Genomic DNA, 144,179 nt, shown 5'->3' with positions numbered 1-144,179 from the left:
GGTGGTTGATTTGTATCAACTTGCTGGAAAAAAACCTGAAAAACTGTGTGAGGGGGCACATAAAGATGTTGAAAAGCATCGGGGAGAGTATCGCACCCTGCAGCACTCCACACACCATGGAGTAGCGCAACAACAGTCCCCCCCCCAAGTGCCACCCTCTGTCCCCGACCAGAGAGAAACGAGTGCAGCCATTGAAGGGCTGTGCTCTGGATCCCCACATCAGCGAGGCAGTGGTACTAGGTTAATGTGCAGACAAATCAACAGCAAGCCAAAACCGCTGAGCTACCATTTACTGCCTAATCCTATGGTCTTGGGAAGACCTATATTTACTCATTTCTTCTGCAAGCTGACCTACATTTGTTCATTTCTTATGCAACTTAATCAATTGAAAGGCAAGGTACAAATCTATAATTGGTAGCAGGGTTAGAAACTCAAGATGACACCTTAACTCTAGGTTACAGTTGCCACAATAGAATGTCTAGGTACCATTTTTTCATGCAATGAAATTTATTATTATTATTCCTTTCATTTCTATACCACTTTATATTTTAAAGCAAAAATCTCAACCCTTCAATGGCTGCACTCGTTTCTCTCTGGTCGGGGACAGAGGGTGGCACACATTAAAACATCAAATCAAACAATCCAGAATAAAACAAATTCAAGCTTCAAAAAAAGTATTTCAGATCCTTCTCTACGTGACATTTTGTTTAATGTATATAGCTGCCCCATAGCAGTAGTACCATAGGAATCCAGGGGGGTGTAGTGGTTAAAGTGCTGGACTAAGACATGGGAGCTTAGGATTCAAATCCCCACTCAGTCATGAAGCTCACTGGGTGACCTTTGGCCAGTCACAGCCTCTTAACCTACCTCACAGGGTTGTTGTACAGATTAACTGGGGGGAGGGTTTAAACCATGCACTCCTTAGAGAAAAAGGTGGGATATAAATACAATAAATAAGCTCTTCTGTTTACCTGCTTAAGAAAGCTGGAGAGGCCAGCCAGATGGAGATGTCATCTGGCGTCCAGAGATCTCCACGTGGTCAGTTAGACCTGCTCCAGTCACAAAATGCACCTGGCGGATTTCTAACTCTGATTGTACTTAATATTTTTCTATTAAAAGTTGCAACCTATTCTACCAGTCTTTCCCTCCAAGACAAAATGCTCCTTTTCATTCAGAATCCTCAAGTCAACATACGTTTTAAAAAGAAAAAGGTAAACAGTCAACAAGGCTGATGGGATTATTTTCAATCCCAGCAAAGAGCTGACACTTAAAACTATGGCAGATTTTGAAATATTTTCTTCACACCCAATTATATAGAAACAATATAAATAATTTCATGTCAGTGCTGGTCTTCAGCTGTGATTTCCACATTTTTAATTTTTTAAAAATCTATTTTTTATTTCTGAAGTTAGCAGTTATACCACACTGTTGACTACTACAGTTTACATTTTAACTTTTTAATATGTGATACAGTTACTTACATCACAATCCTATACATGTCTTGGAGGCAAGTCCCAGTAAGTTCAATGGTGCTTACTTCCAAGAGACAAATTACAAGACTGGAGCCCTAGAATTTCAGCTAAACAGGATAGCTACACCCCACTGCACCTCTCCAGATATGTATGCCAAGACATCTAAATAAAAAATAGAAAATATTAAAACATAGGTGTACAATTTCATTAGAAATGCACAGGGTATAAATATACCACACCTCTGCTTTCCAGCCACTAACAAGCCTTGTGACTCAGTCATATTTGGGCTAGAAAACTGGGGTTGGGGTTTTTTGCTGTATTTTATTAATTACTGACATTTTTAAATATTATATATTGTAGTTTAAATTTTTTTTTTTGTAAACCAGCCAGGAAATATTTAATGATGGATGACAATAGAATAGAATAGATAATTAAATAAAACACAGCTATGTTTAGTGTACCCAAAGGTCAACATTTAATTGTCAGTTTGCAAACAGAGGATGGTATCCAACGAAGTTTCATTAGCCACAGAATTTCTGGCTGCACGATGAAACTTCCTCTCCTTCTCCTCTCCATGTGCACCCAAATGTGTTCTTGGAGTTCCCCCAATACTCCAGAACAGATCTGGAGAATGCATGGGGGGAAGGAGAGGGAGGTTTTCCTGCACAGCCAGAAATCCACTTCTCTGGATACTGCCCACAGCAATAGGACTTACCATTTCTCTCCCCTGCAGCCCCACAAAACTAATACAGAATTGGGGACTCTCCAGAGCAGGAAGGGCTGCTGTGTGTCAGGCTAGAGAGGAGGAAGGGAAAGTTCATCCATGCAACACTGGATTTCACCCAAGCAATTTCACAAGTATTGCTGTTATTGTGTGTCTGATTTCTGAAGTGGTTTACAATGCATGGACAGGGAAGGGGTTGGGTCTGTTCTTTACACTAAGCTAACTAAACACACAGCTTCATGAACCCTAGGCACTAGAAATTTAGAAGCAAAGATGATAGTAACAGAAACTGAAGATCATTTAGTTTTCAAGTTAAAGAACTTTAGCTCCTGCTGAGCACAAAGCCTACATATTCAGGCAGAAGTGTGCCATGTGCTTTTCCAAGTGCTACACTGGAAAGAGAACAGAAATCCTACTTGTCTTACTTCTCATAACTGAAAATCATCATTAAAAAAAGCATAATGAAATTTTCTTTGTAATGTGCTGTTGTGATAATCACACATCACCTTTTCTAGACAAGGCAAAATTTTTACCTAGACATTTGACAAATGGAAACAAGTGAATGGATTCCATACATTCTACAAGAAAATTCAGATTGCTATTTTATACTGCTGCTCCCTCAAATGTCTGTGAAATGCAAGGTGAAATATAAGATGTGCAAACGGGAGGATTTTAATTAGCTTAACAACCTAATCCTCAAACAGATCTTCAGACACAAGCCCAAGAGATTTGGAGACTAACGCCCTACATCTATTTTCGGGATCCTTAAACTGAAGAGAGATCAGCTTCCTGTGCCTATTTAAAATATTATACCCCATATACTCTACTGCATGAGTCTAAACCAGCTTTCTCAATCTGTTGCCCTCACAATGCCTTGGAGTACAACTCCCATCAGCCCAACTGGCATGGCTATGAGGAAAACTTCTGCATTTTACATAATTAAGTATGGAATAAGGAAAGCAACAACTACACTAATTGGAGCTGCTCATGTTTTACTTTGAGGGGGAAATTATTTGTTAGGCTTCCCAGATATGCTACCTACAGGGAAAAATATAACCACTAAAGTTCAAATAGAAAGAAAGAGATATAAGACTTATGGAAAATATCTCCCAAGCAAAATGTATTCAAGTCATTTAGAAGGAATCAGAACAATGACTTCCCAAATCTGAGACTCCTGTAAACTTGAAACTACAACTGTTACCCACCACTATCTCAGTGCTGAAATACAATAGCTGTTATAAAGAAATTAGAATACGTTAACTATTGAAATGCTAATGTTTAAGGACATACTCTGTAGGACACATTGCTTTCACTAGTCTCCAACACTCTATTCATTAAGATCAGTACTGCTACAGATGAGAAACAGTTTTTCAGCTGTTTTTCAGCAAGTTGATACAAATACAGCCACCAGTGAATATTTCCTTTCCTTTAATCACAGGGAAGAATTCTATAGTTAAAAGACTGAAAAGATGCACAGTGCATAGAAAGCACCAAACCAAGCTCTGGGTGTTTGAAAGGCATACTGTCCTTTTTCCAGCACAAAAGTTTCAAGCAGGAAAACCTAGAAGTTTATAAAATTGAAAAGGCATTTATTCAATAGTGCTTAAAGCCTAAGTGACTATCCATGCTAAAAGCAGTAGGAACATGTAGCACACGAAGACAGAAGTCAATAGAGAAGGTCACAAATTTAAGCTGGCCTTCAAAGCCAATCATCATTACTATGACCTTGCCCCTTAAGTACCAAATATTGTACTGTTCTGAGGAAAGCATCTTCAAAAACAAAGCACAAACGCAGTGAAAACAATCCTTATTTCCAGCTCCAAGCTCAGGAAAGCAGAGGTGTCTACATTCTGCTTCATAAATTACCTCCTAGGCACCTGTACAGAGATTTCCCTGCCCTAATCCTGAGACTGGAGTTGTAAAGGAACTGCCAGTATTGCTTCCTCTATTTCTCCCTCCCATCTCCCCACCAATTGGGGGGGGGGGCAGCAGACACAACAACCACCTCCATTCCCAGCACCTGTCAACAACAGGTAATGTGCTGCCCATTCCCCAGCTCCCTCTTCAATTGCAATTGGTCCAGAAGAGAAGAGGCAGGAGTGTGTTGATAAAGGTCAGATGCAGCTCATCTGCCCAGCACTCACTGGTTCTGGCAAGGAGGCAAGAACATACCAGTGATTTTTTTTTTGGGGGGGAAGGTGCTGGCCTACCATGCTTAGGGTGAAAGTCTATTTATGGGGGGCCCCCCAGATGAGAATGTTTTGGAGCCTGCCTATGCACAGGCCCTATACCCATTCCAGCCTCTCTAGTACTGCCCTACTAACCCAAATGAGGTAAGAGGCACACTCACACCAAGACATGGAATGGTGGGAAAAGACTGTTGTGGTTACATATATTCTGTAATATGCACGCAAGTTTTAGGGGAACTGCCATAACTTTGAACACTGTCTTCCACATGGCCAATTTCAGTTTCTCAGTTATGAAGATCCTTGTGCTGTCTTATGCCAGGAATGGAAGACCTGTGGGCCCTCAGACATTGATTGCTGGGCTGTTTAACTTCCATTCTACTAGTCATACTGACTGGGAGTAACAAAATCTGGAGGCCCCGGGGCTCCTACCCTTGCCTTAGGCCAAGTCACTAGCCATAAGCTAGCTCCAGTCCCGTCTAATAACGGGACTTTGAATGTGCACAACCATCAGATGACCGCATGATTCAGATGTACATGGGCATCTGTTTCATTCACATATCCCTTAGCTGATTCTCCTAACCAATCTTAAATTTTTATGAAACTAGAAATGCTATTCTGAATTCCTAGAAATGTAAAAAATTCTACTTCACCACTATTTTAATAAATGTAGAACCAAACATACTATGTAGATATTTAATCATCTATATCCAGGTTTGCAGATGCAAAAGTGTCATGTGCAACTAATTTCAGTATCAGTTTTACATCCGGAAAGCTGAGGGAATTTCTAAAGTTTGATAGTATCTAGGAATACAGAATATTCCTATTGGAGTAGGCTAAACAATTAATGTAATATTGCAAACCTGCACAAAAGCTTCTACGCAACTCACTTGGTTTCATCAATATTCTACACATAACCATTGCACTGAAGATAATGAAAGCCACTCAAAGCATCCTTCAGAACTATTTATAAACTATCTGCTGTCTGTGTGGGGGTGAATTACACCTTTCACAAAACTCTGAGAACTCTTCAAAGTTTCATTTCAGACAATTAGACCTAGTGTGGTGTAGTGGTCAGTGTTACACCAGGATCTGGGGGACCAGGGTTCAAATCCCCACTCTGCCATGAAGCTCACTAAGTGACCAGGAGCCAGTCACTGCCTCTCAGCCTAACCTACTTCACAGGGTTGTTGTGGGGATTAAATGAGGACAGAAAGAACAATGTACATCATATTGAGCTCCTTGGAGATAAAGGTGGGATATAGTGCAATAAATAAATTTCAGTATTATTTACAGATTTTTCCAACTGTGGTTATTTGTGTTTTTGAAGCATAGGGCGCTCTGTGTTAAAGCATCATATATGCATCTTAATCCAGGGCCTATGTGGTGGTACAAAGACAAATGTGCACTTTACATTTGCACAGGGATCAACTGCAGAGGTTACTGCCTGCCAGGAAAACCTTACTTGTGTCTTCCCCATCTTTTACATTGGAGAAATAGATTGGAGAAACAAGTAATTACCATACAGGAAGCTATTATACAAGGTAAACATTATGGCAGCTCACAATGTTAAAAGGTTATGTGGCAGTCAGTAAAGCTTCTAAACAAAACTAACAGACAAGTCAGCTTGAAAACAGAAGGCAGAATAATCTGCTTACTGGAGACAGAAGGTGAACAGAGTACAATGTGCCCTCAAACCCAGGCTATAGGGGAGAGGAGAATCCATTTAAAGCAGCTCGCACACGTGGGCACGCTGCCTCGCACGAGACTCCCCAAAGAAGAGATGCCCCCCCCAGCCCTGACCCCCACATCAGCCGCCGCCCCCCGTAGAACACACTGCTCCCCCCCCGCGCCCTGATTCTACTGACCTGCTCAGCAGTGACAGGCTCGTTGAGGCGGTGCTCGGTGGAGATGTGGTGCCTGAGAAGCAGGGCGCGCTTGTAGTTGCGAGTGCCCTTGCAGAGCTCGTCGTGCCCTCCGCCGCCGTTGCTGCCGCCGTCCGCGGAGGTGTTCGTGGAGGCGGCGGCGGCGCACCAGGCACAGGACACGAGTCCGGTCTGCTGGCAGTACTGCAGCCACGGGAACTCCTTGAGCCAGGCGCTCTGGAAGGAGACGTGCAGCTTCTGCAGGAGGGACTTGGGCCGCGCCGCCAGCGGGAAGTGCTGGATGCTTTCCCCCTCCCCCGCGCCCACGCTGCTGACCTCCGCCTCGTCTCCCCCGGACCGCCTGCTGCTGCTGCAGCTGCCGCCCTCGGCGCCGCTGCCATCGCCCAGGCTGCCCCCCTCGCCGTCCTCCTCGTCCTCGCTGCTGTCGCTCAGCGACCCCCCGTCCTGCACCAGGTCTTTCCCCTCCAGCACGCCCACGAGCTCCAGGTCCTCCTCCTCGCCGCCGCCGCCGGCCCCCCGCCCGTTCAACGGCCGCCGCGGCCAGGCCGCCCCCTCGCAGCCATTGTTCGCCGACGCCGAGCCCCCGCCACGGAAGGCCAAGGTCCGGCGGTTCCTCTCGGCGAACATGGGGCCCACCGGGGCGGCAGCGACCGGCGCGTCGGCGCCCACCGAGTTCGGAGGAGTGGTGGGCAAGAGCAGGAGGTCCTTCCCGGCGGCGTCCGTGGCCTCCAACTCAGGCACATCGAACTCCACCGTCTCCAGCTCCACTTCCTCCTCCACCCCCTGGCCGTTCAGCTGCTCGGCCTCCTGGCGGACCCAGGCCTCGCTCGCGCCGCCGCCGCCGCCCCCGTTAGCCGTCGGGACGCCGCCTCCCGCAACAGCGGCGGCGGCGGCCGCGCTGACCAGGCCGCCCCCCCGGAACGCCAAGGTCCTGCGGTTCATTTCGGCGAACATGGCGGGCGAGCGCGCGCGCGCCCCCCGCCCGCCTGCCTCCCCACCGCCCTCGCGCCCCCTCCCTCTCTCTTCCCGCCGCGCGCCCAACTGTCGCCCGCCCCCCCTCCCTCCCCTCCTAACCGACCGCGGTGACGGGTAAAGACGACGGAGGCAGCGAGCCTTCGCGGTTAGGTTCCAGTCAGCCTTCCCGAGTAATTAAAAAAAGGAATAAGGGCGAGGGGGGGAGGCTGAAATCTTATCCCGGCGCGCTCTAGCCCGTGTGGCCGCTGCCGCCGCCGCCGCCTCCTCCTTCTCCTCAAGCGCTCGCTCTCCCCCACAATGGATCCGACTCCGCCAGCCCCAGCAGCAGCAGCAGCAGCCCTTCCGCCCCAGCAGGCCCCGGCCCAGGTCGAATGGCAAATGAACAACGGACTGCGCCCACAATGCACTGGGGCGGCGGCAGCAGCAGCAGCCGCCGACGCCGCGGGGGAGGGGAGGAGAAAGAGGGAGAAGGAAGGGGGCAGGGAGGGGGGCGAGGAGGAGCCCGAACAGCTGGCGAGTGTCAGGTTTTAGTGCGCGCTCGCGTCATGCGCGCCCGCCCCGCCTCGCCACGAGTTGGCAGGACTTTCCGTGCGCGGCGTCCCCCGCTCGTCGTCGTCGTCAAAGCGCCACCCCCCCCCCACTCCCTTCCACACAAAACACCTTTCCGTCCCCAAAGACACGGCGCGGCTGTGCCCGCCCCTTCGCTGAGGGAGGGCCCTCCTCCCTCCTGAGGCGAAACTCCCACCCCTTTGACATCATCGCCCTACAGCGCCCAGAAGTGGACATTTTGACTCGCCCACCACACCGTGGGCCGCGCCGCGCCCCGATTCCCCTTCCCTCCCTCCCCACACACCCCGCCCTGAGGACACCGAAACCTTTCTCGGTTACGGCTCGCTGGAGAGCCATCTCGGCACCCCGCCCTGGGCGATAAGCGAAAACGACGCTCCCCCCTCAGAAGCGCACACACAACAAGGCACCAGGCACACACACACAGAGTGCATAACAGGCTCTGCTAATCTCCTTCCCTCAGAGCACACGCAACGGCGTGGCTTCTCCCGTCCAGCAGCACCCAGTGGGAGAGCCTCGCTGCGCCCTTGAACCCGGCGCCCGCCTCTGAAAGCCGCTCCGCCGGGGCTGTGTGGGAGGGTGTGAACGCGCGCAGTGTTTTGGAAACGCTGCCCGTGGGCTACGACGCCTCGGCTGCTCAGCGAGCTCCGGTGCCAGGCCCCGGCATAATTTTTGCAAATGCACCGCCCCGAGTGCCTTTATTGCGCTTATTGTGAAACGGGGAATTTAATTATAAAGGTCATGCACGTGCTGCTGCGAGTCAGAGTTGCTCTGTTGACACGCGCGCGGCCGTTGCGTCACTCGCCGGCAACCGAAGCGCTTCTCTCCCGGGCGTGTTGCGACCTGCGCAGCCTTCGAAACCGGAGTTGACACACTCCAGCGACCCGAGAGGTTGCGACGAGGTTGCTAAGCCAGCGCAGGGGGAGGGAGAGCCGGAAGGAGTGCCGCCTCGGCTGCTGCAGCCGGGTCCCCGGCAGGGCTGCGAGCGCCGAAGCCCGTGGAAATGGAGAAGTTTCGGTGAAAATAAAAGTTTGGGATAAGGCTGAGGCTGCCAGAAGCCGGATAAAAAAGTTACAAAGCGCGCGCCGCTCCGTTGTGTTGTAATGTTTCAAAGCATCAGCCGCCCGTTTTCCAAAGTTTCCCGCTAGGCGGAAAGGAAAACAGAAGCGGGCCATTCAGTAGCTAACCAAATACTGCTTTGCTGGTTATTCTAATGAGACTTTTCTTTCTCCGACCAAGGCATTGCTCAATGAAACAGAGACTTAGGTTATTAAAAAAATAATAACATTTCTAAGGAAGATACGCATCCAAAAATATTTTCTCTGCTTTATTCATGGTTATAGCTGGCATATTATTAATAAGTTAGATAAATACACATATTGGCAATTGTAATGGGGGGCTTCCGGACAAGGTATAGTCTCTTACAAGGCGGGGGGGGGGGGAGATTTTGTATTACCTTTGGGGAGCCACGCTGTTTTCAAATAGTTATTGTTAATATGCACTTATGAAGCACCTGCCTTCTAGTGGTGCGGTTATGGAAAGATAAGGCAGTCCCTGCCCACAGTCTCACAATCTAATAGATACAAGACCTAAGGGAAAAGGAAAGAGCAAAACAAGCACAGGATAAGCTGCTTCAACAGAAGTATAGTGTCTGGATCAAGGGAAGAATAGTACCACTCTATTCTGCCTTGGTCAGACGACCACACCTTGAATGTTGTGTTCAGTTCTGGGCACCACAATTTAAGAAGGGTGTTGACACTTGGAATGTGTGCTGAGGAAGGCAACCAAAATGATCAAGGATCTGCAGACAGGCTTATGAGGAATGGTTGAAGGAGCTGAGTATGTTTAGCCTGGAAATGAGGAGAGTGAGGGGAGATATAACATTAGCCATCTGTGCAATGGAAGAGGGAACAAGCATGCTTTTTCTGCTCTGGAGGGTAGGGCTTGAACCAATGACTTCAAGTTACAAGAAAAGAGATTCTGACTAAACATCAGGAAGAACATTCTGACAGTAACAGCTGATGGACTCCCCTTGAGAGGTTGTGGACTCTCCTTCCTTGAAAGTTTTTAAGCAGAGCTTGGAAGGCCATCTGTCATGGATGCTTTAGCTGAGATTTCTGCATTGCAGGGGGTTGGACTAGATGAACCTTGGGGCCCCTTCCAACTCTACAGTTCTATGATTCTATTATTCTTCATTAAATATATTAACTGGAGCAGCTGCTCCTTCACATATGGGTGTCATGTGATTCTGGAAATCATTTGTTGGTGGTGGTATTTGAAAATTGAATGAAACAAATAGTATGACTAAAATGTGCATTCAGTTTTGAAATGAATTGGATTTACATTCAATTACATTTTCTATATCATGTCAGCAACATTCACACATGACCCACCTTAGGGCATTCATCTAATTAAATACATTTTAGATAACGAAATGAAATGGCAGAACTCATGTAAATTAATCAAAATATATGCATATGAAGAAAAATCATACTTTTGAAAGGAAAAAATATACTTTTTTTGCATGATACAAGGACATGCTTCGGGAATCTTGAGCAGAAGCCAAGCTGGTCTTTTTGTACAGGGCTTCAATAGTGACTGTCTGTGGTATGGACTTCCAAGGAGAGTGGAGTTAAGTGTAAGATGAAATAACTAGGGTGTGCATGCACACCTGAGAAGTTATTGCTGGGATACCCGTCCACCCAGTTTCAAAACCATAATGGATTTGCCCTAACTGGTTTGTGATGAGCATCTTCAAGAGGCAGTAGTTTACTTCATGGCACATGATTTGTTGCAATTTTCACCATTGCTAATAATCTAAGTTCACTAAACATGCACATTTTAGTTGATTATTTGGTTTTTAAAACTGATTAAATCTGCATACATCTGCATGACTATAATGAAAGCAGTTCTAAAGTAGGGAAAACATTTTGGGGTAAAGTATGCTCGGCATCAGCTTTGACAAAGGTTTAGTAGTCAACACAACTATGATCTTAATGTTTAAATATTCTACCCTTCAGATAAGTTAGATATTAGCATTTAAAACATAGTTTCTGTTAGCATTCTACAGAGTGTTTTACGGTTCCATGCAAAACACCCAGGGATGCAATATTTCATCACAATATACACAATTGCTTCATGAACACATAGACACCCCTACCCCCAGAATTTCTACTTCAATTTCATGTTGTCAGCCTGTTGGTTTCAACCTCGGTCATGAAAAAAATGGTCTAAGAAGTCAGATGATCCTGTGTACTCTAATCTGTATCCTGGAACAACAGCTGGCCTATTAATTATAATGGAATGCTAGGCCTCCTACACAATGGCTATTCAAATAATTTAAGTAATTTTGAGTAGGAGGTTTCACCTCATGAACTTACTCCAAACTCACTATCTCTCATGCCTCCCCAGATATTAGAAGCCACAACTGGATTCTAAGCAGCCACTAACATTTCAGCTTTTTCTTTTTTGGACATCACAATGAGCTTTAACACCATAGTTTTGAGGCAGATTGCTGTGCTGAGGGGGGGAAATCATCCTAACAATTTAGGCTGCACTCCTGAACAATTATTCTTTGGAATAAGCACCATTTAACTTACTGAGACTTAGTAAGCATGCATACTATGCTGTTAGTCTGGCAAACAAGTTCTCTGATGTTTTTCATTGCTCTGTATATCGGGCTACTCATGAGGAAGTGAGTTTTTAAAAAATGAATGTAGGCCAGTTTCAGTTTGTAAGAAAATAAATACTTATTTTTCAATCTATTAATACCTGGCATTCGTTTAGTGCTTTCAAGATATTATCTAGTTGCAATCCTAACAACATTCTGCAATACAAGTCAGTATTATCCAGTGGCGTAGCGTGGGGGGTGCAGGGGGGCCCGGCCACACTGGGCGCAACATCTGGGGGTTAGGGTTAGGGGGCGCAAATCCACGGGTTAGGGGGCACAAATCCACGGGTTAGGGGGCGCAAATTACTTGCCTTGCCCCGGGTGCTGACAACCCACGCTACGCCACTGGTATTATCATCTCCTTTTTAAAGCATATTGGTGCGGGGGAGATAAGGAAGGGATGAGGGCAGAGATTCACCTAAATGTGCCTAATGAGTTCATGGCAGAGGCAAGTTTGAAGGAGGAATCTCCTGATTCATAGCTCATTCTCTCAGCCACAATGCTACATCAGCTCCACTCACGTTTCAGGATTTCTGGAAGTGGAAAATCCCTCTATAGCATTTTTGGGACAGTTATTACACTACAGTGTGCCATTTATTACTCAGCAGTCCTGTTAACTCACAACTACAGGATGCACATGATTCTTATTAGTAAGAAACAAAAAGGCAATTCTTGCTCCAAGGGCTTTGAAAAGGGAAGGAGAGTCTATAGATGGCAGAGAGGGTAAAAGGAAGAACATGCCACTATGAACTGAATTACAGTGAGCCTCCTTGGCTGCAGTTGGGACTTGCCAGCCAATCCCAGTGGGGCTTGTTGTCAGTGTTAATCAGCTGACCAGTGCCGTCAACAGGCCCTGCTTGCAAAAGAAGAATCGGGAGCTCACTTTAAGATCCCTGTTGTTCCTTTGTAGCTACATCCTGCGCCACACATAGGATGTGATTGGGGAGAAATGGTTTGGTGGCTCAACGGAGGTAGAACATAGCCATCAAGGCTAATGACCATTGGCTGACCACTGCATTGCACTGTCTCTCTCCATATTACATTTAACATAGAACATAATGAAACTGTACTGGTCAAAGAAGTCCCTTCCCAGAGAGTCTAGGTCAGCTGGCACTGGGCTAGTTCTCGGAAACCATTTCTAATAACCTGTCAGCCTGGTCCTTCATGCAGAGCCCAATCCCATCCTAGATGAGACTGACTCATATCTCCTTGGTCACATGAAACATGGGCGACAAAAAAGAGAGCCTGTGGTAGCTCATAACCGCCTTCTGGAAGGGCAATAGTTCCAGCACCATGTTCTGGAAATGTCCATCCATGTAGGTATGGAAAGACTGCAGAACTGTTCCCACATTCCACATCACAGATAGCTGCTCCAGAAGTCTACCAGGGTGGATGGGATCAAAAGCCACCAAGAAGTCCAAGAGAAATAACAAGGAAGCACTCTCCTTGTCCTTCTCATGACATAGCTTATCCTCCAGAGCAACCAAAGCAGTTTCAGTGCCTAGACCAGGAAAGAAATCGGAAAGATAAGGATTTTTAAAAAAACAGGCGTAATCAAGAATTACAGGAGTTCCATCACCACCACTAACTTAAGAATCTTGTGCTCTTCTTTTCTGAATAACTATTCTTCTTCCTTTTGCATTGTCCAGGTAGCCCCTCCCCAGTGACCAGATCAGCAATCACAACACCAAACAGGAATCAGGAAAAGCAACACAGTGCTCCCAGTGTGCCAGTGTGGTGTAGTGGTTATGAGCGGTAGATTCGTAATCTGGTGAACTGGGTTCGCTTCCCCACTCCTCCACATGCAGCTGCTGGGTGACCTTGGGCCAGTCACACTTCTCTCAGCCTCATTCACATCACAGAATGTTTGTTGTGGGGGAGGAAGGGAAAGGAGAATGTTAACCGCTTTCAGACTCCTTTGGGTAGTGATAAAACGGGATATCAAATCCAAACTCCTCCTCCTCCTCTTCTTCTCCCAAGAGGATATAGCATGGAGAAAAAGAACTGGCCCTGCAGTAATTCTTCCCCCACCCCCCCACCTCACCCCCTGCTGCTTATGCTGCATACATTAATCTCTGCTATGGCTACAATTAACAGAACCAAGTAGTGAAGCTTTTCCTGTGGCTGTGTTATTCAGAGTGAAGGTGGTCATTCTAAAATAGTGGTCAGGAAGCAGGAATATCACTGCATACAGAAATAAAATAGCATGTCTGGTGGAATCTGTCTTTCATATATGCTTGGTTGTTGTTGTTGTTGTTGTTTACTTGCAGCCTTTGGTTTCCTGTAGTGGAATAATGAAATATGCAATCTAAAACCTGCAGTCTGACATCCAGGAAACCACAAATCTCTTGACTGGGGAAGGACCATAGCTCAGTGGGGAGAGCAAACGCTTTGCATGTGGAAGAACCCAGGTTCGGTTCCTAGCATCTCTAGTTCAAAGGATTAGGTAGGTAGCAGGCAATGTGAAACACCCCTCTGCCTGAATCCCTGGAGAACTGTCATCCAATAAAGGGCAGAATAGTCCAGGCAACTTCCTGCATTCCACATGGTGCTGATTCTGTTGCCCCACAGCTAAATGGACTAGCAGTAGCTATCAGCATGGGGGCTGCCACAGCCCTTTGGTTTCAAAACCCTCTGTTTCGAAAATGCCCTAGAGTGAATTAACATTGGATTCATTCACTTGTAAGGGATGGGTTTAATGTAAGTTTGTGGCTGTAGATCATCAAATCCTTCAAAAGACCATTGTTGTGCAGAAGTGTGTCAGATACATTAGATTTAATCCTATTAGTCTTTGAATTTAATGGGATCAGGATTGTGCTATTTTTTGCTAAGCATTGGTGATAAAGGCTTCCCCGTTTTGTTGTTATGTTAATATGTAACCTTGTTTTACAGGGTTTACTGCTGATGGATGTTTTCCCACTCCCTTTTTAACATTGACATTAATTCAATTACCTGTGGTTTGTCTGCTTGATCCCATTGCAGAAAGGACGAGTCCCCTCTTTTCCTCATTTTCTGAATTTGGGAAGCTGTCTTAGACATCTTCCTTGTAGATATGTTCTCTCTCATGAAAAGGATCAGGCATAAAAGTTGGTCAGGGTAACATAATACAGTGGTACCTCAGGTTAAGTACTTAATTCGTTCTGGAGGTCCGTTCTCAACCTGAAACTGTTCTTAACCTGAAGCACCACTTTAGCTAATGGGGCCTCCAGCTGCCACCGCGCCGCCAGAGCACAATTTCTGTTCTCATCCTGAAGCAAAGTTATTAACCCGAGGTACTATTTCTGGGTTAGCAGAGTCTGTAACCTGAAGCGTATGTAACCCGAGGTACCACTGTAAATTGGTCCATATTACAAGACTGTTTACACTGGTGTCCAAGCAAAGACCCCCCCCCCGCCCCCACTACTAAATTCTGCTAGAAACTTCAGAATGTCTTTTAGCATACTATTAGGATAGGATGGGCATTTTTTCCGAATATAAGTTAAAGATTGTTCCCTTTTGGGAAAACGTTTTCCAGCCCATAAGTAAGATTATGAAATGCCTGGTCCAATCAGACCACCAAATAGCACGGTTATATTATTTTCCTTTAGAAGCCCAAGGAATACCTGATAAAGATCTTACTAACCATTTGTTGCCTGCTGCCAGATTTTTAATTGCAAGTATTTGAGGACTCTAAATGTAAATCTCTTTGAGTTTGGCTTTCACAGGTATGGGACTCTATACTTATGGACAAACTAGTGGCATTACAACAAGAGCACCACACTGGAAAGAAAACACAAACTTTGAGTGAATAAAACTCATATTTCCCTAGTCAGTTCATTTTTAAAATTTTTTTTGCCAGATTTGTACTTTCACTTATCCTTGCCACAATTTTTCCACAGCATGCCTACTGTATAGACAGACTGCATATGAGAGATTGGGGCTGCTATCCAGAAACACTTAACTGAACCCAATGGGACTTACTTCTGAGTAAACACATCTAGGATATCTCTTTTTAATGTGTATGGCATACTGGCACAGTATGATAGAGGAAGGATCTCTCATGTGTTCTAGAATAGATTGGCTCCTATTGTGTCAGGGAGTGGCTGGCCAGATGAAATTAAGCAGAGGAACTGACCAGAGCACAATAGAGGACAAAGGCCTTTCTGGATGATTTCATCTGCAATCGTACGCCCACTTAGCTAAGAGTAAGTCCTGTTGACCTCAACGTTGACCTGAACTTTTAAGTAGAAACGTACAAGATTGCACTGAATAAAAGTAAATTTTTCTTTCTTAGAGTTGTGCTATACTTGTTCTAGTGCTGAACAAGTACTAGTAATATCCCCCCCCCCCCCCCCGTATAAGAAATATGGGCTGTCTAGGTGACAGTCTTGTTGCTAGGAAGAGGACAGTCCTGCTTGTGTTCAAGGGAAGATGCTCAGTGGTCAAGTAGCATGTCCCCACGTTCAACCCTCAAGAACTCCAGATGGGGCCGGAAGACACACAGTCTCTCTCTCAAACCCTGGGGAAATGCTGTCAGCCAGTGTAGAAAATAGTGAGGTAGATAGACCAAGGGTTCAAATAGATATAAGGCAGCTTCCTATGTTTTGAGAAAGCAAGAGGCATGTGCATACCTGTGCTGAAAGGAGGGAGATTCAGCTGTGAAAGCAATGTTTAGAAAAGTAAAATGTTCACTAAGTGGTGGATATTACTGCAGAGGAAGAGTAAGCCTTGGCAATAGATTGCACACCATGTTCAAGGCCAGGCCACAGGCATGATCGCATGGGATAATGGGGAAGCACACAGTCTCTAAATAAATATTTTTTTTAAAAAACACTTTTAAAGGTCAACAAGTGCTACGGGCACTACGGGGGAGAGAAGCAATGTCATTAATGATGTGGACAATTTTCCATGACACTAGGACAACCATATCTCACACTACACATGCAACACCAGCGCATACGCTAGCTAGTGGGGGAAAAGTAAATATAATTTTATCAGTAACAAAAATGTTTGAGAACTAAAGGGAAAAAACAAAAATATATTATCTTATGCTCTCCTCTCCATGCACACACAGACAGAGAAATAATATCAATATATTTTTGACACATTTGCTGCTCACTTTCTTTTTCAGAATGAGTGTTCTTTCGCTTCGGTTTAACTCTACTGCCCCACCTAGAGACAAATGATAATACTACTGACTTACACTATTTGTAAAAAGTATTTCTTGGCACAGTCTCCCCCCCCCCTTTTTTTTAAGGGAGATATCCAAACTTCTTAGGTGCATAATGGATTATTTCTGCAGCAACATAAAAAGAGGCTTAAACAACAAAGGACCATTTAAGAACCTGGAATGTGATTCATTCTCTTTTGAATCAGAGACCCAGAGCTTGGTTTCAGCGCCAGCCCAAGGCATTTTGCCGCCTGAGGTAGAGCAGGATATAGTGCCACCAACAAATCAAGGTGCACAATATCCAAGGCTCGCCAACTTGACACCTGAAGAAGAAAATCCTACAAGCTCCCCTCTCTCCATCACCCAGCAGTTAAAACACAAACACCATCAAATAGAACAATGAACAATTTGTTGCCCTTTCATGACGTCCCTCCTCAACCTTTTACAAGACAAGGACAGTTTGGGAGCCAGTGTGATGTACAGTGGTACCTCGGGTTAAGAACTTAATTTGTTCTGGAGGTCTGTTCTTAACCTGAAACTGTTCTTAACCTGAGGTACCTTTAGCTAATGGGGCCTCCCACTGCCACGGCACCGCTGGAGCATGATTTCTGTTCTCATCCTGAAGCAAAGTTCTTAACCTGAGGTACTATTTCTGGGTTAGCAGAGTCTGTAAGCTGAAGCGTATGTAACCTGAAGCGTCTGTAAGCCGAGGTACCACTGTAATGGTTAGAGTGTCAAGGCTAGGCCCTGGGAGACACTGGAGCTCCCCAAGTGACCTTGGGCCAGTAAAGGTCTCCCAGACTAACCCACTTCACGGGGTTGTTGAGGAGGGATTAAATCAGGAGGAGGAGGAACCATGTACACCTCCACGAGCTCCTTGAAGAAAGAGGTGGGATAGAAATGCAGCAAATAATAAATATAATAATAATTTTCTCAGAGCTATGAACTCTCCCAGTTGACTCCTGATGAAACATTAGTGAGAAAGCAGCGCAGAATTCCAAAACACAAGCAATATCAGCACTCACACTAGCTTCATGGCACATTCTCTGCTCAGAAGTCTGCCCAATTAAGTGCAATAGGTCTAACTTCCATGTAAGTGTGGAAAGGACTGGGGCAAAACAGCAGCAACAACAGTGGCCCATGTCTTTAATGCAATGGGACAAAATTTGCTTCCCTTTGTATACTACATCTACCCTCTAAGGTTATGTGACAACCAGCAGCTGCCTTGCCCACAATCACATGAGATGGGGGAAGTACTTGGCACAGAGCGCATAAAGATGCATATAATTGGTCACATATCATTCATTCTCACTGTCCCAGCAGGCCTGTCCAGACTGGGGGAATGGCATCACAAGTGTGACATCATGCATGCGCGATGGCCCTCTCCCCCAATGTTGGGCCCAACTTGGCACGCCTGGGGGTATGTGCAGATTTCCTGTACCTTCTACCAGGTAAAGAGGAGGAAAGAGGGACCCCTGGGAATTGTCCACAACCAGCCCAGCCTTGAATGGATGGTGTTCCCTGGGCTATTTGGTGGGTGGTGGGTGTGCTTAGACTCCAGCTATATATAACTAACAACTTCCCATCAGCCAGTGCTCAATTTCTAACTGGAGATGTGCTAGGATTTAAGTGGGCCGGGAAATTGCTTTTTGTTCTCCCAAAGCCCTTCCCTCAGGTGTCTTTGGTGCTGCTTGTGGGTCCTTCATACCAAGGAGGGGAAAATAACCTGCACATGCACACCACTTAGACAATACCATGTTGGTCCGTTTATATGTGTGCTGGCATCTATCTGTCTTGGGAGACAATGAAGGAGTGTGCCTTTAGGGTGAAGTCATGCTTTTGGGCTAGAGAGTGCTTGCTGTGCTTGCTGGGGCTAGAGAGACAGATATAGGAGAGACACGTTTCGTTGCAGCTGGGGCAGATGAAGGCATCCAGTTGCGCTGCTGTAGATTAACCATGACGTTTCTTCTCTCTGTGCTCCTCCCAGCGGTCATTTCTCCTCTGGTCACTGCTATGGATACACAGCTTGCTGGCCTGTCTCCAGGCACTGCAGTTGTCTGCAAGGGATTCCCCCATGGCACAGTTATAAATCGTTGAAATAAGTAAAGAAAAAAGAAGGTACGGTATTGGTTTATTTTAATTAATACTACATTTGTTCTCTGTGCTCTGAAAACTGGTTTCAAGGATCCAAGATGAACTTTGGTATAAACAACTCCTTGACCTTAGTATTTACTTAAGAACTTAAATCCATAACTTTGCTAAGTGAAGTCGAGTCAACGTCTTCTCGATCCAGCTTAAGAGCACAACACAGCCATTGTCTTCATTTTTGTTTTCTAACGCGTCAGTCTTCCTGAAGACTGTGAGTCTCTTTTCATCATTTATATCCTCCCCTGGCACTACAGTTGCCTGTCACTGAACTTTCCCTGGAGATGTTCCTGTTCTTAATTGGAATTCATTTACATTTCTAAGATCATAACAGTGCTCTATCAAGTAACAAAAGCACTGAAAGCTAATCAGTATCTTACCTTGGGCAGGGGTGGGGGGTGGGAATCGGTTAATATGCAATTTCCCCTGGTATCTCACCTCACACGTTAGATCACCAAATATGCTAAAAATGAACTTAGTTATCTGAGTGTCCCCAAAATGGTATCAGCGAGCTTGGGAAAAGCCCATGGGAAAAGTCCATGATTTGCCAAAGAACAAATATCTTTAGACCGCATCCTCTGCTAGACTAAGTACATCATCAAAGCCATATGATTGAGGCTGCTCAGTGGGCACTGAATGTTGGCTTGCTGTTGGAGCAGGGGGTGGGACACTGGGGATGGGAAGGAAGAATGGAATGGAATATCCTGGAAAAGGGCAACCAAAATGGTCAAGGGGGTGGAGAGACACACAACCCCTCCCATGAGAAAGGTTGCAGTAAGAGCTGTTCACCAGTGGAACGGGCTCCCTTGGAAGGTGGGCGTCTTTCTTTCCTTGGAGATTTTTAAGCAGAGGTTGGATGGCCATTTGTCATGGATGCTTTAGCTGAGATTCCTGCATTGCAGAAGCCTTGGAGGCTTTTTAGTTTAGAGAAGAAGTAAGAGGTGGCATGGCAGAAGTTTATAAAATTATGCCCAGCATGGATAAAGTGCACTGAGAAAAATGGTTCAACCCTCTCTCCTAACACTAGAATTTGAGGACATCCAGCAAAGTTGAATGTTGGAAGGTTCGGGACAGATAAAAGGAAGCATTTATCCATGCAGCACATGCTTAAACTTTGGAACTTGTTCCCACAGGGGGTACTGATAGTCACCAACTCAGGTGGCTTTAAGAGGGACGCGGATGACGCTGTGGGTTAAAGCACAGAGCCTAGGACTTGCCGATCAGAAGTGTCATGGGCTTTGAAGATGCTTGAACTCAGGATGAAAGGGAGAAATGTGCTAAGAGGAAGGCACGCCTGGCAAACCCTCACCGTGATCAATTCCTGCCCAGAAACCAATGTCCCCACTGTGGAAGGAAGTGTGGATCCAGAGTTGGCCTCCACAGTCACTTACGGACTCACTGTTAAAACCGTGCTCATGGAAGACAATCTTACTCGGCTACAAGTGATCATCAAAGAAGAAGAAGACAACACAAACCCATGGATGGTAAGGCTATCAGTAGCTACCAGCCATGATTGGTTCTTTTCTAACTCCACCGTCAGAGCCATCGTACCTCTGCAGGTCAGCTGCTGGGAACTGCAGGTAGGCAAAGTGCTGCTGCACTCGGGTCCAGTTTACAGGCTTCCCAGGGCTTAGCTACTGTGAGAAGAGGATGCTGGACCAGATGGACTGATCAGCAGGCGTGTTCTTATTCTTAGGACAACAGAAACACTCCACACGACAAGGTGCAGGTCCCACTGATTCTATGTACAATCCACTGTTTTGTTCCTTGCTCTTAAAACAGTCCTTTAAAAATAAGAAAAAATTCCTCTTTTCAATATTGCTATTTCCAGAGAAGGAAACAAACAAACAGTATTGCAAAGGCTACAGTCTCAAGCAAACTAACGAAACCTGCAGAGCAGTAAACTCAGAAAAGCACAGGTTGTACCAATAAGCCATAATTTAAAAGGCATGGGTAAATAAGATACTCTGAAAAGACATGCAAGAGAATATAGGGGTGGTAGAAAGCATGGAGAAAACATGGAGAAAAGGCCACACATCACAATCCAAAAAACCCCATCATTCTCTGCTCATCATCTGCCTGGGGGCACCCAGGGCTTCAAAAGGTGACCTTGGATTCTGGGCAGGTTAATGTGAGGAATCCATTTTCCTAAGTGTGTGTGTGTGTGTGTGTGTGTTAATCAGCAAAACTTATCACTTCTCCACTATGAGAGAAAGACTAACAGGAGCAAGTCAAAACGTGCATTCAGATGAATGCCTGGCTCCTCAACACAAAGCTTATTTTTCTGGCACTCTGTATTGAGCCAAAACAAATAAAGTAATAAAATAAAATAAAATGGTGGCATGTTCCAGAGTGGAAAAGAAATATCTGTCCCAGCCAACTTCGTTTCTTGGGCACTTGTACCACATGGTTGTACATGCGCAGGTGCAGCTCAGGACAGAGGAATTGTTGGCTCAGCCAAAACAATGTGTCTGCAAGGAGGGGGGCAGAGTGACTGGTTGCCTACAATGGGTAAATTGTGACTCTGGAAGGAACTCCTGCCAGCCAAAAAGTTGAGAAATTAATTATGAGAGAGGGGTGTGCAGTGAGCCACACTTTAGACCCCTTAAGCCTCAGCTTGAGAAAAAGCAGTTATTGTCTCTGGGTCTCATCCTGCTCCCTTTCTGCCCTCAGAACCAGTGTGATAGAGTGATTAGACCTAGGGGACCAGGGTTCAAATCTCCACACAGCTATGAAACTCACTTGGTTACTTTGGGCCAGTCACTGCCTCAACGCCTAACCTACCTCACAGGGCTGTTATGAGGATTAAATGGGGGGGGGACCATGTACACCACCCCAAGCTCCTTGGAGAAGAAGGTGTCATATAAACTCAAAAGAATAAATCGGCAATTTGTGGTGGCCCATGAATTGTCAGGCTGTCCCTTTTCCTTGGCAGGCAATTAACAAACGTTTCTTGAAAAGCAAAGTTCAGCCATCCAGAGAAAGCCTTGGAAGAAAAATATTCTCCTTCTACAGATTTGCAAACACTTTTAGGCGCCTTTGTGCTTTGTGAAGTGGGGTGGGGGGATTCTGGCTTGTTTGTTTGCTCCTCTATTCCTAGAAGCCCCCCATTCTCTGATATTGTTGGGGCAATTTCTTCTACGAAATGGTTAAGCGTTGCCTTATTTCCAGGTTGTCTGGGTGTATCATCTCTTCTGGTGGATGTGCCTCTGTAGATATAGTTATTCCTGATTTAAGACAGCATTAGTTTGTTTGTTTATTTATTTTTTTAAAGATCGGTTATCGCTCATGCTAAGGCTCTGTGTCTTGCTTTCATTAACAGCTGTGAAAGCTTTACGTGGCTCACCAGCAGCATCTGAGAGGGTAAGATGGAGACAGAACGATAATGATTGATGATGACTTCACCCTATTGCAGCAGAGGATAGAAAAGACTGGGAAAGCAAACCGGTGACCTGGAAAACAAGCTCAGATTAAGAAATGTCAGGTCAGTAGGCAATAGCAAAGGAGCACATATAGGTATAACAAAGATACTTTTGTCACACTGGATTATGATGGTATGGGGGATGGGAAGATACTGTTCAGCTCCAACCTCATTGTTATGAATGTTATGAACCTGGGAGAAGGAAGAAGAAGAAAAATCTCTCCCATAGACACTCTCAGTATTCCCTCTCCCCATTGCCATTTTTGTATTGACACACAGCCATACACATGTTTCTATACACAACCACACACACACTCAAGAGTTTGGAGAATGGACAGTATTTTCATAGATTATTCATGAGCCATCTTATGTATGCAGATATATTTTTTTAAAAAAATCATTAGATACTAGAAAATGCCCCTGGCATTCTGCAGCCATAGATAATGTTTTCCATAGCGATTTTGCTGTCCTCAGTGCATAGATAATTCAGGTGTGTACATTCATGTGTCTTCCTGCTGAGCACTGCCTGGTGGTATGTTCAGCATGCTGGTTCTGTTGTGACGAAAACTTACATCGCATAAATAACTTTAAACAAAGGAGTAATCCCTCTGGAGGAAAGAAAAACGCTTTTTACTGCTTTCTTGAATCGTTGAAGAACCAGTTGATGTGAATGTTAGGAAATGAAAGCATAAATATGGCATCTAGTATCAACATCTATGTCTCTATATCAATAAATAAAAGCAAACTTTGAATAGTAATAATATAAGCACATGAGTTTTATTGTACACATAAATATGTGTCCAGGCACACCTGCAGTACAGATTTATATCAGCAAAACAGCAAAAATTGGGGAGGCCGTGCATCCTATTTTATAGAGGACTGTCCTTTGTTTGGAGGGCAGTCCAGTCCAACTCAGTCCCAAGATAAAGGAACATGTGATGGTTCTTGGAGTTGGCCATCAACAGAGCACCTGGAAAGCAGAATAAGCAAGGCACACAGAACCTGCTCAGTCTCTCCCACAATGGTGGTATGTCTGTACACTAAATTACAGAATTTCTCCCTTAAATTGTAGCTATATATGTGCATTAGTGTCTGCAAATTTTATGCAGATCAGAAGGTTTTTTTGTCCTTTTTTGTGATTGTCTTAAGTGATGTGTGCATGGGCTCCTCCACAGAAAATTATCTGAATAGCACCCTAGAGATGAATCAAGCTCCTGAATTAATCACTGGCTTCATATACGCTTAGGATAGTTGAAATCATGACACTTACACTATTTATAACCAGAGCAAATTACTGACCAGTCCTCTGAGGAAAAAGCATATGGAAAAGAAACTGTACCTATTGTGATGGTAAGGAAACACTGAAAATAAAGGAACATTATTATTCTGCAGAATCAGGGTGCTTGACTTTATAACTCTGCTTGGCATTAGCATTTTAAGGCAAAACATTAATGAGAGAACTGTGAAAATCCATCACACTAAAAGAGATCAAATTTTATGATCAATATGTAAATTGGTTCCTGGGCAGAGGTGAATAAATCATGATGTAATATCTAGATTTTATTAGACCACAACATTCATGAATATATTCTTCAAGGACAGCTTTTACTTTAATGAGTATCTTGGCTGATTATCTCTCATGTGTCCGTCCTCAAATTGTGCTGAGTGTGTTTTTACCTTACCATCCTTGAAACTGGTTTCACTCCAAGTTTTCACTCCATTGGCAGCCTAGATAATGGACCACACGGTAGACATTAGCTTGGCAAAGTCTCAACTCTCCCATCGCCTTGAAAGGCAATATGCTGTTGTCATGGACTGGTTGGACACAGAGGAATGACGGGAGGAACCAACAGAGAATCCACCAGGGGAAGAAGGCTTAGAGCCTGGGGAGTGGTGATGGGACAACAATGAGTGGTCAGGGGGAGAAGAAGAAAGAGAAGACTGGGGGGGAGGATGTGTCAAAAGCTGAAGAAGTAAGAGGGCTTACTGAGCTGGGAGAGTCTGTGGCAGAGAGAAGTCCAGAATCAGAGGCAGAAGCTGAAGCAGGTGAGTGGGAGGAGAGAGGCCAAGAGGCAGTGATGAGTCAGGCTGGCGAAGAGTTATGAGTGTCTCCCCCTCCTTCCCCCACTGTTTCACAGAAACAGAAAAGGGCTGAAATGGGTGGAGCTATGACAGGTTTCACACAGACTCAGTCTCTGCTTGCTTGGGAAAAGCCCTGGAGATGAGGGGACTTAGATGGCTGCGAGGAGCTGGGGACTTTCAGTCTTGGCAACTGATTCATGGGGTAAGACCTACTAGGGATGAGCTGCTGTGCTCATTAGGCCTAACGCTTAATAGATTCCCCCCATTCCATTCTACAGCATTGTTTTGGCGCTCCCTGCAGGGTGGCACCCAGTGTGGCTGCACCAGTCTTGCTACCCCAAAACTGCCTCTGTGGCTAGTCTAATGCCCTCTGGAGATGGTTAGAGTCTACCTCCCATCAGCCACATTGTCCAATGGGCAGAGATGTCCAACAACATATGGAGGATACCACATCAGCTACCCTCACCATAGGATACCAATGTGAATTTCGTGGAATGTTTTGTCATTTCTGTGGCTTGTAAACTGCCTTGAGTACAGTAATATAGAAAAGCTTTTTAATATTGTAATCTTTCACTCCTTGGGCAATTAAGAGTTAAAGGCCAGCACCAAAAGTGCCTTAGAAAGCCCCATGACCTCAGAGTTGAAATTCTAAGTAGCAGAACAGGTTTTGGTAATGCATTTGGTAATGCATTCAAAACCCAAAGGCTATGATCTCTGCTGCACAATTGTTAACTCTTTGGCAATGTTTCACCTGACCTTCTAGCACTGATAGACATCAAAGGGTCAGACTTCTGTGTGATAAAAATAATGGCATTGCTATCTTGCACTTCCAAGTATTACCTTCTTCTTGAATGGTCCACATTTATTTTAACCATTTGAAATGGATATGTAAACACTTATCAGGGCTCACAGAAATGCATTCTCCTCTGGATGAAATGTGACAGCTGTCTGAGTGCTTCTACTGATAAATGACAATAGCTTAGGGCTAGGGATTGCATACAATCAAATCCAAATGAACATGCAGGAAGAGCTATAAACAGGTAAGAAGCCCAATACGTTGGATTTAGGACATCTTGCACAGCTGTTATTTCACACCTAAACATTTTGTTGAAGGGAAGTACCACTGAGAGGAGATTAGAAGAATGCATTTGCTTCTGCTTTAAACAAACCATAGTTTCTCTTCCACACTTAGAAAGCTGTAGTTTGTTTAAACTTCATTCAAAGAAGCCAAGGTTCCTGTTTCAACTCCTGGCTTATTTACTAACCAGAGTTTAAGCAAAACACAGATTCCCCCCAGTTCAGCTGTAACAAAGAACTCTTGCTTGTTGAAAATCTCCTGATCTTTTTCTCTAGTGCCTGTTAGAAGAGAAGCACACAAGATAAAGCTTGCTCTGGCTTGCTCAGGTAGTAGCAAACCAGGGTTTCCTGTTGTGTCTGAATCATTCGTTCATATAGAGAAAAATGGGGGTGGGGGTGTTTCTGATAGGATTTTTTTTTTTTTAAAAAAGAAAACCACAGAAATTCTTGAGCTTTTTTTAATAAATATGCTAAAGAGCGTGATTTTTCAATTGGAAAATCCAGATCCAGGATGATGTGCCACCTTTTGGAAATTTCCCCTGGACATCAATTCTGCCTTTGAAATCTCGGTAATGTCTGGGAAGATCCAGACACGTGGCAGCAGTAGTTTCTGATAACTGATAACTTTGGTATATTTTGGTTGTTCAAATCAGTGTACGTAAAAACAAAATGGAAAGCAAATTTCCTATGGGCACCTATGACTGGACTTCACCTTGAGTTAAATATTTAAGAAAACAGCAACATCCAACCAAACAAGTGTCTCAACACTTCTTAAAGCAGTGTCGCAGGTAGAAACAGGCCCTTTGTATCATTCTACATTTTTTAAATTGTAGAATCAGTGTGTGTGTGTGAATCTTTAAGCTCTGTAGGCCTCTGTGTCTGGTTCTTGGGATTTTCTCCAGGGAACATCCTCCTGTCCCTCTCTCACCCAGCTCACCAACCTTGAAATTTCCTCCTAGCTGGAATGTGTCCTTGACTTCTAATAATGACTTTTGCTCTCCTGGAAGATGGAGAGGCTGTGTATGAGATTGTGCACCAGCCTACTGTACAAAGGTAACTTTAACATCCATTACTGATGTGGTCCTCAGAAGGTTACCCAGAAGAGAAGGCTAAAATAAGTTTCCCTACCCCTCAGTTACTCCTTTCCCTTTCATTATGAAAAGAAAACCCACCCAACAAAAACAAAAACAAGTAGGTGGCATAATTTAAATTTAAGCAGCATCTCATGATACAATTAGGAACAGAATCAAGAGCAAAGGAACACATTTTAGATTAAACACCTGTCTTGCTAAGGCATGATTTTCAAAGGCTTATTTCCTAGCGTGAATTGAGTTCAGAAGGAAATCAGCTATTTTATCATCTTAGTACGTCTTCAGATAACAAAATGGATATACTTTGTTAAAAAAAGATAACGTGATAATGGTGATACAAAGAGGGGATAAAACAAGAAAGTCCCAGCATGTCTTCCTTTCATCTTGCTGGTTTTCTGCAAGTTTTCTTACATGAAGGATTTTGTGTGTGTGTGTTCTCTTTCTTCTCAAGTCTTGTCAAATGATTCCGAACAAAGTGTGAGATTAGTTTGGTGGTCTAAGTGCCTCTAAAACATTCTTGGCTGTGTGCATGTGGTCGCTTCTCTCCTCAGGGCTCGCTGGGATTTCATCTCTCTCCGAGCCCTGGCAGGACAAAATTTAGAAAGGAAGACCATTGGCTCATGGCTCAGTCAGCAGAGCATGGGGTTCTTAATCTCAAGGTTGTGCGCTCGAGCCCACATTGGGCAAAAGGTGCCTACATTCAGTGGCATAGCAAGGTCAGAAAATTTCTTGTCACCGCCCCCATTGAAATTATTAAAAGAAGGAAAAAGAAGATACAGTTGCAAGTGTTGTTTTCTGGTTTATTTTACTTAACACTGTGAGCATACACACTTAAAACCTTTTTGTCACCATGGGAATTTCTTATTTTAAAAACACTTATTTTTGCCATTTTGTCACCCCCCTCAGTGATGACACCTGGGGCGGACTGCACCCACTGCACCCCCCTTCCTACGCCACTGCCTACATTGCAGGAGATTGGGCTAGATGACTCTCGAGGTCCCTTCCAACTCTACAATAGTCTATGATTCTTTGGGAAAGTATATGCATGTTTATGTGGGACGCGGGTGGCACTGTGGGTTAAACCACAGAGCCTAGAACTTGCTGATCAGAAGGTCGGCGGTTTGAATCTCCACAACGGGGTGAGCTCCCATTGCTCAGTCCCTGCTCCTGCCAACCTAGCAGTTTGAAAGCACGTCAAAGTGCAAGTAGATAAATAGGTACCGCTCCGGTGGGAAGGTAAACGGTGTTTCCGTGTGCTGCTCTGGTTCACCAGAAGCGGCTTAGTCATGCTGGCCACATGACCCAGAAGCTGTACGCCAGCTCCCTCGGCGAGTAAAGCGAGATGAGCGCCGCAACCCCAGAGTCGGTCACGACTGAACCTAATGGTCAGGGGTCTCTTTACCTTTACCTTTTATGTACATTTATAAACAAAGAACTTAAAAGCACCACACAGACTCTGACTTGCCCCTTTGGGAAGCAATTGGTAAAATCTAATGCAAGTCAAGAACTACTGAGAGCCAGTGTAGTGTAGTGATTTAGAGAATTGGACTTAGGCAGCATACACACCCTACATTTGAAGCATATGGCTTCCCCTAAACAATACTGGGAACTGTAGTTTGTTAGAGGTGCTCAGATGTGTAACTCAGTGAGTGGCAAATCAAAGTTCTCATGACTCTTTTTGGGGGGATGTGCTTTAAATGTATGGTCTGCATGCAGCCTCACACCAGATAGATCCAGATACAGATTCCCACTCAGCTATGATACTTACTGGGTGACTCTCCAAGTTCCATTTTGCTAACTTTGGATTTAGTTCAGAGCAAGCTTAGGGGGGAATTTTGATTCAGTTCTCATCTAAATCCAAATTTATGAAATCTGCACTTTCTAAAACAATATTAGAACCAAAATACAGCCACCCTCCAAAATTCATATTTACTTGGATTTTGCGATGCTGTTCTCCAACCAGTGCTTGCAAAAATGCCTATACTGTGGGAAATGCACAAAAAAGAAAAATGTTTCTGAAAATAATATACAAAACATACTTACATTGCTCTGATATTCTCAGAAACCTGTGAGCTTCATTGCAACCAGGTTCCAGGTTGATGTATAGTTATCCAGTAAGTGGCAGCAAATAACTTAAGAGTAACCAGCAATGAATTCAGTAAAGCAAGTTCACATAGGCTCTCTTTGATGAACAGCTAAGGTGCTTTCAAGATTTGATGTTTCACTTGGGCCTTTTTCTTTCTTTTTTACAAGGAAGGTAAAGCCAAAAGAGGCTGAAATTTGAGGAAAGCAGGATGAAGGGGACTTTCAGTTAGCAGTGTGAAGCTAGAAAAGAAGAGATGGGGCAGGTTGGTAAAGTCTGATAATAAAATTTGGTTTATGGGACTGAGATGATGTAGAAAAAAACAACAGCCTTGAAGGTTAGTGGCGAGGGAATCTTGCAGACCCCTCTGACCTTTCCTGTTCTGGTCAAGCTCATAGGCATGAGACCACCAAAATTAGTGATAGATGAAAAGATGATTATATCTGTTTTTTCACAAAAAATATAAACTGATGTGCTTAATATACTTCCAAAATTACATAGAAAAGTGAAGGTATAAAAGGGCATAGTCGAATGGCATGAAGTATCGCAACTTTGCAGAAGGGCTGTGCTCATTGAAATATGCATCTTGCATGCTGAAGGTCTCAGGTTCAGTTCTTGGCCTCTCTAGTTATAACTGGGGAGGATTCCTGTCTGAAACCCTGGCAGGCTGCTGCCAGTCAGTGTAGACAGTACTAACTAGATGGATTAGTGGTTTGACTCAGTATAAGACAGCTTCCTACATTGCTATTTCCCCCCTGAAATTTAGTAAGTCTTGGTTTGGACAATGCTAGATAGAGACCACCTGTGAACTCTATGACGGAAGAAAGGGAGGTGTGGTTTTTTCCATTCGTCTTTTAGGTATCTCAATGTTTATTACTCACTTTAAGGTGTAGCAAACTGCTCCATTAAGTATCCAGTAAGAACCTTGAGCAGATTCTCAAGGATATTCACCTAAGTTGTTGTTGCTTAAAGCAAAACCCTGAGGTTCAGTGCGGTTCCATTGGAGCTGAACTGTATTCCAGCCGTGAAAAGGCAATAAGGGAGTTGTTGCAGGGTTCTGTCACTTTCCTTCAGCACCTCTGGACCAAAAAATAGATGGGATAGCTTCCACCTGCAATAGCTTACTTTTAAAATAGTCAGACGTGAAGGGCCACAGCTCAGTGGTAGAACATCTAGCTTGCAGGCTGGTGGCGCCAGGTTCAGTCCCTAACATCTCCAGGCTGTGCTGGAAATGTCCCCCGTTTGAAATCCTGGGACTCAGTTAGACTGGTAAAGAAAAAGTGATTTACAGTATATGCGTTGTATGTGAGATATAACATTGTGCCACCAGATGGAGATGTGGAGTCCCATTTTTTCCTCTACCAGTTTTCCTTGTTTAAATTTACAATGCTTTAAACTGAAACGTTTCTTTGTTGTGTCTAGTGTCAGGAGTTCGTTCTACTCTCGAGTAGGACCCTGGCAGAGACACATGCCCGACTGACATGTTCCCTCCCTCCTGGTCGATCGTTCGGGAGCTTCAAAAGCTTTATTCTGCCCGAACATCACATGACCAATGCCAACAGACTTCAACACATTTAGGGATCTGCAGTGTCTTCGCAGCTTACGTAACAGACCTCAGCGACTCAACATTTTGGCTAATCTACTTTCTTTACATATAAACGCACACAGAGCACTGCAACATGGCTCCCTCTCTTTCTAGCATCAGACAGCAAAGAGGAAAAGAACAAAGGACAATAGTTCCACTTCACGGAACACCGGAACACAAACATTCTGTCTCCGTCACTTCCCACTCTGTGGAGTCAAAACATACACCGTCATGTGATAGACAACAATCCCACGACTGCAATCACGGAGCAGGAATCTGGCCCTGGGGAGCTGCTGCCAGTCAGTGAGTGTAGAGAAAAGTAAACTAGATGGACCAATGGTGTCACTTGGCAGAAGGCAGCTACTTATGTGTTGTAATTGTGGTGTAGGGGAGAGATTTTACTTTCTTGGGCTCTATGATCACTGCAGATGGTGACTGCAGTCACGAAATCAAAAGACACCTGCTTCTTGGGAGAAAAGTGATGACAAACCTAGACAGCATCTTAAAAAGCAGAGACATCACCTTGCCGACAAAGGTCCGTATCGTTAACGCTATGGTTTTCCCAGTAGTGATGTATGGAAGTGAGAGCTGGACCATAAAGAAGGCTGATCGCCGAAGAATTGATGCTTTTGAATTATGGTGCTGGAGAAGACTCTTGAGCATGGGTAGGCAAACTAAGGCCTGGGGGCCGGATCTAGCCCAATCACCTTCTAAATCTGGCCCGCAGATGATCCAGGAATCAGCGTGTTTTTACATGAGTAGAATGTGTCCTTTTATTTAAAAAGCATCTCTGGGTTATTTGTGGGGCCTGCCTGGTGTTATGTAAAAACATGAGTAGAATATTCTACATGAGTAGAATATGTGCTTTTATTTAAAATGCATCCATGTGGTGTGAGAGAGCCAGTGTGGTGTAGTGGTTAAGAGCGGTAGACTCGTAATCTGGTGAACCGGGTTCGCATCTCCGCTCCTCCACGTGCAGCTGCTGGGTGACCTTGGGCTAGTCACACTTCTCTGAAGTCTCTCAGCCCCACTCACCTCACAGAGTGTTTGTTGTGGGGGAGGAAGGGAATGGAGAATGTTAGCCACTTTGAGACTCCTTCGGGTAGTGATAAAGCGGGATATCAAATCCAAACTCTTCTCTTCTTTGTGGGGCATAGGAATTCATCCCCCCCTAAAAAAATATAGTCCGACCCCACACAAGGTCTGAGGGACAGTGGACCAAGCCCCCTGCTGAAAATGTTTGCTGACCCCTGCTCTTGAGGGTCCCATGGACTGCAAGACGATCAGCCCTATCCATTCTTAAGGAAATCAGCCCTGAGTACTCACTGGAAGCACAGATCCTGAAGCTGAGGCTCCAGTACTTTGGCCACATCATGAGAAGAGAAGACTCCCTGGGAAAGACCCTGATGTTGGGAAAGATTGAGGGCACAAGGAGAAGGGGACGACAGAGGACGAGATGGTTGGACAGTGTTCTCAAAGCTACAAATATGAGTTTGACTAAACAGTGGAAGACAGGAGTGCCTGGCGTTCTCTGGTTCATGGATCCATGGGATCACGAAGAGTCGGACACGACTAAATGACTAAACAACAAGGGTGGCACTGAATTTGAGAGCCAATGAGGATCTCCTACGCAGGTTTACATTTTACTCAGGGTATGTATCTGCTTTGAGCTTTTGGGCTCCCCCGCACAGAAGAGCAGGGTACAAAACAGAATTCATAAGCTGTTTATTTATAAGTGCATGCTATTAACAGGGTTATGTCCAGAATGCAGTCTTATTTGTATTAGGGGGTATAGGTACAGAAGCAAGAGTCACCATGGGTTTATCATCTTTTTGCTTTAAAAATTAACGCACTCTTTATAACTTCCCTCCTAATTAGCAGAAGCCAGCCATTCCCTGGAGAGCAGCACAGCCTTCTGCAAAATAAACCTTTGTGGGAGACTCCTGGAAGCAGAGCACCAGATGAGTAGCTGATAAATTCTAGAGGGGAAACTGTGCTAACCTGCTTGCAGGGGAAAAAATAACATAGAGTCCTGTGCCACCCTAAAGACTGGCACGGTTGTGGCACCAGTTTGGAGGGGATCCAAAATTTCAGGGTTTCTAGTTAGTGATGCTAAATTAGCTGGCAGGAGGAGGAAGAGGTGGGGGATGTTATTACAAAGTGAAGGGTGGAGACCAAACAATGCAAGAGATAAGAGCATCCCATTATGATGCAGAGCCAACTGCAAAGAAGCAAAAAGGGTCAATGATTCAGACGGAGAATTACTCTATTTAGTGGGCTGCCAATCCTAATCTCGATTGATCTGTGATTGTGTCAAATCTGCATACTGATAGCAGCTCAGCAGCATTTTTTTAAAATGAAATTTGGGGTTCAAACTGTTGTTTCTAGGTGGGTGGAAGCACGGGAACCACTAATAGGATCCCTCCTCCTTTGTAATGCCATTAAAACCTGAGTACTGTACTATTTCTTTATTTAAATATTTATGTTATTTGGTAACTGCACACTCATGAAAGGGTAGTATAGCATCTTTCAACATCAGTTACTGAATGTCTTGACAGGCCGAAATGTTCTCTTGCCAGTGTGTTACCATCTTCAACGCCTGACTTGTGTCCATTTCTTATTTTTGCACAGAAACTGTGTGGTTTGGCTGATGTAAATAATTGAATGGCACTGCTGGAGCATTATGGCCTGTATATTTACATCATATGTTCCGGCATTTGCTGGTGAATACTCCCTTGATTGTATGGCTGAAGATGTGAGGTCCTGCAGTAGTGTTACCTGAACAGATATGAGGACAGAGTTAGCACCAAGTCTTGCTATATGGATACTTCGTGGATTTGTATATCCATTGGATGGTCCATTGTTGTTGGTGAGTTGCTGCTTCAGGTTGTGTGTATGCAGGGGGGGGACTCTCCCCATATAAGCCACCTCTCCCAATATAAACCAACGTGGCCTCTGTGATCAGCATCTGAGGCCCTTCTTTGTGTGCCTCCTCCACAAGAGGTCCAGAGGGTGGCAACACAAATTAGTTGGCAGCAGCAGGGCCTTCTCTGTTGTGGCTCCTTGTTTGTGCAATACTTTCCCCAGGGAGGTGTGCCTGGCGCCTTCATTATACACCTTTAGGAGCCAGGCAAAAATGTTCCTCTTCAACCAGGTCTTTGGATGATTAATTTCATTGGGCCTTTTAAATGTGTTTGTGGGAGGGGGGTTATTGTTTTGTTTTGTTGTGTTCTAACTATTGAATTGTGTTTTTATCCTGTATTTTTATCTTGTGAACAGCCCTGAGATCTTCAGCTGTAGGGCGGTATATAAATTAAATAATTAAGTAAATAAGAAAGAATGGAAAGCCAGGCATTTCCCTGCAAGGCCTGTGAGAAATAGTGAGTATTTTCCTCAATATGCTATCAAATAGGGGGAGATGCTTTTAGCTAGGAGCTGTAGATGATGACCATCTAAACAACAACAACATTTCATTATCATTTTCATTATTACTGCTGCCTGCCCTTCACCCTAGAGTCCCAGGGTGGGTCGCAACAATTTGAAATGCTACATTAAAAATGGGTTAAAACAACTTATAATTACAACAGTAGGATAGTCCTAAAAATACACATCTCGGGTGCCAAAGAAGTGCAAGTTCAACATATTCCCAAAACTATAGTGGATATGCCAGAAGGAGTGCCACATTTTAGGGGCTGTGACAGAGAATCCCCTACTCTCAGGCCACCCAAAGCATCTGAGGGCAGTGGAGCAACCAAGATGGCCCTCTCAGCTGACACCTGAGGGTGTCTGAAGGGAAGGAAGTGATCTTCCAGATATTTGGGGCCTAAGTGAGTTAAGGCTTTAGACACTAACATGCATAGGCACCATTGGGACCCCCCCAATGTTTCTTTGTTGTTTTTTTTTGAGGCAGCTGGGCCCCCTCAGTGTTCGGAGGGCATTTGATATTGATCCCTGGCTCCTTGTGATGTCACACACGTGAGTTATCTTGACAAGATGGACCCCCTACTAATGTGAGTCCCTTGAATTGGGCCCAGAAACAAAGTGGTAGCCAATGCCGCTGTTTTGTTGTTGTTGTTTAGTCGTTTAGTCGTGTCCGACTCTTTGTGACCCCATGGACCAGAGCACGCCAGGCACTCCTGTCTTCCACTGCCTCCCGCATTTGGTCAAACTCATGCTGGTAGCTTCAAGAACACTATCCAACCATCTCATCCTCTGTCGTCCCCTTCTCCTTGTGCCCTCCATTTTTCCCAACATCAGGGTCTTTTCCAGGGAGTCTTCTCTTCTCATGAGGTGGCCAAAGGATTGGAGTCTCAGCTTCAGGATCTGTCCTTCCAGTGAGCTGGGTTTATGTGAGTTATTTCCTAGGAAGTGGGCGGTAGATCAAAATTGTCCATCTCCAGACTGGGACGGTCTTCTCTGATTGATCTGTTGCTTCTGCAACACAGATTGTACCAGGACTCCAGCAGAGGGAGCTAAAGAGGACTTTCTTCCAGGAACTGGAGATTGAAACAAACTGCCAGGAGTCCGTTAGTTCCCAGCCAGCTCGTGCTTCCTGTCGTTTCTTTTAGTGCTACCTATCCGTAAATAAATCAAAACTCACGAGAGGATTTTCTTGGCTCCGGCTATGCACTTTGGAGCCGCTTCAAAAGTTTCTCCTTCCTAAGTGATTGTATTTTAAAAAGCCTAACCTACGCAGTTTGTGCAGGACGTGCAGAACCACTGATGTGTGCTTATTTATTCTTTCATAGGCCACCACATTGTTCGCTGCAGCAGTTCCTTTCTAGTGTGTGCAACCCTCCGTCCGTTTTAGCTTGGGCTAAGGAGAGGTCCTTTACACTGCAACATTATGCTTCACATATTTCACTGTATTTGCAAGTGAGCTACCCACACAATAGACCTGACCAGGGGCGGATTTAGGGGAGTGTGACTGGCACTGGGTGCAGAGACTTGGGGGCGCCACAGGGGACATCAAAACTATGATTTAGAACGGAGCACGAGAGGGCATGCCAAATTTTGGAGTCACACAGGGCACCGCTGAAATTTGAGACCCCTAGGTCTGTCACTGACCTGACTAGTGTCGAATTAACCAGGGGCCAAATAGTTTAAAATGGGACATTTAGAGCTGAAGTCAACTTACCCAGCACACTAGTGGAAGCCAGTGCAAGGGCTCCCACTAGGACAATGGGGCTTCCCACTTCTCCTCCCCCTCGCCACCCAAATCCACTCCAGAGGGTGGGGAATAGCACACAGGAGAGGAGAGGGGACAGTTGGGTGCAGCACATAGATGGAGAGTGGCTGGCCTGATGGGAGTCGTAGTGTAAAACATCTGGAGAGCACCAGGTTGGCCAAGACTGCCTTAAACCAGATGTTTTGTGGCAGGATCATAACTGGCAAGAGAGCCAGTGTGGTGTAATGCCTATAGTGCTGGACTAGGGCAGGGGAGACCTGGATTCAAAACTCAACTCAGTCATGAAACTTACTGAGTAAACTTTGGACCTGTCACTTTCTCACAGGGTTGTTGTCAGTACGAAATGGGTAGGGGAGCGAAGGACCATGTATGCCACTCTGAGATGAAGGGTGGAGTATAAATATGGTACGTTATTGCTAGCACTGAGGTCACAGAAAGTTGCCTTGTCCTTGCACTCAGAGGATTGGTTCCTATGGCTCAGTATTGACTAACTTGTGGTGCTCCAGACCCTAAAACTCCTATCAGTGGCATCCAGCATGGCCAGTGGCCAATGGCCAGGGATGATGGAAGTTGTGGCTTGGCAGCATCAGGGGTGTTTGTGTGCCACATTGACTAACCCTGTTCTACACGGACCAGCAGCAGTATTCCAGGCTTTTGGAATTTCCAAAACCCTACCTAGAGATGCCAGCACTCCTGTCTAGACTTAAGCTGCTTCAACTCCACTGAAATCAATTGGTGTTTAGACAGTTACAGGTAGGTAGCCGTGTTGGTCTGCCGTAGTCGAAACAAAATAAAAAAATTCCTTCCAGTAACACCTTAGAGACCAACTAAGTTTGTTATTGGTATGAGCTTTCTTGTGCATGCACACTTCTTCAGATACCTGGTGTTTAGACAGTCCAACTTATATATTTATTATTACATTTATACCACACCTTTTTCTCCAAGGAGATAAAGGTGGCACACATTGTTCTTCCCCTCACCATTTTATCTTCACAACATTTACTATGACATTAGGCTGAGAGACAGTGACTGGCCTGAAGTTGTCAATACAGCTTCATCAGTGGGAATTTAAACCTGGGTTTCCTTGGTCCTAGCCCATTAATCTGACTACCATGCCACAACTGGCTCTTCACACTCTACCCTGTGCATTTTCCTTGGAAATGAGCATGCCAAGAGGAATCCAGAACCGGACTTTGCAACAGGTCAGGTCCCTTCTGAGGCACATTTGCGACGAAGTAAGATTGCAGAACAAAACCCACAGTAATGTTTGCAGCAACCACTTTTAAGTTGCAAGGAATAAACTTGTCAGTGTGGCAGGAGTATTTGACTTGGAGCATTTGTAGGTTTTGGCTGGAATCTGAAGCAGCAGCAGATGTATACACCCACACACCCCTCTTAATTTTTTTATTTAACCTTCCATTCAACAACATAGTTATTGTGGCACCTCCAAGGCTCCATGCCCAGTGTGACCAAACTGGTTGTGCTTCTCTAAATCTGCCTCTGGTGGAGAAGGGAGGAAGAGATGGCAATGCAGCCATATTTTTAAAATATTTCTCCCCCCACCCCCCGCATAAGTTTGCACAAACTTTCATCATGTGGTAGATGAATTTACCAAGACTACAGCTATGAACTGCTTTCCACAATCCATTTCCTAATCAAATTTCGAGTCCTTGTAAGGAGTCACCCACAAATGACTTTGGAACCGAACAATTAAATATATTGTAGGAAGTTATTCCACGTGCTTACTTTCAACTGCTAAGGTGATTCCTGCTCACAAGGAGTGGGATGAAATATTTTGAGTGTCCTGTATTAAAATAGGAATGTATTATTCCCTGCCCCGGCCCTGTTTTCAAGTTTAGTTTCAGATTTAACATGCTTAAGCATTTGTTTATTTCATTAAACCTCATAACAAGAGTTCACTGGAAAGCTTGCAAAACAAGGAAACAAATCTTAAAATACAATATAAAAGCTGCCATCAACTGATTAAAACAAAGCACTTAGTCGTAATACATTTGCTGGACATTGTTTACTTGCTGTAGTCATTTTGATTTAATCAGTATGACGTGTTTTTGCAGCAGATGTCATCAAGCTGGTGCCACTGAAGGGCATATCTAGGCAACGAGTGTAAACTGCTTTCACGGTCACGTCTTTCTCGTCAAGGAATCCTGGGAGTTGTAGTCCCGGGTAACCACTGAAAATCTGGGCACTGCTGTTTAAGGGCTGCATACATGCACACCCTTCTTAAACCAGCTTCTTGAACTAGCCAACCAACCTCCTGACTGTGAGTCTTAAAACCTTTTACCTGGTTGAGGCCACGTTAAAACGAGCCAGATGGCACCTTATTTGGGCTTTTGCCTACGTAGGGATGGCAGGAAGGAAGCCCAGCTGTGAGCAGAAGAGCAATTAATAATTAATGGAGTCGCAGGGCATCCTTTCCCGCATCTCTCTGAGGATCAGTGTTTACGTGAGCAAGAGATGATTGGATTAAAACTGGCAGCCTTATTGTGTTAAGTGAGATGACGTCAGCAGCTGCTCAGCCAAAAATGAAAAAAGAATGAAAATGAAATCAGCTCTTTATGAGAGGGGCAGAACCAGGGATCGCTGTTCTATCCCCCGTAAAATAATCCTTCACACACACACCTTGCAGACAAGAACTGCTGTAATTGCAGCACCTCCATGAGTGAGGCAGGAGGATTCTAGCCAAAGCGAGCTACAGCTATAGTGCCCCTTTGCTGGAAATCTTTTGTGCTGGTGCATTCGCTCCAACTGCTGTACAACTGTGCAATTTCTCCCAGCTTTTTTTAAAGGGTCCAATCCTGCGTTTCCCTGTTTGAGGAACTGGCATGGTTGCGACCATGCTACATGACTTGTGTTTTTTAAATCGCTTTTCAGTTGTAAACCAAACAAATGCTTAACATACAAATGCAACAAAATGTAGCTTGGCGAATTAATGGAGAAGAACCCAAGACCCTTTAGCAATTAATACATGGAGACACAAGTGAAGAGCAGAACGTAACGCAAACGGCTTAATCCAACGAGTCTCTCCATAGTCCCCTGTGGGCTTGGGTTGGTCGCCTTGTTTGATCATCCCTGTGTTTACAGGAGATGAATGGTTGTCCGGGAGACTAAAAGTAGAATGGATTTGTCTTTCCTTTGGCTAGTCAGGTTTTCTGCCAGTGTGACATTCCAAACACATGGCAGCTATGGTATTTTGGACAAACCAATAATGCAAGGTCAAGAATGATCCGGGTCAATGATCTGGGTCAATGTTAATATACTGTCAGTGGTTCATAAGCAAAGCCGTAAAAGAATGAAAATACTGGCATCTCTTCCATTCCATGCATTCCTTCCTCCTGCCTTTATCTTTATCCTTAGAGAAATGTTATCAGCAGTATTTGGAATCAAATTTGTGGCAAGGGGGTCTGCTTGGATGTGCACCATTATTTTGGAGATTTCATACATCACTCTGAATGAATGCTGCAAGTACCAGTTGACTAAATCAATCTGATAAGAACCTGAGGTTCTAAAGTGGTGTGTCAAAGGTAAAGAAAATGTGACAGTGAAAGTACTTCAAACATGAGCTGGTAACATCCTTGAAAAGGACATTGTGAGCTGATTATTTGATAGCATTAGCTATATTGAGCCTTAGGACAAGGAGGCTTTAGCTCAGGGGTCAGCAACCTTTTTCAGCCGTGGGCCGGTCCACTGTCCCTCAAACCATGTGGTGGGCCAGACTGTATTATGGGGGTGGGGGGAAATGAACAAATTCCAATGCCCCACAAATAACCCAGAGATGCATTTTAAATAAAAGGACACATTCTACTCATGTAAAAACATGCTGATTCCCTGACCATCCGTGGGCCTTAGCTTGCCTACCCCTGCTTAGCTAGTGTTAGCCTACTATCTTGTACATGCATCACACTAAACAATATTTTACCTTTCCCACATGCAAACCTCAAGAAGGACTCTGTAGTGGCACATGGAGAGAATGGTGTTTTGAAATACCGGTACCTATTTTCTTTATGATATCTGAAACCAAATCAAAGTGAAAACATTCCTTCCTGACCTCCCTTGCCCAGGAGCCTTATGTTGAGAGATTTTTTTTGGAGGGGGGGTATCTTGTAACTTGCTTTCACTAACAGAACCACAAAACAGGATGCAATGCTTTAAAAAGGCAATCTGGTGAGGGGGTTGGTCTCCTTAAAGCTTTTGCCCTCCAGAGATGCTGCATTTGAGCTGAAGAGTTCTTTTTATTTGTCTATAGGCACAGCACACACAAGACTTTAGGAGTATGCATGTTATCTGTCTTTAGAAACCTGTCTGTCTTTTCAGTTACAGGTAGGTAGCCGTGTTGGTCTGCCGTAGTCAAAACAAAATAAAAAATTCCTTCCAGTAGTACCTTAGAGACCAACTAAGTTTGTTCTTGGTATGAGCTTTTGTGTGCACGCACACTTCTTCAGATACAGTGAAACAGAAGTCACCAGACCCTTATATATAGTGAGAGGGTGGGGAGGGGTATTACTCAGAAGGGCGGTAGGAATGGGTGATTGGCTGGTAGGTGTGCTAAACCTCTGGTAGGTGTGGTGACTTCAGTTTCAGTGTATCTGAAGAGGTGTGCATGCACACGAAAGCTCATACCAATAACAAACTTAGTTGATCTTTAAGGTGCTACTGGAAGGAATTTTTTTATTTTATCTTTTCAGTAGTATGCATTGAAATAGGAATGTTAATCCTCCCCCCCCCCCCGATAAACTATTTAAAATACAGTATTATCTTTTTCTTAATCCATTAGTTTTGTTATTGTAATGAAAGTGAGATTTTGTTAGTGTCCATAATTGAATTGTAAAGGCTAAAGGCTGAATTACTTAAGAAGTTAAGTAGTTAAAAGAAGTTTAAAGCTTTTAATCCTAAGGATGCTAAGAAGATGCTGCTCTTTCACCTCAGGTGTGAGGCTGTTTAAGGGGAAAGAGGACACAAGGTGACCGGGAGACTTTTGAAGACCAAGTGAAAGAAAGGTCTCTTTAACTTTCACTTTAACCCTCTGATTCAGCTCAGCTTTACCTACTAAATTCTCGAAGAATGATTTTTAAAATCCTGCAGAAGAAATCAGAAAGGCTTGCTAACCACACAGAGAGGCTTTCAGATAATAATTAAAGTAACGCAAGGCACATGACCTGCTCTGTAGCATACTAAACTTGCTGGTTAATCAAGCCCTGCTTCTTAACACCGTCATAAAATTTGTCATGGAAGTCCAATAAGATGAGGTTAGCATGGTCCTTCATCTCTCTTTATAGCTTCTGACAGATTCATGATATTGTGTTAACGTGCTATGGTTTATTTATATACCTTAAAGCCCCCAAAGCAGTGAAGAACATATCTAATTCAAAAGATATATACAATAAATGCACCATCAATTCATTCAATAGAATATTATAATATGATGTCATCTACTGGCTAGATGCAAAGGAGTGGTGGGAGGCACTAGGGGGGAACCCCCAAGGGAACCCCCAGCGGAAGAAGGCTCAGAGCCAGGGGATTGGTGGTGGGACGAGTTGGTGGGGGGGGGGAGGGAGGAGCAGTCGGAAGCTGAAGAGGCAACAGGGTTTAGTGAGCAGGAAGAGGCTGTGGCAGAGAGTAGATCAGACTCAGATGCAGGAGAGGAGACTGTAAAGGGTTCCCCATCCCTGCTGATACTAAGCTAGATGGACCAATGGTCTGACTCGTATAGGGCAGCTTCCTATGTTCCTATGCTATCAGATCCTTGTAAATGAGTAGAATTATTGATCAACCCCTTTCTATAAAACTGTTGCTGAAAAGCTGCATAATGGTCTCTGTTACAGCAAGAATACAAATTCTACTTACTGTTGCTATCTTGGTGGCTTTAACTGATTTACTTTTATGTAGTGTAGAAGGAACATTTTTCAAGAAGATTCTCTAATCACATCGCTAAATAACAGATTGCCTGCAGGCAAAAATGCCACATTTTCAAACGCCCATGATCTTAACTTCCAGCAGTGACAATCTGCAGCAAGTGTGATATTGAATAAACACATCATTCCCTTCTTCTTGATAATTGGCTGTGAATAAACTCTTATTTCAAACCCACATATATTTTAAATTAAACATGAATTAAAAGATAATTTTTTTATTCTGTGAATTGGCCTGAAATCTTATGATGATGGGTGGAACAACAACAACAACAACAAAAGCTAGGCAAAACTCAGCTGATCACATACAGAATAATCCGAATTGTTTACAGTAAAGGTGTGGAATGATGTACATTGTAGTAAATAAAACAAGTGAGCAAATACAAAACCAGCAGAATCTTCAGAGGAAAGGCTGGTGGATGAGAGAGTACACTGATAGAACTCACCCCCCCCCACATTCTGAGCCCATTCCAAGCAGTTAAACCTACTTATTTGCTTTATTGTGGGGGTGGCTAACCTTTGGCCCTCCAGATGTTGTTGAACTACTAGTTCCATAATCCCAGAGTATCGGACAGCAGCTGAAAGATGCTCAGGAGTCAACCATATCTGGAGGCCTGCAGCTTAGTCATGACTGGGTTTTAATCATAGCCAGTTTTCTCTTGAAGTTCATCTTCAGGCAGCACAGTGTGGTATTTAGGGTAGTGGAATAGGATTAGGGAAACCAAGCTTCAAATTCCTACTCAGCCAAGAAGCATCCTGGGTGATTAAGGAAGAGACATAACTCCTCCTTTTCCATGTCCCTGGATGCTGAAGCTGAAACAGCACTGCCTCAGTTCTGATCCCCTTCTCCCCTCTCTGGGACAACTTTCCAAGATTTTAATGCTTTTCCAATAAAACCCCGTTTCTGCATAAACTCCAATCTTATCCCTGTTGCTCCCCAATAACCTTACATGGAAACTCCACTACCTTGTCTAAAGTTACTCACACTGTGCTTCTCTATATTTGGAAACTGCTGGTTTCTGGGTCAGCTTTAATGGACAGAAAGCCTGTCCTCCAGCAGAACACAGTCATGGTTGCAGTGAGAAGCTGTTCCCCTAGCACCTTTCAGTTAAGTTCTTCCTGGTAATTTGTGTTGAGGAGGCCCAGCGCGCGTTGTGCATGTGTGATGTCATGTGCATTGCATGTTGCAGGTTCAGTGGCCAGCTCCTCCAAAGTGCTCGGCCACCACCATATGACACATGTGTGATGTTACACACCTGTGACATTGCATGCTGGGCCCCCTCAATCTTAGGGGGCAACCTGGCACCTCTAGTTGGTAGCCTAACTATGCCTCTATCTCTACAAGGATAACCTGGCTACAGTAATATATGCTCTGCTCACCTCAAACTTAGATTATTGCAATGCATGTTATATAGGACTTCCTTGGAAAATGGTTTGGAAGCTTCAATTAGTGCAGAAGGTGACTTACCTGGTTGTTGACAGGTTTGAAATGAACAGATAACACCAATTCTGCTCCACTTACACTGGCTGCCTTTGTGCTTCTAAGTGCTGATTTTGACCTTTAAAACTTCTTATGGTTCAGGACCCCAATTTCTTCTGGAATGCCTCCCCCAATATGAACCTACCTGGACCCTTAGATCTTCATCTGAGTCCCTTCTTCAGGTCCCCTCCTTTTCGGCTGTTGTTCCCCATCTGTGGAATGTACTCCCCAGTGAGGTCTGTCTGGCACCTTCATGGGCATATTTTCAGCACCAGATAGTGACTCCCTGCCCCTGGCTTTTGATAAAGACAATATTTTAAGAGTGCCAACTTGGCCTCACAGCCTGGGGCTGTGGATGCCATGGAGCGTGCATGGCCCTGGCACTAAAATTGGTGGATGCCTGGTACCTTCATGGGCATTGGCAGCTATGCAATATTGTCATTATTAGTATGCTGCCAAAACTTCCTGTGGCTGTTGATTTATTTTTTTCTGTTTCATGCTATAAAATATTTATTTGTAGGAGCAGTGGTTATTGTTTTGTTATTGTTCTACTTATTTGTGCTTTTATCTTGTATTTTTATCTTGTGATTCGCCCTGAGATCATTGGATGAAGGGCGGTATATAAATTTAATAAATAATATTATTAATAATAACAGCGTTGTAAGTCACTTGGACTCCTTCTGGTAACAATCAGCTAACAAATCTAATAAATAATAATCATACAGAGACATGTCCTGAACAAACATGATAACATAGATGTGTGCCTAATGAACAAAAATGTGAGCTTTAAAATTAGTGTCCTCTTACATATGTGTTAATTACTGTGTAGACAGATAAAATCAGGAAAGGCGTTTTCTTGAGGTAGTGTGATGATGGTGCCTAATTATTGCCATTTACTGAGCACCTAAGTTGTATATTGCCTGGGGAGGAAGTTGAAATAAAAAAAAATAGTATGAGGCTCACTTCTACATACATTTTGCTGATTTTTAGAATGTGATAATGTTCGCCTGCTCTTGGGTTAAACCAGGGGTCAGTTTAATAGCTAGCTAATGTATCAAGCTGGCATGGTATAATGGTTTTGTAGTGTTCAGACCTGAACTGGGGAGAGCCTGAGTTCAAATTCCCACTGGGAAGCAAACTGGATGATCTTGAATCAGTCCCACTCTCAGCCTAACCCCAGGATTGAGGTTGAATCCTGACAAGACAGAAGTACTGTTTGGGGGGGACAGGAGGTGGGCAGGTGTGGAGGCCTCCCTGGTCCTGAAAGGGGTAACTGTGCCCCTGAAGGACCAGGTGCGCAGCCTCAGAGTCATTTTGGACTTGCAGCTTTTCATGGAGGTGCAGGTCAATTTTGTGTCCACGGCAGCTGTCTACCAGCTCCATCTGGTACGCAGACTGAGACCTTACCTGCCTGCAGACTGTCTCACCAGAGTGGTGCATGCTCTGGTTATCTCCCGCTTGGACTACTGCATGTTCTTAATGGGGCTACCTTTGAAGGTGACCCGGAAACTACAACTAATACAGAATGCAGCAGCTAGACTGGTGACTAGGAGTGGCCGCCAAGACCATATAACACCGGTCTTGAAAGACCTACATTGGCTCCCAGTACGTTTCCGGGCACAATTCAAAGTGTTGGTGCCGACTTTTAAAGCCCTAAATGGCCTCGGTCCAGTATACCTGAAGGAGCATCTCCACCCCCATTGTTTTGAGGTCCACCTCTGAGGCCCTTATGGCAGTTCCCTCGCTGCGAGAGGCCAAGTTACACAGAATCAGGCACAGTGCCTTCTCGGTAGTGGCACCTGCCCTGTGGAATGCCCTCCCACCCGATGTCAAAGAGAAAAACAACTACCAGACTTTTAGAAGACATTTGAAGGCAGCCCTGTTTAGGAAGCTTTTAATGTTTGACAGACTATTGTATTTTAATATTTTCTTGGAAGCCGCCCAGAGTGGCTGGAGAAACCCAGCCAGATAGGCGGGGTATAAATAATAAATTATTAATAGTATTGGTATATTATTATCTCACAGTTGTGTTGTGAATAAGGATGGGAGTGATGTATTTATGCTGCCGGGAGCACCTTGGTGGAAGCGTCACATTTAAATGTAATACATCGCCACTACTCATATTAAAATCTATCCAAAAGAATATATCACATCACTCCAAAAGGAAAGAAATACATAAGACTAGTATTGAGAGCAGATAAATTGAAATGAGGGAAGTTATATTACTATCAAAGAGGTTTGATTCTGCTGTGTTGTTATATCATGGAGGTACCAATCCCTAATGCATGGCACTTCACTTTCCAAAGATTACATTATTACCCATCAACATCTAGCTGGTTTTCTTTCTTTCTCTTAGCCACAGCTGAAACAAATTCTAGTCTATTCAAGTTTTAAGACATATTGGAATTTTCAAAATGAAAAGTGTCTTTGAATTGTATAGGCTTTCAGAAGTGTATTTCTGTGAATTCTGGTAGGTTTCAAAAAAAAAAAAAGATGAACTCTTCTACAACCTGCCTACTTGAAGTAAACACTGGGGTGAGTCTTCATGTGATGAGCAATAATTCCTCTTCAGGATTCTTTGGGGGAAATGCCATCTGTCCCCAGTGCCAGGTAAGCCTTGGGGACCTTATTCACTTGTAGATTCGTAAGGTAAGAGAAGCACTACAGGTGCCTTTAGGATAAAAATTGTGGTTGCATTGCTCTCCAGAAAATAGGATTTTCCCTAAAGTTTTGTGGCACACACCCACAATTCTAATCAAAGAGATTTCATATAAATTCTGTCAGATTATTTCCACTTCCACAAAGAGCTGCAGCATATGATATCTCCTGGCCTGACCCGTATCACGCAATTGTACGAAAGTCAGCAGGGCTAAGGTTGCAATACTGGACACAGTTACTTGGGAGCAAGTCCCGTTGAGCTCAATGGGGCATACTTCAAAATAGACAGGTGCACGACTGCACTGTACATCTCCATGTTTCTTTACAAAGTGCCCTTTCACTTAAAGACGTAGCCCGCACAGTATGATGTGGCAGTAGCTATGGCAACAAGTCTCTGGAACAGCCAATCAGATTAGGCACACCGGAATATGAATATGGGCCATGCGTATAATTTTTTAATGCACACCCTTTTAAAGAATTTAATTTCTAATGAGTAGTTCAAGTGTGTAATTGAGCATACGAAGCACTGAAACCTGATGTTCCTGTTTCATATCAAAATGCTTCCGATAAAACACACATGCACACCCCTAGTTACAGGGATGGATCTAGAGAAAAAAGACCATAACTCCCTGCCCTTATTTATTATTTATCTCTTACAGTTAGCTTCCGGCCTCAGGGGCACATCCAGTACAATCTCTACTTTGCCAAAGCTGAGCTGCAGAGAATATGAAAATGTCTCCTAAACTGTAGATCATTCAGAGGCTGGTTTATATAAATGTAGCATAACAATAATTACTGATATAAACATGATTGCACAGCAGTTTCAGAAGCACTGTTCATATCCATGCCTGAAACAATGAGCTGCTGTTCTATTAAACAGAACGACTTAACCCCTTCTTCCTCTAAATTCAGATAATTTTTCTGGCACTTGAGAAACATAAAGTATTAGTACCTGAGCATCTTGTGCTATACTAACACAGGGCATTGCTACCTATATAATTCTATGCTCATTAGTAATTGTGTCTAATGCAAGAGGTGCAGATTCCGTTTTATTTCTGTTCTGCAGGTCTTCACCCCTGAGTCATATATATTGATCTGCGGTATTGCATTTCAGAAGCCCGAAGACACAAAAGTAATTTGAGGTTGCTGTTTTATTTGCGTAAAACTGATGCTTTTCAAGCCTAGAGCAGCGGGCAAGGTACATTGCAGAATCTCAAATGAAGCCGAAATGTGGACAGAAACATTTCTCACGTTGCTAATTCTTGGCCAAAGGGGGAAATACATGTGGCAGGCTGAAGAAATCCATTATTTTGTCATGTTGAGGAGTAGGACAGGAATTCCTCTTCAAAGTTAAATATGACACGGTGAAAATGCCCCAATCGTATTTGGAAAATACGATTAAGAATTAAAGTGATATGCTCAGTTTTATACTGCTGTGCCTGGTGAAATTGCTGAGGTTCCAGACCTAAGCATGAGAGAAGAGAAATGGCTTGGAGGTCTGTTTCCAGGAGCCCCCAACAGAGGCAAAGTTGAAGCTAAATGGCAGGTCATGCTTGAGGATTATTTGTTATTATTTATTAAATTTGTATGCCACTCTGTACCCAGTAGATCTCTGAGGATGTTTATGCAAACTTTCCCCCTTGTATCTATATGCGAGAATATATTGCAAGATTTGCTGGAGCCAACATGCCTCCCCCATGAGGGGGTTGGAAGGTGCCAACATGAGAATGGGTCCTTTTTGCAGTGCCTCCCTGTTTGTGGAAGGGAGGTTCAGTCAGCGCCTTCAATATACATCTTTAGGCACCAGGATCATCCCTGACCATTGGACACGCTGAGTGGGGCTGATGGGAATTGGATTCCAAAATCTGGAGGGCTTAGGGGTTCTAAGGTGGAATTTCTACTGTCTTCCATGTAAAAGGTGAATAGGAATTCACATGATGAAAGACAGGGGAATGTACCTGCTGAAGAGTGAAATGTAGCCTACAGTAAATGGGCAGTGCTATATACCCTTTGAATGCACCCTTAGACACATAACTATGGATATATGTTTGCAAGGTCAGTCTATAGTGAGGTTTTTTTTGGTATGCATGGTATTCCTCACTATGCAGTCAAATGCATATTCGAAATGTGCATTTTTCATTGTGTGCTAAACTGCTTAGTTTTATCTCTGTGTTAACAGAAGAGAGGGACACACACACACACAAAGCATGTGTCTGGGCAGCAGGTAGAATTATGATAAAATGTGCTTGTAATATTTTACTCTGACACGAAAAACACAGCTTGAAGCTCTCCCAAGCAAATGGCTGGAGGCCATACGGTGAGTGCGATGGGAATTGCAGTGAGCTGACAAGAATCTCACGAGATAGCTGGGAAGATGAATAGCATAAAGGTTGCAAAGCTAAAGAGAAAGGGTTAAATGTATGCCAAATAGTAGTGTGGCTGCATTATGTAAAAAAAAGTGCAATAAACAAAACTATTGTGCAATAACTAAGCATGCAGCAGATGTAACGGCTTTCCTGGCAGTTCTCCCCAACAGTGTTTTCCAGATGGCAGCATCTTATTTATTTATTCACGCAACAATACATACATAGCATGCTAGTGGGATTGTTAAACTAAAGTTCAGCAGCTTATTTCTAAGCAAAGAAATGCTGGATTCAATCCTAGCAGAAAATTATCAAAGGCCGCCCTGCGCCCAATCCAAGATGGTAGCAGATTCTGCTTATCAGTCAGGACTGAAGGCACTCTGTGCATGCTCAGGGGTGCTGTCACCTCCAATGTCGTGTCTCAGCAAATGGGTTTTCTGGGCTGAACCCTGTTAGGGACAAACCCCACTTGGCACAGGAGTATGTCTGTCCACACACACGTGTGTGCTCTCTCTGTCTCCCTTACATACACATAGATCCCCGCACCGTCACTCTTGCACACCCCTTAGAGAGGCACCCCCTGAAAGGAAACGCAGCCAGTCCCCGCCCCCGCCCGCACCTCCCACACACCTGCCGCGCACCTTTCCGCCGCGCGGGCCAGGCGGGGCGAGAGCCGCTGGTCAGGTGGCTCCGGCTGCCTGCCTGGCTGACGTGGACGCCAACAGGAACCCGCCCTATATGAGGCGCGGGCGGGCACGCCGAGAGCGGCGGAGCGAGGAGCCGAGCGCCTGCAAGGGTGGAGGAGGTCGGACGGGGCGGGCGGCGACGAGCCGGCTGCTCTGCTGCTGCGCGTCCCCTCGACGTTTCCCCTCCTCCTCCCCGCTTGCTCCCTCTTGGCACGCCCCGAAGAGGAAAACGCGCCCGCGAGAGAGAGCGTCCTGAGGGCGATGGCTGCCGAAATGGACCCCAACAGCGAGCAAGGTAAGGGAAGCGGGAAAGCGAGAGGGCGCGTCCTCCTTCGCGGGGGGCGGGGGCGGGCATTGTTCCGGCCTCGCTCCGGCCAGCTTTTTTTCGTCCCCCCCCCTTTCCCGTTCAACCGCCCCCCCACCCTTGCTAGCAGTTTTTGCGCTTTTCGCGCGCGGGCTCCCCTTTTCTATTGGGAAGGCGCGGCGCTTAACTCCGGGTGGGCGTGGGGGGAGAGACGAGCAACTGCTCTTGGCCCTGGCCGTGCGCGCAAAAAGGAAAAGTAGGGGGTGTAAAAGTGCACATTGTTTTTTGGGGGGAGGGTGGGCGTGTCGGCCGGGTTGGGGTCCCCCCGCCAAGCCGCCCCCTTCGCAGCTCCGCTGGAGGCCTCCCTCTCTCTCTCTCTACCCGCGGGTCGGCTCCGCCCTTCGCTGTCCTGCCTCACAGCACGAGCCCGAAGAGAGTCTCTCGTGGAAAAGAGGAGCGAAGAAGGCGGCAGCTCGCCTCGCCTCGCCTCACGCAGCCCCTCTGGACCTTGGGGCGGGGGGGGGGCGTCGAAACACTCGGCTTCTGCTGTGAGGCCACCCCGTGCTTATCTGGCTTGCTTCCTTCGGAGGCTGCTGCTGCTTCTTCCCCCTCCTCCTGCTTGTTGCATCCGGAGGCGGGAACTGGCTGGCTTGGAGATTTCTATGGCTCCGTGAATGCAGCTGTCGAGTAAAGTCTTCCTGCCGGTGCAAGATGGGCTTGGATCTCGGGGGTGGCTGGGGGCGCCGTCGTCGTCAGTGTGGCTCTTGGCTATAGAAGCGCGTCGGAAGGGCGCAGGAAGAGAGAGGCCAGAAGTGGGACGACGACGACGACCTGTGGCTTTCCATATGTTGTTGGGTCACCACCACTCTAGCACCCCTTGATGTTGGCCTTGTTGGCTGGGGCTGATGGGAGTTGTGGGGCACCCCAGATATTGTTGGCCTGCCAATCTGGACAGCTTGGTTAGAGCGTGGCGCTGATAACACCCAAAGTTGCAGGTTCGATCCCTGTAAGGGACAACTGCATATTATTGCATTGCAAAGGGTTGGAGTAGATGGTCCTTAGGGTTAGGACCCAAACAGCATGTCCAATGGTCGTGCGTGGTGTAGCCTCATCTGGAGGGCCACTGCCACTGATCTAGGAACAGAGGTACATTTCTTCCAGGAGGCTGCTAGATGCCGAAATGGCATCTTGGAAGACTTGTACCTAACCCTGTATGGGCTGGAAGGGGGTCTCCTTTCTAGGCTTGAGTTGGGTGGTTTGAAAGGGCCTGAGGCAAGTGGTGTGGGGACAAAGCAAAATGTTTCAGAGCAGACACTAGATTTCTTGCCTCTCCCACCTGTCATTTGTCATCTTAGGCATTTGCAAGCCCACCACACACCCTTTCTGTTCTGCACCCTACATTAGGGTACTGAAGCCTTTAAATTTGTCTTGTGTGTATGTGCAAGTGAAAAAGAAAAGCAGAGAGATATTTTAGAGTATGTACCATTATTCATGTTCGGGTATTACAGTACATTTATTGCACATTTACATTTATTGCTGTTTGAGAACAGAAAGCAACACAACACCTACCCTGAGTTTCCATTTGTCTTTTTGTTCGCTTGTGATCTGCCTGCTTTTCAGACACCCAAGGCTGTGCTCCTTGGATCTGCTGTAACAATGGTAGCCTAGGGTATGTGACTGAGGAAGAGGCAAATGCCTGGGAAAGCCTTTTTGAAGTTTTCCACTTGCTTCAGCTGACTTGAGCAGTTGTTTGTGGGCTATGCTGAAGAAGGCAAAATACTCCTAGCACAGCAGGTGCCAAATGCCTCTGTTTGGCCAGCAGCAGCCACAGATCTTCTGGTGACCATGTGACTTAGCTTGCCCAGGACAAAGCAAGAGATCGCTGATTTCTTCCTGCATCGCAGAGGTGGCTAGGGCCTCATTTTGTGTTTGTGCAGGAGAGACAGACTGCCCCACTAAGTTCTCTGGTTTGTTTCAGGTATTGGGATCTTCTGAAAGGATCTTCTGAAAGGAAGTAGTAGTCTGTCACTTTATGGCTGGCATTAGAGCCCCAGAGAGCAAGAAATTATCACTGCTTCAGAGTGTCTTCAAAGCTCAGCATGGGCCGTGGAAACCAAATAATGGCTAACCACCAAGGTCACTGAAATAGTATCATTCAGTGAGACTGCAAAACAACTCTAGTTCAAGGTCTTACAGTCCTCTTTCATGCTTTATATAACTTTATATAACACTCGCAATTTCCTTTTAGATTGTCTGTTACATTTGTGTTTCTTTTCTTTATATTTCATTTTTTTCAAATGTAAGCTGCTTTATTTTTATATGGGTAGAAATGAATAATGCATTAAAATGGATCAGGATGCAGACCTCCTAATGAAGTTGGTGGCAAAGTGCCCATTTCTAAGGAGCAGGATTGTGATACTTGGTATTTCAATGGGGCTTGCTGAGATTTTAGTTTTATAGCCTATGTGTGAAAGATATTTAGTCAGCAAAGTTGAGCAGTTGAACACCAAGGGTCACATTAAAAGCATCTAATAAGCTGGACTGGTGCAGCTGAGTGGGATGTTTACGCTCGATCCACATTAGCATGAACTAGGAGGGTGCATGGCCTGCGTAGCTGCTAGAGCAGTTACAACATCCCAGATGAAGCTTATGAGGTTATTATAGGTCCAAAATGACAGCTGTTGAAAGTTATTTTGGGTGGTATAGAAAATTCCCAGAATGATGTTTTCCAAATGGAACTATAAATTTTGTTCATTTACAGTCCCTCGTGATAATAATCAATGTTGCTACGTGTTTAAAATTTAGTAGGTCTTAGAGCTGGAAAGCTAAAGTTGCAAAACCAGTGAGATGAGAAACTGCCTACCTGTCTCTTCCATTGTTTTCTCAGTCATTACAATGAACTCCTGAAAACTGGTCCCTAACCTTAAAAAAGAAGAAAGTCAATACATTATAACAGGGGTCGGCAAGGTTTACCTTGTCTGGGCCAGTTTACTCCAGTGGAGATCCCTCCGCGGGCCGGATTGCGCCCGTGAGTGTGCGCACTCGCGATTTCCAGCGTCTGCGCAGATGTGATTTCCGGCTCCGTGGAAGTAAGTCCCCGTGCCGCACTGTGCTGGTTTAGCGCAGTGCACGGGGACTTGCTGAGCGGGTGGCTCGGTTTGGGGGCGGCTCAGGGGGCAGTTAAACGACCCCTATGGGCTGCTTGTGGCCCATGGGCCTTAGGTTGCCTACCCCTGCATTATAATCTGCATAAAGCAGGCCTCCCCATTTGTCCTGGCAGACCATTTTGGGCAAGCCACCTGCCAGTACAATGGACCTCACATTTATGATGTCAGATGTAAAGCAAGTAAAAATCTTTGCAGTCACCACTGATCAGCTGATTTTTTTTTTAATAAATTTTTTATTGGTTTTTCAACACATATTAAAGACAATACAACACAATACATAAACAGACAAACATATAAACACGTATAATTTCTTGACCTTTCTTTCCTAAAACCTTCTTTCAGCGACTTCCCCATACCTCCCCTTTCTGCATCCCTGTTATAAATCATTCCAGCAACCCCTAATTTCAATTTCTTATAGCACTTTCTTTAAATCTTTTTTCTCATATCCAATTGTTTATCACTGCAATTCTATTTTGCATTACCCAAGACATTTTAACATTCATTAATTTTGCAACAATTCTTAAGATAAACTTTAAATTTCTTCCAGTCTTCTTCCACCGTCTCTTTCCCTTGGTCACGGATTCTGCCAGTCATCTCCGCCAATCCCATGTAGTCAATCACCTTGGTCTGCCATTCTTCCAGTGTGGGTAGTTCTTGTGTCTTCCAATACTTTGCTAAAAGTACTCTTGCTGCTGTTGTAGCATACATAAAAAACGTCCTATCTTTCCTTGACACCAATTGGCCTACCATGCCCAGGAGGAAGGCTTCTGGTTTCTTCACGAATGTGCATTTAAGCACCTTTTTCATTTCATTATAAATCATTTCCCAGAAGACCTTGATCCTTGGGCACGTCCACCAAAGGTGGTAGAAAGTACCTTCAGTTTCCTTACATTTCCAACATTTATTATTGGGCGTATGATAAATTTTTGCAAGCTTGACTGGGGTCATGTACCACCTATATATCATTTTCATAATGTTCTCTCTCAAGGCATTACATGCCGTGAGCTTTATACCGGTGGTCCATAACTGTTCCCAGTCAGCAAACATAATGTTATGACCAATGTCTTGTGCCCATTTGATCATAGCTGATTTAACCGTCTCATCCTGTGTATTCCATTTTAACAGCAAGTTGTACATTCTTGACAAATTCTTAGTATTGGGTTCCAATAGCTCTGTTTCTAATTTTGACCTCTCCACCTGGAAGCCAATTTTCCTGTCCAGTTTGAAAACTTCATTTATCTGATAGTAATGAAGCCAATCTCTTACTTTTGACTTCAATTTCTCATAGCTCTGCAGTTTCACTTTTCCCTCCTCATGTTCTATAATTTCCCAATATTTTGGCCATTTGGGTTCCATATTAAGTTTTTTCACTTCCTTAGCTTCCATTGGTGACAACCACCTGGGGGTTTTGTTTTCCAACAAATCTTTGTACCGAATCCAAACATTATATAATGCTTTCCTAACAATATGGTTTTTGAAACCTTGATGAGTTTTAACCTTGTCATACTATATATATGCATGCCAGCCAAATCTGTTATTGAACCCTTCCAAATCCAAAATGTCTGTGTTTTCAAGAAGCAGCCAACTTTTCAGCCAGCAAAAAGCCGCTGATTCATAATACAACTTTAAGTCCGGCAGGGCAAACCCCCCTCTTTCTTTTGCATCAGTTAGTATCTTAAATTTTATTCTGGGCTTTTTGCCCTGCCAGACAAATCTAGATATATCTTTTTGCCACCTCTTGAAACAATCCATTTTGTCCAAAATCTGTAATGTTTGAAACAAAAACAACATTCTCGGACCACTGATCAGCTGATTGTTGGGTTTTACTAGGCCCCTTGCAAAGCCTTGCAAAGCCAAGACTCCTGCAGGCAAGAGTTCACCTGACATTGTGATATCAGGCAATTAACAGGTGGGTACCTCTGTTCATTTATAAAGCTTGGCTTGTGAGGGCTGGGGAAAATAATTATCTGGCCTGCTGGCCAGATCTGATTCTCCGCCCTAGCCTAAAGTGTCAGATGTAGCTCATAAGCTTTCTACATTGCCTGTTTTAGCTGTGGCACATGACTAGGCCAAACCCTAGGTTGTGGTCTTTTTCACACGTTGTGTAGAGATAACAGCTATGGATGACGTGGCCCTGTGTCACTAGACTATTTGGTTGTCCAAGCAGAGTGCCATTTGCTTGATCTGGAAATACCTTGAGCAATAAGGCTGAGCAATTTTAGTGTAGGAAACGTAAAATCTCGCCAGTGTACTATAGTCCTGTGTACCTCAAAGTAAACATGCTTAGGATTGCTCTGTATTTATTTTGTCATATGAGATGACCACTGTTCGCATAATTTCAAAAGTGGCTGATCTAACAATACATGGAAGTTAACTGTTGTCAAAAGACAGTTTCACATTTAGAGTTTCCCGTTCTTGTACTAAAAGGTCAATAACAGTGGGGAGGCGCAGGGAAGAATTTAGATAGTGACCATGGCACTGGGGAAGCACTGCCAGATGATGTTTACCATTTTCCAGGTGAAAATTGAGCTCCCTTCCCCCGCAAGCTATGTGCTCAGTAAGCAAAGTAGACCATTCTCCTACAGATGATGGTTTTCGCCCTGTGGACAAACAGCTCTGAGGGTCCACATTTAATTGGGGGAAATGGTATGTAGGAAGAAAGAGTTTAACCTCCTTCCCCAGTGCCAAGAATTATTCTGGGCTACTGTTAGTGCTTTAAAGCGCATGCACACACAGAGAAAATCCTATTTGTGTATCTCTTACATTACATCTTGTTTAGCCCTCATGCGTTCAGTCACATCTGAATTGCCAATATTTACTAGGAACTCTTGATTTTTCATAACATGGGATGTAGCTACTAACAGTTCTAATGGTCAGGTCTAAAGTGGGTATTACTTCGGCTGCTTATCTTCAATTTGTATTGCTGTTTCTGCCAGTTCTGCTACCAAGGGTAGTGTCAATCCGATCCGTGGATATCAGCAGTGCTCCCTCGTCCTTTTCATGCCGTTTCAGCGTTTCTGAAGAGTTCATGCCAGCTGGGCTATTTCTGCTGACTTCTGCAGAGCAGCTGAATTGAGTACAGTTTTCTGTCTGTGGCTGGGATTCAGACAGAACTGACAGCAAGGAAAATAACTTGCAAAATGGCCATGTTCAAGTTATTGGGAAGATTGCACTTAGAAGGCACAAGTGTTGACCCGTGACGTATGGCAGAGAAGTATCCATGGAAGAATTTGGCAGTGGAAAAGTTTACACTTCTAGGAATTTTCCACTACTATATATGTCTGTGGAAAATATTTCATTTTTAAGAAATGCATTTTGTGATAAGCTAGTTAGTACAGTGTGTGGCTGGTATTTTGTTGAATCTAAAATTGTTTAAATGCCCTGGGATTCTTTCAAATGAAAGGTGGTTTAGAAGTGAAATAAACAAATGAAGTTATAAGTAACTTTACTTCAGATAACTAGCACTAGGAAGCACATATATTTATGTGCCCCGGTTCTTGAGGTATGCTAAAATTAGTATGTTAACAGCTCTCAATTCCACTTAAAATATAAGCAATGCAAGGGAAACAACAAGCTGTTGAATTGTATCTTAAAATATCTTACAAGTATTTCCAATAAAAATGTCTAAATAAATATTTGAATTTCTTTGAATATAATATTTAAACCAGTGCTTTATTTACATCACACTCTCCAACAGCATGTCAGTTCCCTCTTACTTGCCTTTTCTCTCTACACTTAAAAAGCCTGAAATGTTGTAGTCTTTCCTCATAGGGAGGTTCTAGCTCCATAAACACTTGGCTGGAACTTTTCCAGCTCTGCAGTAACCTTTCTGAGATACCATCTATTTCTAAAATGACATTCATTATGATACTGGCAGTTTTATTTTCAATCCCTTTTCCAGTGATCCCTAAGCTGGAATGTACCTTTTTCACAGCTGCTGCAGGCTAGTTTGCCATGACTCCCAATTCAAACATTATAAATATAAAGTTAAAAGTTTTCGTCCCAATGTGCTGATACTTGCTGACATTGGGTCATCTTTGCCATTTTGATGTCAGAGCCCAGTTTGGAGAGTGTCTTTTGGAGCTTCGTGCAATCCTTTGTTTTAACCACCCTGAACAATTTGGCATTAGGAAGCTTGCTCACTTCACTGATCACCTCTAGCTCTAGATAACTTATGGACAAGTTTTAAAAGTTCAGATTCGCTGAACCATTGAGCACCTCACATCTTACATCCCTACACAGTCAGATGGGTGGCATATCAATAATGAATTGTTGTGAGAATTGTCCATTTGTTTTTCTTCTCCGCCTTCTGCTCTTTACACATCCATAAGAGGACCTGTCCTCTTATCCCATGACTACTAAGCTTACTCATGAGTCTTTGATGAGGGGCTTAAAAAAAAACTTGTTTGGAAGACTTAGACTGCAATCCTCACCATGCCTACTCAGAAGTAAGACCCATTGAATTCATTGGGGATCATTCCCAGGTAGGTTTGGTTCAGATTGCAGTTTATAGTACACAGGGTTGACTGGATCATCTCTAAATACTTGTTGACTCTCTGAGAACTCTGAAAAGTTAATTAGTGCTGGTTCTTCTGCAAAATTCATTCTTCTTTATCCTTAGTAATTCTGTTTTTAATACCAGTTAAGCTAACTGACCTATAATTTCATGGATCTCTCTTACAGAATTGGTGTTGCAGTGAATACTTTTTAGTCCTTTGCTATAGAAGCTGATCTTTGAAGAACAAAAATGGTCTCTTGACACATCTGATAGTTCAGGCAACGATGTCCTCTGTTGTGAAGAAAGATGCAGATAATTCATTCAGCTTTTCTCCAAACTCCTTTCCCTCTTTTAGCAAACATTTTACTTTTTTGTAGTTCGTAATGCATAAAAAGCTCCCAATAATACCAATGGGAGGTTTGTGTGTTTTTAAAGCTACTACTATTTGTGACACTGGGGAGAGACTTACTCAGGGCCACAGTAGGGGTTGAATGTTTGAACATCTCTCTCCATATGCTGTGGGTCCAATCTGGATCAAGGCCCTGTGCTTGGTTTCAGTTTTTAAGAATTCTGACACCAATTCAAGTGACACAGTTAAAAGGAATGTGTAGTTAAGCTCTAGAACATTCATGTCTAGAATTAAAACTATTGTGTACCGTATTATTGCCATTTGGATGGCCACCTGTCATTGCTGCTTTACCTGAGATGCCTGCATTGCAGGGGGTTGGACTAGATGACCCTTGGGTTCCCTTCCACTCTACAGTTCTATGATTCTATCTCAGGGATGACTAATCTGTGACCTTCCAATATGTGTTGGGCTTCAACTCCCATCAGCTTTAGCTGGCATGGCCAATGTTCAGCGTAATTTCTGCCATGCTTTAGAGACATTCTAGAGTTATTCAGCATGCATAAGTAATGACTCTGGGTGTACATGGTCATTCCTGGTGCATCCCCTCTGCTGATGAAAATTGTGCAAAAGTGATAATTTTATATGTACTCTTGGCAAACGTGCTGAATGAGCTTCAGTTAGAATGAAGTGTTAAACGTTTCATAACATTGCTGATTCTCTTTCCTAAGGTTTATTATAGTACCTTCAGACAATGTTCCAAAAATATGTTTGAAGTGGGAAGACCAGTGCTAGGGGCCAGCAAAGCCTCTTCAGTATTTTTGGCATAGTGGAAGATAAGATAAACTTTATGTAGGACAAATGAGTGTTTAGACTCCTTTTGACACTTTTAATAGTTTGGAAATACTTTCCCTAACTTTGCCAATATGCATTGAGCAAGTCATCTTTTTTTTAGCTTGTGTAACAGCCTGGTCTAAAACTTGCCATTTTGTCTGCATAATTACTTGCTATCCTCTTGCACATCAACACCCACTTGCCACTGGTATTGCGTTTTCCCTTAATTATGCACCGTCATTTGAGGAACAAGGTACCCCCCTCTACAATACCCCGCACATGAGACAGCAGTCCATGAAAACCAGCAGGAACAAGGAAGGGTAAGGAAAAGGCATAGATGCAGATCAGTGCATCGGATTGTTAGACCAAAGTCTCCCTACAAATTATCAGTGCGAGCTATGGGCTTCCTAGAGTATTGATCCTGAATTCCTAGATAAGGATTCCAAATCTGTTCAAAGGGCCATGTGTTAATTTTTTGTATTGGTTGTAGAATCATAGAATCATAGAGTTGGAAGAGACCACAAGGGCCATCGAGTCCAACCCCCTGCCAAGCAGGAAACACCATCAGAGCACTCCTGACATATGGTTGTCAAGCCTCTGCTTAAAGACCTCCAAAGAAGGAGACTCCACCACACTCCTTGGCAGCAAATTCCACTGTCGAACAGCTCTTACTGTCAGGAAGTTCTTCCTAATGTTTAGGTGGAATCTTCTTTCTTGTAGTTTGGATCCATTGCTCCGTGTCCGCTTCTCTGGAGCAGCAGAAAACAACCTTTCTCCCTCTTCTATGTGACATCCTTTTATATATTTGAACATGGCTATCATATCACCCCTTAACCTCCTCTTCTCCAGGCTAAACATGCCCAGCTCCCTTAGCCCTTCCTCATAAGGCATCATTTCCAGGCCTTTGACCATTTTGGTTGCCCTCCTCTGGACACGTTCCAGTTTGTCAGTGTCCTTCTTGAACTGTGGTGCCCAGAACTGGACACAGTACTCCAGGTGAGGTCTGACCAGAGCAGAATACAGTGGCACTATTACTTCCCTTGATCTAGATGCTATACTCCTATTGATGCAGCCCAGAATTGCATTGGCTTTTTTAGCTGCCGCGTCACACTGTTGGCTCATGTCAAGTTTGTGGTCAACCAAGACTCCTAGATCCTTTTCACATGTACTGCTCTCAAGCCAGGTGTCACCCATGTTGTATTTGTGCCTCTCATTTTTTTTTGCCCAAGTGCAATACTTTACATTTCTCCCTGTTAAAATTCATCTTGTTTGTTTTGGCCCAGTTCTCTAATCTGTCAAGGTCGTTTTGAAGTGTGATCCTGTCCTCTGGGGTGTTAGCCACCCCTCCCAGTTTGGTGTCATCTGCAAATTTGATCAGGATGCCCTTGAGTCCATCATCCAAGTCGTTGATAAAGATGTTGAATAAGACTGGGCCCAAGACAGAACCCTGTGGCACCGCGCTAGTCACTCTTCTCCAGGATGAAGAGGAAGATGAAGAGGAACCATCGATGAGCACCCTTTGTACAAAATATTTTTTTTTGGGGGGGATGGCACGATAGGAAAAGGGGACCTACCAACAGGGAACGAACAAATTATTCTCCCATTCCTAGGAATGGGGATATGGGCAGTGCAGGATTTTTGTTTCTGTTTGAGGCCACTGGGGTTTCAGCAAACTATAAAGTTTGGGCAACTACCCACGTTTTCAAGGGAGAAACCAAACTATCGAAACTCTTTGTTTTCCTCCGCTGCTGAGACAGTGTTGTTTTCAGAATACAACAATCTGACTAGGCAGTACGTAGCTGCTTTCTGGGGCTCATGTATCTTTACATTCTCAACTGATTTTGACAAATGATTTAGCAAAATTGAGCAGAATCCCTCTGAAGAGGGGAGGATGTCTGAAAACACTTGTGGAAAAAGCAAACAAGACTTGCAGTGCCTGAGCAGCTCTAAAATACGAAATGGGCAGGCCCTGGGCTTAGTTTGTCTTACGTGGCCCGAGGTGTGAGTGCACGTCCACCTACTATTAATTTGAACTGCACATTTCCTTGTATGTGTCCTGGTAATCCTATTGCATTAAAGGCATAGTTTAATCTGGATATAGGTGCCAGAGCAAGCTTTATTTGCAAGTAGGGCTTCCAAGATTGATAGTTGTATTATAGTAAGAACTTTTGGCATTTTCATGCATCCTAGTGAGGAAAGAGTGCTGTACAGTGGTACCCCGGGTTACGTATCCCTCTGGATATATAATCTTCGGGTTGCGAATGTGGCAAACCCGGAAGTGTATACTTCCAGGTTTCGCCGTGCGCGCATGCGCAGAAGCGATCTGCACACATGCAGAGAAACGCTCAATAGTGCCGCACATGCTCACAGAAGGGCGCCTCTGGTTACAGACTTTTTGGGATACGGCCGGGCCTCTGGAACAGATCTCGTCTGTAACCAGAGGTTCCACTGTACTGTATTACAGCCTTTTACAACAAGCCCACAAGAGCTATTGATATGCAGTTTTAGCTGACCACAGAGGAGGGGAAGCTCCCTTCTCCACAGCCAGCATAGAAACACAGACTGCTGACCTCTTTGCAGGCAAGTACCCAAAAAGAGAGTCTTCTATCAAGCAGATTGACACTACTGGTCCATACACTTATCAGCATAGAATTCTGTGCGCTATGACGGCCAGGTGAGTTGTTAACCACGAGTTAAAATGCAAAGCTGCCATACTGTTCTGGGTGCACGAACACCAGTGTGGAGTCATAGTCAGTGTTGGATTATGACCTGGGAGACCAGGGCCCAAATCCCCACTCGGCCAAGAAGCTTTACCAGGTGACCTTGGCCCAGTCAATATCTGTCAGCCCAACCTTCACAGGGTTTGTTGTGAATATAGAGTAGGGAGGAAGACAACCTTGTACACAACCTTCAACTCCTTGGAGGAAAAGGTGGAGTATAAATCTAATAAATAAATAATAAAATAAAGTGCAGTCACCGAGTACCAAACACATGCTTACTTTATTAGAACAGCACCTTAAAAGCACAGTAAGTAATTCTAATGCGCCTTATGGTCTAAAGTACATAGGATAGCTAATTTAGCATCAGGGAGTCAAGTCCATGGATCAGTTGGGAATAAACTCTTAATATCTGTGACACAATGCTATTTGCAGCTCCCAATTTCACAGTACCAGCCTTTTGACCTGGTACAGTTAATGCAAACGTGGATTTGTCAAGGCTGTTCTCGTGACAGCTTTCTTTAAGCACACTTTTTTTAAAAGCAGTGTTTACTGACGTAGAAATCAACCTCTTATGTCTAGCTTTAATGTCTTTGCAAAAACCTGAGGACTTTGTGGGCTCTTTCACAACTCTGACAAAAGCCAGCCAATACCAATAATGCTATGTGTAAACTTCCTCTTGTCGCACCTGTTGCTTAATGTCTGTGGGTTGAATTGCAACTACATGGAGATTTCTGGGTGCTAGGGTGGCAATGGATATCTCCACTGAGCCAGGTGACTCACTCTCAGCAAAAGATGCACATCTTCTGCTTCTGCGCCGCCCCACGAATGATGGACTGGACATCTTAGTCCTCCATCATCACATCAAGGAAAGTAAGTGCAGGGCTGAGTACAGGTACATTTTACTGTGTTGCCGTCTTTCCATGGGCTATCTAGATGGAATTCACAGACCTCAATTAAAAAACCTCTGCCTTGGTCCATAGTTAATACTTTTTCCATTTCTCCTCCTTGCCTACTGAAACAAGTGAATTGTTGTAAGATCAAGCAAGGTAGTTGAGATCATAGAATCACAGAATTGTAGTGTCAGGAGGGATCCCGAGGGTCATTTTTAGTCCAATCCCCTGCGAATAGACATTCCGTTGTGGTGACTAACCTAGGTTTCAGGTTCCATTTCATGCCTAGCTTATATGGCTACGTGTTTCTAACACTTTATACAGTATTCTGAAATGAATCGCTTCGTAAAAGTACAGTTCAGAGGATGTTACTAACTTCAGACTCATGACAACTGGCGAAACAAAACTAGCTTTTAGTAGTTGTGATTAGTATCTCATGACTGTCTTGCTCGATTTCATGCAACAGCCTTACTGTACGTTAAAATCCATTCTGTTTCAAAATATAAATGGGGCAATCTAGAAAACATAGGCTTTCCTGTCAGAAGGATTTAATTCTAGTGGTCCTGGGCCGGAGTGTATCTCTTGGATCGAGAAATGACATACCGTATTTTTCGCCCTATAGGACGCACCGTCCCATAAGGCGCACCTAGTTTTTTGGGGGGAAATGGGAAAAAAATTATTTCCCCCCCGGCGCGGGGCTGGGGCGGGGGAGGCTCGAGCTTCCCCTGACCCCAGCCCCCAAACAGGCAGCTCTCTGCAAGACGTGGGAGCCCAGCCCTGGCTCCCGCTGCTTGCTGAGAGGTCCGCGAAGCCTGGACGCGCTGATCTCAGCGCGCGCAGGCTTCGGCATGCTGGCAACTCTCCGCAAGCAGCGGGAGCGCTCCTGCTGCTTGCGGAGAGGTCCGCGAAGCCTGTGCGCGCTGATCTCAGCGCGCGCAGGCTTCGCATGCTGGCAACTCTCCGCAAGCAGCGGGAGCGTTCCCGCTGCTTGCGGAGAGGTCCGCGAAGCCTGGAGAGCGAGAGGGGTCGGTGCCCACCGACCCCTCTCGCTCTCCAGGCTTCAGCGAAAGCCTGCATTCGCCCCATAGGACGCACACACATTTCCCCTTCATTTTTGGAGGGGAAAAAGTGCGTCCTATAGGGCGAAAAATACGGTAGTTCACGTGGAAGTGCTTTATCTGAACATGAGTGCATGTGGCTAATTTGTGACACCTTGGTCTTTCCATGATGCAGATGAGAGCCACTGTGGTTTAACCATAGAGTGGATTATGACTTTCAGATGGACAGGGTTCGAATCTACACTTGGCCATGGAGCTCACTGAGTGGCCTTGGGTCAGTTACTATCTCTCAGCCTTAACCTACCTCCCATGGTGGTTGTAAGTATAAAATGGGCAGCAGGAGAACCTTGAGCTACTTGGAGGAAAAGGCACTCTGTATATGTAACGAATAAATAAAATACCAACAGTTGAATAGACTCTTGACATTGTAATAATTGACAGTCTTATTGATCTTGGGGTGTTAAAAGCCATACTGAGTCTAGAGAATGAAGAATAACATTAAAGGGCATTATTTCACCTAGTGCAGAAGGTATTCTCTCCCCCCGCCCCCGAAGAAATCCAGGGCCACATTTTCTCAAAGGGATCCATTTGTTTGCTTTGGGAGCTGGGCAAGAGTCTCTGTTTCTCATCTGTCACTAGGGCTGTCAGAAGGCCTTGCATCCCATTCCTCCCTGCATTCATTACATACAGCGGTGTTTCCATTCTGCTGCAGTTTGTCTCCCACCAGAAACTTAAGTTGTCTCACTGCCTGTTGCGGCAAAATTATTGTCTTTATGTTATCCCATCTTACTCATTTTTGTACAAAGAAAACACAAGTATCATTTGCAGACTGGAGGCAGCTGTTGGCTGCTGTGGAAAGTAGGATCCCCTCCAAAAAGCTTGTAGAGATAACGCTGCATTAAGTTAAAATTTGTTTTGCCATATCCATGTCCTTGTAAACTAGCAAATAAAACTAGTGTGGAAAACAAGGGTTGAATTGACACAAGTCTAGAAATCTGAGTAGCTTTGTATATATGTTTGTTTTGGTGCACGATTTTTTGTATGCTGTTTTCCATGTAAATATTCATCCAACCCCCCCCCCCACAAAGTATACAGACACAACAGAATGTCAGTAGGGGGAGCTCTCTTACTTTATTTATATGGCTGTATGGTATTCTGTATAAAAATGCAGAACGTGTAGAATGCTTACACTCAAGTGTTTTAAGTTTGTAGAAAATTATGTTTGTGCAATTTCTGTGTAAGTGGATGTTTGCTAAAGACATCTTAATAAATATTGGTGATTGTTTATGTGGTCTTGAATAAACAATAGAAACGTCGATATAGGAAGTCATTTGCTGGGTAAAATTGCTTAAAAAGCTTGCATATTTTAGAAAGGCACTAGATTCTTAAGACTAGTTCTAGAGTTCCTCTGGTAGAAGTGAGATGGAAACTTGGCAGCCGTGTTCTTTATTGAGGGGGAAACCATGAACTTTTGTGATATCTGCAGATAAGCTACCTTGCAATTCTTTCTTCCTGAAAAACTAGCTTTCTGGGCAACTTGTGGATACTTCTAAGCTTCTGAACTGAAAGATCAGCCAAGAAAGCTACGAGGTGTGGTTGTGCAACCCTTGTTTGCAATTTAAAAAACCCACTGTCTGATAGCCCCACCCCATGGAACTGGCTTTCGCGTTCAGGTGGACAAATATTTGCACAATTATGCCTAACTTACCTGTGGAAGAGCGTGGGTGGAAGTGGCATCTGCATAGCATGCCATGTTTAGGAGATGGTAGAAGATTTCTCTTTGATTATTGACAAATGGGCCAATTACATGTTCTGCATGCACACATTTAACTGCACCTTGATAGGGCATTTCCTCCCTGACTTTGGCTACCAACGAGATTTTACATATTGAGTCATCTTTACGTTGACCTTCCGTCCCTCAGATAAGAGGGCAATATAAATAACTACCATTACACAGCACTATTTTGTTGTATAGAGACTCCATTTTTGGAAACCGAAACCTTATGCCGTGGGTGAAAACAGGATCCAGTCACTCTAGTCTTACTTGGGAGGGGGAGCAAAGTGAAAGGAGGGTTAACTTGCTCACAGTTGTTCAGAATCTGTTAGTGCTTTCCCATGGTAGAACTGCTGCATCACATTATATAGCCCAAAGGTAACTGGTATTTAGCTGCATCTTCCAGTATTCAGGAAATATTGCTTCTTTACAGTTACGCAATGGGCACAAAAGATTTAGGACGCTGGAGTCTTGCAGAAGCTTATAGACAACCAAATGGCAGCATACACCCCACTCCAAACTGGGATCACTTCTCTTTCCAAAACTCAGAAATACAAAATGGATGTACATGCATGTAGCTAACTCTGTATTTGTCTTGCTTAGATTGAGCGGACTAAAGGTGGAAAAGTAGTCTAGGAAATGGGCATTGAGGTTCGGTTTATAATCACTCCAAATTTACAGTGTTATACAGTATTTCTGTACCATTTCATAACCAGGGTTCTTTTTCTGGCTTATAAAAACGTTACTGTGCTGTCTTAAGTACTGTATAAATAAGTATTTAGCCATATATACTGAATTTGTGTAATTTGATATTCTTAAAATGTGCTTTTAAATTGCCAAGTGCATACTGTATTCTGTTTTCTGAAATTTCTGTTACGCACCACTTCAAAAAACACCCATTGAAGTTTATAAATTTGTAAATGGATAGATACATTAAAAATAAAACATAAGACAACTGAGAATAAATCACTGAAACAGCTGCAGGCATTCATAAGTTGTACAGGAAAAATCTTCAAACCTTTGAAACGTTTCTCACAACCTTCTATCACTATTTGAAAACAGTGTTGGAAAACATATTAAATTGATTTTGATATCGGAGCTATTGACTTTTTTCCTGGTCTTGAAAGGCTGGTTGTAGTTGCACCCTAAGCAGGTTTTCACGCTTTGTCTTGCTGGATTCTCCATGGTGGATATGCTGCATCCTTCTGCACATCCTTGGAACTGAAGTGGACAGAGATCACCTTGGCAGTTGTGCAGTTCCAAAATTTAGAGGGAAGGATAGGTGATTGTTTATTGCTTGGGAGTTCCTCAGCTTGTGCCATGACCCAGTGTTGCAAGGCTACGATTCTGTTCACAGAGGCATAGCATAAGACTGGGAATGTGGAAAGGGGTTTGGGTGACTGATATTTTTGGCTTGGTTGTCAAAGTATACCTTGTTTTCTAAAAGGAGTCCTTGCAAATGATGATGACCGTCACAGCTGGAGCTTTATTCCTCAGTTGCTATATTCAAAACTTCTGTGCTGTTTCTTCACTCTAACTAAAGGCCTGGTCCATAATAATGTTACCAGATTCTTCCTGGTTTTTACCGGTTCCTCGGAGTGAAATAAATGGGTTTTAATGCCATTCCTAGGGCTGTAGTTAAGCACACAAAATAGGAAATGTTCCTTCAAATCTTTAATGAAAGCAAGGGATGCCAAGATCATGTCTTTCATAATCTAGTTTTATTTCTTTACTTGTAACACTTAAAATATTAAAATCAATTCCTTTTCTCAAGTAATACAGTCTCCAAGCTACTTGAAAATGACATTTCAGAATCAAACTTTTATAGCCCTTTGTAGAAGATAATCCTCTACTAGATAAAATCCTCTTAAATATATATTTTTTTATCTGAACACTCCCCCCCCACAATAGTATGGAGTGTCCCAGCCTCTCTCCTTTCTATTCCATTTCAGCCTCTAAAACAAATTGGAACAGAGACGTCAGAGCTGTAAGATGCAGTTTATGTAAGAATGATGCTTCTAGTTTCGAGGCTGGCTGCCAGATGGACACAGAGGCCAGCTTTGTGATATTTAAGCTAAAACAAGTTTATAATGCTACCTGCTTTTAAAAATAGCAGTCACTTCAAAGGCAAGAATCCGCTTTTAAACACATTAACAGTTCCCGTAGCACAACCTCCACAATTGCTGGCTGTTCCTGTTCATATACACCTTGACTTGATCCAGGATGTTGACTTATTCTAGTTATCCTTTTGTCCATCCTGTTTCCCCCCAAAAGACATAGAGGACTTTTGGAAGAAGGAAGATCTCACATTCCACTGAGTGTGGAGTCACTGTGCCTCTGCTGCTGTCTCAGATGTTTGTATGTTCTAGTGGGGAGAGTATAATCTGAGCAGGCCCCTAGGTATAACTGTCTGGCAACAGCAGAATATCAGGAAAAGCTAGTCTTTTGAGCACTTAGAGGAAGACGATGCAAACCTGCATTTCTAGTGCTGTAAAATGAGCACCTTCCCCTTCTTGCTCTTGAGAAGCAGTTGAATCCTGAACTGAATTGGGCTGCTTCAGAAAGATTCAGGGCTCTTTTGATGTGAAGCAGTTCTCTGAGTTGTCCTGAGGAAGATGCTGTTGCTCCCAAAGCCTTTGGCCTGCTTCACAACTGTCACTGTTAAAAATTGCTGCATTTCTCAAATTTAGCATCTAGGCATTGGGGGGGTGGGGTGGGTAGTTTTGTGACCAATGGGTCTAGCTTTCTGCCAGGAAATACCTTTACTAGGGCTCTGCTTTTTACTACTAGTCCCGATTCTTTAGGAAGGGATGTACCATAGGTGTCAACTGAGCATAAAATAAAAACTTCAATCTGTTTTTAAAACTCTCTGCTGGAATTTTGCAGATGACTTACCAGGGACCCTTGATGTTTCCATCTGCATATAAATTGCCCAAAGACTAATCCAGACAAAGCCTTGGATTTACTGAGATGGACTTTGGTTTTGAAGATGAAGTGGGTTGTGTATGAGGTGACTTTCTCAAGCGCCAAAGTGGGATCCATACTGAAACTTGTACAGTATTTGGTACATGGTAGTTGCTAGTATGCCCAAAAGCAGGAGTGAAGGCTTTCTTTAGTTTGGAATATAACTCTGAAAATGTTGCTACTTGCAATTGCAGACCTCCTTTGCCTTAATTTTTCTGCAGGACTTCCCATGTTATGACAATAACATTGAGGGATTATACTGAAAACTACACTGTAGTAGGTTACATTGAGATGTTTCCACACTTGCAGGTTGCTCTCATTCATCATTTAGCTACACACCTAGTGGGAAATTGGGGATACTACCCCCTGATGTTGGGAAAGATTGAGGGCACAAGGAGAAGGGGATGACAGAGGACGAGATGGTTGGACAGTGTTCTTGAAGCTACCAGCATGAGTTTGACCAAACTGTGGGAGGCAGTGGAAGACAGGAGTGCCTGGTGTACTCTGGTCCGTGGGGTCACAAAGAGTCGGAAACGACTAACAACAACAACAACAACAACAACAACAACAACAACAACAACAACAACAACAACAACAACACCACCAAAGCCAACATGGTAAGATGGACCAGGAAGTTGTAACTTGCTTGTGTTCTAACCTGTCCTGTTTTGATATGGAGATGTGTACAGGGTGAATCTGTACTAACGCAAGAAGAAGAAGAAGAAGAAGAAGAAGAAGAAGAAGAAGAAGAAGAAGAAGAAGAAGAAGAAGAGCACAACAACCCTCTGATGGAATGGTAACAATGCCAGCCTGTCACTCCTGGGATTAGAGCAGTTTCCTGGAGTTGCATCGTGCGCTCTGTCTCTGTCTGTCTTAGGACCTCTCTCACACTCACTTCTTTGTAATTATCTGCAAGACCTCTAAGACGGGCTTTTCCAGCTCTCTGCACTGTTTCATGTGAGAGGATTCTGGATCAACCTTGCCACATGGATGCACTGGCACAAGCTGATGCCTTCTTATTAGAGTACCTGCTCTCCTTCAGCTGCCCAATTAACCGCTGACGGTTGCTAATTCAAGCGATGGTTTAGCAACTTAGTGGAAGGAAGACTAGGCTCTTCAGAAGGAAGGAGCATGGCAGTGTGCTTCAATGCCACTCAGGAAGAGGTGTTATGCTGCATCTCCCAAATTAATCCATTTTAGTAGTATTCTGCTGCAGCCATGTCCTCGGAAGGGGTGTATGAATTTTCCCCACATAGCTGTGACAGACTGCCTCTGCAGTGCAATATGTTTTTGCGTCTGTGTGTATCTATTTAGGTGGCTGCTTGCTGGTTTTCCCAGGACTGCTCCTGAGGGATGATTGGAAAAGAAACGGTGCCTCAGCAGATAATATTGCAATCCAATTACTGCAACCAGCGTTGAAGACACTTGATAATGCTTGGCTGAGCCTGAACAAGCCAATTTACATTGCTGCGCATTCAGGTTAATTCCATTATAATTGGCTCAAGTGCCTTGCCCACAAGCAATATACTCTGTTGTCTCATCAACACCTCAGTAATAAAATTAAAGCTTCTGGCCCACAGTTAACAAGGAATTGTGTTAAGATTCAACTGCAGTAGGTACTTACAGGCTTTTGAACAAGTGCACTGTGGGGTTGTGCTCCAGAACTTCTCTGCACCTCCTCAACAGATATATATTGGCTTCAGACTCTTTGGTAAAGAAAAGCACAGTTGAATGCTGAGGGTGGAGCTGAACATGAAGTGCCTTCTGTATTGCCTTGAAATATCCACCCCAGCCTTGAAGGAAGGGTGGTAGTTGCACAAGACGATCAGCATTTGCAGAGGAATTGTACCTACTGTCAATCCTCCCCAGCTCCTTTATGCTCACTATTTTGGAAAATGTTGAGTTGGGAGTACAGATCTTTAAATAAAGCATCCAGAAATGTGGGGTGGCGCCGCCATTTGTAAGCACCAAAAAAGAACCAATTAATGAGCAACATGGTACATCCAATTTCTGTTGGTGCATGTGGCATATTAATGACCACCAAAGTGTTGAGTGAGATTGAAAGGAACACAAATAACTCATGCTATGTTTTTTGTATTATGTTCCTTAAAAGGTATGAATACTTAGGTACTTTAGAAGTCAGTCCTGTTCACTCCCTCACTTCTACAACTTGTCCTTTCCCTGTAACTTTATTGCTTTTGCATTAAGACTTTTTGGAGGCTTCTGGGGGTTTTAAATGACCTGCATAACTATCGGGGATCAGTGTGGTAATCCATCTAAAAAGAAGCTCGAACTTTTCCATGGTGGCACCCAGCGTATGGAATTGTCTCCAGTTTGAAACATGGCAAGCACAAACTTTGATTGGCCTGCTGTGCTACTTAAAGGTGCATCTGTCCACCTAGGCATTTGCAGGTTAATATTGAGCTTGGGAGGTATGTTCTGTGGATTGTGATGTACCTTATATATTAATGTGTTGGTTTACTTGAAAATGTGTTGTATTCTTGTGAACCGCCCCAGTACTGTTGATGAAGGGTGAGATAGAAATACGTTCCATAAACCATTTTTTTTTAAATCATGGACAGTAATATTTTACAAATAAAGCATGATGATTTTCTTTAAGCTCTTTTGTGTTCTTAAAACCATGTGTCTGCAACACAGCACTAGCAAGATGCCCACTCAATTCTTGAAATGTGGCTCAAGTATAGAGGAGCTCTTGCATAATTCTTACACCATGAACCGTCCTAAGATCTTCAGATGAAGGACAATATACAACTCTCTAACAAACAAATAAAATATAAATAAATAAATAAAATATAAATAAATAAATAAGCCAGCTTTTTGTGCAAGGGCTTTATTTTGGGGACAGGGGAAGAGGCCTGTAGTGCAGTTGTAGAGCCTTGTATGCAGAAGGTCCCAGATTTAATCCTCAGCAACTTCAGGTGGGACTGACAGAGACACTACCTGCAACTGGGGAGAACTGCTACCTGTCGGTGTCAACAGTATTGACTGAGATGGAACAATGGTCTGATTTGGTATAAGGCAGCTTCCTATGTTCCACTCCAAAATAATCACCACCACTTAAGTTTTGGACCAAACCCTAAAAGATGTGTCTTGATTCCATATCCTACACAGTCAATTTAGTTCGGCATCCAGTTAGTGCATCTACTGTCCGCTTGCAATTCTGTGCCTGTATTCGTTGCTCATTTTCTCCCCAATTTTCTTAAATGGATCCTTTCTAAGGATGACAGTTAGCATCTTGTTTCTTCCTTTGTAAGCAATTATGCTTGCTGTTGCACTTTCCTGAACGATGGGGAGCCACATACCCCGTACCACTTCTGAGTTCAGCAGAGCTTGACAAAGGCTACATTACATGCCAGGACCTTCATCTGAGGTGAAGTCAGTTGACTGACACATCTCTGCAGTTGATAGTGTAGAATGCACAGCAGCAACGTGATGAAGCTGGAAGTAAGAAAAGGGATTGTTGCAGTCTGACAAAGAGGCACTTCACTCGTAGAAACCTGCTGTGTGCAAGCAATAAATACAGACACCCCCCCCCCCAGGAAATTTGACTAGAGCTGTCTACTATATATACAAAGACACACAGGGCTGGCAAGCTACACACTGGAGAAGAAAAATCTATTCCATTAATCAGGCATAAAGTCCTACACAGATGGCTTATAGGATAGATTATGGCTGGTAATCCTTTTGTGCCCTAGAAGATTAAGAATATCCTGGTGCAACAGCAGTCAGCTGACGCTTAAAAAAAAGAAGACTGAAAACTCTGGTGTAATCCTGCACAGGACTGAGACTTCCCAGAGCCCATGGCAATTCAGTTTACTGAAAATGCCTTGTTGCATAGAGTGGATTTTGGCATATTGAAAAGTTGTAGCCTTAACCATCAACTGCACAAACTACTGCAGTTAAGGAGTACCTGAGCCATTGCTTTTTAAGTTGGTATCCTATCAATTGCTTATGATTCTCCAATAGAAACCTGGTACATCTTTAAATCGATGCCTCGGATTTTAACAAGTCAAATGACTTGTGCAAAGAAAAGGAGAGGAGAAGACTGGATGCAGGAGCGACATGAATGGCCCCCATGCATGCTGAGATCTCTGTGATGGACTGGCTGGATATGGATTTATATGAGGATTACAAATCTCCTTTTGATTTTGATACTGGAGTTAATAGAAATTATCTCTACCTATCGCCCAGCATGGCTTTTTCTCCTCCTGGATCTCCTGTGTTGAAGGATTCTGGTAACTGTTTTTATATCTACAGCCTTCTTAAGAGAATCCATACTATAAGAGCAGATCATAGCTCAGTATGCTTTCTGAAAGTTATAGCCTAAGGTGTTTGTTGTTATGTGCTCTGTGCTTTTTAGCTGGAATGAAAGTGATCATAAAAGGGTTCCCAGAAGGGAACAAAACATAGCGTGTTAGATTTAATGAATGAAGAAATAAGGATGCACTCAATAATATGGAAGCAACTGAAAGCCTGATTTGAATAATAGGTAATTAAATGTTAGTGGAATTTTGCCTCAGAGCTGCCTTAAACACTATCAGGCATAGAGAATGATTTGAGAGAATGGGGAATGTTGTATTAGCATCCAGTACCAAAACAAGCTTTCACATGCATCTGACAACAAGGATTTGGGCAGAGGCTGTAAGCTTTCTGTGTTTCTCTGGTCCAGGGTCACCCAATGAGCTTCATGGCTGGGTGAGAATTCGAACCTGGGTCTCCCAGGTCATAGTCCAACACTCTAACCATTACGATGCCACACTGGCTCTTAGAGACATGCACAACCAGTTAAATGTTCTTCTGGTTCTTGGTCCAGAGCTCCCTTGAACTTCTCCTTTGTGCTTTATCTTGGAAAAAATGTGTGTGTTTCCCAAATGTTCATAGAATACTGATTTAGGTAACTATAGCACAGCCTTCCTTACCCTGATGTCCTTCAGATGATGTTGGAATCCAACTCCCATTGGTCCCAGCCAATTGTTGTCCAAAACATCTGGGATGGCACTAGTTTGGGGAAGATTTTGGGAGTGGAGTCTTTGTGAATTTCAAAGTGATTATATATATTCAACATAACTGCTAGAAACTATTCCAAACAACTTAGGATAAAATTAGTTCCGTCAAATTTGAACATAGTTTGGCATATTTTCACCCTACCACCTTTTATTATGCTCAAAAAAGAATGAATAACACTCAGATTTCAGCAAACCTTTTTGCAAAAAATTAAAGGGGGTGTGTGTGTGGAGAGAAATGAATTTACAAACATGAAAGACTTCCTTAGACATTGCATTCTAGGTTTTGACAGACTAGAATTTCTAGTTCTGTAGAGATGGTTTGATGCCTAAGGCACCAAACTTTTAATACTATTTCATGCTTGCACGCCATAACTAACTTACTAAGTTATTTGGTAAAGCTAGATACTTGCCACTACAACAATTTTCTTAAAATTGGACCTTGGCATACTTTTAAAACTGATTACAGTATTTAAATAAGATTGCAACTTAGATAAAACTGAATTTGGAATCTGCACTTAGACACGCTCTGCACAACAATCTTCCTGCAGAGTGATGGGTTATTATGTACCCTATAACTACTATATACATCCTATGAAAAGTGGGTTCTTGCTGTGAATATTGGTGTACCTTGAGTACACCTGATGGAAATGACCTCTGTGCAATTTCGTCTATGGTAATGAGATCTATGTAAGAATATATCTGAAATGCTTCTTGGCCTAGTAGGATCCTAAATGGCATTAGTAGCAATGCATGTTTAGCAAGGTGGGTAGGATTCCACATAAACTTGTTTACCGATGACCAGTGTCCTTCCAGTACTTCTAGCAATACTCTTGATTGTGGAAGAGAAGCAAATCTAACTCTTCCCCTCTCCATTCTCTGTGAAGGGAAGTGACCGGCCCAGGGTTACCCATTGAGCTTCACGGCTGACTTGGGATCTGAGCCCTAGTTTTCCCAGATCCCAATCGTAACACGCCAACTGCAACACCGCACTGACTCTCTTCTGCTGATGTGTTCAGCTGTCATTCTGTGCATCCTGAGACAACTTCCCTGCAGCGTGACTGGGAGGCAGCCAGGAGAGTTGTGCGGCACAAGAACCAAAAACCCTTTTGCCCACCATCCTTCTGGGGGATGCAAGATGGCACATTCCTGGATGGATATCCCCAATAAAGTCACAGCACAGCTAAAAATATAACTAGAATAATCTACTCGTATAAAAAATTAAACCAGAATGCACTTACTGCAGAGAACTAGAGGCGTTTGGCAGAATGTTTTAATTCTGTTGCTTGCTGTCTCAGGAAAACTTAAAACACTATTTACCATCCTTTGAGGATAGGTTTTGCATAAATGATTTTTATGTTCCTGTAATGCAGAATAATTCTCAATTGGTTTACTGCCTTCTTGATAGTAATCTGAAGAGAGCTTTGCAGGAAATACTTCCGTTTGCTATTGGAAAAAGAACATTCTCTGTGTTATGTGGAATGACAAGATTGTATTGGTGTTATTTACTACATCGGTCTTTAGCACCAACCTCTGATTTTCAGACTGTTCCAGGGAACCATATTGGGGGCAGTTATGTCCTTGAAAAGACTGGTAATGCAAATAGCTTTTCCACCATTACTGAACTTACTGTGCAGCTGCATAGGAGTGTTGGTTGTGCTCTGGGATGCATTCTGGGCATTGGGAACAACTTAGGACTTCCAGAACAGGCCAGTGTTGAACGGTATACCCTCTACAGTATTTGAGTTGTTTGACACACAGATTTGCAAGTTTCAGATTTCCAAGCTTCAGGAATCAGATTCATGTAAACCAGCGTCTTTGGTTGTCATTTTTGCATTGTCCATATGATCTATAAAACCCTTGCCCAGTTTTTGCCCAAGATGAAGATACCATGAGGGCATGAATATGATGTGAAAGGGAAGGTGTGAAATGGGGAAATCTTGGATCACACAGAAGTAGTAAGGATAGAAGGTTTTAAGAGGTTAGATGAGGCCATGCCACTGAAATCTGAGTAGCAGTTAATTCTGATCTTAAAATAACAAAACCCTGATAAAGCAGCTCAGTGTTGTAAATGTAGTTTTTGCTTCTGCCTCTATTGAACTCTGTATTCACTGTCAAATATCGTCTGTTGTCAAGCATCCATTCATTGAAACACTCCTTACAGCAAGATAAATCAAGACAGTCCTCTTATCAGGGGCATGGGAAACCTGTGACCCTTCAGCACAGCCAAAAGGTTGGGGATGATGCAGTCCAATGTGTGAGGAGCCGCAAGTTCACGATCCCTGCACCATTGCAGTGGTGGGAAACCCCCAGTCTTGCTTTTCACACACCCCACAGCCTTGATGACGAATGTTTGACAACAAAGCAATCTTAAAGTAGTGATCCCAAATGACAAATCTGTGGGCTTTTTCTTTTTCTTTTTAAAGGTCTGCTGAAAAATGAAGTAATTCCTGAAGTTGGAGAAGATGCTGCTGCTTCAGTTAATGTTGCAGAAGCTTTGTCAGAAGAAGAACAGGAAGAACTTAGAAGAGAGCTTGCTAAGGTAAACCTGTTATGTGTGGCCCTCAAAACTGATCTGATTCACATATGTGAGCCATTGTTGCATTTAATATGGAGTTATGAGGCTGTCTTTCTGATAGTGCTGTTGGAAAATAATTTGTAATAAGCAGAGTTCTTATAATGGACACAGTGAATGGCCTAAGGCTGTGTGGTGCTGTTCTGTAGTTAATTGTGTCTTGGTCTCAGTGGAAGGTCAATGTAAAGCAGCTCTGTGTTTGCTGGAAGAAAAGTACAATATGTATAACCTTGGTTTATGGCTTAAGCTACCTCTGTATGCATGAAAGGTTCAGCTGATTTGTTTGCTTCATATATTTGGGGGATTTTAACAATTGCAAATTCATTAAAGGGAAAACAAAACAAACAGAAAAACACAAGAAGGACCTCCAGCTGGCTTACATTAACAATACATTTAAATATCAATGCATCCATTTTAATTTACACATATTGATCAGTATATTATTTTGCAAGCAAAAGTAGTTCCTGGTTACCTGTTGCCACACTTGCTTCGGTCAGCTCTGCCGCCTTACAGAATTAAAAAAAAGAGCTGAAGCAGAAGTTGGCATTTGGAATTGCAAATGCAGAAGGCTTTGGTTTATAGTAAGAACACTTGAAAGACGTTGCAGATGTATCACTCACTTTGCTCTGATTGTGCCTTCAAAGCTTTTCATGTTTCTTGCTCTTAGTTCTGTGACAGTGGGACCTGAAACAAAACATAGTACTGTGGAGCGATGCTGTTCAGGAACTCAACCATTCTTTTACATTACCCTGCCCCAAATCAACATGGCCACTGAGCATTCTGTCATCACCAAACTGTTTGTGGGGTTCACCGTTGCTTAGGGGTTTGCTTTTTTTGCCTGAGGGCTTTCTGTAGTTCTGTTAAAAAAAAACCAACAACCCTGATTATCTTGCAGCCTGAACATTGGGAACAGAGGGAATTATATTGCCTTCATTCAATTACAAGTTTTAGATTTTTCTGTTTTGGTTTATGCTGTTTTTAACGTGAATGTTATTTTGATTGTAAGTTGCTCTGAGTTGCTTTTGTGGAAAAAAAGCAACCAATAACCACAAGCAACCAATAAGTTCATTAATAAGTAGATGTGAAAATTACCCATGCAATTGAATTGGGGCGCTATTAGTTGATTACTGAATCAGAATCTGTTGGTGTTTTGTCTCAAACTGAAACCTATAATTAACATACATTTAAACCCTTAAAGGATGCAAGTGTAATTTGTTCCAAACAAGGAAATGTTCGTAGTAAATGTGAAAACATCTGCTCTAAAATAATTCCTCAGTAGCTTATGCTTCCCTAGTTGATTTTCTTCATGGGCTCTATCTCGTAGGTGGAAGAAGAAATCCAGACTTTGTCACAGGTACTAGCTGCTAAAGAGAAGCATCTAGCAGAAATAAAGAGAAAACTGGGGATCAGTTCACTGCAGGAGCTGAGGCAGAACCTTTCCAAAGGGTGGCAAGATGTCACAGCAACAAATGCGTATGTTTCTTCACTTAAATTATTTTGCCTGAATGCAAGGGATGGGCTTGAGTTTACTCATCAGCTGAATTTGGTGGGCTTTCTCAGAGGAAGCCTTTGTTTCAGGATCTAGTAATGACAGGTTATATGTTTGTAGCGAGGGTTTCAGCAGGACCATTCAGAGGAGACCATTCTTCCTAAAATGTTAGTTTTCTGTATGCCTGAATTCTCTTCGGTGATGGGAGAACATTCAGACACTTTGCATGAAGCCTGAGCTAGGAAAACTTTGTGAAGTGGTCCTTAATGTCTAGGCAAGGTTTAGTCAAAGCAGAAGCGAGCTTCTTTCTAGGGTTGGTTAAAATTGTCATACCATTAAGCATCTGGCTCTTCCAATGTTATTTAACGCCAACTCTCATCAATCCCTGGCAGCATGACCATTGGTCAGGATTAAGCTGTAGTTCGGCACATATATTGGAGGCAATGTTGTTGTTTTTTGGTTATCTGGGAGATCGTGGGTGTGAGAATGCCGTTGCAATTGTTTTTGAACATTGATGTTTTTATTGTGAAAACGCTTCCAATGTATTTTATGGGAAGCAATTGATAAATGGAATCAAATACATATTTCTTCATTTCTACACCACAAACACACACACCTCTCAACATTACATCAATTTATCATCCTCATTGTCCACTGTGGGAGCAGGATGCTGGGCTATATACAGTTGGTCTAGCAGGGCTGCACTTAAGTAACATCTGCAGGACCACAGCTTCCTGTCCCTGCTCTTAAGCACGTGTGTTGAACATGTGGCCAGATGGTTCATTCTTTCTGGTCAGCTACAGTTGCTGAAAACACCTAAGGCAACTGTGCGTAAAAGACTCAATATGGCGTTTTGGCACCATCATGTCTTGCAATTTTCTAGAACTTTTTCTGGTCAAGTCTGATAGGAAGATGAGGCAACTCTCCCAACTGTTTTCTTACCACACAAATTGTATCGTGGAGCAAATATTTTGCCATGTATGTTGCGAAAGAGATGTGTTATTGGCAAACCTTTTCCATTTTAAACCAAATCAGTTATTCCATCTGCTCTCCTATAGATGCCTTGTTGTGACTTGTTAGTTATGCCACTTTTACACACACACAAAAAAGAGAGTTCTAAACCCATTTTCTCTCATTTTGATAGAGGAAAGGGACGCAGGATACAAAAGCTAACTTTTCAGATAAATTTGATGTACCGAAGCTAGTGTTCACTGGAAATGCTAAGGGTTGAAGAGGTTTATAGAAGCTGCCTTACTAGCAATGCATGACTTCTTAATTTCAAGTGCACTAGGAGCAAAGTAATACATATGCCTGGTCCAACACTTGTGGTGCAGGTGTTTGAGAATTGTGATAATAGGTTGACTTTTTTTTTTTAATTTAGGTATAAGAAGACATCAGAAACACTGTCTCAAGCTGGGCAGAAAGCTTCTGCTGCATTCTCAACAGTTGGCTCTGCAATAACGAAGAAGTTGGAAGATGTGAAGTATGACTTTAATTTTCCCCTTGCCTGTAGTAGTATCTGTTTACACTGCATAGGGTTTCAACAGTGCCAAACACAAAATCGCAAACCCTTCCAGGAGTGCAGAGTTTGTGGATTGCAGCTGGGAACTGACAGCTTGATTCTATAACTGTAGCCTTATTGGACTTTACCAATTGGTAGGGTGAGTGTTGCTCCCTGATGGGAGGAAGGAAGTCAAATGACACCGAGGGTTGCTTCAGAGAAAGAGTTTATTCTGCTCTCCGGATAGCAGAAGGCACTTTGCGTGGTCAGCTCACAGCAAATCCAAAGAAATGAGAAATTTCATGCAGTATATATAAGAAGTTCGAAGATGTGAAGTATGACTTTAATTATCCCCTTGCCTGTAGTAGTATCTGTTTACACTGCATAGGGTTTCAACAGTGCCAAACACAAAATTGCAAACCCTTCCAGGAGTGCAGAGTTTGTGGATTGCAGCTGGGAATGACAGTTTGATTCTATAACTAAGCTATTTATTTTGACATGAACAAGCAGGGAACTACCACCTCTGGCCTTGTGCTAATGGCATTCTATTTTTTAATGGGTGGGTGGGGACTGTGCCACTTACATGTGAAATGGTCCCCAGTTCATTGAATGGACTAATAGTGATCCACATTGAGACTTGCATCTTCCCAATGTGCCTTGATTTGGTTCCTCCTATTCAGTGCACTTCCCAAGATATTTAGGTGCCTGAGACCGCAAATTGCATTTCCTTCGCGAGTGGTAACAAAGCTATCGCTACATTGTGCTTCTCTCTAACAAAACCCCAAAATCTGCCATCTGAAGCATGCTGCCTCAACCTACCTAATAGTTGGGCCGGTACTGCACTGAATTGATAAGACTAATCCTGGGGAGCTCCTGCATCTAGATGTTCCTTTCTTGATGTAATCATGTTGGAGGGTAGGTAGTAGGGAATAAAACATCAGTTGGAATGGGGTTAAACTAGTTGCATGTTCTCTCTTCTTCGGTTACTTGTACACCGGGAAAGAGAGAAGCCATCAAGCTACCGAAAGCAAGCATGTGAGAGCTGCATGAATCCCAGGCATATAGAAATAAATCAAGAACATTCTGAGTACCTGCATTTTTGTGAAAACTAACTCCCCTCCTAGAATTGTGGCTTACAAAACTTCTGATCTTTTATTCTGTTTATATGTTTTGTACTGTTGGTGAGGTTTTCTGGGGGTGAGGGATGGAACGTGCTTGTGTTGGGTTGTACCATCTCTAGGTATCCTTAGCAGAGCATTTGTGAACTGTAACTTTGGATTCTATATCCTGGAAGCTTTTTTTTTTTTTAAAAAAAAGATTTAAAATATTTGCATTGTTTCTGAGGTTGAAGGGCCCAATTGTTTTTCTTCATTAAAGCAGTGGTTGTGGGAAGTTGTGATGAAACCTAATGGTATAATATAAGCCACACAGTGACCTGGTTTGCATGTATGAAGGTGTGGACCCTTGAAGAGCTTGCAGTCACATTGCTCCTCCCTGGCCCTTTTATAGCTGTTGCACTGCACTAAGGTTTGGCAGCTCAACATGGCAGCAAAAAAGGACTGGGGAGGGGCAAAGTAGCTGCAATTTCCTCTTTGGGAGCCTGCACTAAGCCAAGTTTGGGCTCTGCGTTACACTCTGGGCAGCTTTTCGTGTAGACGACACAAAAATTTGCATCTTTCTTATTTCAGTTTGTGGGTGCTTGCACTCAGATTTCTTCACTCAGAATTAAAATCACTTGCATTTAATTGCACAATATTTCCTTGGAACTGCTGAATCTCAGAGCTAGATTTCATTGCTGAAAACGAACCCTTCACTTCTGTTGCTGCCGTTTTCTTCTGGAGTGTAGTCAGTTAACATATAAGTGCACTACCTCAAGCTCACTACTTTTAATGTGAAAATCCCTGTGTGTTTATACTGGAACTTTCTCTTTATTTTTAAATGTTTGCTTGGTGTCCTACAGAGTGCACGCATTTACACATTCCTTTAGGTAAGATTGTGAAAAGTTGCTGTAGAGCATGCAAGTAGTCGTTCTGTTGTCTAGTGAATAGCTCCTGACTGACCATAATACTGGGTAACTTGAAGAGGGCTAAAGTAGTTTTCCTTCCCCACCACAAAAACCTTTTTTTTAAAAAAGTGTTTAATAGATTATTACAAATACTAGGTAATATCCAATGAAGTCGTCCACAGAGAAGACCCATTTGCGGAAGGGACGTGTTAAGGAAGAGAGTCTTAGCGAGAACAGTTTCGTTGCCCCCTAGCACAAACCACACTGGTGGGTGGGATTCAACCAATGAGTCCCCTTAGTGGAAGCCCTGTGCAAGGACTTCCACTTGTGCAGTGAAGCTTCTCTCCTCTCCTCCCAAATGACTTTTTTTTTTGGGGGGGGGGTATTGGGAGAATCACCGAAACAGCACACAGGGGGGATCGTTCTGTCTGGCAAGCTTGAAATGTTTGCCATGGTGGAACGATTTTCTTAGCATGGGGTTGAATTTCTCACTTTCAGATAATACTCTTCTACTTTACTGGAGCAGAATTTCAGCACAGAAATGAGCAATATCTTTTCTTATTTATCTAAAACTCAGTTATTTTTCCTGCCCCCTCTCTAGTTCCTTCTATTATATGACTGAATGTTCCAGACCTGCTGGGGAAAGTAGAAGGGGATAGTGCTGTGCACATAACACCTTCTTCCAGTGGAACACCTGAAGAGGGAGATTTCTGTTGCCTCCACAGTGAGATACCTGGGCACCAAACAAGAGCAGAGGCAAGATAATCCTCCTTTGGATGGCGGCACTGGAAGAATGAAAAGCAAACGATGTTTCTGCTGAACTTCCTTGTGTAGGATCACAATAGCCAAAAAACATCTTACCTTTTAATTCTTAGCAATTTTGACTTTTGCTCACTTGCAACACTGGGCACTATATTCCTTTAGAAACATTGGAAGTTTCTTTATACTGAATCATACCAGTTGGTCCATCAAGTTCAGTGTTGTCTACACTGACCGGCAGTGGATTTCAGACAGGGTTTCTAACAGCCTTACTTTGGAGGTGCCAAGGATTGATGCTGGCACATTCTGCATGCAAAGGAAATGTTCTGCCACTGAGCTATGGCCCTTTGGGGTGTGCCGTAGCTACAGTAAGCATTTCGAGGATGATCGCTTGTCTTTAATGCCTAAGCAAGTGGAAAGTGTGCTGTATTCTTTCCAGTTCTGTTGTCAATGATTGTGCAGCACTTTTGAGAGCAATTGGATCTGTGGCAATATAGGTCAAGGGGATGCAGGGATAGCAGCAGAACTGGGGCTGCTACCTGACAACCTTGAGGCTGTTTCATCGCCAAAGAGCAGAACAGCTGGAAAATCAGGAAGAGGAAAACAGAAGAGCTTATGTGTGAGAGAAAGTGGCAACCAAGATGATAGGGCAAGAAAGTGAATAAATGTTAAAAGGTGAAAATGAGAGGTTAAGTCAGGCATAGGCAAACTCGGCCCTCCAGATGTTTTGGGACTACAACTCCCATCATCCCTAGCTAACAGGACCAGTGGTCAGGGATGATGGGAGTTGTAGTCCCAAAACATCTGGAGGGCCGAGTTTGCCTATGCCTAGCTTAAGCACTGATGCGCCTGGGGGAATGATGTGGTGTGTTAGAGGTGCACCTTGACTCACTTTTAGGGTATATGTGGTGGTATGAATGCCAACTTCCTAGTCTGTAGATGGTGGGGTTTTGGTTGTCTATGCCCAGCATTCAGAGGAGCAGTCAGCAGTCTTCACAAGGCTATAAAAATTCAGATGTTAAAATATGATCCAGTTACTTAAACTCCAAGCTAGAAGACAACCTATAGTGTGAACCATGGTTTGTATCCTGCTAAACCATACTCTTTGAGGAGACCCACTGAAATCAATTCAGAAGTTAATCATGACTTAGTTGGACTCAACCCTGTGTAGCTAGTATTGGTTGTGTAATTGGCAGACTAATTGGTGTTGCCCAAACTGTATATAGAAATAGTTTATATAGGAATTGAAACATTCGGACCAGCTTAAGTGAGAACCATTTTTGCTTTTTCTCAAGATGGAAAGTGTTTCTGTAGAACAACCTGTCCCTTGTTATGAACTGATAGCTTTCAATAGCTTTGTTTTAGCTTCCTGATCATCTGGAACATGTCATAAAACGGACTTGTTTAACAACCGCATCACTAAATCCGGATAGGCTTGGCAGCATCTAACGGCCTATAAAGTAACAGCTCACCATAACAGTGTAGTGACTGCCCCAAGGCGCTATCTACTCCTGTGTTGCTGAAGGAACAAGCATTATTAGTATTCTGAAAGCTATTGTGATCCACTGTATAGTTATTGATAGTCCAGATCCGATTCTTCCTTGCACTTTTCCAGGCTGGGTGAACAGATATAACAATAGATGCCTGGTGTATCCTGTAGGATGGTTGTGAGGATGAACATAAAGTGCTAATATAAAAAGAGGCGTGGTTTTTGGCAGAAGCTGATTGGCCCCATTCTGAAAACACATTAATATTGACTAACATACTGAATCATGTTTATATTCCTAGGTTAGGGTTTTAAAATTCTGGGTGTACTTACTCCTGAAGTTTACACTCATCTGATTAATCTGTAATGTTTGGCATTCTTGACTAAATCTGATCAGTTACTTTAAGAACCACCCTGTGGAGTTTGTTTACTAACCTAGCATGATGTGCTTATATGTTGCTACTGCTTGCCTCTTAGTGGTGCATGGTGACAGATTTGCATGCCTGTTTTGAGTGTGTTGGATAAATATTCTGATAATGTGTTGCTACACGAAATGGCAGGGACATGGCTCACCTCTCCTCATAATCTGACTGATTCTCCTTTCTTTTAACGCTGCCGTGTAGTATACGTTGTCTACAACATTCAATTAGCATGCCTGCTATGAGGTAATGTATGTAATTGCATTAAATTTTAGTTCCTATTCTAATGTAAGCAGGGACAAATAATCTTGATTGCTGCAAATGCATATTTAAAACAGGTAAAGGTGTATTTGACTTGGCCCATATAGAGTGCTTGAGTAATGCCATTTTGTATTGGAGCAGGAACATACCCTGCGTTGTCACCACTGATTCAGTGGACTTCTGTTAGATTAAGGAAGGTGGGAAAGGAGATGATAGATAGTTTCATTTGACCTATGTGCTTCTGCATAACTGCAAATATCAGTTGTGGAGAACATCACACGGCATCCTATGTGACGCATAGCATTGTATATGATGTCTGTTGTAGGGGGTGGAGAAACAAACACAAATAAAACAAAGGAATAATTGGGAGCTTTAAAGTGTGCTGCCTATGACTTCTTGGCAAATGGGGTTTTCATTTGGTGTATTATATATTTGGTGCCAAATGCAAGGTGGGATAGGCTACACTCCAGAGTTCAGCTGATTGGTGCTGACTGAAGCCCTTACTAAGATCAGCTGCATAGAACTTTCTTTGCAGTCCATTTTGAGGTTAAACTGGTCTGTAAAGGGAAATGTTTAATCTGACAACAGATGATTGAGGTGGGTGGCCCAACTTGTCTGGCAAGTGCCCCCAGGGAGCGTGTGTGTCAGAATCTGGCCCACTGGCCAGATCTAGTTCCCCCTCCCCTGGCGTATAGGATTGGGCTGGAAAATAATGAAATATAAAAAAGGGAATTGTATAATTGGAATCTTGCAGGCTACTGACTGGCGCCATAGCTGCATCTTAAAAGTACTGTTCTGCTCTTCATATTTTTCTTTAAATGGTTGGCCATTGCATATACATTTTCTAAGGCCAAACAAGAAATGTAACTCTTGTTTTCTTTCCTGAATAGAAATTCCCCAACATTCAAGTCCTTTGAAGAAAAAGTGGAAAACTTAAAGGTAAATCTATCGACAAACTTCATTCTTAAAATAAAATTTAAAAATTAGCTGAGATTTCTAAGAATACTTGATCTGTAGGTATTCTGCTTCCTTGGAACAGTGGAGAACATTTAACTACTAAGGTGTCTACTAGCAGTACCACACCATTGGGAACTAAATAAAGCTTAAGTTCTGCATTGTTGGAAGAGAAAACAGAGGGCAGGTTGTTGGTTCTTAAGGGGACCAGAATGAAGTGTGCTCAGTAAAAACAGCCTGAGAAATGCATTAGCAGGACAGTGTTAGTTTTCCCCTTTCTCTCCCCATATACCAATTTGAAGCACAGTTGAAACTCTCAGGAAGTCAAACTTGCATTGAATTAGGACATTAGCTTATACAATGCCTTGTGTGCACCTACACCCTGAGGATATGCTTAAGGTGGGCTACTAAAATTATAACGGATTTAGATAAATTTTGTACACCCATAATATCATCATTATTATGTGCCTTTTAAAATAACTCATGACAGTATAGAAAATAAATCTTACTGGACAGTGTTTTAGCTACTGACCTTAACTGATTTTTTTTTAGTATGTCTGTCCAGATGTGGCATTTCTGCAGCCAGAATTATGCAAATTGGCATAACCATCTTTCTACCTTATCTATAGGGCACAGAGGTGGTTGTTTTAACATGTTGCTTGCCCGTCAAATTGGGGATTACATCATTTATCTACCTCTGGTATTTTACTACAAAGTTTCCTCTGCTGTTGCTGGGGCTAAACTTAAATCTGTATGCTAAGATGCTAACGTGTACACACTTTATTCAGTTGTATCAACCTGTTTTTCAAAAGCTCAGAACTGAAACTGTTCCCAGTAGAAATACATAATGGATGTTAAATTGCACCATTAATTACTGCATGAAGAACAAAACTATTTTGTATTCAGGCTTCTGCTTTGGACATTGGGAGAAGGAAGTTTCATAATTGTGGGACAGCTATGGGAATCACCTGTGTTCCCTTGCTGTCTAAACTTGGATTGCACAGTGAGACAGAGAGAAATAATATTTGGTTATATAGTCATAGGCTGTTAACCATAATTGCAGTTTAACTTCTAAGGAGTGTAATCTGAAGTCTCTAAATCTCTCTTCAGTATAAGGTTGGGGGAACCAAGCCTGCTGGGGGTGACTTTGGAGAGGTCTTGAACTCTGCTGCCAATGCCAGTGCCACAGAAGCTACTACAAAGCAGACAGAAGAGGAGACTCAATGATTGTCCTGCCTTCCTTGTGCTACCCACTGCCAGATGCTGCAAGCAAACGCTGAAGCACAACACCTCTGCTGTAGACTCTTCCAGGATGTCCTTCTGTTTAGCACTTAGCTTTATAGCTGTTCAATGTAAATCGTTTCTATAGGTTCAGAGTATTTTTGAAACCGTAAAATACACTCTTGCCTATGTTATCTGTGGGATGGGGAATTTTTACGCATTTTGAGTATTTAAAAAGATTTATTTCTGGTCCAAAGAAATCATTAAGGTTTTACAAAAGGTTTAGAAATGGGAGACTCATCACTGTATATGATGGATGCTGGGACGAATAGGAGTTGCTTCATGCCATGTCTCTTCATACTTAATTCACTGCCAAAACCTTTGAAAACTTCATTGTTGTTTTAAGTGTGTACCTTTAATTGGTTCTGTTGCAAGAGGTTCCACAGGCAGAATAAGTTTGCTTTGATATTGCAATGTTAAGTTATCAGTGTATGTGTTGTGGTCTTGGTAAGTGGACACTGAAAGTAGGGTGATTCCAACAAACATTCACTATTTTTATGGTTTCCCTAAAAAAATTAAAATCCTGATAGTAAACTTCTCTGAACTGTTCCAACTAGCAGAGATGATGTTTTCTCCTGGGTATTAGAAGTTGACTTCCAAAATGTAAAATGAGTCAGGCTGTTACCATAAATTATATAGGCTGAAAGCCTACTGCAAAGGGAGTGGTTTAGAGGCACCATACTTATAAAAATAAAATGGTTGCTCCCTTCCACTTGCTAGTTGATGAAAAGGAACATTCAACTAAAAGTCCATGTTATTTCTGCTGCTTATAACACTCCCCCCTCTCAATAAATCAATAACGTAAGTGTATGGTACCAACAGTGCAGAGTCGGCTATGCATTTCCATTTGGGGGAAATGCACATTGGAATGTAGGCAATATAGACCCAAGCTCTGAATTGGCTGCAGTGGAAGATTGGAATAAGATAAAGTGGGCAATCTCACAGCCTGGAAATACAAAAATGACCACGGTCAACTCCTTCTATGCTTAAAAATGTTCTCTTAACTAAAACCTGTTGCTGATCTTGTAAAAAGACTTGGCTTCCTAGAAGCTAAATGCACTCCCACCTTGTATGTATACTATGTGCCTGCATTAGACAGATTTCTGGCACACTGTAAGGTTATATTTAGGAGAAGTGTTTTGCCACATTAATCACAAAGCTTGAAATGAACTAGAACACATTCTTAAAAGGTGCATTGCAACTTAGGCTTCATCTTTATAGCTGCACCAGAGCTGCCACAAATAATGCCTATTAAGCAATTTTGCTGTATTTGACAGCGTTCTGTAGCATTTCAGATTTAGCCTCAATACTTGATTACTTGTTAAAATAAAAGCATTGTCTTCTCAAATGTAAAATGCTACTTTGAGTTGGCTTGTGTCTTTTAAACAAGGTTATCCTTTTCAAATGAAGGTCTCAATTAGAGCTTCTAAATATGCGTTTGAGAGACCACTTCCTTTCTAGATGGGGTTGGAGGAACGAGCATTTTGCTCCCTGATGCAACCTGGGCACCCAGATATTGTGATGGGATGCAGCAGTACCCCAAGGTGCTTGAGAACTAGGAAAATCCTGTTTTAGGTCATATTCTCAAAAGTCATGTCTGGACATCAGTTTCCGTTTGGATCCATTTTCCGTTTCAAAGAATGGTCATATACCAAGTAAGTACTGGAATTCCAGGATTTGATTGGGAGAAAAAAGTCCAGAGAATTGGGTGTCAAGCTTTGGGTCTTGATTGTTATTGAGTGTTGTTATACTTACCTGTCCCCCACCCACAAGGCTTACTCTGTCTCCAAAAATATTTAGGTCTTACACACTGTTTTAAATATAAGGAACTTAATCATATGTGGGTGGCACTGTGGTCTAAACCACAGAGCCAATCAGAAGGTCGGCAGTTCGAATCCCCACGATGGGGTGAGCTCCCGTTATTTGGTCCCAGCTCCTGCCAATCTAGCAGTTCGAAAGCATGTCAAAGTGCAAGTAGATAAATAGGTACCGCTCTGGCGGGAAGGTAAACAGCGTTTCTGTGCGCTGCTCTGGTTCACCAGAAGTAGCTTAGTCATGCTGGCCACATGACCTGGAAGCTGTCTGCGAACAAACACCGGCTCCCTCGGCCTATAGAGCAAGATGAGCGCGCAACCCCAGAGTCGGCGACTAGACCTATCAGTCAGGAGCACCTTTACCTTTTAATCATACCTAAAATAGGCTAGTCTCACAGTAGCCACAAGGTGGAAGCACTTGAACAAGCTATTTTAAATGAAGATATTGAGATAAACCATTATATTTACAACAGCAAGAGGGCGTTTTGTTTTCTAAACTTTTGAAAAAGTAATGTGTCAGGCAGTTTTATGTCTTGTGCTGAAACCAACCAAGCATCTACTTCTGTTACTTTAATATCCCAAATTTTCGGTAACAGAAGGATCACAAGTACAGTACATAACTATAGTCCTCTACAGTCTTGCTCTGCTAGTGCCATAGGGTTAGACGCCTGTGCACAAATTCTTGGGAATCAACAATTTCTCCCCCCCCCCCATTTTTGTCTTGAAGTTAGTCTTGTTTAATAAAACAGTATCAGGGCAATGGAAAATAGCAAACATGATACAATTCAAGGTGGTGTGATTCATTATACTTAAACTATGATTAACATTCAGTGCAGTGCACCAACCTATATCACCTGCTTATATAAAGTATTTGACACTGTTCTTCAAAAGTTGACTTAGAACTTACCTAGATTTCAAATTCATGTGGTAAACCCTTGTACAGTGGTACCTTGGGTTACAGACACTTCAGGTTACAGATTTTGCTAACCCAGAAATAGTACCTCGGGTTAAGAACTTTGCTTCAGGATGAGAACAGATTCTCCAATATTGTGCTGCATTTTGGAGAAGTCTAAAACAGAGTAGCGGGAGGCCCCATTAGCTAAAGTTGTACCTCGGGTTAAGAACAGTTTCAGGTTAAGAACGGACCTCCGGAACGAGTTAAGTTCTCAACCCGAGGTACCACTGTAATTCATTGTCGTTGGACTACAACTCCCATTATCCCAGACCATTGTCCATGTTGTGTAGGGTTGATGTGAGGTGTAGTCCACATGCAGGACCTTAGGTTAACTACCCCTGCATTATAGTAACTAACAGATCCATACTTGGGGCCATTTGTGATAGTTACCCACCCTTCCCCACCTTCCACTTCCTCTGGCACATGCACCCCTCTGACCTTAGGAGTGGTGATGTCTCTCAAGTAACATTGGGTTTTGGAGCACAAGGGTATATGCACAACAAATCTAGCTCTGTTTTAGTCTTCTCCAAAATGCAGCACAATATTGGAGAACCTGGGGCCATTACCAGAGGCCTGGGGCATATGGCAACCTGATCTATAGAGGCTGGTCAAAAGCTATATGCAAAACTGAGTATACCATTGGGCAGACTGAAGCAGGCATATTGTTTGTAAGGAGATTTCTTCTTCTTGGTATGCTACTGCTGGTTTAACAGTGACAAGACTCCACATCTTGCCTGCCTGGCTCAAGAGGGTCATAAAAAGGAGCAAGCTGGGTTAGGCCAATGGCCCATTAGTCCAGCAATTCTTTCTCGTAATGGCCAGCCAGATGCCTGTTGGAAGCTTCCAAACAGGAGCTGCCTGCAATAGCACTCTCCCCACTTGCTGTTTCCAGCAATTGTTCTCCACCAATCTAGCAGCAACAAAACAAAGTAACTCAGGTGAAGCCAGTAGGGGAATTGGACCATTAAGAGTGGCAGTGGTGGTGAAATCTCTTGTGCTAGCCCTGATCTCAGCCTCATGTACCTCATAAGCTTGTCATGAGGATAAAGGGGGACAGAATCGGGGAGGGTACCTTAAGCTTCTTGAAAAGGTGGAATATACTAGTAAGTGGCTTCACTGGGGCTAAAGTTTGTAGACTACAGTCATACCTTGGTTCTTGAACGCCTTGGTACTTGTCCATTTTGGCTTCTAAACGCCGCAAACCCAGAAGTGTTCCAGTTTGCGAATGTTCTTTGGAAGCCGAATGTCCGACACGTCTTCCAATTGAGTGCAGGAAACTTGTGCAGCCAATCGGAAGCTGCGCTTTGGTTTTCAAACATTTTCAGAAGTCAAACATTTGAGAACTAAGATACGACTGTATTGGTATAATTTTACTGCTATTTTAAGTAGCATTTGAATGATTTTACGTTGTGGGATATAGGACATAATAAAATAAAAAAGACAGTAGCTCTGCATATTCTCCCTTTTCTCTAGACACTGTCATAGGTGAGATCTGCAACAAAATGTTGCAGTGTGGGGATGCTCCTGTGTGGGGCTTTAGGCCATGTTCCAGGATTCTCCAAATCTTACTTTGCCCTCTTCTTCCTTCCACCCTTAGTCAGCATCTACAGTGAGCTATTCTGGGGTTCACCCCCCCCAGTGTCCTTGTCCCCACCCCAGGGTGTGTTTTCTTGCATTTCTGCCCTTGTTTCCCAGATCTTGCTCCTGCCTCCCTCGTGTGTTTCTATATCGGGAACTACATTCTACAATGTCTAAATGGCCCATTAAGTAACTGGTAGCGACAGCTCCTATAAGTAAATAAGCAAGCTTGCTGTCTGGCTTAAGCGCATGCGCGGTTCTCTCTCAACAGGCTGTCGGCGTTCACAAAAGCCAAGACCCTTAAGCTCTTTTCCGCATCGCGAGCGCGGCCGGCCACGTGACGATATGATTCCTGGCGTGATTTCTCCTCCTCATAAGGGAAGGGGCGGGCGTCAACGGCCGTCGCTAACGCGCGGCTTGGTTGCCACGGAACTTCATTCGGGCGGAACTGCAGTGAGAAGGGTTGTGCCTCCCTAGGCTACTTCCGGCGTGAGGCCCAGATACGCTTAAACCTTTCTGCCTCTCGGGGCGGGCTTTGAGAAGGGACCGTTTCCGGCGCAGGAGGAGGTTGGCTGACTGGAAAGCGCAGGGCAGGTGTTTGCCATGGCGGCGGCCGTTATCGTCGCGAGACACCTCAGAGCCTCTTTGTTAGAGACGCGAGTCCTCTGCGGGGCTACAGGAACGACAGTTGGCTTGCGGCGCCAAGGTCTTTCGGGGCCAGGAGGCGGCGGAAGCGAGGTGCGGCGCGCGCGGACGTGCATCCCTTCTTACCCTCCCCCTGCTTCCTTCTAGCGTGGCTTGAGTTTGTTCCGGGGCGGAGGGCGACGAACCCGGCCCTGCTAGTGGACGTGTGTCAGTGAATGACACGTGTGTGGGACGTGTATGGGAATCTCCCCTCCCCTCCTCCCAGTCCCTTCTTTGCCTGTCTTTTCCCTCTCACATTTACTTCTGACAGGGGCTGCCGGTCCCGCAGAGTTATATGGCGTACAGTGGTACCTCGGGTTAAGTACTTAATTCATTCCGGAGGTCCGTTCTTAACCTGAAACTGTTCTTAACCTGAAGCACCACTTTAGCTAATGGGGCCTCCCACTGCCGCCGCGCCGTTGGAGGACGATTTCTGTTCTCATCCTGAAGCAAAGTTCTTAACCTGAGGTACTATTTTTGAGTTAGCAGAGTCTGTAACCTGAAGCGTATGTAACCCAAGGTACCACTGTAATTAATTACCCCCAGGTAAAATACACAAGATGGGACGCGGGTGCCGCTGTGGGTTAAACCACAGAGCCTAGGACTTGCCGATCAGAAGGTTGGCGGTTTGAATCCCTGCAACGGGGTGAGCTCCCGTTACTCGGTCCCTGCTCCTGCCAACCTAGCATTTCGAAAGCACGTCAAGGTGCAAGTAGATAAATAGGTACCACTCTGGCAGGAAGGTAAACAGCCTTTCCGTGCGCTGCTCTGGTTCGCCAGAAGCGGCTTAGTCATGCTGGCCACATGACCCGAAAGATGCACGCCGGCTCCCTCGCCCAATAAAGCAGGATGAGTGCCACAACCCCAGAGTTGGCCACGACTGGAGCTAATGGTCAGGGGTACATTTACCAAGCTCGTGGAATGTAGCGGGACTGGTTTCCAAGACAGGAAGATCCGAGTCTGTGGATGTTTACTTGGGAGTAAGCCCCGGTTATTGCCCAATGTGGCTTACTCCCAAGTCAGTGTGTACATGGCTGCAGCCTTGGTAGGTAGTGTAAAATAGGGATGAGCAGATTTCAAGCTCGTAGAATCTACTGAATAGATTTCTACTAGAATGTCGCGATCCACCAACTGGAGTGGTGGATCTGTGAGACTTATACTAATTTGGGCATTTAGATTACTCACAAGTAAATTCTGTTTTTTCATGGAGGTTCCCTGAACAACAACAAAAGAGTGCTCCGAGCTTCAGACCTCTGTCAAATAAGTGGAGGGCTGTAAACAAGATCAAAGTGGTCAGGGCTTGGCAGTGTCCCCCCCCCCCCCCCCCCCGCCGTCAGCCTGATTGTTTACACACGCATAATTTGACTGCTTAAATAGGTCTTGTGAATTAAATAATTCTGAGCCCAGGAATTTGTTTCGAGTACCAGAACAAAATAGAGTTCACTGGCTTTTTTGGCCGTCAGTTTTTAGTATTCATGATGAAACCGAATTAGTACTCATGATGAAGCCAAATTTTTGGAATACAAGCTCCTTCATTTGGGTATATTTTTTATACTTTTTTTATATAAACAGACAGCACCATGGGCAGGATATACATTTTTGTATAAACAGACAAAATAAATAAAAGACTACATAAGTTTTTGCTCTTGAGACTGCAGTCTTCAAGAATCACCACCACTGAAGTAGGCATAGCGCGCAAACTAATCTGAATAAGTGTGCATAGATTCAGCTTATAAAACAAATTGAGTATTTGTTTCTAGCTCTTTTTTATCAGCTGATAAGCAATATTTAGGTTTTAATTAGAAAAGAAATTTTACAAAGAAAATGCAACACTTATACTCATAGCCTGAAGTAGGAACAGAGAAATACCCAGCCTGTGTTGGAGTCTTTTTCTCATAGTCTCTTGTTATTTTCTGTTTAGTTCCTCTCAGGAAACAGCACTTTCTGACAATTCTCAGTGGCTCAGTTTGCACAATCCAGACGTGCATTTCATTGGGCAAATACATATTTTTAACCCAGCTTTTAATGGAGTTGTACACAAGACTGAAGGTGGCGCTTGGTCCTGGAAGTCCTTTCCAAGTCACAGCTTGGAATCTTAGGGTATTCAAACAGTTGCGGCCATCCTCAGACGTGTGCTCAAACAAGCATAGCACATGAACCGGGCTATATTTCTGATTGTGACAGCTGGGAAATATGGCTCTGGTCACGCAGACTGCTGCTAGATATACAATCTGGTTTGTTTCTTTGTACTGAAAAACAGTTGGACCCACTTAAATCTGTAGAAAAGTAATTTTGTGGAGCAGCCCCAAATCTTCTCCAAACAGCTTCTTAATCTGTTAGGAGGGAAATGTAACTTGGGAAGCTTTTCTTTCCAGACCTACAAACTACCTATATTTAATCTCCAGAAGTCTAAGAATGAGGTGAATATTTATTGGATAAATACATTCATGAGGTACATAAAATATGAGGCCCCATCTTTAGGTTAAGAAGTGACACACAAGAAAAGAAAGGTTTAGAGGTATGAGATCAGTTAGAAGGTAATAGATTGGTTAGAGTAGCGTGTATTGGCATACTTTTCTTTGCATATATCTGGTTTGTGTGAACTACAGATATGTATAAAAACATACCTTTACAAAACTTCATTTTATGCATGTGTTTATTCTTGCTGTGTTACTTTTAAATAACCCCACAAAGGGTACTTCTTTTTTAATGGCAAACTGGGGGCTGGCAGAGGAGGGAGGAAGAGCTGCATTTCTATACTAAATGTGCAGGAGGAGGAGGAGGCTCTGTCTTGTAGCAGGCCACTTGATTTCTATGGTGGGAGCTGAGAAAGGATGTTTAAATTGTTAGTTAATTGTTAGCACTCCATCTACCCTCTGCTGGCCCATTCATATGCAATTCCTCATCATATTTGGCTATTGGTTAGTGCCTAATATTTATAGTTGCCTTTATTTCTAATTCAAATTTGGTGATTTGTTTGTAAGATGACACACACAAGTGGTATGGTATCTTGGATAAGAATAGTTTGGCTTCAAATTTAGCTGACAAATTATTCTAGGTCAGTACTTCACTTAGGTTGCTCCTGCTGTTTGTTTTCTGTCAGCACACCTAAAACATCAGACTGCTATTTTTTAAGCAGTGCTAACAAGGATAGGAGTGGTTCTCATGTTTCTTACTGGGTTGGGTGGTATCTATGTCTAGTGTTTTCAGCATCTAGGTGATATTTTTGGTTTCATGCTTCAGCAAATGTTCAGATTGTCCATTGTATATTGTTCTTCCGAGTCAGAATGTGTTTGTATTCTCATTACCTTCAGTTCTCACCTTATTAACTTTATTTGCTGTTGGCTTGTGTATACATATAAAGTGTACATACACTAATATGTTTATTGACCACCATGTGCCAAATAATGGTACAAAATCTTTTGTCAGATAAACCAAGTAGTTTCTAAGGTAGAAGGAAGTTTCTGTTGTTGCTGATATGTGCTTAGCATAGTTATTCTTTGGGTTTTTAAAATTCTGTTTACTCAAATGTTGATGACAGTGTTTGAGAGAGGTTGTGTACTTGTAAAGCGGAATGGTGCTAATATATGTTTCCACTTGGCTTGTCACTTAAAGCTTGTTATTTAATTTGTTTGCACTTTTTTATACAGTATGCTTATTTTCATTCATTCTATCAATATTATATTAAGTAATATATGAACATTCAAAGTTTGTCTATGTATTTGCTCCAGCCATGTAGACTTAGAGCAGGGTTGGTGAACCTTTGGCCCTCCAAATGTTACATATCTTTTAACCATACTAGTTGGAGATGATTGGAATTGGAGTGTAACAACATCTGGAGGGCCTAAGGTTAGCTACCCCTGGCTTAAAGGGAAAAACTATGTTGTTATCATAAATCCTCCCTTTTTCTTTTCTTGGTTATGGACCGGATTCTAGGACTCAGTTGAGGTGACATCCTAACCTCAGAGACAGTTACTTGGCTTTGTGCATTTGCACCACTAGGATAGCTTTCTTAGAGGTGTGATAACTTTCCTGTTTTCTAGTGGCTTTATTAGCTGCTAGGATGATGCAAAATGGGATGGTTCAGGACAATGTCTCTTGTATGCCATTTTTTTTTTTTTTTGGTAGCATGAGTGTCATGAACAATCGCTGTGAAAGTAAGGAAAATATGAATATCTGGATGTCATGTTTTCATTCACTATTAAGAAAACATAGAACAGCCTTGTAGGATCAGGCCACTTGCTCATGTATCCTAGCATCCTGTTTTCACAGTGACCATGCAGATGCCTGTGAGAAACTCACAAGCAGGACCATAACATAAGAGCTCTTTCCTCTCCTGCAATTTCCAACAACTGGTATTCAGAAACAGTGGAGACAGAGCATAGCCAACATGCCTATTAGTCACTGATATCCTTATCCTTATTCTCCATGCAGTTGTCTAATCAGCATTGAGAGGGTTTTTTTTACAATCAAGCGGTGTATAAATTTTATGAAACAAGCAAACAAACAATCCTCTTAAAGCTAAGTTGGTGGCCATCACTGTCTCTTGTAGGATTGAATTCCATATTTTAACCCTGTACTGTGTGAAGAAGTACTTATATGTGTCCTGTATATTCAAACATTCAGCTTTACTAGATATCAACAAGTTCTTGTGTTCTTAACCATGCTACTTAAAAATGTTCTAAATTGAAACTCTACACCTGGCAACAGAATTCTGAGGGTAGATTTACATAGTTAGCTTTTCTACCATAAGCTGCCCTTTGGCAGTAACTTTATAGCAGCTCCTTGTTTATCTGGCCTTGTGGTAATGCTCAGTTTGATCATATCTCAGCTTAATTGAGCCAAGTGATGAACATTCCTTTTGGTGTGCATACAGGCAGGCCATTTTGCTCCTCCCTTTGTGACAATAACACGCAAATCAGGAAGTCTTCAATTAACTATAGTTTTGCCCTGTTCTGATCTTTTGAAGTAGCCTACAAGGCTGGGCAGGTGAGCAGTTGCAGAACCTCAGAGAGCTCTGCCTGTGACAGAGGTGGACTGAGACCTTCTGAGCTTTTTCCTTCAGTCCTCTTCTAGGGTCCATTCCCTTCATGAGAACTGCAATCCTCAGAGCAGGATTAGGGAATATTTGGCCCTTCAGGATGTCCAAGGGTTCTCCACCACTGCCTTAGAGGAACGATGGTTTATACGTAGTGCTGCAGCTCAGCTGGTGCAACAGACTTCAGTGTGTGCAATGCACCTTTCTTTTGTCCTACATGTCCCCAAAACCAGCTCTGGGAGGTTGGGGACTCTCCAGAGCACATTTAGGAGGCACTAGGCAGGAGGGAGAAGAGGAAACAGAAGTCCCATTATAGCAGTGGAGCTTTCTGGCACCTAACTATATAGATTTAACCCAAAGTGCCTGCCAATGGGTGCTTCTTCACTCTCTGTCCCGTTGGACCTGCGTGGTGGGTTGGGAGGTCTTTGGTTCTTCAGACCCAGGGAAGAAGGTGCCTCTGAGGATTCCATTTCTATCTCCATCAGGCCTAGCTCTGTTAGTTCTGGTCCATGTTGCTCCTGCCCCTCCAGTTCTGGATTTAGTGATCCCCTGAACACCAACATCAGGCTCAGAGTTTGACTACTTAGCTGGTGAATCTGCAGCCTCTAACTCTGTGTCTTGATTGCCACTAGGCTCTGAGGTCATGACAGGTTTCCTGTTTTGCCCATACCAGAGAACTATGGTTAAAAGCTTCGGAACATGCCTGGATAGGAAACCATGATTGGAAGTTGGTTTGATATTCTGGCTTGCTCCCAAGCTGGTTCAGACAAAATAAGAAGTTCTGCTGACACAGAAGTGAAGGGACTGCATGTGCAGCTGAAAGGCTCATTCATATATCAGCCTGTGCTACTTCCTTGATAAGAAGTTTCAGTAGAATCGGTCCCAATCAAGTAAATGTCCTTGGCTGAGGGGTAGCCAATATGGTGCCTTGCAGATATTATGGGCAACAATTCCCATCGGCCCCAGCTAGAGTGATCAGTGGTCAGGGATGATAAGAGTTAATAGTTCACAACATCTAGAAGGCACCTTGGTGGTTATCCCAGCTTATAATTACAGCAGTTGATAGGTGACGTGCTAGTTAACAGCACCAATCACTCATTTGGTGTGAGAGTGGAATTACTCAATCCCAGTCTTTTCTCCACATAGCAGGTTTAAAAAAAATAGCATCGGTATTTTTTTGACTGTATATAGGTGGATCATTGAATGTAGGCTATTGCTGCCTATTGTTGTCTCTAGATTGGGAATAAAATGATCTAAAACAAAAGTATGCTTATTTAGTGTTTTGTTGAATGAGCTGGTGCACCAAATGCGTAACTTAAATAAAAATTAATATTTTTTTATTTAGGTTCCTTCCAGGAAGGCGGAATCCTTTGCATCCATGTTGAGGCGCTCTCCTTTAATTCAGATGGGACCTTGCAAAGACAAAATTGCCATTGGAGAAATTTTCCACATCACAGAAGATGATCTGTATATAGATTTTGGTGGCAAATTTCATTGTGTATGCAAGCGACCAGAAGTAGATGGCGAGTAAGTAAAACATTCATGATGGAAGTTTAGGGAAGCTTTTAATGTTTAACAGACCATTGTATTTTAATATTTTGTTGGAAGCTGCCCAGAGTGCCTGGGGAAACCCAGCCAGATGGGTGGGGTATAAAAAATAAATTATTATTATTATTATCATCATCATCATTATTATTATTATTATTATTATTATTATTATTATTATTATTTAATATAATATGTGTGATAAAAGTTGAATATTCATGTATTTCAGACAAGTTCAACCTCAGATATTGAAACTTCACAATCACATAATTGCCTTAAAAGTCTGTGTTTTTCTTTTCTTTCCAGCTGCTAAAGGGAAGTGACCATAAAAGATACTTTGCATTTAATGTCAGTATAGGAACCTGTTCACCCCTCTGCCTCTTAATGAGGCAGTACAGGTGTATAATTTTTCTCCTGCTTGTCCTGGCTCCAGAAGAAGGGAAGGAGCTAAAACAGGCAGCTATGGCTAAATATTGCTTTTAGTACTTTTAAAATCTGCTCATAGTGTTGCTGGCAATGATCTCCTGCTGCTGTCACATGTGCTCCTGCATTCTAGCAGGAATTGCATGAGGCATCAGATGGGCCTCAGGATGCAGAATGGGTGAAGGAACAGGGTAGAGTAGAAAGCAAAATGAGTAAAACAAGTCTTAACAGAAGATAGAAAAATGATTTTGGAGAGAGGCCCTTCCCACAGATCTCTATGCTGTTCATGGGAAGTTAGGGTTTGAGATGGTTCTGGGAAGTGAGGTATGGGGAGCAGAAGGGAAATGAGAGCTGACTGAATTGAAATAACTAAACAAATGTGGCTCTGGGTCTCTGGTTTTAGATAATTTTGCCATGCAACAGTGGGGTCAGATAAGATTAAAATATACATACCAGCTATTTCCTAACACTGTCACATTCAAAGAGAAAGAGTTACACTTTGAATTCTCATTCCAATGGGTACTGGGCCTATTTCCTGTGCTTTGTCAGCAAGCTGAGCACATGGCTTTAAGAGTGGGTAACACAGTCCGTTTCAGAGGATCTGCACTAATTGCTACAGTCAACTGGAGTAAAGCAGACTTGACTCCCTACACAACCCCACATTGATGGATGAAAGGATGGGAAGCTGGGAGAAGAGTTTCTTATCTTTCTGTCCATCATTGAAGTTGTTGTTGCTATTGGAGGGAGGGAAGGAAAGACTGGGAGTGGTAGGCAAGGTTGGTTTGTGAGGTCAGGAGATGAGAAAATGGGAGGGAGAAGGATTGAAACACTTTCCCCACCCCATGTCCCCTAACATGCCTGTGAAACTTTATAATTCTTTAGCTAGTTTACAAGTAATAACCAGTGACTTAAGTGAAATACTTTAAGTTAAATAAATTTGGTTAAAATTCTGTGCAAAAGGTAAGCAATTTAAATGAAAACTTGTTTCAAAAATAGAGTCTGTAAACCAGGATTGTAAACTATAACGAAAAGGTTTTGTTGTAACTTGTTCCTTTCCTCACTGGATGGAATTCCTAAGCTTTGTAAAATATGTTAAATAGATGTGCTGACTTACACCCTTGCAAGCTCTTCTCTTTTTAACAATGAATAACCAAAGCTATCAGATTATTAACAGTTTATTTTTGTGTGTGTTCATTTTTCCTTAACTTCCTCCTCAAAAGAAAAGGTGGTGTGAGTTTCAGTGACTTGAGATGGTTGCTGGCAAATAAAGTATGTAATACTTGCGCTTCTAGCCACAAACTACTGAAATCCCAGAAAGAAATCTTTGACGGTTTTCCTTGTCCTGTTTCTGTATCATAGAAGTGTATGTGTTTTTAAGAGAATAGCTGCTATTTTATATTTAAAGAAGTTTAAATTCAAAGAGGGTAGTATTTTAGAGCTGCTGTTACACATTCACCATAGCTCTTAGTCTAAACAATGCATGTGGTGCCAGTATGTCTACTGTCAAGCAATAGACAGCTTTTCTTTTTTTTTACAGCACTCACACATAGTAGCTGTGTGATTGCAGGCTGAATCTATGCATTCTTCCAGCAAATAACTCCCCAACTTTATTTATAGTAGTATATACTTTGGAAATTATAACTCTTTATCTACTGTGGACATCATATTATTCGCTTAGTTGCCTTACAGTGTACTTTTTGTTTTGCCACCCACTTTGTTGTTCTGAAGAAGTTATTTTCAGCCGCAAATTGAGGTGCTGCTTTCTGTGGCTTGGTATTCCACAAAAACACTGTTGCCCAAATTGCTGAGACCATGAATCTGTACCCATTTTTGGAGTACGTCTTTGTTTAGCGCTGTAGACAATTAAGCATTAGCTAGCAGAATTTACATCTTGGAGCCAGTGTGCAAGTCATTGCAAAACACAATCCATCAGTATTGTCATTGTACTTGAGGGTCTACTCAGTTTTTTCTAAATGAACTCGTATCCTTTGCTTGCAACATGTAGATGCACTGTTGAACTGAACTAAATGTTAACCAGTTCATGGCGGCTCAATAACTTTGGCGACTCCCTAAAATATTTCATTTCAGGAGAACTTTGGCGTCCCAGCTGGGGCAGTGGCTAGGAATATATCTCTTCCCTTGTGCCACCTTTTTCCTATTGCCTCTAGAGACTATACAGGCTGGGACAAAGGTAGTGCTTCCATCAGTGGTGAATAGAACTTCCTGGTTTCCTGCCCTTGCCAGGCCAGGTCAAGGACATCTGAGCAGAAAGATTGGGATAGGGTCACCAGATTTATGTAACCATTTCTCTCCCCCCCCCCCCGCTTCACACCTTCTCCCCTATAGAAAATAAAGGGAAAGAGAGAGATTATGGTGGCATAGATAGAAATAAGGAATTTCCTTGTTTACTTTTTTATATATATATAAAATATTTATTGAGATTTTACAAAAAACAGAAGTTTACAGAATAAAAAAAGCATAAAAGGGAAGAAATAAGAAAAAATACAAAAAATACAAAAATACATAAAAAGGAAAAAAGAAAAGAGAAAAAAATACAAGATACAAAAAGCAAATAGATAAGAAAAAATTAAAAACAAATCCATTTTTGATATCTTTAAGCTCATTTGCTTGTTTCCTTGACCTCCTCACACCTCCCCTTTTTGTATTCCCATTTACATAATCAATTCAGCAAATCCTTACCCTCTTTCATTTATCTTAACTCCATATCTTAACATATTATAGCTATATATTTTCATCCATTATCAATCCATTTTTTCATATTCTTATTAACTTTGTTGCTAATGCCACTTATTTTCAATCCAGCATCATTTTAACATTCATTAATTTTACAATATTTCTGCAAATATTCTTTAAATTTCTTCCAATCTTCTTCCACCAACTCTTCTCCCTGGTCTCGGATTCTGCCAGTCATTTCCGCCAGTTCGATATAGTCCATCACCTTCATCTGCCACTCTTCCAGGGTGGGTAAATCTTGTGTCTTCCAATACTTTGCAATAAGTATTCTTGCTGCTGTTGTTGCATACTTCCTTGTTTACTTTTGGCTCTGGCTGTTTGTGACCTCCAACCAATTCCCCCTGAGGACCCTTAATAACACAGTTTTAATGAAGCAGCATTAAAAATGGGGTCCGGAGAGCCAGTACTAAACAGAGAACAACTCATAATCATAGGCTGCTCTAAAAGAAGAGTCTTTAAGTGCTGGTGGAACACAAAGTGGAAGATGAGCAAACCTCTTGGGACAGCAAGTTCCACATATGGGGTGCTGCAAGAAAGCAACCATTTTTGCATGTTGCCACCAAACATGCCTCAGAAATGGAGAAGGCCTCATGTTTTCTGGTTCCACATTTGCTTTTTAAAAATTGGGAGAAAGGGGTTCTGGGCTTTGAGGACAGGTTAGCTGCTTGACTCTCCCTTCCCCACCTACTCACCTACCAAGGCACTGCTCCTGCTCAGGTGAAGAGGCCTCCCATGTCCAACTTTGGGAAGGAGGCAGCTAGGCTCCAGAATCCTGTCAGAGCATCATGTCTCCTTCCCTAAGTTGGGCAAACACTTTCTGGGTTTGGGAAAGGAGGCACAATGCTCTGATGTGGTCCAAGAGCCTTCTCACCCCCCCCCCAAAAGGCGGCAGTACTACTTACCATTGTGTACTGCCAGAAAAAAGCACTGGCTATGACTCTACTATCAGTGTAGTCTGAACCATTTCTACTCAGAAATAATTCAGTAGGACTAACTCCCAGGTAAGTGGGTTAGGATTGCAACCTTTGTGCACTTTTAACACTCGACGTCCCAGGCCACTTGTATTCTTTTAGAAGTTGCAGTTCTCAGATGTCTAACAAAGCAATAATGTACCAAGGCACCAGGATTGACTAGAGAGAGGAAAAAATCACAAAAGTGAATCTCAAGCTCACATCCTAGTGGTAGAAGTTGTTCCAAGTCCCTGCTGCTGGATCTTCAGGGGAAGAGCAGAGGTGCTGTGGGAGTAATTAAGGTGGGAGAGAGTCAACTGGTGACTTTAGGCTTCTCATTTGACCTTGTCATGTGCACATGGATATTCTGTTGGCTGCAGAAGAGAGTGCAGCGCCATTCTTCCTCCTTCACTTCCTAGGCTCTTTAGCCCCCATTGAGCCGGGAACAGTGGCTGAGGACAAAAGCTGTATACACTGTACAAACAGAGCACCAAAGCAGCAGTACACTGACTCATTCTTCGCTCTGTGTGAGAACTGAGGGGGACTCTATTCACTTCCTTTGTGCTGGTGTCTGTCAACAGCGCTGTTTGAGGCAAGGCCTATTGTGCCGGCCAATGTTTCTTATTGACCCAAGTCTGTGCCTGCAATGTTCCCAGGGTCGAAGTTGCGAGTGAGAGAATGTTTGAAAGGGGTAATCATAGGGTAAATGCATTTTGCTGCATTGTCATCTGACCTATTAAATCTAAACTGTGGTCTTTGTTAATGCAAACAGGTAATTATGTAGTCACAGCTGCAGCTATTGACATCTGGTTACCGCCCTAAGGGGGGAAAATAGGTGGTTTTCTCTACAGTGTCTAGGTCCTTGAAAGCTTGACTTTAATGATATTAAGTGGAAGTAGAGGATGGATTAGTGAGACTGACAGGTCAACAAGGTAGATACTTTTATACATGTAAGGGGGGAAAGCTGTGATATGAACTTCTTCATCCTACCTGTTTCAGCATTTTCCCATTGCTGTACATTTGGCTGTTTTGTATTTCCCGATCTAGTTTCTCAGTGACTGTGAGCCAAGTTTGGGGAGTACATTTTGTATCTTGCCTTCCTGCCTCTTTTCATATTCTAATACCATTGTCACTTTCTTTCTCATAACTGACTTACTGCTGTGGCACATATGTATGTTATACCATCCCTCTAGGCTGAGCTGCTAGGAGCTCAATATTTATAGCATTATTATGCGTAAGTTTAAATCCTTAAGTGGTAAGTGTGCTAGGGTGGTAATAGCATTCCTGGCAATAAATTATTTTTATTGCAGCTGCCTTGCTTTCAGCATAAAAAAGGTTGACATTCATGGTACCAGTTGAAAATCCTCCAATGTAAAAGCCTGTTTCCAGTGTATTTTCCAGGGAATTTTAAAGGCAGATGTTTTGAAAGTCACAATTCTCCTCAGGGCCTAATAATGTTTGTTGCAAGATTGGTGATGAACTTGAATTTGGAAAACAAGGCTGTAGTGAATGTAAAGTCAGATATAATTCTAGCTCACTTGATCAATTTGACTGATCTCTCAGCTCTTTGCTTTTTAGCTGGCTACTTGAGTTTTGAGTCTAAGTCACAACAACATTCAACATGGATAGGTGGGTGCCATAATAATAAGAGAAAACTAGGACATTAGCGGGCAGATAAATTTTGATTGTATATTTCTGGTTATTTTTTATAATATACAAGTCACTTCCATATTTTCATAAGCTTCTGAGTTTTTCAGGAGTGCTTCTGGATTAGCCTTATTCAGTTACTGACCCATTTATTTATTAGTATCAGATATTTTAAGTACACTATTTCTACCTAGTCTTTCCATCCAAAAGAACTTGCAAGGTGGCTAACAAAATAGAATCACAATAAAACAATTAAATAATCATTGAATTACATAACAGTAAATATACACATAGCTGCAACACCAGCAAGCGGTAGATCAGTCATACAGTAGTAAATATAAACAATAATCAGCTTCATCTATCTCAGAAGCCCCACGGACAAGCCATGTCTTCTCTAGCCTCAGTCTAATAGGACTGCAATGAGTCCCCAACCCCCCTCTTCTGTATTGTGAGGCATACTTGCAAATCTTTCCACTACCCTTTTCTTTTTAAAGATACAGTAATTAAATAAGTTTATAGACTATGAAAATGCATATTACAATCAGTACGTGCCAGCCTCAGCTGTGGGCATTTGCCACCCATACACTGACCATTGTAGCCGCTTCCCCTTATTGTACGTAGCATGAGACCAGGAGAGTTGAAAAATTGTGTTGTGTGCTTTTTTTTAATATGTGGGAGAGGTTGGGCAATGCAATGCTTTGACTTACAATGAGTTTACTTCTATTATTTATTTTATTTTGTAGCCCACACTTTTCCCCTGAAGGGCTCTCAAAGTGGCTTTACACAAAAGCAATAAAGAGTAAAATTGTGTACAATATAAAAATTAAAATTATAACAGTCAAATCATGTAAAATACAGAGAGTGGGGAATACTTACGCTGCAGCATCAGCATTATTGAAGAGCTGGGTTTTCAGTGCCAGTTGTAAAAAGCATGCAGTGACTGGGCCAAAGAGACCTACTCAGGAAGATATAATCAGCAATGACTGATAGGTCCCAGGCTATACTGCTCACCCACCTCACTTCTGATGCAGGGAAATGAGGAGAGGAACTTGGCTGTTGACGAGAATGTGCAAATTGGTACATGTGGGATGATACAATTCTTTAGGTATTCTGGCGCCAAATGGCTTTAAAATCCCTTAAAGGCTAATGGCACCTTGAATTGGACCCAGAAACAAATGGCAGTCAATGACGATTGAGATATGTTGCATACAACAAGCCTTAGTTAAAAGTCTTACTGCTATATTTTGTACCAGTTGAAGTACCCTGCTTATAGAACAAGGTCTCTGTCTCCAGATTTGGCTTAGTAAGAACATTGGTTTGCTTTTTCTTCTTCTTTGCCTCAGAAGGGATAGTGAGGGAGCTGGGCAAATGCTATATGCAAATATTCACCTATTCTGAATATTTAAAATACTTAATAAGCTACTTTTTAGGGTAAAGCTTGCCCAAGCCTAGTGTACAAAGATAAAAGAAAGCTGAACGTTCAACCATACTTTATAAAACGGTAGTTTTGAATCTTTAGATCAGTCCAGCAGTTCAGTCCCGTGTTTTTGCATATTTAAGAGCAAAGGAGTATTCTGGGTAAAAAAGGTTTAACAAAATAATATTTTACACAATCTAAGTGATAGTGTTGTTGAATAATGTTTTATTTTTCCTTCTTTTTGTATGCCTTCCAAGGATTTTATAGGAGCTGAATGATACTAGAGTAGAAGAAATTTCCTACTAGTTTTGGTGCTTATTTTTAATTTGTGTCCCTGGAAAATCTATATAACCTGAAACCCTTAGGCATCCTTGTAATCTTATTAGTAAGTTTGCTCAGTTTTTTCCCTTCCTTTGTTCTAACTAAAAGAACCCAAAGCCTTGGCATGTTACAGCATGAAACTGTAAACCAATTTTCCTCTGGACACCATGTCTAAAGAACAACGTGTTGTTTAAAAAGCTTCCTTGCAATATTTGTAACTCCCTATAGGCTGAATAAAAGACACATCTTTCTCTGTTTTGCTAAGTGTCTTAATTAGGTATTGGCTGAAAGCCATGGCCAGTATAAAATGGGATTTTCCTAAGACAACAGCAGAAACTTGTAGTATCAGTTTTTGGCAGGGTCTTGACTGTCTTAGCAACATTCTGTGCTTGTACTTACCTGTTGTGAGAAAGTAGGATGCTGCCCAGGCTTGAAGAATGCAGGTGGACATTTTCCCAGTGCAAGTCTAAAAACTCTATAACGGTTTCGGAAAGAAGGGTAACTGTCAGTGAACATGGTCATTGTTACGAGCCACTGTACTCGACAAAACTCAGTCACAAGTGGATGGACTAATTAAACCTGTAGAAAAATGTCAGCTTTGTCTGACTGTACCAGATATAGAGAAGTGCCTCTCTTTCAGATCTTCTGCTTTTGCTTCAACTTGGTATTTTTTATTATGCTTCATTCCTCTGCATCTGAAATCTGAGCCCAGATGAAATGCTTTTCCATATAAGAATACAGCACAAAGAGCAACTATGGATACCATTTATTTCTTATGTGAATATGAGTAAGAATATATAGGAACAAGCCTTTTTGATCTCATTTTTAAGATACCAGATTACTGTGTCAGATTAATGAGCATTTCTTAAATGCTGGTTGCAGAGTTTCTGATAGTGTGAGTGAGATACCTTGAGGGAAGGAATGGGGATTGTGGAAAGGTTAAAAGAAACTACAGTGGTACCTCTGGTTAAGAACTTAATTCGTTCTGGAGGTCCGTTCTTAACCTGAAACTGTTCTTAACCTGAGGTACCACTTTAGCTAATGGGGCTGCCTGCTGCCGCCACACCGCCGCACAATTTCTGTTCTCATCCTGAAGCAAAGTTCTTAACCCGAGGTAATATTTCTGGGTTAGCGGAGTCTGTAACCTGAAGAGTCTGTAACTTGAAGTGTCTGTAACCCGAGGTACCACTGTACCTTGCACTTGCATGGTGCCACAACCCTGTCTGAAAGAATGCAAGAAATGCGCTTGCCTCTTCTGTCTACCGTGTGCTTAATTTCAATGCAAGCAGAAATGGCAGCAAGTTTAGTTGCATTTTTTTTTTCATTAGATTGTAGGCATGTGAAATACAGAAGGATCTCTAGAGCCCAAACAGTGCACCGAGAAGGGTATGGTGGGTGGGTATGATGGTGGCAGGATGCCTAGTACCTCAATCTTGTCCACTGTTCAGAACTGGGGTCCTTTTTTATTGGCATGTACAGCAAAATAATAAAAGGGCCCAGCATGGAATCTCCTGGATCCTGAGCTCCTCTCACAGCCAGTGTCTTCTGGCATAGTGCCCAATCCAGGCCTGATCAGACCCACTCTGCCTCCCAACCACCACCATCTGCTGCTGTGAGTGCCGAGGCGGCAGGGTCAGGGGCAGGCTTGGATTGCTCGGCCCTTTATTTCCTCCTGTTGACATCCTAGGACTCGGCTAGATTGGTAAAGAAAAAGCGATTTATCTGCATTGTATATGCAATATAACATTGTGCCACCAGATGGCGATGTGGAGTCCCGTTTTTCTCTACCTGTTTCCCCTGTTTAAATTTACAACGCTTTTAACTGAAACGCTTCTTTGATGCATTGAGATCCAGCCCTACTGTTCCTCTCAGTGGGAGCATGTCGGGGATAATAATACAGTATCACATTCATTTTTTGTCCCACTTTTGAGAGGCCCAAGGTGCAACCTTTTAACAGCAAGCAGAAAAAAGAAGCAAACAAAGCAGATAACAAGCAACAGAGAAGAGATAATGTAAGAACACTTGAGGAGTCAGGGAGAGTCAAATAATACATCTAATGTTCCATATTGGCATATGAATGTCTTTTTCTTTCAGGTCTGTTTCTTAAAGCTAACTTAGTAGATTAAAAACAAACCAAAAAAGTAAGGCAGTACTGCCTTGGAGAGAGAGCATCAGTCATGAAATTTGAAAAGAACTTGGGTAGCGGTGAAGGCAATTTCTCTATATCTTCTTCTGAATAAAACAAGACATTCGTGAAATTCTTAGATGTTTTGTGTCTTCTGCTCTGCAAAATCATTGTGAAATGTGAAGTCTGTCCAGAATGATATTAAAAAACAACAACAAAAAACAGCTGCTGAATTTGCCCAACTTGTGCAGCTGTTGCTTGATGTCTGGTACTGTGAGAGCACCTTTCTGGCAGGTTCTCAGGCTCCACTCGGAGGTCAGAACAGGATTAGGACAGGAACCATTTTGCCTATACTGACAGCTGCACTATTCAGTCAGTGGGGTCTGACATCAGCTTTGGAACTTCAGAAGAATTTACAATTGGTGCACAATCAAAAACGTTTATATCTCTAGCCAGAAGTCAGACATACTGAAAAGAAAGGAGAATATGGTGCGTTGTGGTTTTTTAAAAGCACAACAAATAATCTTTCCTTCGCCCGTCAGTTGTATGATGACCAACACTGGGTGAAATCCCCAAACATCTCTGGCTTCTCCCCAACTGTAACATGACTAACTGGCTGGAGGAGCAGAGAGGAAATGCATGTTTCCTCTGCAGCAACAGGGAGTGATGGGAGCGGTGAACCAAGAAATTGGTTCAGGGTGTAGATATTCTTGTTTGGTATAATTATTTGTTGATAGTTGTAAGACATCACTGAATGTGACCCCTCCAGACTTTTTCCCAGGCCACGTCCCTCCTCAGCCCTGCTCTGAGCCCTCCCCAAGAGCCACTGCCTGGCTAGAATGTGTCCTTGAAATTGGATAGTGCATCTTGCTTGTCTGGATGGAGAAGTGTGTGTGTGTGTGTGTGTGTGTGTGTGTGTGTGTGTGTGTAGAAACCTCTGACTTTTGCGTAGCTGGAATGTCTCCTGTACAAAGGTGAGAGTCACGACCATAATACAGTCAAACCTTTTGTTACGTTTGCTTCATGGTACATTTTTTCAGGTTGCGTCCCACAGCGACCCGGAAGTACCAGAAAGGGTTACTTCCAGGTTTCTCTACTCACACATGCGCAGACGCACAAAATGACATCACGCGCATGTGCAGAAGCGGTGAATTGCGACCTGCCCATGCGTAGACACGGGTTTCATGTTGCAAACGGGGCTCCGGAATGGATCCCATTCGCAACCAGAAGTACCACTGTATAGAATTAAGATTATAATACTACTATAGCACTAACGGTTCAACAATTAATTTTATTTAAGAGAGCATAACACTTATCAAAAAGCCACTTCATATCCCACAGTGGCCACACACAACTTTTATAACGGGACGCAAAAGGTCAGAAACCCCTTAACAGTTTTTCTGGCAGCTGTTTCCTTAAGAAGGCAACAAGGTGGGTAAGTGACAAACACAGTCTCTCTCCCCACCCCACCCCTCAGTGTTCCACCATCAGCTGTCTTATGAAGACTTGTGGGGAAGAATAGGTTCATTGAATCATAGAACTGTAGAGTTTGAAGGGGTCCTGGGGGTCAGCTAGTCCAACCCCCTGCAGTGCAGGAATGTCATAAATGAGTTTTCCCAAAGATAAGTAGAATAAACCACATTTTACAGTACTCTGTGGTTCAGTCATACATATGTCACAGTCCTATTTCAGTGGGTCCCATGTGGTTACTCATGAAATGTGAAAATTGTATTCTTCCCTCCACTTTGTAGAAAGAGAATAAAGTTTGCATTTGTTTGCTTAGTCTTTGTTGGATGAAAGCTTCCAATCCGGGTGTTTGATCTGGTCATCAGCTGCCAATATGTGGAAGGCCTTGTCTGTACGAAACTTCCTGTCAAATTCTCAAGTAACATAAGGTTCTGAATGAAAAAGAAGAGGGATTAGTGAAAAGCCTAAAAATACTGTGTGTAACATAAAGCCAGGCTGTCAACTGTAAATGACCAACGCCTTCCCCTAAGCCACTTCAGACTTTGTTACTTCATTCAGCATTTTCTTCAAAATTATGCAGGGAACATTTTCTTTAAAGTGGGGAGTGCAAAGAAAGGCCAGAAGCAGAATGGGATATTTAATATGCAGTTGTACTAGTCTTTTCCATGTGATAATACCAGCCATTGTTCAGATCAGGCTCCAGTGACACAGTGCATTACACTTTTGAGCCTCTTGTAGTTTTTAATATAAACTTTCTGGGATAAGGAGTGCTTGAAAAGTTAATAGCAAGGCATGAGAGGATCTTGGTATTGAGCAAAATGTCCTTTCTTATGGAAGAGGAAGGCCTACGTTTCATAAAATCTCTTGTACCCAAAACAAGTTGTTCAGCAACAATGTGATGGATGTTTCTTCCGTATAGGCAGAGAGGCTTCGGAGTACATGTTAGAAGTCTTCTATTCTTCTTATTTCTTTTGTCCCTGCATTTCACTTCAATGCTCACTTAAAAATGTGGAAATTTCTATTTTCTTATAAATATGTTATCTTTCTGTGGTATGGTTATAATTAAAATCTTAGAAGTAAAGTGCTTGGAATTTAAAAAGATTACTTTCTGCTGCTGTTTCTTTCACGTTTACTGGAGTTGACGGGAGGGTGTTCCACATGGTGCACGCGACTACAGAGAAGGCCCTCTTCTTGGCTCCTTGTAACTTCATTTTTCACATTGAGGGAACTGCCAGAGGGCCCTTGGAAGTGGACCTCAATGTCTGGGCTGAACAACGGGGATGGAGGCACTCCTTCAGGTATACAGGGCTGAGGCCGTAAAGGGCTGTAAAAGTCAGCACCAACATTTTAAATTGTGCTTGGAAATGTATTGGGAGCCAGTGAAGATCCTTTAGGACTGGTGTTATATGGTCCCAGTGGCCACTCCCAGTCACCAGTCTAGCTGCAGCATTCTGGATTAGTTGTAGTTTCTGAGTCATCTTCAAAGGTAGCCCCACGTAGAGTGCATTGCAATCGTCGAAGCGGGAGATAACCAGGGCATGTACCACTCTGGCGAGTCAGTGTGCAGGCAGATAGGGTCCCAGCCAGAATCCCAGATGGAGCTGGTAGATAGCTGTCCTGGACACAAAGTTAACCTGCACCTCCATGGACAGCTGTGAGTTCAAATTGATCCAAAAGTTGCATGCCTGATCTTTTAACGACACAGTTACCCCATTCAGGACCAGGGAGCCCACCCCGACCTGCCTACCCTGCCCCTACAAACAGTACTTCTGTCTCGTCAGGATTCAACCTCAACCCACTGATTATATAAAGCAAATTTGCCACAAGTTATATCAGAAATAGCTGATATATGTATTAAGCACCACCGGAATGCTTTGTTATGTATTGAGAGGTAAACAAAGAACCAAAGAAAAGAGAATGATTAAATATGATATGAGAGCAATTAAAGATAGTAAAATGAACAGCCTTGAAAAAATGGGCAGTGGAATGGCAAAAGCTGATTTAAAGTTGTAAGCTAAGTATTGAATACTAAATAGTTTTTATATCTGAACTGGATTTGGAATTTATTAGATGGTAAATTTTGAAAATTATTGTTTGGTTCCATGTTGATATGCCCTTGGTGTTTGTATATTTTTTATATTTAATAATATTTTTTAATATTTAATATTTTTAGTAATATTTTAGTAACTTCACAATTAAATGCTATTCAAATTATGATCTTAATAAACAATATATTTTAAAAGAAAGTAATTCTCTTAAGCCGCAGTCAATATCTGCTTTCCTGTTTAGGTTTCCAAATCAGGCACCTCCTGTCTCAGAGAGCCAACTGTTAACATTATTTAGATGTCTCAAAGTGTTTAACGAGGGATTGGATGGCCCAGTACATCAGTGGATAGAATCACTTTATACGCACTGCTTTCCCCCTTTTGTCTGAGTGTGAGAAAACTTTCAGAATAATTCTTTACCCCAAGGGTATTTCTAGATTGCTGGTACTGCCAATACTTTCCTCAATCTTTTGTTGAACAGTAAAGCGGCTCTGTTCTTTTTATTGAGAAGTGTGCTAGAATTTCACCTGCCACTTAAATGCAGATAAATGCTTTTGTTTAGAAAAGTTTGTTTGAAAAAGTGGTTGAAAGTGAAATGAATTATCTCTGAGGTGTTTGGTGTGTACACACCCACACCCACACACAGAGGCAACTTGATATTGTGGGAAAGCTTCAAGCACCTTCCGAGATGGCAAATAAAAAGAGAGATACTGAGGTTCAATTAATCTTGCTCACACTCGGGTATATGATTTGTGTAGTGTGTCTTAATGTACTCTGCTGTGAAATGGCTGATAACCCTCGCCAGCTGAAGGTGGGCTTTTCTCTTGTTCTTGGCAGTGTGATTCTCACCCGTAGAAATCTGTGAACAATCTGGAGTGTTCTTAAAGGCTGTCACATGGAAGAGGGAGCATGCTTGTTTTCTCCCGCTCAGGAGGGTAGAACTTGAACCAATGGCTTCAAGTTACAAGAGATCAGCTGTTTGAAAAGGCATGACTTGGTTGTCTTTTTAATTCGTTTTTAAAAAAATGAATTCATATAACATTTTCAGGCCACAAGGCCTGCTTAATTTTTTTAAAAAGAAGGGACAGGATCTTGAAATTTAGTCTTCCTTGGGCCTGGTTCTCACTGATGTTGTAGACTTGTGTCTAGGCTGCATCACCTAAAATTACAGATGGGACTTAATAATAGAATTGTAGAGTTGGAAGGGACCACAAGGGTCATTTGGCCCAACCCCCTGCAATGCAGGAATCTTTTTGCCCAGCGTGGGGCTCAAACCCATAACCCTGAGATTAAGAGTCTCATGCTTTACCGGCTGAACTATTATATTAAACTTTGGGACATTCCATCATGCAACAGGAGCATGTAGCAACAGGAGGAGTTTGGAATGTTTCACTTCTATTTTTGCTTAATCACAGTTTTATCATGCTGTCCAAATCAACAAACTGCAGTTCATGTTGATTATGGTTTGGTTTGTGATAAGCCAGTTCAAAAGCCAGGTTTAGCATGTTGTCCACTACATACCCTGTATATAGAAAACTTGATGTCATAGAGAAGGCTAGACTTAGAAGGAAGGGTTTAAGATCCAGGAGGAAATTAGAAGATCATTTCATCATGTGAACCAAGTGGGAAGCCCAGATACTGGTTTACCAACTCATTGAGAAATAGATCTTAATCGCAGTACAGTTCTCTAAATTTTGGCTCTTCCATTTCTACAAACTATTATTATTATTATTATTATTATTATTATTATTATTATTACTACTACTACTACTACTATTATTATTGAGTTGTTGGCTCCCACCAAGTCACAGTGACTTCCACTGCCACAACAGGACTTCCTCTCCCCTCAAACCTGCTCTCTCAGAATAGGGAGGGCTGCAGGGGGTAGCATAGTGAGAGGAGAGAGAGAGAGAGAAGGGAAGTCCCATTTCACAGGTAGTAGTAGTAATTCTTCTTCTTCTTCTTCTTCTACTACTACTACTACTACTACTACTACTACTGCTACTACTACTACTACTATATTTGCAGCCCGTCCATCTGACTGGGTTGCCCCAAGATAAAAGGCCTTGTGCTAATTAATGGATGACTTTGTTAGGTATAACCATTCATTTATTTTTATTTATTTGATTTATGGGTCAACTTTTTATGAATTTCAAGGCGACTTACAACTATGCAATAAATCATGAAAAGTAGATTTTAAAACAATGCAACTTCTCTCACAGATAAGTTTAAAAACAATGGAAATAAACAACCAGGGCAGAGACCTAAATCCGCCCCCCTCAAGCTTTGAAAAGCTTGTTGACATAAGGATGTTTTTAGTTATTTCTGGAAACGACAAATAGTGGTATCTGTCAGATTTCAACAGGGATGCTGTTCCACAGTACAGGGTCAGCTACACTGAAAAGGCTTTTTCCAAGTTGCTATGAAGGGGACTTCTGATATTTTTTGGTTGCTTATTTTTTAAAATGGCATGTAATAATAACAATAATAATTTATACCCCGCCCATCTGGCTGGGTTTCCATCTGGCTGTGTTGTACATATGTTATGCATATGTTATGCATCTGTACAACACAACTACAGAAGGCCTGTTTATATTTCATTTTAGCATCAGCTACTTCCTCCTATTTTAATAGGGTACTTTGCTGACTTTCTTTTGGTCAGAAAGGATAAATATAGCATAGTAATTTATTTTGTTTTTCCTAAGAAGAGCAGAATTAGTTAAAGCTGCTGTGATTGTTTCACCAATACGTAGGCTTATTTATAATTTCTAGTTGGTATTTTAAACTTCTTATGATCAAATCAGTAAACTTAATTTGAATTTATTATATTTTCTCAGAAATGTATACTACTGAAAAAATATAGGTTCATTATGCTCTTAGGAGTATCTTCATAGATTTATTTTATTTCCTACCGTCCTGCCAAAGTAGCATGGTGCAGCAAACAACAAATAGTAAAACAATACAATTGAAAATAAAATAGAAACACATTTAAAAACATCTTCACAACATTATAAAACAGTAACATACCTTCATAGCTAATACTTTCAGCATTGCCAGAAACAGTATGTTTTAAGTCACTAAATGACTCACTGAACAGGAAGGTTTTCCATTCCTCCTGAATGGGAGACAGACACACTTCACCAGGGAAGACATTCTACAAATGGGGATTGGGTACTTAGAAGGCCCTGACCAAGCAACACCTGGTGGCACGACTACCTACAGGGCCTCTCCTGTCAGTCATAGGACCCAAGATGGTTGGTATAAGGAAGGAGGCCTTCATTTCATTTAAATGAAGTTATAAGCCTGAAAATGTCAGACTGAAATGCAGCACATTTTTAAAAGTGTGGTTTGTTTGAATGCCCAGACCCAGCCAAGCAGATTAACCATGGTTTGTTTCCTGGCAACAAATTACAATGTGAGGGCAAGGCTTGTTTTATTTAGATTTGGTGTTTGGTCGAAATGGAACAGCCTTCCCAAGCTACAGAGCCAATAGCAACTGGAGAACAAATCAAGGTTTGGAGAAACAAACCATGTCTTGTTTGCTCATCTGTGAGACAACCTGTGGTTTGTTAAACAGGCCATGGCTTAGTCATGTGTGAATGCAGCTGATATTAATTTGCAGCCATACTCAGGAAAACAAATGCTTTCCATCACAGAAAAGCATAGGTATGCAGAAAATTTTACACCCAAACATCAGCCTAAACACACAGCATTTTCCTTCGAGGGTGGTAGCTCTGATGGTGCTCCTTACAAAGTTGCAACAACATAACTAAGAGAACACATCTTGATTTGCAGTACTGAATTGTTTCATGCAGATGATTCCCGGGGTGAGAGATGTTACCAAGCAGGGGACTTCGATGAACAGAGACTGTGAAGAAGTCTACCTGCCTCCTTAATGCCCCCTGTTGTTGCCCCTTATGTGGAATGATCTCTTTGTTAGATGGAGCAAGCTGAATCACCGCTGCCTGGGACTTCAACAAGCTGTGCTTGAGAGAAACAAGGCAAAGAGCAAAAACTCTGATCAAGGCCTATAGGTGGTGCTATAATAAATAGAATATGCCGTAATCCTATCACACTATCCACTTACTTTAGGACACCTTTATGTTTGACTCAAACCAAGTATTCTTTATTACTAATTGTGCCCATTATGAATTGCATCCATGTAAAATTTAAATTAATTTACTATGGTGGTCCTAAAAACCCCAGTTTTTGCACTGACTGCTATACCTACCCTGATGTACCATTACTACTACTACTAATAAATTATTTATACCCTGCCCATCTGGCTGGGTTTCCCCAGCCACTCTGGGCGGCTTCCAACAAAGTAAATAAAAAATACAATACAACACAATTAACCATTATTTACCCACTTACATTCTAGAGTGTACTGCATAATTGTGGCCCGTAGCCAAGTTCTGTAATACAGCCACATATTCCTCAATGTTAAGCACACACACTTGAAGGACTTCGCAGTGGGAACTTATGAACCTGTGACACCTATTTGATGAGCTGAAAAGACAGATTTGGTATCAGACTAAGACCCACAGAAGATCTGCTGCACTATAGGTTTATTGGAGAAGATGATGATAGAAAACCCCTTGTGGTGGCCAACAGTTCCCAGATGAAATTGCTCAGACACATCCTAAATAACATACAGTTTAAATAACATACAGAATAATGGTTTATTCAAACAGTATGTCTACAGGGATATGAATCAATCATTTTTTTCAAAAAGGGAATATATGAAAAGTAGTAGGGGGGCTATTTTAGTTGCACATTAAAAAAAATAAAAAAATAAAAATATAAGGCCCAGATACAGTAAGTTGAAAAAAATGAAATTCCTTATTGTTATTATTGACATTTTGTGCAGCATCAATAAGATCAAGTATTTTTTTTAACTACAAAACATAGTTTTATCCTGTTTGAAAGAAATACTGTGAATACAAGTTACATTTATGCATTGCATCCATACTTCATATATGCATGATCCTGATTTTTTTGGGGGGGGGGAGGGCAATCATTTATTTTAATTAACTTTAACGTGGTGCACATGATAGCTCTTCCGCCCTTCTCATTTTAATGTTTTCTCATCTTTAATACCTATTACTATAAATTTCAACTGCCATATTATTGTTTGGCGCAAGGTGGTCTTAGAATTAATAATGCTTAAAAATGTGTATTTATTAATTAACTGGGAGTGTTCAGGAACAATATCTGATTCTGGCTTCATTTATTAACTAACAAAATTTTGCCCAGCCCTTCAGTTGAAGAAACCCACCAAGGCACCTGACAGTAATTCTTAAACTCGCGTAAGAACTGTTTGACAGTGGAACAGACTCCCACGAAAGGTTGTGGACTTTCCTTCCTTGGAGGCTTTTAAGCAGCGGCTGTTTGGGCATCTGTCATGGATGCTTTAGTTGAGATTCCTGCATTGCAAGGGGTTGGACCAGATGAGTCTCAGGGTGCCTTCCAACTTTTACAGTTCTATAATTCTGTGATAAATAACATACCATTAAACACAATAAAAACCTCACAAACCATAAAATGAAGAAGTACTTTTAGCTGAATTCCCCATATCTGAAGATTATGCCTCCATATAAATAATTTTTAAAATGTACAGTTTTGAAGTTTTTTATGCTGCAGCTCATTGTGTGCATATATGTGTTTGTGAGTCTTTTGTTAAAATCATGATGAATTACAACATTTCCCCCCATTATAACTGTTTGAAAAGCTGGTGGCTATCGCCATGATTTTCTGTAGTACAATATACGATTTACAGTAATCTCATATTAGTTTTATTCTGTGATTAAACTGCAACCATTATACCTGGCATTAATGCTATTCAGTGATGAATTCTGCTTAACTTCTACAGCAGTTGCTTATTCTAAAAAGAAATGCAGATCATTGTTGGTGATAGAAGATAAACTTCATGAAACTCAATTAATTTAGACAACGAAACATGCGTTTGGATAAAAATAATAATACACATTTGAGGATATGGGAAAAGAATGTAGGAGTGCCTCCTAACCAAGCAATCACATGGGCATTGTTTGTGAGGGTTTTTATTTAAAGCTGGGTTTGTATAGTTCTGAGCACACAGATGTTCCTCTTGGCGTTCTTACAGTATTAGCCAGTATAGAGATTTTAGTAGCATAGAATGTGAGTCTCTTTGTTGAAGACAAAGTGCTGCCTGTGGTGGGAACTGCTGCAGAGTTGGGAATGCAGTGTAATGTATTGTTTTAGTTTTCTGACTTTCCCCCCACTCTAGTGGAGACTGTACATTTAAAGTAGTTTTGTGAGCAGTGGATTGTTTCATCCAAGCCTAGCTAATAACATACTCCTCCAGCAGACAGTCTTACGAGGTATGCTTCACATAGTTAGCATAGTCATGTGGCTTGCTTCAATTCTAGGTATCAATGCCGCTTCTGTGCGTTTCAAGATTTAACAACATGAATTACAGGAGTTTTGACCCTAGAGGTGGAATAGAATCTCTTCTTGAAAAATAATAAAAAAGAGCCACACAATAAACATCTATCTTTGTAACTGTGTAGGCTACCACTTCCCAGAGGCTTGGACTAAGTATCCACAAAATTAGAAAAGGACAAAAGATCTTGGGGGTACACCCAGTAGTGCTTCAGTCAACAGCAGTTTACATAACAAATCTTTCTCTGTTCCTCTGAAGTTACCTGTACCCTCTCCAGAAAGTTGGATAGAGGACCTACCAGACAACTGTGGGTTTTGTTTTACAGGGCTGTAGTGGAAGGAGAAACTAGGAGCTTTGTTTGTGTGGTGCAAGATTCCTCCCACCTCGCATGAAGCCCTGCAAAATGCAGCTCACAATGTTCACTAGGTCTTCAGGCCCTTGGGAAAGCTTTTCGGGGGGGGGTGAGAAGGGGCAAGATTGCTTGCATGAGCTGCCTTCTGCACATGCAACATTGGATGTAACCACGAATCCCAATTTTAAATCCAATGTAAGAAAGCTTAAAACCTCAAACTTTGAAACTGCCAACCTGCTGGATTCACCATTGTCGCTGAAAAAGATGAAATAGGAAGGACTTAACAGTGTTTAGGAGTGTGTGTGGCAGAAATGCATCTTGCTTAATACAGTACAGGAATGTGCAGTCTTACGTATTTGGACCATAACAATTTTTGGGTTGTGTGGGTCAAAAATAGCTCTTGATTTGAACCTAGAAGACAAGATAAATAGGGAACCAATGCAAATGTTGACAGACTATTGTTGTATGCTCCTGGTAGCCCAGCTTCCTGTATCAGGAAAGTAGTCTGTTGTAACCTGAGCCTCTGGGAGCACCAACATAGCTCTGAACTTACATGACCAAAGGAAGCTGAGCCATATCATTGGTGGGAGTCCCTATCATCACTATGCTCCCTTGTGTGAGACCTGATTCTGTTGAAATTCAAGTGTGAGAGATGCTGAGGAACAAACCCATTCATTTGCTGAAATTTCAGCTTAACAGCAGCCTTGAACTACACTGCAGAATACAGACTCCTCTTGTCAGTTCTGTACCTCAGATAGCATGTCATTCTTTTTCTTTTCAAGGTGCAAACCACTGCAGTAATCATTACGCTCCCTCAGAATGCGACTTTTAAGAACAGACAATCCACGGACTTGGCTAATGAAATACAGTAGCTAGTTACATTAAAAAAAAAGAAAACAGCATGAAATTCGAAAACATTTGTAAAACGGCAGCTTGATGTCTTGTTGTCTTACATTCTTATTGTGAAGTTGTGCTTTATTTACTAATCTCAAGGTACTTACAATAAGATATACAATAAAACAACTAAAAATAGGTTTAAAAACAGTTTGAATGAACACACAAAGCAACTTGCATTGCTTTTCATCCAACTGAAATATTATTACATTCAGAGTGGTAACAAATAAAATGTTTCCCACATCATTATTGTTAAACAGTAATGAGAGGCAAAACATACCCTTGGATTCAGTGAAATATTTTCAAGTTTCACAGATCTTACACTGGGAAAGGTTTGCATATTGTTACATATCTGCTTGCGCACACTGGCTGCTATGGGGAGAATTATGGTTTGGCCCATCATTTTTTAGCATTTTGCAACTTCACCCTCCAGAACCAGAAGATAATATGGGGTACACAAAGATGTCTTGATGTAAGCTGGCTATTGTGACATTTAGGGGCTCTTGGCATGTGTGTGTGCTTGCTTGCTTGCTTGCTTCTGTCTTTTTGCTATTCAAGCCCTGATGCTTGACAAGAGGCACTCAAAAAGTATGTAAACCTTATGGTACTGGAAACATATGGCTGGGAGAGCAAGGAAGAGTTATTTTGATGTTATGCATAGATGTGCAGGTACTTCAGACAGTCTGAAGGAAAGAGACAGTTATCTCCTGTCACTGTCCTTTTGAGATGGCGTTTCATCTCAAATTAGGTGATAAATTCTATAATGCTGCCTTGAAAGGTGACTGGCATTAACTGTTTCTTTATGACATAATCACATGCGATACAAGTTTTGCGATGACAGGAGTTACTTTTCCAGAGTTTCAGTTGTCAAATTCTTCTGCGTTTTGCCACAATGAAAAGGTTACAGATTTCATCTTTGATTTGAAAGGAAATGTATATAAGTCCCAGAGGGAGGCAAATATGCCTTAAAAAAGAAGAGAAAGGTGATTCCCCGCCCCCATCCCCTGGAAAAAAATCTCTCTAGATGCAACATTCTACAGCACACAACTTTTTCAATGGGCAGCAGCAACAGTATACAGATTATTGTTGAAATTTTTTTTATTAAAAGAGAGTTTGCAGCCTAGAATGCTTTACTTATGTATTTTAAAAATAAATTTATTTTTTATTGATATTAGTCATACTCTCAGAACAATTGAAATCAATTGTCTTAGGAAGATTGGTTTTAGTGGATCTACTCTTGAGTAAGATTTTGTTTGCTATCACCCTATGCCAGGGAAGGGAAACCTCTGGTCCGTGGGCAAAATGTTCAACCAGCCACCCCACTACCTGTCATCATATGGCATCAGGTGTGAGACAGGTTAAAGTTGCAGCAGCAGGTGTGCATTCCTGATTGTTTCTTCACATCAGGGCTTACATTCAGTGCTATTTAAATCTGGTGCTGAGTCTAAGGACAGCTAAGATTGGTTCCACTCAGGAGCTCCTGGCTGAAGTCAATCCCTACTGAAAGCTTTTTAAATATAGCACCCAAGGCTCTTCTGCTTTCTGGTGGGCACAGATTCACCTGATGCCATATGGTGTCAAGTTAGTGTGGATCTGCCAACCTGTCAAAAGTGACCTACTGCAGAAGCCATGCAGATTTTTCTTTCATACGGCTTGTTCTTTTATACAGTTAGTTCTTTTAGTTTTGATGTTTTCAACAGTGTGCCTGTTTTATAGCACTTAGATTAGCAAATCTGTAATTTTCTGAATCCCACATGGGCCTTTCTTTTTTAAATGGTATTATTTTGTCCAGTACTTTGGGAGGGAGATTGGCTTCGTGTACATTTGAATGAAAATGATGTGTATAATGCAAACCCACCCCCTTTCTACCATACAAAAAGCTGTTCCTAGAAAATAAACAATTCTGCAATAATAATTATTTATTCTTAGCTGTCCTAAAAATCAGAATATCTCATCACAGGAAATCCGACTAAAGTGTGTTCTGTTGCATGCCTGGCTGTTTATCTGGATTGGGGAGAGAGACCAAAACATCCTGTGATAGCACTCATCTTGACTTGTATTTTGAATTTTCCTGAACCAGTGTGGCACTCTCCAGATGTTGGGAACTTCATCTCCCATCATCACCGACTATTAGCCATGCGGGATGGAGCTGCTCAATAGTATAGCCCACAATGTGTAGAGAGCGATACATAGGCTACCCCTACACTGGAGACTCCATTGTGGCCTGCTTATGACAGTTGTTTTAGGCTTTGAATACTACGTTATAAATTCAGCTGTACTGTATAACTGTATTGGAAGCCCTGATGATCGGCAAAACAAAGCAAAAATTTTATAGTGGCTTGGCTTGCAACAGTAACTAACAACTAGTTCTTCCAACTAGTTGTAGTGAGAGTTCTCTCACTAATTAGGTCCATTCCTAATTTCAAGGCTATGGTGGGTGTTAGTGGGATGAGGTGTATATAATAGCCAGGAAGCTCCAGTTATAAAGAAGTACCAGTAAGTTTTTTTTCTAGCATGAGTCCATACTGAAACAGATGATGGGTCTTTTCGCTTTAGTGTGCTTTACATTCATCATGTCAAAGCCTTAGCACAGAGAATTCCTTCTAAGAAAGCAAAGCAATTTCTAGAGAAAATTGGCACATGTTAAGGAATGCCTATAGCGGGAAATGTAAAAAAAATAAAATAAAAATCTCCAAGTGAAAAGCTTTCAAATCACCTCCTCATGCAGAATTGCAAAATCAGATTTAATTGCTCTCTTTCTATCCTGTTCAGACAAGCAGGCTCCTTTGGGTGCATAGTAAATGAGAGTCTTCAAGGCAAAAACTAATATTTGTTTGGCTCCGGCTATCGCAAAAAAATTAAGCGAGGGAAAGTGCAACTGGAAGTCAGAACTGAACTTTTCACATGCTATACCTTATTTGCCATTTCAATCTTTTAATGATGAGATTTCTCCTTTCTTGTAACCATAGAGGAACTTGGTGGTGGCAGAACCTAGGATAACAATAGAATGTTTCCAGATATAGCTTGCATTGACTGATCAAAATATCAGGGGTCTGCAAACTTTTTCAGCAGGGGGCCAGTCCACTGTCCCTCAGACCATGTGGGGAGCTGGACTATATTTGGTTGGGGGAGAACAAATTCCTATACCCCACAAATAACCCAGAGATGCATTTTAAATAAAAGTACACATTCTACTCCTGTAAAAACACACTGATTCCCTGACAATTCGTGGGCCGGATTTAGAAGGTGATTGGGCCGGATCTGGCCCCCGGGTCTTAGTTTGCCTACCCATGCAATATAGCCTTCAGTTAAATGGCTCCTTGTTATTGTTACCAGTGCTACAAGGTGACCAGGAAGGAGACGGTGAGGTACTGCCGCAGTCAGGAGAGAGATGCACACACACAAAAGCCAGACTTAAGTTAAAAGGAAACTCTTGAAATTGGATATTTTCTCCATAGTTCCCCCCTCTCTCAAACCACCATCAAATCACAGATCTCATGTCTCCATTGACTGAACCCTAAAATTATGGCGCTGGTACTTTCTAGTGCTGTCACAACATAAAAACATGAATCAAAAGCATGGATCCTTAAGGACCCTCATAATTTTTAGAAGGGGTCCTCTCAGATTATAGGCCACAGATGTGTTCTGTGATTTGATGTTTGTTTTATTGTCAAACTATATAAAAAACATGAGGCTCCATGAGGATCTGTACCTTGGGTTACAAGCACCACAACAAAATAGCTTTTCATTTGAAGCAGCTTATTGAAGATCACAAAGGAGAAAGTAAAGGTAAAGGGACCCTGACCATTAGGTCCAGTCGTGACAGACTCTGGGGTCACGGCACTCATCTCGCTTTATTGGCCAAGGGAGCCGGCATACAGCTTCCGGGTCATGTGGCCAGCATGACTAAGCCGCTTCCGGTAAACCAGAGCAGTGCACAGAAACGCCGTTTACCTTCCCGCCGGAGCGGTACCTATTTATCTACTTGCACTTTGACGTGCTTTCAAACTGCTAGGTGGGCAGGAGCAGGGACTGAGCAATGGGAGCTCACCCCGTTGCAGGGATTCGAACCGCTGACCTTCTGATCGGCAAGTCCTAGGCTCTGTGGTTTAACCCACAGCACCACCCGCATCCCTATATCTTACAGTAAATGAAAGAATTCAACACAGTCACATTATTGCCAAATTTAAAATGCCGTATTTGAGAAGATGTAAGTACAAACAGTGCTGAACATTTTTTGCTTTTTCTCACCAGGAAATATCAGAAGGGATCCAAAGTCCGGCTGAGACTTACTGACCTTGAACTTTCATCTAGATTCTTGGGAGCCAAAACAGACACAACTTTACTGGAAGCTGATGCAGTACTCTTGGGACTTGTGGAAAGCAAAGAAAATAGACAAAAATAGCAAATGCTATTTCCCCTCCCAAAAACCCTCAATATAGATTCACTCCTGACTACATTTTAGCAAATCTAGTTAGTTGTTTGATTTGTGCAGCACTTTCAGTTTTTTTTTTGTGATGGCTTGGCTAAGCAATAAAGATTTGAATTGAATTAAAACTTTGAAACCATTCTTCTACCTCTGTTGCCTAACTGATGCAAGTGAATATAAATTAAAAAGAAACCATCTTAGCAAATTTGGTTCTGTAATATCTTTTTCCCTTTTGTTGCCTCCATACTATTAATTGTTTATATTAATTCTATTTTGTATTCATATTTAATCCAAGAAAGAGGTATATTTCACCGTGTATGACAAACAGCGACACAAATTCATGACAGATGAAATGTGAAGTTTTCTGATTAAAGTGTGAACCGTTGAATGTCTTAAACTCTGAAGCTTCCAGTGGCAATCAACTGGCTACATTCTGAAGGCCAATGCACACTACCAACCCCAACTACTACTTGACCTCAAACTTGCTGTTTGCACATAGCAGCGGGGATGGAGGGAGGTCAGCAGGAAACTGGTGCAGAAGCGCTTTCCAAATCAGCTGATCTTTCCTTCAGAATAAAAGCTGCCAGTGTAAGCACATTTTATGCACAATATTTTAAATGTAATGTGTATTTTGGCCTCCAAGATAAGTCAAGAAGAAATTGAGTATATGCCACTTTAAAAAAGGAATTATTCAACACTTCCAGCCATTTCAGCAATGTGTGCTAGGTAAGTTCATAATGCATTTGTGTCTCGTATCTTGAATCCCATTATACCTATCTTTCATAGAATTACAACAAGTCTTAACTAGAAGCGTAGCAGAGTACAGTGGTACCTCGGGTTACATACGCTTCAGGTTGCAGACTCCGCTAACCCAGAAATAATACCTTGGGTTCAGAACGTTTCTTCAGGATGAGAACAGAAATCGTGTGGCGGCGGCACGGCAGCAACAGGAGGCCCCCATTAGCTAAAGTGGTGCTTCAGGTTAAGAACAGTTTCAGTTTAAGAACGGACCTCCGGAACAAATTAAGTACATAACCAGAGGTACCCTGTATATAAATTATTTCTTCCACCTGTAAGACCAGACTATTGGAAATGTCCTGTGTAGCTACTCTTGATCTTCTCTTCAGTATTTCTGGTAAGTAAAAGAGTAAACTGGATTTAAGTCCAGGCCAGTTATCAAGGGTAATTCCGACTCTAAAATAAGCTACAGCCATAACACATTTCTCACAGCACGTTCTGGGTAATAAGATGCCTTTAAAAATAACATGCTTGGAATGGAGACATGTTTTAGCATATTCTGCATACCAACCAATAATGAGAGGTTGTTTGTCAGATCGGAAATGCTCTAAGCCAAAGACAACTGATCTCTCATGGTGTTATTTATTAGGAGAGCTTGAACATGAATTCCATATGTTACCCTCCGGTTAAAAAACAAAGAGATGGACAATACATTTTCAGGAACCAACAAGTGTCACCAGCAAACATTGGGGGAAGGGAGCGGCAACCAGAAATACTTTTATGTCCCTGCTTCTTTTATATTCCATACAAAATATGACATCCGTACTTCTTTGGTATGAGCTTTTGGTATTGCTAGGAATTATCATCCTTCTTGGCTTATCTGTGAGCTGTTTAGTTAAACACCAAATGCTGGGTCAGATTCAGCCAGCAAGTACTGCTAGCAGAAGTCCACACAAGGACTTCTGCTAGCACAACAGGGCGTTTCCTCCCCCTGTGCCCCCCTGAAATTGGCTCAGAATCCCCCCCCCCAGAGTAGTGCATGGGGGAAAGGGGGCGTTCCATCTGGCAAGTTGAAATGCTTGTGCTGACAGAATGATTGTCGCTGTGTTACATTGAATTCCTCCCCCTAATACTGTAATTTTAGTTATCTTCAATTGTACATTAAATTAAAATTAATTATTTTGGATGTAGGCCAGCTAACCTTTACTCAGATGCAGAACTGCCCAATTAAAGCAGGGTTCCGATGTTTTAATAAAATTAAACGAAACCTTGCTCCACCTCAGCCTTGCCCCCAGGTCTGGCAAAATGTTGTATGTTACAGTGTGTTTCTTTAGAAATTATGCAAGTCTAGAATATTATTAACTGGTGAGCTGACCATACTCTACAGCTATACTGCTTCCCAGACTGTTTCCAGGCCCAAATTAAACTGTTGGCATTAAACTTTAAAACTCAAAGCACTTAGGACCTGGTTACCTGAAAGACTGTCTTCTCCTATACAGTGAGGGGGAAAGTATTTGATCCCCTGCTAAATTTGCCCATTTGCCCTCTGACGAAGAAATGACCAGTCCATAATTTTAATGGTAGGTTTATTGTAGCTGTGAGAGCCAGAATAACAACAGGAAAACTCCCAGAAACCCAGAAGACAAAAGTCAGAATTGATGTGCATTATAATGAGTGAAATAAGTATTTGATCCCGTATCAACCAGCCAGATGTCAGGCTACCTGGTACAGGGGTCAGCAAACTTTTTCAGCAGGGGGCTGGTCCACTGTCCCTCAGACCTTGTGGGGGGCCGGACTATATTTGGGGAGGGGTATGAACAAATTCCTATGCCCCACAAATCACCCAGAGATGCATTTTAAATAAAATCACACATTCTACTCATGTAAAGTAGTAGTCCCCCCGTTATGATAGTCCCCCCGTTATGAAATAGCATTACCAGAGAGGTTTGCCTGGTAATATTTTTTTATGGTCTTTCTGGTACCAAGTGAACATCCAGGCCTTTAAAATAACTTATGTTTTACGACCAGGTCCTTAAAATCTGTGTTTTGTATGCGTTTTTCATTTTAACAGTTGTCATTTTAATTGTTGTATTGTTTTGTGAGCCACCTCAGAGAACTTTAACAGTATCACTAGCAAGTCCACAATCGCATTTCATTATTTTACACACCCTTCCCACTTCAAGAACATGGCTATGTCTGTGGTTGCTCATTTATGACTGCTCAGCATCAAATCAGTGGGAAACATATTTCTCCAACAATTATACCCTGCTTAATAAAGTTCTTTGGATTGAGAATATGTAGAGACTCTTGTGGCCTGTCAGTCACAATCCAATATGCATTTCCCCCCCTGAGAACTATGAGATATTATTGGTTATGCAAATTGAATTATGAAACTTACCTATACTGCTCTGGGTTAATCAGTGTAACCACATGTTCAAACAGACTCTGCAAAGTACACCCAGAACTTTGGTAGACTACTGTGTCCTGAATGAAGTTGCATAAGACATAATGCCAGTGGCTAAAACTGTGCTTATTAAATGAATTGGAGCAAATTTTCATATGTTGTGGTTAGTGAGGTAGGTTGGTTGAGTACTAGGAGCTAGCATAGACAGACAAAAGTATCCATGGCTTCAGCATCACCAACACACACACAAACACCCTGCCACATTGTTCTGTTTACCATCTAGTGCAGGGGTCAGCAAACTTTTTCAGCAGGGGGCCGGTCCACTGTCCCTCAGACCTTGGGGGGGGGGGCAGACTATATTTTGAAAAAAGAAAATGAATGAATTCCTATGCCCCACAAATAACCCATAAATAAAAGGACACATTCATGTAAAAACACGTTAATTCCTGGACTGTCCGCAGGCCAGATTTAGAAGACAATTGGGCCGGATCTGGCCCCTGGACCTTAGTTTGCCTACCCATGATCTAGCCCGATGAGTTATGTAGAACTTGATAAAAGGCCATGTATTTTGTGATAAGGAATTACAGTGGTACCTCGGGTTAAGAACTTAATTCGTTCCGGAGGTCTGTTCTGAACCTGAAGTACCACTTTAGCTAATGGGGCCTCCCGCTGCCGCCACGCCACTGGAGCACGATTTCTGTTCTCATCCTGAAGCAAAGTTCTTAACCCGATGTACTATTTCTGGGTTAGCAGAGTCTGTAACCTGAAGCGTCTGTAACCTGAAGTGTATGTAACCCGAGGTACCACTGTACACAGTTATCTAGTGCACTGAAGTAATAATAATATTTTTTTTATTTGTACCCTGCCCATCTGACTGGGTTGCCCCAGACACTCTGGGTGGCTTCCAGCCTATATAAAAACATAATGAAACATTACACAAATAAACTTCCAGTTGGTCTGCACTCTGCAGCCTTCCTGGGCACCTGCATGTCTTGAAAACCCCACAATATCCTTGGCTGAGCTACTCTGTGAGTACAGAAGGCAGGGATGCTAACTAGCTTGTGCCTGTATGCCGTTTGTCGTGGTGGTTTTTAAGTGAGCTGTTCACTTTAAATAAATTAGGGCAGAAAACTTAAAAAGAAAGAAAGATGGAGGGAGTTCCCTTTAGAAACAAAATGGGCATGCACACCAGTCTTAGGTGCTTGGTATCCACCTACAACTTCCCACATCAGTTAAAATTCAGGGAAGGCTGTCATGAGGTAATTCTATCCATAGGGCTTTCAGTGAACAGGAGGCACACGCAGCTTGGGAGGCTGCAAAAATATTTAACTGGAACAAAAAAACAAGCACACTATCCACAGGCACCTTACAAAGATAAATTCTATGCCATGAACGTATACCAAAATTCTAAAGTGTCCTGTGAAAGGTGGAAAACTGAAAGCCTCTTTTGCAGATGTAGAAAACTTTTGAGTTTTCTAGGCAGAAAGAACCAGCTGCACAAACACAAGATGGAGGACACCTGGCTTGTACATGTGGAACAGATCTAGGGGTCTTTGTGGACCGCAAGCTTAACATGAGTCAACAGTGTGATGCAGCAGCAAAAAAAGCTAATGCTATTCTAGGCTTTATTAACAGAAGTATAGTGTCCTAGGGAAGGAATAGTTCTGCCTTGCTCAGACACACCAGGAGTCCTGTGTCCAGTTCTGGGCACCACAATATAAGAAGGATGTTGGCAAGCTGGAACATGTGCAGAGGAGGGCAACCAAGATAATCAAGGGTCTAGAAACCAAACCTTATGAGGAACGGTTGAAGGAGTTGGGAATGTTTATGCTGGAAAAGAGAAGACTGAGAGGAAATATGATAGCCATCTTTAAATATCTAAAGGGCGGTCACATGGAAGATAGAGCAAGCTTGTTTTCTCCTGCTCTGGCGGGTAGGACTCGAACCAATGGCTTCAAGGAGAAAGGAGATTCCGACTAAACATCAGGAAGAACTTTCTGACAATAACAGTTGTTCGACAGTGGAACGGACTCCTTCTAGAGGTTGTCGACTCTCCTTCCTTGGAGGTTTTTAAGCAGAAGTTGGCTGGGCATCTGTCATGGATGCTTTAGCTGAGATTCCTGCATTGCAGAGGGTTGGACTAAATGACTCTTGGGATCCCCTCCAACTCTACAATTCTATGATTCTGAGTAGTTGGGGGATGAGGTTTCTGTTGAATGGTCACTTTAAAATGTGAAGGTTCATTATTGCTTCACAAGTTGTGTATGTCTTTAAGGGCCAGGGCCAAGGCAAATAACGAGACCCAGTCTTACAGCTGTGAAACATAGCAGGTGCTGCTAGGTTGTGTTAATCAAGCTGTGTCAGCAACTGAGTATAGTACATAAGGAGCAGCACCTAGGTCTCCCATTACCCTGGGGGATGGGTTGGTGGTTGGGTCATGTTTGCTCTTATCTTTAGTGTAAAAGGAGTTTTTGTTATTAAAACCTTGTTTAAGTTATTTTTGAGTCCCTTTTTAATGCATGGTCTCCCCAGCAAGCTCTCTGCTACTAAACTCCAAATAACCAACAGTTTCAGCACAAAGTCCCACTAAACAGTACTGCTTCCTAGGTGACCTTGGGCCAGCCATTACCTCTGAGGCTAGCCTACTTCACAAGGGTAGCTCTGAAGATGAAATGGGAAAGGTAGAGAAGCAGAGGCGTAGCTGGGGGGCGGCAGGGGGCACAGGGAGCCACACATCTCTCCTAGGAGTGACGTGGTGGCTTGGGCACCTGCAGGCTCCGCGCCACCCCAGGTTCCTGAGCAGCTAGCTCCGCTGCTGAAGAGCTGCTTGGAGGAATATTTATTACAGCAATGAGACCAGTAGTGAAAAGCATGCTGGTGCCTTGCGTAGCCCCATGAACCCTGGGTTGGGAGGCGTGCTAGGAGATCAAGATCTGTGTGTGTCCCCCCGTTTTGCCAAACAAAGCAAGCTGCCTGGCTTTGGGGCAAAGCAAGCGTGAGCTGTGAAAGAGCAGCGGCTGCCTGGAATCTCTCTTTGCTGTGCTCTTTGCCCCTTGGGCTGCAGCTTCCCTGCACACGCTGGATCACAGGGGAGCTGAAGTTTCATTTACCGACTGAGCAGCTTTGAAAAAAAAAGCCCCTGTTCCCAATTAGTGTTGCAAGTTGTCCAGATCAATGGCGGGTTAAACTGAGCTGCCCACTCAAGTGGGGGCGTAGCGTGCAATAAAAGGAGAGGAAAGAGCCGGGTGCGTGGGTGGGGGTGGGGGACGCTTGCATCTCTTTCAAGGGACTGGATTCTTTCAAGCGAGCTGGATTCTTGTGTGAAAAACAACTGCCACAATACTTAAGTTGTAACCTTCTCACCCCTGACGGCATGGGAAAGTGTACTTCTCAGCTGTCAGTGAGGAGAGAGGCCGCTGTAGTCATGAGAAATTTTGATAAAAAATGCAGCTTCAAGCTTGCCCTCCTCTTTTGCACATGTCATCGTGCCTATCAAACGGCTTAATTGGAAAATTAGTCGTGCTTTTCATTTAGAGCCCTGAAAGTTCAAGTGCCAATAATTTCTCAGAAGCCTTTTTTTTGTTTTTGTTTTATTTACTAAGAACATATTCATTGAGGGACACTGGAGAAAGACCTACTACAACAGAAAAACCAAATGTCCAGCACCTTTGTTCCTGATCCATCTTTTTTTGTTGCTAACATAATAAAAAATTCATTTTACACACGTGATTCCTAGGTCCTTTCGTTTTTACCATAATGGTTTAAAATGTAGTGATTTATAGGCTACCCAGTGTTCGGGGAACATGATTAAACGAACAGTAATTTTTTTTCTTAAAAGAATGAGTGGAAATATCATATTCTCTGTTACTATGATATTATGGAACAAAAGATTGCTCTTAAAATAGGTGGTATCTTGGAACCCATTTGTAACCACATTTTAATCCATCAGTATTTTTTGCACCTGTGAAAATAAACTTGAAAGTCACAATGGGATTTTTGAGACTTACGGACTCAAAATACATTTTCAAGATATTTCAAACATGAACACGTTAGGTCTTTTCCCAGAAAAAGTTAATACTTAAAATAATCAGTGACGGACTCACTCCCCACTAACATCCCACCCAACATTTCCAAACCCTTTACTAAGGCCCCTGGCTTAGCGCTACACCTGCTTACTGCACATTACTTCTAGGGCTTCCCTAGATCAAGGGTCCACAGCTGTTGCTAGCACATTAAGATGTGTGTGCTGCTCCCTGCTGCTCTCGCAGCCCCATTAGGCAAGGGCATGGAACTTCAAACCAGCAAGGAAAAGAGTTTCCGTTGCCACCATCTTGGGGCCCATCTCCCACATGAACCCAGAAGCCCCTTGGATTGCTTTGAATGTTACAAAGAACACTGGGAGGTGGAGGGATGGGGGAGTGTGTCTACTGTGCAGCGTAACACTAAATTATGTAATCATATAAAACTGTCCTGAATCCATCTGCTGCGCCTGGAGACATGAGATCTGTGCATCGTAAGACCCAAGTCACAACTCTAAAGTGGTAAATTAATGTAAGTTAATCGTAACTGGGTAACTGTGTTTTTTGTAATCTTTTAAATTGTCTGTTGCTGCTTCAGATTTTGGATACCGCTTACAGATACGTTAAGCGGTCAAGAAATTAAATAATCCATCAAAATAAATATCAGCAGGAATGCATAAAATTGTGCTATAAAGGCTTCTTTGTTTGACAAGTTGCTCGAACTGAAGTGTCTGCGACTGGCCTTCAATCAGCTCCTAAGATGATCTGCTCTGACTGGGTTGCATAACAGCAGTACACCTTTCTGGCCATTATGTAGGTGTTGCCACAGCGCATCAAAGATCAAACCAATTGCTGGGGAACATGAGGAAAAATGTGCTGTTGAGCTCATGTCTTCCCACAGGCAACTGGTTGGCCATTGTGAGAAGAGCATGCTGGGCTGGAGCAGGACTCTTCATTTGTTATTTTATTTTCCCTCTGCCTAAATGCAGACTCAGTGGATCAGGGAGTATGGTACATGAGTCCTATGGGTCAGGTTCCTTGAATGAACCCTTTGCTGAAGAATTACACCAGCCCCAGCCAGCATGGTCATTGGGTGGGGACGGTGAGAGTTGTAGTCCAAAAGAGCTGGAGGGCATTTCATTGGGGGAAGGCTGCCTTACACTCCTATTTCATTCTTGGCCTCACCAGGGCTTGCACCACTGCCAGCTCAGATTGGGGAAACTCTTTATACAAATATGTTTGCACATATCCATGAATTCCCTGCCACCCCATTTGTTCAGCAGTTCCAGATAGGCAGCAGCAGAAATGTCTCCCCATATAAACATCTTCTCTTATCAAATATGATGAGCAATTTCCTGCAACTATCCCTGCCCAGACAAGTGATGGCAATCTTAGATGTGATGGTTATTGCAACAGCTTTGTGAGGACCGCCTGAAAAGCAGTATTTAAGTACTGTACCTTAATTAAATAAGCAACCAAGATTAGTTAACAACGGTGACCTTATGTTTCATCTTGTATAATTTATTGCTTGCTCAATATTGGTGGGCTTTTTGAAAATGTGGAGCACATTTGAAAATGTTCGTTTTACTTTGTGCAAATAACGTTAGCAAGGTATTCTGCAGGCTGCAAATACGTTAGTCTTTTTGAAATTTGGATCGTCCCACTACGATATTATCTTCCTCCCCCCACACTGCTTTGCCCCCTTAGCCAGAAGATGGATATACACAGAGACATGAACACACATCTACAAAACCACAATTCTTCACCCAAATTACATAAGCTTGTGGCACAGATGGGGATTGTCTGCACCCCAGATAATATTTAATTTGAGTGGGGTAAGGCTCTGGTGGGCACACCTCAAATTAGCCATGTGGCGAGCGTTTAACCACAGACGTACCAATTCCCATCTGAGCAGCTGACAGCCCTGCATAATTTATTGCATGCAAATGGTGAGACCTGCCTTTGACGTGAGAATGAGGATCCAATTGCCACAGGATATTCCCTGTAATTGCTAGTTTGCTGTGACAGGGGTAGTACAGGCAGTACTACCGCGAGCGATTAGGGAGCTGTGGGGAGTGTCTCCTCCACCCTCTTTCCCATCAAATATTTTCTCCCCCTTTTTATTATTATTGAACAAGAAGGGCTGAAGGAAGCTCCCATATGGCCCATCCTTCAAGGCAGCCTTTATTCACAATGGAAGCTCAATTAGTCTTGTGGTGTCACTTAATTTCTAGAAACGAAGGATAGTGGGCAGCTAAGTAGGACACAAGATGTGGTGTAGGATAATGATTGCTTGCTTGCTTGCTCTCTATCCTCTCCCCCTCCCCATTATTTATTTTTTGATTTATTTATTTGTCCCCTTAAAGAAAACTTCTCTAGGTGAGTGTTTATGTACACAATGAAAAAACAATAATCAAAAACAACCCAGTCTTGGATTCCCCAGTCTAAAGTCAAACATTAGCCACTGGCTCTCTTGGAAGCAATGCATTCATGAATGCTCCTGGGAGTTAGGTCAGGTGGCCACCTGGCCAACAGAAGACTCTCCCAGCATCCATAGCTCATTCTGCCACCCTTCCAGGCCACCCCTAGCAATGTACCAGATGCCAGTGTAACATATTTGTGATCACACTCATTCACCAATTAACAGCCAGGGGGGAAAGGTGAGGCAGAAAATTTGGTTTAATTGCTTTGTGATCTTTCATAGGAAGCAAAGGAAATTAATTGTGTTCGAATTATTATGGTGCCTTGGACAGGTACTCTACATGGGGAATCCAATTGGGATCCCAAGTATTTTGAGTTCCACTGTGGGAACAAAGCATCTATGCAAACTGAGATCTTGCCACCATCTCCCAGGGGAAAAGGGATGGAAACACACACTAACACGCACGATAGCCTCACATTGTTAACTTGGCCCATTTATGCCCCAGAAACCTTCCATGTTAGCCAGCTCCCATTATGCTGTCCAACCACATTTCCATCTTCATTTGGATGATTGTCATGGCCTGCTGGTTGACAATATATGTAGCTTGTGGATTAAGAGAAGGCTGTTAAGATAATGCATGTTTCCCTATATTGCAGCTGTTCAGGAGGAGGAGTCATCTGGTGGTATTGGGCGGTGGGCTCTTCTGCTTGCTCTTGTGCGCAGAGTGAGGGATGTAGGATATTTGCAAGTCCTACTTGAATTTAACTGCTCCCGTTTCTTGCTTGCATTTGTTTGGGGAGCGTTCATAGCTCAGTGGTACAGCATCTGCCTTGCATGCAGAAGGTCCAAGGTTCAATTCCTGGCATTCTGGGTAGGGCTGGGAGAGATTCTGTCCTGACTAAAACTCTGTAGAGCTGTTCTCAAGTCAGGTTAGTCAATGGTCCAATGTTCTGACACAATATAAGGTAGATTTCTATGTCCTTGAGTAGGGTTGCCATACGTCCGGAATTTCCCAGACATATCCGGAATACTGTAGCTGCAAGCAGTGTCCTCGTGAAAATTGGCAAAATGTCCAGGAAAATCTGGATTTTTGGCAGCCCATGTTGCCAGTGTCATTTCTGCCGATTTCCTTCAGAAATAGCTCAAAAACATCCAATTTCTTTGCAAACAACTTTGGCCCAACAAAGTTTGGCTCAACAACTTTGGCCAAAAGTAAAAAATAAAATTGTCCAGATTTTCACTTTTTGAAATATGGCAACCCTATCCTTTAGGCCCCAGTTGTGGGAGTATTTTGGTTCCTGGTAGTTGTTTCTGGTCCTAAGAAGACAAGTGTTAGCAATATGCACTTTCTACATTGTTGTGATTATTGTGATCCTTGGTAGTCTTTTTCTTTTTTTCTTGCAAGGTGACATTTTATCCGTGTTCTCATTTCTGTGCTGCAAGGTATATAAGGCCAGAGCGATGCAGCCCTGTGCCATACATCTTGATAAGGGACAGCAGATCTGCTATGCCTCTGGTGTCATGTTGTTGTTTAGCCATTTAGTCGTGTCCGACTCTTTGTGACCCCATGGACCAGAGCACGCCAGGCACTCCTGTCTTCCACAGCCTCCTGCAGTTTGGTCAAACTCATGCTGGTAGCCTCGAGAACACTATCCAACCATCTCGTCCTCTGTCGTCCCCTTCTCCTTGTGCCCTCAATCTTTCCCAACATCAGGGTCTTTTCCAGGGAGTCTTCTCTTCTCATGAGGTGGCCAAAGTATTGGAGCCTCAGCTTCAGGATCTGTCCTTCCAGTGATACAATGATTTAATTAGCCGTGGAAGCAGATAGAATTGCATCCACCACTACAACACTGGGCAGGGAGTGGGACAAAGTGGAAGGAATGGAGTGAAGACATTTTGGCTTGTTCATTAACTTCAGTGTTAGTGTTTTCATTCAGGTCAACATAATATTGCAGTATTGCAATTGGCTGGAGAACTGCAATGCAAAATTCGGAGAAGTTTTAATTTTGAAGGATGCCAGTGATTGGGTTTCTGTTGTTTAGGAAAGTGAAAAATCACACACTGAAACAATTTTTACCCATCCCTAGTTGTCAGTAGCCTTTCTCCTGGTTCAAATATAGAACTATGCCAATGTAATTTCCCCACCCCTTCACTCTCACACACCTGCATAGCATGATGCTCTACCATTCTGAAGGAGGGTGGTAAGAGCAATCTCATAATGGCCAGTAAGAATAGGTTCGCTATCTCACAGCAAGTATGGGGAACATCTGGCACCCAGATGTTGTCTGGGTGCCAGACAACTCCTAACTCCAACCAGCCCAGTGGTTAGGGAGGATGGGAGTTGTAGTCCAACAACATATGGAGGGCCACAAAGTTCCTCATCTCTGTGTTAAAACATGAATTGGTAGCACCACTATTAGCATTTGGTCTGCAGTTAGGCTTCGTAGGTCAAATCCAGTATTTTGAGCTGTTCGCAGAAGGTAATACGAAACCTGTGCAAACAGTAAAGGAGAATGTGATTGAATTTATTTTCCTACTGATTCCTTCTCTTTCCTCCACCCCCAACCCAAATCACACACAGTACCTCCACTGTTTACTCAGCTTACTTTTTTTGAGGGACAAAAGCAGCCCACACTAATACAGACCAATAAACCTTTGATACCACATTGCATATTATAGAATAGAAGTTGTGTAGGGGGAGACATGTTAGCCTTCTTCTTCATTTCCCTCCTAGGACCTTCCCCTTCATTACATTGGAATTTTATGAAAGAAAAAGCAAACAGAATTTAGAACTGGTCTTTGTGGGGAGGAAAGGAGTGTCACTTTGATTTACCATTTTGCATAATCTTCAATCACAACTGGTTTTCAGTGCCTTGGTACAGACTGTCCTTGGAGCAAACTTGAGTATGTTATCTGAAAAGGCCTAGATTGGGAGATAAGCATTTAATACTGGCAGATAATCATTGCTGTAGAATACAATGCACAATGTTTGTTTCGCTTCCATTTCCCTGCTGCTCCCTTAAAGATGCCTCTGAATATTTACATGATGCATCTTAATCTTTCATCCTCTGGTTGTTTGTTTAGGCATGCTGATTCCCCTTTCTTCCTTTAACTGATAAAATGTATGCATGTTCCTTGTCATCTTCTTTTCTATTCTTTTTTTTTTTTAAAGAAAAGAAGTGTTGAAGCAAACCAAAATCAGATAGCGGGGCAGTTGAGACGCCTGTTCCCACAGTGTAGAAGCCAATGTGGTACTCCAGATGTTGTTGCAAACAACTCCCATTAACCTAGCTGGAACAGCCAATAGACAGGGAGGATGGAAACAGTAATCCAACAATATCTGTAAAGCACCAGATTGTCTACCCTTCTGACGACAACGAGAATGTACAGATGTTAACTGACATGGCATGTAGAGGAGGGACCAGGATATTGCCCTTTCAGCGTAACATGTGAAGAGTCTAACATTCATATGTAAACAGGCTCTTTCATAAATTATGCCAAAGTATGTGTGTGTGAGTGTATTAACTGTATGTATTAATCTGTGTGTATTGTTGTTGTTTAGTCATGTCCGACTCTTCGTGACCCCATGGACCAGAGCACGCCAGGCACTCCTGTCTTCTACTGCCTCCCGCAGTTTGGTCAAACTCATGCTGGTAGCCTCGAGAACACTATCCAACCATCTCGTCCTCTGTCGTCCCCTTCTCCTTGTGCCCTCCATCTTTCCCAACATCAGGGTCTTTTCCAGGGAGTCTTCTCTTCTCATGAGGTGGCCAAAGTATTGGAGCCTCAGCTGTGTGTATTAACTGTACAAAGTGAAACATTTGTGAAGCTCTGTTAACCTCCTTCTTTCACTTTTCATGAATAAGAATGTCTTCTAAATCTGCAGCTGACAGTTCTCTCTTCTGTAATAGATTTCATTATTAGTAGTATATTCTTCCCAAGTTCCTTCTATTTTGGGGAGTTATGCTTAGGCCAGAGCTTTCCAAACTGTGTGTCATGATACGTTAGTGTGTCAGCTGCAGTGCGTAGGTGTGTTGCACGAATGCACCCCATACTCCTCCCAGGCCTAGAAAGGGTTTGCTAGTAAACCTGAAGTACTGTGTCGCAAAATGATGCATATCTAAAAAGTGTGTCACCAACATGAAAAGTTTGGAAAGCTCTGGCTTAGGTTAATGCTATGTGTGTTTCCTACAAATTACAAAACTGGCCATTGTTTCCACCGTTTATTAATACATTGATATCATTGAAAACTTTAAAAATTGCAGGCTACACAATCATATATTAAAGGGCCATCTTTTGCTGTTATTGTTTTTTAAAGTACTGTAACACAAAATATTTCTGATGCAGAAGACTCAAGCAGTGAATGACCCAGTGCGATGGAAATGTTAATATCTTTTTCTATTACTAGCCTTTGGACAGTGTAAATCAAGCCTTGTCTTCCTCAGAGTCATAGACCAGTAACTGAATAAGTGGCGAAGGGCTTCCTGCATCCAACAGAGTAGTGTGGCCATTTACTTACTGTTCAGATGGATACATTCAACATTATAATATTTATGTCACAGTAAATTAAGGAACCTTTTGTTATGACAGCAATTACTTTAAGTAACATCACGGGAGGGGGGTTTCTAGGGCTAAGGTGAAACTGTGATGCTCCCTAGTTTTTCTTTCTATTGGATGCTATAGGTATGTTGTTTAAGTAATCCTGTTATATTTATAGTACTGACATGTGGGGTTTTTTGTATGTTATTAGATTTTTGTTTTGCTATGATAGTATGAAATGGTTCCTATCCTATGTTATTGTTTTGCTGTCACATGAGAGATGGAGCAAGCTTGTTTTCTCCTGCTCAAACCAATGGCTTCAAGTTACAGGAAAGGAGATTCCAACTAAACATCAGAAATAATTTTCTGACAGTAAGAGCTGTTCGACAGTGGAACGGTCTCCCTTGGGAGGTTGTGGACTCTCCTTCCTTGGAGGTTTTTAAGAAGAGGTTGGGTGGCCATCTGTCCTGAATACTTTAGTTGAGATTCCTGCATTGCATGGACTAGATGGTCCTCAGGGTCTCTTCCAAACTCTACAATTCTATAATTCTATGAAGTTGTTTTTATAGTGTTTGCTTGAAACGCATCCCTGTTTCTTTGTTGTATGCTGCTTTGAGCATGATTTTTGTTTTAACGGGAAAGCAGCATACTATATATATATATATATATATATATATATGCATGTATGAATGAATGACATTTGAATAATACGTATAGGCTTAAGCTCTATTGAAATTATTCTGACACGGTTTACTTTAAATTCAAATGGTTTCAATCAGGCTTCAGTACAACTAGCTTTCTCTTGGTTGGATGAGACCAGAAGCTATGCCCTACTTTCGCATCCATGCAATAGGATGATTGGAAAAGGTACCAAATTCAATGAGCACCCAATAGTGAGTGGAAAGAGCTGGAACTGAGTGTGGAGGGCACACCTAGATCTCCCTTTTCCATTTGGCCCTGCATACGATGTCAGGCTGTGAACAAGTGGGTGTTGCAAAACGGTGCCGCAGGCCAACTTAAATAAAATATTAGGCAGGTCCAGGTACGCCTGCATAACTGATCACATGTCATGGCACAAACACACAATTCCCATCAACTTTGAGGGATGGCCCCCTCAAATATTTTATTGGGGGGGGCTGAAGGGACCTCGGCCCCTAGGAGTTGGCTCCTATGTAGCTGTGTCAAGAGTGGTAATTAAACAATTAAGACCCAGGGGAACATCAACTTTCTGCTCTGTTGCCAGCCTCAATGACTGAAGAAACTGTTGGAGAGGAAGCCATAACTTCCTTAACATGCACCTTAGAAAAAATCACAGCACCCCTAGTCCATAAACACAACATGGGCAGTTTATCACCCCAACAGACTGCACTGCATGGACTGAGATCCCTTGTAATGTAGCAATGCTTGGTGGGTTTCAGCTCTTTTACTTTGCCTCAGCAGACTCTGTGGCCTCATCAGGGACTTGCAACGCACTGGGGTGCACTTCCTGAACCACAGGAAGCTTCACTGGGCATTCCCAAAAATGTTACCGCAGTCCCAAATGACAACCTGGCTTGCTTGTGCCACTGGGTCAGCCCAGTACTGTATGGAGATTTTATCCTACCCCCCTCTTTCTCTGCCTCCTTCCCTCAAGCTGCACTGATTCAGAAGAAGCAAAGAACACTAGTAGTTATTCCTTGATAAACTGTGTCAGCTGCCTTCTTGGAGTTGTTTTGGCTTTAGGTATTTATTTAGGTGCTTTCTTAAGGTATATGACGTAGATCTCGGTTGTTCTGGCAACTCACACAGCCTGTGGCGATGCTTCTTGCTCTGAACTAAGCCAAACAGTAGGGGTGGGGGGAAGGGGGAAGAGAAAGAGGGGGAGGGAAGAATACCCTTTGATAAATAACCTTTCCATATTAAATGCACATCAATCTGACATAAACAATTAGCTGTCAGGTGCTTGGCTTTGCAAGCAGAGGCCAATTTTCAGATTAGTGCTAATTGCAGGGAGGGCTGACACATCAACTGGGAGAGCCAGTAGCTTGCAGTACTGGTAAGAGCAGACTTCAATAGCGAGAGCAAGGGAGGGCTGAGGCTGCCTGTCTCCAGATTGCTGGCAGTATGACTGTAGAGTAAAGTAATGGAGCTGGCAGGGTGGAATCAATTACTGGCCAATGAAGATTTTCCCACAGGTCGGGGCTTGGGAAAAAAAGGACGTTCCTGCTGCCTAGACAGCTGGCATGGACTGTCCAGTGGGAAAGGAGCCGGCAGAACGAGAGAGAGAGAGAGGGACAGTTCTCTGTGATAAAACCAGTGACAGACTATAAATTATGAAAAGGGTACTTGGCAAGAGGATTTAGAGCTCGCTACCTCTCTGTTTTCTCTCCCCCTGCACCCCAGAACCGTTCACAGAGTTATTCACCGACTTGAGCTGGGAAATAAAATGTGTCAGTGGACAAACCCTACATTTATCTCTCTCAGTTCTCTTTAATAGGGTACATGTGTGCTCTGCTTTACAGACCCTTTAAAGCAACATTGTCTTTTGCAAGGCTGCCTTGATGTTGCGCTGAGTAATTATGCAGCATGTTGCTCTTTCGCAGAGCCAGATTAAAGCCCTTGAGACATTTTGCTTGCAGCTCAGTTACATGTATTAAGGACCATTGAAATCAACGGAAGGTATACCCCCCCACACAAAGGCAGAAGGTTGTGGTCTTTGTAACTTCCACATCCCGGTTCTGTACTATCCTGAAATTAACACGGTTCTTTCCCACCTACAGTGGTACCTTGTGTTACGTACCATCCCCCTTACGAATGCTGCGGGTTATGCGCTCCACTAACCTGGAAGTAGATGCCCCTTGTTGCGAACTTTGCCCCAGGATGCGAGCAGAAGTTGCACTCTGGCAGCACGGCAGCAGCAGGAGGTGCCATTAGAGAAAGCGCACCTCATGTTATGAGCAGTTTCCTGCTACGAACGGACCTCCAGAACAGATTAAGTACGTAACACGAGGTACCACTGCAGTGGCGTAGCGTGGGTTGTCAGCACCCGGGGCAAGGCAAGTAATTTGCGCCCCTAACCTGTGGATTTGCGCCCCCTAACCCGTGGATTTGCGCCCCTAACCCCCAGATGTTGTGCCCGGTGCGGCCAGCCCCCCCTGCACCCCCCACGCTACGCCACTGTACCACTGTACTCCTTTATCCTCACATTAACACTGAGAAGGAGCTCAGGCTGCTGGACAGTGACTGGTCCCATCTCACCCAGTGAGCTTCATGGTCGAGTGAAGATTCAAAGCCTGTTTCCCTGAGTTCCAGCCCTAGTTTGGTGCTCTAAACAGCAGCTGCCAATGTATGCTTTCTGGATGTTTTTGCACTACAACTCCTAACATCCTTCTCCATTGGCCATGGTGGCTGTGCCTGGTGGAAGTTGTAGTCCAGCAGCATTCAGAGGGCACCCCACTGACTACTCTTGAAACAATATCAGTGACAAGAAAACTACCTTGCCAGTGTGGTGTCGTGGTTAAGAGCAGTGGACTCGTAATCTGGTGAACTGGCTTCACTTCCCCGCTCCTCCACATTCACCTGCTGGGTGACCTTGGGCCAGTCACACTTCTCTGAAGTCTCTCAGCCCCACTCACCTCACAGAGTGTTTGTTGTGGGGGAGGAAGGGAAAGGAGAATGTTAGCAGCTTTGAGACTCCTTCGGGTAGTGATAAAGCGGGATATCAAATCCAAACTCTTCTTCTTCTTCTTCTACCTGAAATTCATAGTGTTAATTAGTTGTTCTACATATTACATGAGTCATAGAATTGGTAGGAACCACATGGGTCATCTGGTCCAACCCCTTGCAATGCAGGGATCTTTTGTCCAATGTGGGACTCCAACCCACAACCCTGAGATGAAGAGTCTCATGCTCTACCAGCTGAGCTATCCCAGCTTTGCACAAGAATGAGAACAAGGGCAATACCTGGGGAAATTGTCCCACTATCCTAGGAAATCGGATGCCCACTTGGCATCACCCAAAAAGAGAACAAAAGGAGACCCAGATTTGAATAGAATATTTAGAAATATTAAGTTAAATAGAATTACAGACTTAAAACTGAACAGCCCTTCAAACTCTTTCAAATTGAGGACTTTGCTCTGTAAAACAGGACACATGGTCACTCTAAGACAAAATATCTTGTTAAAATGGAGTTTTGATGACCACACCAGCCAACCAGCCAGCCATGGCATTGGGAATACATTAATTGGCACATAAAAGCCAAGTGAAAGAAAATAAAAGTATTCTCATGCAAATAAAGAGGGTATCGCAGTAACAGTCGCATCTGAGATTTGGAGGGGGGGGATCCTTGGTATGTTGTAAAATTAAAATGATTGTGCTTGCAATCCTATCTACTTCAGAACTCACTGGGACTTAATTCTGAGTCTGTGTACATAGGATGGTGCTGTTATTCACTCCTACCCTCTACTTAAAGCAATGACATGAACATATTGTCATTTTTGAAGACTGGAGTCTGAATTCAGTACAAAAAACAACATTGACAAGTCAAGTAGATCGTGGCCCAGTTTAGTTTAGCATAGGGCTGTGGTATTACACATTTGAGTATTTAGGAATAGGCAAACACCTGGATGCATGCACACAGTGATGCACGTGGACCAATAAAAATTGTCCTTCATGTATATTAAACAAGGTTCAAGCCCGCACACTGCACCATTCTTGAGAGCAAAGTGCAGACCGTGCTCATGAGGGGAAGCCATCTGAATAGGGAATGAGAAAATGATGGGCTCAGAAACATTCTTCCCATTTGAGGAAAGAATGTTTTTTTAACCACCACCTGTGATTAGAGCACCTGTTCTCCATGCACCTGTGCAATTGTATTAAGAGTGCTGGGAACCTAATGAATGGGGGGTTCTGTTCAGGGATGCACTGGGGAATCTTTCTTTTTTGCTTTAGTTGTGAAATTTTTAAAAATGGTGCTGAAAATAATAATATTTTAGGCAACTTTTCTTGAAATCCTGACCTCAAAATAATTTAACTTTGGCCTCTTTATTTTTTTAAAGTAGGAATATGCCTGGCAGTTCTGACAGGCCTGAAGTCTAATGAATTTGTTCACGAAGAGACCAATCTGGTGGCACATAAACTGCAACCACAGGAGGCCTCCGATTCAATTAAAATTGTTTCCTCTGGCTTGACTTATTGTATTGATAGAATCTCACACACATGCACCGCTCTGCTGGGATGAGAGTTCTCAGAGTCTGCTTTAAATTTAGGCTAATGGAGCCAAGCAGTGTTTTATGTAAGTGTGTTTACAGGAGGATAGTGACAGAAGGATGCTTATCCTGCTAATATGGAACTGCGATGACAACCCCAGCAGTTGGCACAATCAGTGGCTTTGTGAATGCATTTAATTGGCAAATAAAGGCCTGCAGAAGTGAAATGAATGTATCATCATGCACAGGGGATTAGGTTCACCCTTGTCCTTCACATGACAGATTAATTTGTGCCCGGGTCTTCTCATTCCCATGACTTCCCACCCATATTTTGAGAATCAACGAAGATGCATCAATTTAATTGTGTGATGCTCTAGATCAGGGCTGGGAGACCTGTGACTTTCCAGATTTTGTTGAACTACAGTTCCCATCCTCCCTGACCATTGTCCATGCTGGCTACAGTTGATGGAACTCAAGAGTTGAACACCATTCACAGCTTCTTAAGTCCTGTGTTAGATGTCCTGTGTTGAAAGAGAGAAATAAACGAGGAAGAAATATTTCTCTTGATCATTCTCCTGTTGATATAACGCAGGGAAATCAAAGAGGTGTGATATAAAGCCACCTCTGATTCTAAGCAGATTTGGGCCTGACCAGTTTCTGGATAGAAGATTCCTGGTGAGCCCTATCAGCAGAATGAAAATAAACCAAGAGCCATGCTTTAGGATACTGCATCATCATGCCAGAGCATTTGCACGAAGTTGACAATTATTGCTCTCACCCTTCACAACAGAGTGTTTTGGGGGACTCTGGTTAAATAACCTATATCTGTGCAAATCATCTTTGAAAAGAGGTGGGGAGGGGTGGAAGAGTTGGGGGCTGCTTGCAATGGAGGCATTGTCAGCAGCCAAGTCCTCTGCCCCCCTGGCCAGCCCCCTGGCCCTCCTGAACCACCCCAAGGCACAGCACCCACCCACGCTGACCATGGTGATGGAGGTGGTGAAGACCCTGGACAAGTGCAAGGGAGTCTCTGCCGTGGCCATAAAGTGCTACATCCTGGGCAGCTACCCCAGGGTGGACCTCATCCGCCTGAAGTACACCCTGGCCCAAGGCCTGGAAAGGGGCTCCCCAAAACTCTTCCGCACTGGGTGCCATGGGGAGATTCAAGCTGGGCACAGAGGAAGCCAAGGGAAAGAAGAGCCATGGGGGAAAAAAATCAGATTCAGATGGAAAAACAGCGCCCAAACTGAAGAAAGCAGCCAAGAACCCCAAGTTGAAGGTTCCTGTGGAGAAACCGAGGCAGGGAGCAATCACAGAAGGGGAGAAGAAGGAGGTAGCTCCCAGCAAGAATAGCAAGGAGAAAGCTAGCAGGCATCCAGGCAAACCTCCAGCAAAGCCCAAGCCGAAGAAGTCCCTCGAGGGGGAGAAAGCAGCCCAAATCTTCAAGAAACCAAGCTCTTCCAAGGCCTTCCTGGCAAACACACCTGGTGCCCCCCGGAAAGCTGTGTCTAAGGAAAGCAAGACGGGGGGCCGAGGATGAGGGGCCCCCAGGCAGAGGCCAAGGCACCTGCAGCAGCCAAGAAAACCAAAGAGGCAAAGGGGGAGAAAGCCAAGGCTGGCCAGGGGTCCAAGCCCCCCAGAGCCAAAGGAGGGGGAGAATCCAGCCAGCCGGGACCCCAAGGAGGCCTGAGGGCCCAGATTCTGCAGGGAGGGCAGGATGAGCGCACATGGCCGTCCAACGCGTCACCCTCCATCCGCCTTGTCCAAGGGAGAGGCAACCCCTTTTACGGTGGGGTCCCCATTTATGAATGGACTATTTATGAAGCAAAGACCCTGTTTTTAAACACCGTGTCGTTTTCCAATAAAGTTCAGAGTGCAGCAAAAACAAACAGCCAAATTTGAAAAGTAGCAACAGAAGCCACTGCAACATGGTTTCCCCAGCCATTCTGGGCAGCACATATAAAAACATAATAGCAGCACCGCACAAGTGGGAATATTCAAGCATGTTGAAATGGTTGAGCAGTTTCAACACTAAACATATTTGCACCAATTGGTCTATTGTCAGTGGAAAAGAACAGAAGGAAAAGTATCAGCCGGGCTTCAAAGTGACATAGGGCTGTGCCTTGTACAAATCAAACCACTGCCTCTACGTTGACCAGCAGCAAATCTCCAGGTTTTCAGATGTAGACTTGGAAAGTCTAGGGAATGAAGCTGAGGCTCTTGTATTCGAAGCATGTGCTCTGCTACTGAGCTATGGACTTTCCCTAAGCAGATATAGGAACTCATATTTGGTGGGAGTTAATATGTGTCCTTGTACTTCACAGGGTGACATCAGGAAAGTTCAGAGGGCTTCACGTATGTATTTTTGTACATTGTGTAAGAATCCTTCTGTCCTTGTTTCCCTCCTAATAAGATTTGAGCAGCAGCAAGAGCAGCAAGGACAGACTGGCTTCTGTGCGTCAGGCAAATCTGATCCAGGGAGGGACAGGAGGAGACAACAACAACAACAACAACAGAGTGGCTTAAAAGGACATGTTTTCTCAAGGATATGATTTGTTCTAGGATAATGCTTAGGGAACAATAGAAAGTTTGTAGGCAGAGGGAAACAATTCTGAGAATGAGAAATTGTACAACTTAACTGTGGACTTCCTGATCAGCTGCAGAAAGGTACTTTTCTTAAATGGAGCCACCCTCCATATATAGTTGGGAATTCTTTTCAGAACTATCCCTATTGTTGTTTGGGCTGCTCTTTCTTCATCGACAACAATGGCAAAACTAACATGTACAGGGTCAAAGAGCTCCTGTTAATATTTGCTATATCAGCTGAGGGGGGTCCCCTGATGGTGATTACAATCCATTGAGAATGTTTCCTGAGTGAGTCCTACAGAAATAATGGGAGTGTGTTTTTATGAAGTTGCCATTCACTTTAGTGGGATGTTGCTGGGACAGTTGTTGACTCATACAATTTGGGAACGAAGAAAACTCTGCAGATAACTTCTTTAAATTGTATTATGTGGAGGACAGATTATTTTAAAATTAGCATTCCTAAATATGCCTTTTCTGTTCTATTTCACGCTTACTTTTTCTTTTTTGCTGCTTCTATATTAATACAGTCTAATCTCATACAGAAAAAAAGTTTCATTGAATTGAATGGAACTAACTACAAGTTATCACTGACATGAAGGATTGCAACATTAAACGAAAAAATGTGCAATGTTAGTAGTCCACATTTTTAAAATCTTAGAAGTTATATTAAAGTATTTACTTATTGAAAAACACTGGTTGCAA

The 144,179-nt window shown here is 42.8% G+C and overlaps 3 protein-coding genes and 1 long non-coding RNA gene across 7 annotated transcripts in view; 3 read left to right on the top strand and 1 right to left on the bottom strand.

Annotated features, from left to right (window-relative positions):
* ZBTB10 (zinc finger and BTB domain containing 10) overlaps nucleotides 1–7,237 on the bottom strand; it is a 25,374-nt gene extending 18,137 nt beyond the window's left edge. The window contains exon 1 of the mRNA XM_083623255.1: nucleotides 6,251–7,237. Coding sequence (XP_083479381.1) covers nucleotides 6,251–7,222 — 972 coding nt within the window. The 5' untranslated portion in view covers nucleotides 7,223–7,237. The remainder of the gene's footprint in view (nucleotides 1–6,250) is intronic.
* A 41,160-nt stretch (nucleotides 7,238–48,397) lies between these two features.
* On the top strand, nucleotides 48,398–86,079 carry LOC310766815 (tumor protein D52-like). 4 transcript variants are annotated; one of them, XR_014550423.1, is made up of 8 exons: nucleotides 48,463–48,710; nucleotides 74,421–74,536; nucleotides 75,894–76,042; nucleotides 77,440–77,541; nucleotides 82,433–82,474; nucleotides 83,380–83,428; nucleotides 84,554–85,858; nucleotides 85,915–86,079. XR_014550423.1 is itself a non-coding variant. In XM_083623467.1 (7 exons), the coding sequence occupies exons 1-7, from the start codon at nucleotides 48,677–48,679 to the stop codon at nucleotides 84,668–84,670; spliced, it is 609 nt and encodes a 202-aa protein (XP_083479593.1). In that variant the 5' UTR covers nucleotides 48,463–48,676; the 3' UTR covers nucleotides 84,671–86,079. The 4 variants fall into 4 exon arrangements, 3 of the variants coding, with proteins under 3 accessions (XP_083479594.1, XP_083479593.1, XP_083479595.1); XM_083623467.1 differs by having other exon boundaries at nucleotides 84,554–86,079; XM_083623468.1 differs by lacking the exon at nucleotides 82,433–82,474 and having other exon boundaries at nucleotides 48,398–48,710; nucleotides 84,554–86,079.
* LOC310766872 lies at nucleotides 60,987–64,659 on the top strand. Its single transcript, XR_014550485.1, has 3 exons — nucleotides 60,987–61,027; nucleotides 61,071–61,778; nucleotides 62,333–64,659. It is a non-coding gene; the product is annotated as an uncharacterized lncRNA (long non-coding RNA).
* A 3,430-nt stretch (nucleotides 86,080–89,509) lies between the features above and the next one.
* MRPS28 (mitochondrial ribosomal protein S28) lies at nucleotides 89,510–121,725 on the top strand. Its single transcript, XM_083623487.1, has 3 exons — nucleotides 89,510–89,809; nucleotides 96,139–96,320; nucleotides 121,412–121,725. The coding sequence occupies exons 1-3, from the start codon at nucleotides 89,675–89,677 to the stop codon at nucleotides 121,560–121,562; spliced, it is 468 nt and encodes a 155-aa protein (XP_083479613.1). The 5' UTR covers nucleotides 89,510–89,674; the 3' UTR covers nucleotides 121,563–121,725.
* The last annotated feature ends 22,454 nt before the right edge of the window (nucleotides 121,726–144,179 follow it).

Source organism: Podarcis filfolensis (genome assembly GCF_964270895.1).
Source record: "Podarcis filfolensis genome assembly, chromosome: 7".
NCBI lineage: Eukaryota > Metazoa > Chordata > Lepidosauria > Squamata > Lacertidae > Podarcis > Podarcis filfolensis.
This window is presented reverse-complemented; position numbering and strand designations above follow the sequence as displayed.

What these genes read in the sequence shown, in the direction of transcription:
- MRPS28 (XM_083623487.1), top strand. Translation starts at nt 89,675, where the DNA reads ATGGCGGCGGCCGTTATCGTCGCGAGACACCTCAGAGCCTCTTTGTTA. An exon ending in CAGGAGGCGGCGGAAGCGAG is followed by an intron (nt 89,810 to 96,138) that starts GTGCGGCGCGCG and finishes TTTTTTATTTAG; the next exon opens with GTTCCTTCCAGGAAGGCGGA. An exon ending in CGACCAGAAGTAGATGGCGA is followed by an intron (nt 96,321 to 121,411) that starts GTAAGTAAAACA and finishes TTTTCTCACCAG; the next exon opens with GAAATATCAGAAGGGATCCA.
- LOC310766815 (XM_083623467.1), top strand. Translation starts at nt 48,677, where the DNA reads ATGGCTGCCGAAATGGACCCCAACAGCGAGCAAG. An exon ending in TTAGAAGAGAGCTTGCTAAG is followed by an intron (nt 74,537 to 75,893) that starts GTAAACCTGTTA and finishes TCTATCTCGTAG; the next exon opens with GTGGAAGAAGAAATCCAGAC. An exon ending in AAGAAGTTGGAAGATGTGAA is followed by an intron (nt 77,542 to 82,432) that starts GTATGACTTTAA and finishes GCTGCCGTGTAG; the next exon opens with TATACGTTGTCTACAACATT.